We start from the raw sequence: 144,179 nt of genomic DNA, 5'->3' as shown, positions 1-144,179 counted from the left end.
ATGAAACCTAATCTGTCGAACGTCGTGATCTTTATCTTGATAGAATAAAATGGATCATACGTAATTCGATAAAATAATATAAAACGAAAAATGTTGTGCATCCATTATTTCCTTATAAAACGAAAGAAATTTTTAAGATCGTTTAAGGTCTAAACACTCGCTAAGCACAGTAGTAAGTCGATTACATTATAAATTATAACTATCTGTGCACATACTTACAATTAGATAGTGAGATAGTAGTGGATTTTAAAGGTCTCAAAGATGTTTCATTTCGTAGTAATATATTGTAGAAATCGTTCAAGCAGAAATGAGTATTAGCAGCGAAATAAATAGGATGATTTGTGTAACCATTTGTTTGTACATGTGTATGGTTGAAATTCTTCAAACGATTAAACGAACTAGTATATTTTTGTCAAGTTAATTTCTACATAAGCATTAAGTTTATGGCATAAAGCTTAATTTATGACGACAAAATGTTCACTACACACTGATATTTGCAAACTAGTGTTGTTACAATCTGACGCATACGCCTGTTGTTAATACATAATACGATATTCTTCCATGTATTCGTAATGTTCGACGTTTCAGATTCACAGTGGTTTTTCACAGTAGGTATTACGTTCAGGTATATATTATATTCTGCACCAAAGTTGAAGAGAGAAACATACAATTCAATGACTACACATTATGCACTTTTACAACTTGAAGGATAGATAAACATACATAGGTAAGGAATACGTATAATGTATAACGTTCATTGAGCGATAAAAGTAGAGCAGTAGGGTAGACTAGAATAGATAGGGTAGAATAAAGTAGTAGAATATCCTAACGATAAATACAATTGTTCTTTGCAATAACTATATATACGATCTTTGATATGGTCGTATTTATTTGATAATACAAAAGAAAACACGGTAAACATTTGAAAGAAGAGAGCCACATCCGATTTCGATAATTTTTTAATATGTTCTCAAGTTGCAGTATTGGAAATTAAAAATTTATTATAAAAAATAGTTTACACAGAGATACATAATTTGTTGGACACCATTTGTATCTAATAGAGCGTAAAAGTAGTAAATCGAATGCTCGTGTTTACTTCTCTTATTACGAGCTATATCGATGGTATTTCTAATGGCTTCGACAGAAATAAATAAAACACTGCAGTGTTTTGTAAAATTATTATTTTATCTAAGCCAATCTAAATCTAATTTTAATTTAAATAGAAATGAGTTTGACTAAAGTTAGATTTTTCACCAAGCGGGAGTGTAGGAAAAGGTAGAACAGAGCCCCTCTCCCATCCATGCGTTTGATTTACCCCCATTATATTAAAGACCTTCGCAACACGATTCAGGTGGTGATTTTAACAACATATTAAAAAATTATCAAAATCGGAGGTGGCTTCTCTTTTGTAAATATTTAATATTAGTTGACTAACACGCAGCAAATACTTCATATCATTTTATATCGTATACGAAGATCACAGAAAAAAGAAATAATGCACTATTTGGTATACGTAGAGCTACAAAGATTCGCTTAATACATATGGATTTGTTATAGGTGCATATACCTACGTAAGTATGTATATATGTGGAGATTAATCAAACGATAAGTAAATATACCTATCGAAAGCAATGTACGCAATAGATATATCGCTACATTTCCATCAAATATACCATATATCTTTCGCAACTACAAAAGATAGAAAACAAAAAAGTAGATCAAAGAGAAAATAATAAATGCACGAGTTTTGATAATTTCTCTCCAATCTCTCTTCTATTTCCGTAGTTTCTTTCACCAACATAATACAACAAAGCACATAAATATTGCATAACGAGTATACGTATTACTGTGCTGTTCGTTTATACATTTCGTCAAAAACGACGTTATAATTTGCCAAATAAGGAAAACGTTGGGACGATTCGATATTTTATATCGCGTATTGCATTTGCCTAACGAATGATCGTTGAAGAAAAATAATTAATAAAATCTAGCTATAATTAAATTGATATAAAAACATTTTGCTGGTATTTGGATCATTAAAATAGCGAGAATATAAAAAGAGGAGTCAGGGTAAGAGAGTGAAAGAGAGGGAGAGAGGGAGGGACAGAGAGAGAGAGAGAGAGAGAAAGAGCGTCGTCCAGAAAGAAAGACTCGGCGGACAATCACAGAGAAAATCAGATGGAAAGGGAAAAAGAGAAATACAGCGTAGCGAACAGAAAGGCTCCGTACAGGAGGCGAGCATAGAACGCCAACGAGAGAAAAAGCGAGAGCAAGAGAGAACTGTACTCAGTGCATGCAATCTTTTTAATTATGAAAACACGGCTTTGTGTTTCATTTTGTTTTGTCGTCAGGGGCGCTATTCTATTCGGGCCCTTCTCCTTCCTCATCCGGCTGGTTCTTCCTTTTTTTTATATTATAACGCGCGCGCACCGCTGAAGTCAGGAGAGGGTGTGCAGGGCTGGATAGGGTTCAGGAGAGGGGCAGAGATAGGGCAGGGTGAGATTGCTTTAGTAATGAATTACATGGCTTCGGGGTATGTGCCTGTCTGATGCGCTATGCTATACGAATACCGAGCATCACTTTCTGGATTTCGCTACGGCTCCTATCACTAAACTCGCGCACCTTCTTCCTCTACCTCTTCTTCTGCTTACGCTTCTTCTTCTCTTTTTTCTCTTCCTCCCCTTGCAGCTCCATCTTTTTCGCGGTCTTCTTCTCTTTCTCCCACTTTTGGTCGGTCACTTTTTACTTCTTTATTTCCATTTGGTTTTCCCTATTTCCCTAATTCTTATATCTTTTCGTCTCGTTTTATCTTAAATTAGTATATATATACTTTGAAATTATACAATTGTACAGGTATATTCAGTTTGATATCTCGAAGAAATAAAATACAAATGAGGGAAAATTGAAGTTAGCTGGAACACATTTTTCTTGAGACGAAGCAGGTATAATATTCTCGTTGTCGGTATTTCCGTGTAATAAACGCTCGATCAAGTTGGCATAAGTACCTAAAAGAAGAAAATTTCTACGCGTCACAATGTTAGATTGCATATAGTTAGCGACTAAATATAATACTATTCAAAACAAAATTCGATTACAATTGTGCTTAACCTTTAGTTAATTTATAACGTGTAGATACTAACGATGAATTCTGAATACTTTGCCGTATTTTAGAAATTACAAACTTCACCCCAACACCATCTAATAAGCGTGGCCATTAAATTATAGACGTACCATTAAATTATTCGCATAAAAACGGTATCTACGTAGGTATAGGTACTCGTAGTTTTTACTTATAACGATTAAAAATATAACTCGTTACCCGCTGATTATACTCCATTAGAAACGTAATTTATTAAAGCCGTTAATCCATTCGCATTCGTAATAATAAATATGTAATCCAAACTACTGAAATCGCTCAAGTACGTATTTCGAATACAACTTCTAAATAAAAGTTTATTTGGGCAAAGAAATTTTCTGTTAAACGTTTCAGTCCGTCGTTTTGTTTTCATCCATCTATTTCCGTTTTCATTGCAGCAACAGCATAACGTTCTCGTTCCGTATAGCGACGGTATAATTTCTAGTTATAAGTTATAACCTCGATTCAAAATGAAAGGTGAAAAAATCGGAGCTTAACCAAACGTTAAAATGAATATCAAATAGGTGATGTGACTATTACGAGAAAAATTGCTAACGGGACAAGAAAATTACCTAATGAACAAAGTGGAATAACAAACTACATGAACGAAGGAGAGTTTCGAGAATGCAAATTGTAAAAAGCGAGAGAAAATCTTGAAAAATCAAAATTCAGGTATCAACGTTCTTTGGAGAAAAAATTCTGCGCGGTACGATTTAGTGAATTTTCCACAAGAGGGGTGTGTACTTATCTCCATGGAAGTGGTACCGCCCCTAGAACGGGTGGACCAATCCCGTGATATAAACCAACCCCCGTTCTGCACGTAACTCGGAGCTTGATCGAGGGTGAACTCTCGAAAGGAGACTTCAGTTTTCTCGGTGTCGTCTATCGAGAACGATAAAGCGACTCTCTCGCAGTGAGATTCCAGGGTAAAAAGAACGCAAAGCTATACCTTTGTTAGTTTTGCCAAACAACCGACAACTTACAAAAGGATGGCAGGCCCGTATTTATCACCCTTAGGCCCTCAGGCTGACTTGCTCACCGAATATATGTTTGGAAGACGTCGTCAGGTCAGTGTACGTTTCTTTTTTGCTACTGTTTAGCCCCCCCCTTTTTTTATATATTTTCACATATTCGTGCTTGTATCATTAAAAGCAGCCAACTCCTGTTCGATAAGTATCCGTCGAATCTCCTTCTTCTCCCTTCTCCCTCGCAATTTGCTTTTGCTGTGTTCCTTCTTTCGTACACAATCTTCGCTGATGCATATTTTGTATAATTCTATCTTTTATTATTACCTAACGATACAATGCTTTATTCCTATAAAAACAATGTGTGATAGGAACATCGGCAAAAGTGCCGTTTAGCTCGTTTTAATTAGGTATCGCTTAATCGTTATGAAGCAGGTTTTCTTCATTTATTGGAAACCAGTGACTGAAAAATATTGTACACATATGTAGGTACAAGACAAAAATTTTGTCGTCAGATTCATATCCATATGTAAACAAATTCTGTCGTTATAAAAGAACCGTTTAATTCTTTTGCGTATTACTCGAGTAAGTAAAATATCGATTGATTGCGATTATGTTCCATTATGTTCTGCTTTACCATATAAATGAATCATCGATTTATTTCTTTACAAGATTATACCAACTTGGTACATTTGTTTTGGTAGTAATCTAATTGTAAGTTTTTACGCTCAAATATGTAAGATGAACTTTGTACTTAACTGAATGTTGTAAGATGTTTTTCCCATCGTTACGAACGATTTATTATCGCTGAAGAGAATTCCAGCGCTAACTAAAAGCAGGTGCATAATTGACAACTGACTAAAATCAAACTGCGCTGTATTTCGCTGCGATAGCTATCGGCTATTAACTATTCCTACATATATGTATATATATATATATATATAACCAAAAAAGTAGAGATAAACATACGTTCATTTATTTGTAACAGATGAGTATCTATGCATGAACCATTGTTATACCTAAAATCGTAGTTAAACAATGCGTAAAATTTATATAAAATTCTCTACTAACGCACTAATCTGCAAGCACAAGGGATGTAAAAATGAACCGAAAAAAACACGAAGGAACTACTCCTCTTCTGATTAATTCATATACCTATAGCTTTGTCAAACGTTACAAGTTACGTAAAAACGTAATAATATACTTCCCAAAATACATGTAATTTCTTCCATAAAAGATTCTCATTAAATATGAAAAATACTCTAAATGCCAAAAGCTTAACCATTATGCGATTACGTAACAACGATCAACCTCAAATTTATATACCTATATGTAATAAATTCTATAATATAAACAGTTATAAAAAAAGACTGAAAATTTTAAAAAGGTAATGAAAATATATATATTCGTCATTCATGTATGTATATACCTATCCTAGTACGCTAATGCTTGTAATCTGTATTTCTGAAATAAAAGAATTAATTGATTATTTTTATTCTTTTATCATTTATTATTTTTATTTTCCTGTCGATTAATTTTATGCTACAGTTCAAAATATTGTTTTGTTCTATAGCCTTCATGTATATTTTATTTATTTAAAAAACCTGTTGTTATCTCATCTTTTAATTGATTAGTTATGTGTGTGTGTGTGTGTGTGTGTATGTATAATATAGGTATAGATAGTATATACCTATATATAATATATGAACGCATGTATTAATCCATAGTAGATAAACAAAGAAATTAGTTGCAACAATGTGTAAACATATTACATGAATCAAAAAATCTACTAATATTTATCCAGTTTGAAACTTTGTATATTAAAAGTATGTATGCATATCATGAAGGTTTATTGGAATTTCATGATGTCGTACATTATTTGAATAACATATCGTTAGGTTTTAGATGACAGATTTTCGGAGGTACAGCCAACGTACCTACTGATATTTATACATATAGAAATCTAAAAGCACAGAAAAACGAGTGAAACTAAAAAAAAACAGTTGCTTGAAACGTAACAATATGAACAATCGGAACAAAGAAAATAATTCGATTGATTCTAAGGATATATGTACCTACTTACGATAGGTATATACTTAATATCAAACATTGAAATTTTCCTATATTTACATAAAGTATGTATTTTTCTGAATAGTAAAATGAAATAATTTGATGTAAAGAAATAAGAAAGTGAAATGAAATAAAACTCAACATAATTTAGTATAATCATGGTCCCGCTGTAATTAATCTCTCTAAATTAATTTTTAATATTTTTAGTATTTCCCATTCTTCATTTTTGTTTATTTTTTGTTTCATTTGACAGAAAAATCAATAGAAATAATTTTTATTATTTTCCAACGCCACTCATGTAGGTGTACTATGACAATGAGATCAACTATGTGACATAAGTTTAGGGACATAAAACGTAGTAGTAAATATTTTTATACGATCATTAATTATTGTTAATCATGTCTGAATAGAGACGCAATCGGACGACTTTCACTCCGCAACAGCTTCAAGAATTGGAGTCGCTGTTCCAGAAAACGCACTATCCTGACGTTTTCCTAAGAGAAGAAGTCGCTCTTAGGATTTCACTTTCAGAGGCTCGTGTTCAGGTTAATAAACATAAATACTTTTCCCTGTTAACCCATAAATAGGTATTCTTCTTTGTTTTCTTTTCTTAGTATCAAATTAACAGGAAAGTACTTTACTTTTAGAAAAATCGCCTTTTAGATGTTGCTTTATGCATAAATCCTTCTTTATACGAAACCGAATTACAATTTATTTAGACACCATGTAAATGTATGTAAGAGATTTTTATTTCTCTCTCCAATCGTTTCTAAATCTGGGATTGACATCGCCTAAAATTTTTTACTAGAATTATCCGAATAATGGAAAAAACGTTTAAAAAATAATTCGAAAACTATAGAGCTACTTGAATATTGATGTAACGTGTCTTCAAGTCTATTTGTAAAATATAATTTCCCACAGTTTGATTCTACCCATATTTAGCTCAAATTCTGTGTCAAAATTTTCTATTCACCCAACTACTATAATTTCTTTCGAATTTGTTGATGGATACAGAACCTTTGAAAAACCTCGTTTGCTACGGCCATTTTATTCTTCGCTATTTGACGGACTCAAGCTGCACTACGCGTTTAGAGCTTCAAAGAGGTAATATAATAAAACAGAATACTTTATACAGTTGAAAAAATCATCATTTTTGCGGGGGATATTTACAAGTACATGATTTTAGAATGTTTTATAATTAAATTATATTATTGTAACTAAATAACAAAAGTGCTTAGTTTTATACAAATTACAGAAGTAACGCTAATATTTCGTTACAATTTATAGCGAATATCGATCTACATTTTGTGGAGAATAATTTTTTGTAACCATCGATCTACACTCGAATAATTTGCTCCGTAAGGAGCATTAATGTTAATTTCCATGTGGGAAACATTTAAGCAAATAGTTAATAAGGAAATATTTGATTAGCGATAGAAAAATTGGTAATAGACTAAAATGATAGGCATTAAAATTTGTATTTATAATATGACAAGAAAACGTTGAAAAACCTATCTCTATAATCGATACGCGTGATTAGTAAAATAAAATCTGCAATATTATTTTACACGTCCATCTAAACACAGCTAAAATATCATAAAAAATTAAATACTGCTAAATTATTTAACTAATCTATTTGCCGCCTGTTTTTTTTACTATAAACCATAAAGTCTGTAGTATCTACATTTTACAAAAATAAATTCCTATCGGTACTTCATAATGCGTATGTAGCTACTTTTCAGCTGAAAATACTTATTTTATCTATGAAATAATAACGTGAATTATTTGCTATTTTAGGTTTGGTTTCAGAATCGGCGAGCAAAGTGGCGGAAACAAGCCCGATTGCAATTGTTGCAAGATGCATGGAGAATGCGATGTTTGGGATTAGGAAGTGCAGCACCCCTTCTTTTAAGGCCGCCACCTACAGCATCTTTGGAACGACCTGATGCTGCGACGCCACCACCCCCGCCTCCCCCACCTCCTCCGCCTCCGCCGCCTTCAGCCTCTGCTTCTACCAACGGACCACCTATAACTATAACGGCGAGCAACGCCGACAAAATACCTGACGCTTCGACTTTATCCGTTTGCAGAGATTACAGGATTCTTCCACCTCCTCACGGGTAATAAAATTACTTTCCTTAATCGCATTCTGTTTTTACTAATTCAAACGTGCAAATAGTAGAACAAGAATTTACGCAAAACGATATAACGCAGTCGTAAAATCAATGGACAGTGTTGAAATGTTGAGTATCGAAACGTATTATTTATTACATGGCGTAAACCCAAACTCTCTCTCTCCTAGCTGTTCTTCCCTACCTTTCGGAAGTAGCTATACGTTCTAATCCTAATACCTCACATATCTCTAGATTTAATGAAAGATCATAACTCACATCAGAATATTAATTTACATATAACTTTTGCAGCCCAAAATTTAAATGTTTCTAAGAAATGGATGTACTACTGAATGCGGTTACATCAATGGATAGCCTTCTTAAAACTTTAATTTACAACTGCGCTATGCCATTTTTAACTAGTATCTAAGTATACATTAGTAGATACTTAATATCTAAGTATACATAGGCGTGTTTTAAATTAGACTTTTGATTGATTAACTTCTACATTTAATTTTCCTGATATTCGACAGAGTATGTGAATATGCCGTATCCTCGCGTATTTTTGACATTTATGTTTCGATTCAAATGAAAAAATTCGCACACATACGCGTCTGTCGTAGCAAAACCATCGATCTTATATAATATAAAGAAATAGTACTATTCGAAATTCGAAGTTAATAAAGGATTAAGAGGAAAGTTCTTAATTCATTAATTGTACGTTATTTCAGCTTTTGAATTATTTAAACTTTTCTAACAATAGCTACTTTATGTAAAGGATATAGTAATTAATAATGTTACATAAAAGTATTTCATGTTACTACATACTGAAAAAGTTACAAAAAAGATCGGTCATCTTGTACTGAGTTTTTTAAAATAATCTTTAGAATGCAAACATAAAATTTCGATTAATCAAGCTTCCAGTTTAACACGCGATATAAATTTTTATCTTAGATATTTAAAAATTCATCGATACGAGGAAGTTGACGCTTCTTTCTAATAATCAAATCTATTGTAATATAATGTAATCTAATTAAATTTGTAAAGTTGAAACAAATAAGAAACAAACGATATTTATTGACGCGTAATTTTTTAATTATATACTTAGTGTTTCTATGACATATGATAAATTGGAGAAAAATTTTCATTAACTTCGATGAAACGGATATTTTGTTCCATAAGAAAATGAAACATTTCATTTATTGAAATTACGTAAAAATATGTACAAGATAAAGAAGAATACAAGAAAATAAGAATAAGGGATATTCTTCTAAATACTATATACATACATAAGTACATAGTAGCAATTAACGCTAGTAGATATGAAGTGTGTACTTAGTATCTACAATATAAAAAATATGCATAAGTATAAAAATTCCTAGTAGGTACACATAATTTACGAGATTAGATGTATCTATGTCCATACATTCAGATATTGAATTGATTGAATTATTGAGTTCATTATAACTGTAACATATCTATGCAATATACCTGTTTATGTAAATGCGGAAAGACACTTTATTTTTATAACCAGGTGCACTAGCTTACGACTTTTTACATATTAATATTATTTATATATGTGTGATAATATGTATTTTGCACTTTTATCCCTAAAATTTCGTTCTCATGGAAAGGACAACTATTACATTTCAGATATTCTCTGACCTGTGAAAAGTCTCCAGAAAGAATGAAATGTGGTTGTGGTTCTCCACCAAGAATATGCGGCAGTCCAGTAGAAAGAGACATCAATTTAACCGCTAGAGATAGGCCTCAAGAGGCTGAGATGGATCTCACCGTGAAGGGTCCACCCAGGCACACACCAACCGCTACTTTATTCCATCAGCTACCCCAACAAGAACTCAGTCCATCGCAAAATGTCGATGAACCTTTGGACGTTACGCTTAATGCTAACAAAAACAATTAATTGTTTCTTGTTACGTTAGCTTTATATAATTCAGTTTCTCACTCGCGACTTACTTATTATTTCTTCACTTTTTCACTCGAAAGAATCAAATATCTACAATGGACAAATCAGCTGTTGAAAAATCTTTGTTCTAAAGGTACGTCGTTAAAATTTCAAATAAAAATGCTACTTACAATTATATTAAAGTACTCGAGTAGTTAGTTTAAAATTGAATATTTCTCCATAAATAACTTTCACTTTATATTTGTAACATTATTATTTTTCGATCTTGACAATGTTACAAGTGCTTCGTTAGACACAGTATTTTAGGTAATCTCACTAAAAATCCTTATATATTCTACATTCTCTTCTTGCTCAATATTTTACAAAATTACGAAATATCTCAATCATTATTTATTGTATGTTGCATAATTTTTATTATCTCATATGTTTTTATTGAGATAAGAAAATATAATTTATTTTCTTTTCTATATAACTAGAGATGTACATATAATATGTGTATGTATTCTTCATTGTCGTTACCAAATTATATTCATTGATATAATGTATTATTAAGAATGATAATTGATTATATAAAACTATTTATTTATTTTACTATTTATTTTATTGTTATAGTCAAAACGTTTCTTTCTTTTTAAAAAATACGTGAGAAGTAATGGATTTTGTAAAAGTTATGTGGTTTTAGAAGCACATGGTAATGAACAAACCTTTTTCTATAAAACAAGCATTCTAAAAATACATTAACCATTTAAGCGATTATGTCGCATGCGTTAAAACTGAACTCAATTCGCATTCATAAAAAGAATGACGAACATAACCGGTTTATAAAAATTTATGTGGAGTACGTTGTGCTATGAGATCGTTCTGCGTTGGTACCTTCCAATGTCTTATCACACTAATTGTCTTCTTTAAACTTATTTTTTCCTGTTCAATAGTAAATTCAGCCCTCAAGATACTGTATTGATTATAATGGACATACATACGTATACGCTAGTGGAAGAAAATTCGTGCCACTGTGAAGTACATTCTACACTTTCAGCGATGAACCACACTATAACGTTCGCGGGGTTAACGTCAGTTTTATTTTTTACAATTACATATGTAGTTATTACCACCTAGTCATAATTTTATTTTGTTATTAATAAAAATTACCTACTAAAATAAATTCTATGTTTATTTACATTTTACTGTTAATGATGTAATGTTCTTAATACATTTTAAATCGTATGACAAATACGACCTGAAATTACAGGCATACACAGGAAACACTTTTTTAAAATTCTAAAAATAAAATAGTGACCTTGTAAGGGTTACATATATTTACAATATTATTACTATATTTACATTACATATATGTTACATATATTATTTCATGCAAACATTAAATGATTTTTACGTTCGTATGATATATATAATATATTACATTTTTTAATTGTTACCGTCTATTAATTCGACTGTTAATAAAAGACTAATGTAATAATAATTATAAAACGATAATTATACTTTTACGTCAATTCAGTTTTATCCATATTGTAGATATTATGAAGTTGAAAGTGCTGCTCAAGTATAATAATAAATGTAGCATGAAATAATTGACTGTCGTTTTATCAGTATCTCACTTTTCGCTGTGAATGCATACTATGGATACGTGATGAATGGAATGATGATTTTCAAACCGCTTCAATCATCCTGTGCTCGTGTGAATGTTGGATATGAATTCTATTTCTTCATGTAATTGTGCCTGCTTTGTTCCGAAGCACTAGATTAATCACAGAACCGTTCCCTAATCATTTCTTGCTCCGAAAACCATTAACGTACAAACGATTGTCTCATTATTTATTCTGTGTTCTACTGACCTTTCTACCTTGTTATATAACATGTATTATATTGTCTCAATCGTATTTTGTTAGTAAATTATTTGAGCTTATTTTTATTATCTCACCGCTTTCGTTCCGCTTTCATATTACTCCTTGAAAAACTCTATTATTTCTGATGACGTAGGATAGCTTTCGTCAGACCGATTCTTCAATTATCATGATGCACTTTAAGTATCATTTTGAACTTATAAAATAGATCAAAGTGTTTTTTAGTAATTTTAATAAAGAATTAAATAAATCAAAATGTTTCTCCTTATTATATATTATGTAATTAAATTTCAACATTCTGAAATTCTTCTCATACTTGTTTAATTTTATGGATTATAGTTTATATACTTTTTATGCAGTAATAAGTCTCAAAGCACTATTCTCTAATGGTCTAACGATATCCACATGTTATTAGAGAGAGCAATGTCTACATTCTGATATGTTTGTCTTCTATATATGATTTTTCATTGACTAAAGCTGTAAAATATTTGCCTTTTTTACAAAACCTCTATATTTTCCTTAGCTAAATGGTAATTTTTTATTTGTTAAAATTTTTTGCCACTGATGAGAGCATAAGTGTATATTGCTTTTTTATAAGAAATTATTGATTTATTACTTGTAAACATCAATCACACAAAAGACTTAAGAAAAGTAAATACGTAAAATGGTGAGAACAAAAAAGTGTAAAATTAATACTAATATTGGTACTTATGCATATGTATGAATACCTTTCACCTTTTACTATGTTAGTAACAATCATCAATTCTGAGATAATATACACTATATTTATTCGTTGCATGTGTTAATTATTCTTCACTTATTTTTCATTCATTTTTCATTATATTTTATGGTGTTTCTTTTGCTTTAACTTTCAAATTTTCTTCCATTTCCCATTGTTTGTCTTACACATTGGATATTTTAACAGTGTATATAGCAGGATATATAGAGAAAGAAAGCAAAAAATTTAAAGGATAGATTTGTTTCTATGGATATCCTTGATCTTTATTAAATTCTATCCTTATTTTAAAGTAACCTCTCAGGAATCATTTAGTTGTAAATTAGTTTATAGTTAATCGATTAAGCCTTTAATATCTGCTTAATTTCTTCCGCGTTCTTCTTATTTTCAACCTTTTTGTTTCATACAAGTGCGAAGTTAGATGAATATTATATTGTATTATGTAACTACCATTTCTCATAATTTGTGTATTTTCTATGATTCTTCTTACAAAATGCAGCAATATTTATTGTTTAATCTTATTGAACATTTATTCTTCTCTATGACTTGTACGAGGTAAGCTGCTGGTATGTATCATCGTTTGAGAATCTTACATCACATACAGTACTCTTCGTTATATTTTCTCCTTGTGATTATATTAAACTATTGTTATACAGAAACTTTTGAGACATTTTAGAGACATTTCATGATAAACATTTTTTTATGAGTCAGAAGTGCCTGTAAGGTTTGAAGGTAAAACTATTTCTTTTTTGTTTTCCTTTAGGTATATTTTTTTAGACAGATGTATAGTCAACTCCAAGACGGATACATAAACTTATAGTATTTAGTATCCCAAGGTTATTCAAGCTCGTTGTTACATAAATTCAAAAAAATAACATTAAGTACAATCGCTGTGTACAAGTATTGGGTCGCCCAGAAAGTTCGTTCCGATTTACATTTCAATTCGATATACATTTATTGAATTATATAGGTGTCATTTTGTTCCACCACCTTTCCCCATCTTTCACGCAACTTGAATATTCCATCCTTCCAGAATCTCTTAGGTTTTTCGGCGAAAAACTTTTCAATATGATCTTTCATGTCGACCAAATTCCTCAAAGATCGGAACGAACTTTCCTGGTGATCCAATACAAATATTTTCCTGATCTTCCTGATCTTTCCCTACATAAGACAATATCTAAAAAATAAAACAATTAAATATTATAATAACTTATTTTATTCACACATAGTTTTTAAACCCACTTTTAATATTTTCAATACAAAAAGATATAAATATGAACAAGTAGTATTAAAAACTAATGATAGTATATTGAAACAGGTAATAATGAGTTGATAATAACTCATATGATATACATACAGAAACATTTCTTTATTATATATCTCATAATATAGAAGGAAATTTAATTCTAGTATCTTTATATAAAATTAATAAAGCAAACAAAACAAATGATACATTTAAGGCAGTGAATTTAATATTAATGAATAAATATTAATCTTTGTTTTAGTATGAAATTATTATATATTAATATTTCTTTAAAATTAGTAATAAAAATATTAATTAAATAACATGTACCATTAATTTATGATAGTAAAATATTATATAACGTAATGTTGGAAGAAGGAAGCTAATTTTAGCATGTAGTAGGCCTTCAGGAAACATTAACACACTTTTTAAATTCTCAGAATTACTTTTTTTATGGTAAAAATTATTAGGCCTATTGACTATATTGAAGTGTCTCGATATTAATATAATATTCAGTCTTATGTTGCCTTTCTACTATTTTTCTCATCAATATTTTATTTCTCATAAACGTATGCAAAAGCTTCTGAAAGTAATGAATATGTTAAAATAAATTTAATGTCAGTATCATAACAAAATAAAAATGACAATAAAATTTATATGTCTTACTTTGAAAAATCGCTACTTTTTTCTATAATATGTTCAAATTCAGCAAAGCTAAGTGCACCATCATCATCCAAATCTGCTTCATCAAGTATATATTGGAGAACCTGTTGCATATCTGTCTCGTTTAATCTTTGTGGAGCAGTAAGTCTATCTACAACTTGTCTTAAATCTCCAATACCAAGCATATCATCTCCATCAAAATCTGTATACAATATAATTCAATCAATAGATTAAATTTATAAAGAAACTGACAAATAAGATTTAAATATTACCAAATATTCTGAAAGCATGTTCTGCTTTTACAGCTTTTGGAGCTGCGTCACTAAAAACAGACATCATGTCTAAAAAATCTTCAAACGTACAATCTCCATCTTGACTAGAACTAAAAACTTTACAAATCCGGTCTCCGAAAGGATTTGCTCTTAATTCAGGATATTGTAAGATTTTAGACATTGGAAGTTTTGCATTTCTATTATGACCAACCTTCTCTGGAGCAAGTGCTTTAAACTTTTGATGTGCACTGTCATACAAAATCAAAATTTCACACATGAATTAGTGACTTTCAATATATAGACTGTTAGTTTAAATACAGAAATATGAAAAGTTGCTAATAATACATAATAATACATAAGAGTATAAGAACTGTTCTTAATTCTATGATCATAATAACTATATAGGAATAACCACAATCATAAAATTATTGATATTTTATTGCATGTTCTGTATGTACGTGTCTATGATACAATTAATAAAATATTGAACATTAATGGTTCTTAGATATAATAAATACAAATGTTGTATGCCTGAGGGTAAAATATTTTTACAAAATAATCAGAATAACAAAAAATATTTGTATTTGAAATACATATAAAATACCACATTAAAAGAGATCTATTCTTCATTTTGAAACATATATGTAAAATACAAAAGTAAATCTGTTTTCCATTTTTCATAAATACATTCAAATACGTTACATCGAAAGATTAAAAATCTAAAGTAATATCTATATTATTATTGTAAAAAACAGAATATAAATAGCTATGCATCTTCCTTTTTCTCATATTAAATAAACCAATGTGTTAGAATAATCATTGTATATTCCTAACTATTACAAGAAGCTATTAAATAGATATTATTTAAATTATTTAAGTATACTTACTGCAGAACTTCTTTTTTCGTAAAATATGTCAAATCCTATAATATAAGATAAGATTAAATAATTAAACAAAATTTATGGATATTGAATTATTAAGAAGAACCAAATACCTGGTAATCTTGTAACTCTTCTTCAGAAAATTGACTTTTACCTACTCCCATCTTTCATGGAACTCAACAAATTAATTTACTATCCTCTACACAATTACTAATCAATAATATTTATTTTTTCAAAGCATTAGATTTATGATTTCCTATATTAATGTTATGCTTGTCTTTAGCGCCTCAAACGATCGATAAATTTCTTTTATCTAAAGAGAATACTATTCATCTGCAGATAATACAAGATGATATCCACAATGAATAAATATACTGTTTTTTAAATAAATATCGATTAATATCGTATAACAGGAATCTGAACATATCAATTTCGTTACTACAAATTGGTTTATGTGAAAGATATGAAAATTATTATTTAAATTTAAGATAGTTCATGTATATTCATTTACATATACACACTGATATTTTAGATATAAGTCAATACATCTTAAGATTGTATTCAAATCATATTGAAATTTCTATACATTGTTATGTATAATATAGTATCTATAATTACGTAAAAATAGTTTACTTATTCAATTGTAACAAATATATACATTTTTTAATACAGTTACAATTAATATGAGAGCCTTATTTGAAAGATTTTTACATTGAACAATTCAAATTATTCGAATATTTAAAATTTGTCTGTTTTAATCGTCCTTTGCTTATTTCGGTCTGATTGGTTCCAATATAGGGACCTGTGTCATACTTGTGTGTTGGTTTGTAGTTACGTTGGAATAGTTACAGTTGGTTATACACAATGGCAAGTTGGATTTGCGCCATTTGTCAAAGTTCATTATAATTTCTGTGCAATTTGTGTTTTTTTTTGTTTCTATTTTCTGTATTATATGATGTAAACACTAATCGTCAAATCTTTCCTTATAACTTGTACAACTTAAAATACTTCGTGCCAAAGTTATTTCTAAATTATATAAAGTGCAGTGACATAAATATTGAATAAAATAAAAGAAGGTTAAGAATCGGTTTATTGTAACATTGTAACCTATATAATTTGCTTTTTCTTCGGTTAGTTATTAGTGGACCTAATTTGTTCTATTTAATTACACTAAGTTCAATTATTATAGTTCTATTCATTTCTATTTGTATTGCAGTCTGAATTAACAGCCAGTTTGTAAGAAGACATTGTGACATGGTTCAACAATATCAATCACCTGTTCGGGTGTATAAGCATCCTTTTCCGCTCGTAATGATGGTGCGTTTGTTGTATATTTTTTTATTTCATTATCATTATTTATAGCAACCTATATTACTTTTTAACTTACTGAATTACATTTAGTTCACGCTATATCATGTATATGATGTGTATATTATGTACATATTAGGTGTAGTAAGGATTATATTACGTGTGTACATATGCAAATTAATAAAATGAACTATACATAATTTCAAAATTTGGAATTAGAAAACATGAATGCGTTATGTCGTATGAAGTTTGTTAATAATTTATAGTTTGTGTGGATTAAAATGTTATATTACCGCTGTATATAGTTACTTACAAAACTGAACATATACACAATATAGAAATCTGTATGGTTTAAATAACATGACAAATAAAGAGATCTTTTTGTAAATAAAATTGGTTGTAGGCATATGTTAGTAATTAATCATTCAATAAAAGCATAAGAATTATATTAATATAATTTTATTCACTGAAATAATCAAGATATAAAAATAGTATTTGCTACTACATAGCCTCATAATGCTATAAAATTCTTTGTGCGTATGATTGTGAGACCTGTATAAATAGACCTTTTTTAAATAATTATTTGATCTTGTGTAAATTGAATATATTAATTTTAACATTATTGAGAAATATTACATTATTCTATAAATTTTGGTTACAAATCTTTTTGCAATTCCCAACAGTTTGTTCTATTTGTTATAGAAATGTATGGTTCCTTTTATGCTGTCCTATTACTATAAGCGTCATTTTGTAGTATCTAAAACAGTTTCCATTGAAATAATTTCCTTACTTTTCAATAGCATATCAATTGTTAATGTTTTTCATTTTAGAAGTAATTTTAATTTACCTGATTATATATTCTCCATTCGTTTTAGTTATAACATTTTTCTTTCCTTGTTGAGTCTTATTGTACAATGTCTAATTGTATCTATAAATATAATATATGTATTTCTTATCTTTCGTATAGTAGTGTAAGCTCTATTTATTATGTCTTACAGATTTGCGCTGAAAGTATAATTTTATCATTAATTTTCATGTTGAAATGTTAGTCTCTGGTTTGTTTAAAGCCATAATGCAAACTTTTATTAATACGTAAACAAACAGAAATGATTATTGAACATAACATAGCGTAAGTTAAATATATATTTTGGTGCTTTAGAAAATGCAGTTTTTAAGTAACTCTATCTATATAACAATCAATTCAATTTTTGGCAATAAAATGTACATATCATTTTATTTTAATGAATAAGATCATATTAATATAGCTGTATATAGTATTAGGTTATCCCAAAAACTCAAGGTTGTCCCAATAGAACAAACTGGTTCATACCTAATTCAGTAAAATAATATAAACAAAAAATGTTGTGCTTCTATTATTTCCTTGTATTTTCTTGTAAAACAAAAGAAACTTTTGGGACTACCTAATAATTAATACCTTGAAGATATTAAAGATGTAGTTGATTCATTCATGCTATATAGTATTTCTATTATAAATTATTTACTATTTACATTATGCTAAAAATGCATGTTAAAATACAACTTATTTTGAAATAATTACATTGTTTTAATAAAAAAGAATTTCAGACGAGCATGAACAAAATAATTGATTTTATTTCATTTATATATGTTTAATAGTGTTGATATAAAGATCTTTATAAATGCCTATTAACTAGTAAATTAAATTTATTTTGAAGAATAGGTAATTCTATTTTAATGTAATTTTTAAATTACAAATATTTTGTAATGCACATTTATAAAAATGTTACAAATAATTAAATTAAAATAATTTGTAATGCACATTTATAATACATTGCATTTAATAGCATACACACATATGTAGTATATAGTGCTCTATATTCATCATCATCCTAGGTTAAAACCGAACTTATATTTTTAATTTTATAGTATATTAGGCTGCATGGAAGAATTTATGTGCATCTACTATAATGCCTTTCATTATAGAAACGATGTATATTCTATTCAAATTATTTATTTATTTATAGCACGGTTTACACATGTGATAACATTATTATTAATGTCGTTATAACATAAATGTATTTTATATATTTTTCACACATTTTAGTTTGCCTTTATTGTCTGTTTTGTGATATAAATAATATTTTCCCTTCTTTCTAACTGCTGAAACATCTAATTCTTATATTGATACAATATATTATTATATTATATATTATAGTTATCTGGTACAGTAACCTCTATATATTTAAATATACATACTATGGATATATTTCAATATTGTATTATATTATTATATTATAGTTATATTGATACAATAACCTTTATCAATAGTGCATATATTTAAATATACATATCATGGATGTATTCCAATATAATTGAATGTATTTAGCTACATTATAGATATTATTTTCCTAATAAGAATATGTAACCTTCAGTTTTGATATATCCAAAATGTTTGTGATAATTTATAATTAGTATTATATATATCGTTGTGCAATTCAACACCATCTTGTCAAATATTATAACAGGTTTAGTATATCATATTTGAGAATTGTTGGTTAGTAAATATATTTGACTATTAGTTGCCATCATGGAATATAATAATTGAATAGTAGTATTACCAACAGAGGTGTGCAAGAACCCGAAAATATCGGGTCGGATCAGGTCGAGAAATTTTTTCGGGATTGGATCCGGCCCCGAAAGTATCGTGAGACTCGAGACAGTCTCGAGAACCCGGACGATATTTCTAACGACTAGCTATATAGTGCTTGCCCATTCTATAATAAAGCTAGTTGCAAAACATTGTTTGAAAACGTTGTTTTCGAAATTGTCGGGAATTCCAATATTTTCGAGTCTCGAAATACTTTCGGGAACCGACCCGATCTCTGCTCGACCTGTTTCGAACATCGGGTACCCGCACATCTTTACTTAATGAGTGCTGGACGTAGAATTTTCAATTTTTCGTGCATTTCTTCGATATACTGGTAGTATATTTCAGCTGTGATAGTCTCTTTTAAAATGAGTCGTGAAGTACTCCAGTTATATTCCACTAATTGTTAACAATATCTTCCGAGGATAAAGTGACAAGGTTTCGAAGCATGAACAGTCAACTGATCTTTATCGAATCACTGCGAAGATCTCTTTCGATTATCGTAAAGAACTTACTTTTCAATGTTGATAGTAATGCGATTAAAAAATGGCTCTCAATTACATGTGATTAATAACGACGAGTACACATTCAATCACTGCAGCCCATATCTTGACATTTTTTCACATGACGCGACACGGCGTCTCGTTGGTACGAGACACGAACGGCTCGCAGTGTATCGGACATAATTTTTCGACATCTACTTTAAACGGATTCATTGAAAGTAAGTTATTCTTCACAAATTTTCGTTTCGTTCTGAGGTTCAAGGTCAACTGAAGGTCACCTTATTGTAGGTAGTTGAATACGTCCTCTTAGCGGCTGCAACGAAATGTAAAAAATATATAAGATAACTGTTAAAAAACTCAAGATCAGCTTGATTTCTTAGATACTATAAGGCATCAACAAAACACAATGTATTCATCTGATCAAAATTCTTAAATACAATAAATTTCACTTCAAACATTTTTTGATAAAATCAGTAGATAACACAAGTTATTTCGAACGATAGTTTTTACTGACCCTGTGTACATATATACTATATATGTTTATATTATAAATATGTACATGACATTACTAAGTAATAGAATGTGATATAGAAATAAAATGATCTTGTAAATCTTAAGGACGTGAGATATTGAATGCGAAACAGTTGAGTAATAAGTAATAAGTTTAAACTTCTTAAAATATCTATAAATATTACAAAATTAAATATCTCAAATACATATAAGTACTATCGACTTGTATTTGGTGTTTATGAAAATTTTTTCCTTTTATATTTTTAAGCGAATTCTATTAATCTATTATATTATTTCTATCAACAGTTTAAAATTTTTTATTTAATTCTGAAAATCGAATCGATACAGTGCATTAATATCATATTGGCGAGACATTTTATATGTGTAACTCGTAATTAACCAAAATTCGAATATTAAAAATTCGTCGAAAAAAGAGAAATGTCATTTACATATCTTGCATATTTTAGAATTTCTTCAGTTTAAATATTCACATTTATATATGCACATGCATTCTTGTATTTACTTCATTTTCAGTTTAATTTTTAAACGAATGCTATAGAGTGCATCTGTTATTTTCAAGAATAATACGTTTACGGGTACACATCATAAAAAAAGTAAGGATATTTCTAATAATTTTGCAATATTCCTTGTTTTGGTACGTCACACATACAGTTTCAGGTGTTTAATTTAGAGCTAATTAATCCTTCAAAGACAGTAACAAAAAGTAGAATACCATTTAAATTGCATTTCACTATATCTCATTTACTCTCATTGATTCTCACTCTCATCATCAATTCAGATCCAAGAAAGCAAGCGGCAAGTAAGAGCAGACAATTCCTGACGTACCTGATACCTCCCTCGTTAACTGTCGTGGTGCGAGCTTGCAAGCTCCTGAGGCTGCGACAGCTATGTTAGGCATCAACGAACAGTGGACATATCTCAGTAAGCAAATCAGAATATGAAACTGTCACAAACAATGCATGAAAAATTTGAAAATTGTTATACAATTACCTTCGTAAATGAGCTTCTGGTGAACGGTATTTTGTACTTCAAATTATTGACATTGATAATAGTGTTATATCAAACTTATAATTATCATATTCTCTCATATGCTGTGTGCAAAGATACAGGATGGAATGTCTATATAAAGAGAGATTACGGACATAAAAGATAAATATTGAAACTGAAGTATTTTTATGTACTAAGATGTCAAAAAAATAGTTAAAATTTTTAAAAATCCAATTTGGAAATTTTGTAAACATAAACGAAGATTATTTTTAAAAAATGTAAAACAGTGAGGATAAACATATTTATTGTTCGTTTCTAAAGCGATACATAATCTTGAATTTAGAAATGAAATTTTGCCTTGTAAGAATAGTGGTGTGAAATACTTTCTGCATTCACAAGTTAATTAGGTAATTATTTAAAAAAATGGAGCCCCAATTCTAGTTTTATTGGATTTCGGATATGTTACAGAGGGGAGGACCCTGAGTCCTGAGTAACACGTACTTCGTCCGAGGCGTGGGATCATCGTAATTCAAAAGTTAGATTAGGTTAGATTTTTTGGAGAATCTGGACGCTCGGCCCCCATATATAACAACCTAAACTAATCATACCGCTATTAGGATAGCAATTCTATTGAGGTAAATGTAATGTAAAAAGTACCATTTTCTTTTTGTCACAACTTTTGAACCACGAACGTCCCATGCCTTGGACAAAGTGTATGTTATTCAGGACTCAGAATCCTCTCCTTTACAACATATCCGAGATTCAACAAAATCGGAATTGAAGCTCCCTTTCTATATAATTACCGTTAATTATTCTGTTATGACTCGTTAAACTCATAACCAGTACTGTTTGGAACCAGCCTTGATCAATTTTAAATTAGAGAAGGAGTGACATAGTAATATTAGAAATACAGTAATACCTCGATACTTGCCGGACACGATGTTCCTTCTAATTTCAACGTCTTCATCCCCAATATTGCGGGGAGTTCCGCTCAAGGAGTCTTGGTGTTCCCTTTGACATATTACAAAGCTCAACGGCTAAGTAGTATAATTTGATCCGAATTCAAATGTTAATGAGACGATACTAATTCAATAATGAAAATTTTTTATCTTTGACTTTTTTTAAATTAAACTTTTCCTAGTGTATTTGTGATACTTTTCTAATTATAGTGAGATGAAATACGATACATCTTAAATCACATTTACATACATACTTAACAAGCAAAAAAAAAGTTAATTTTATTAAATAAGCAATAAATAAATATATCGTTATTTTAATCAGAAAAACTTTAGAATTACACCGATGAAAGTTCTATTCAACAAAAATAAAAAATCAACATTTCATTGTTGCATTAACATTGTTTAACTAACCGATACGTTTCTTTTTGTCAATCTCTTTCTTTTTCACTCGCGCTGTTCTTCACTACGTTTGGCAAAACAACGGGTCGTACCAGTATTTATTGTTAAAATCAAAATAATTGGCGATCGTGTGTCTCGGCTTTCCGGCAATTATCAAGACATTTATTGTATTATTTACTAAAATTTACCTTAAACTGTACGGTTATCTATTCCACTTCATAATTAACTTTATGGCCCAATTTCTTTTTTTAGTAGTTTGTGCTAATCATATGCCTAGGAAAAAAATCAGAAAGTGTATAAAAACTGAAGTTGACCAGTTTGAGTTCTAAGAGATTTAACTATCATATGAAAATATTGTAGCAATGAAGTGCATTGCTATTTACTTGGAGAAAGAACGAATTAGATAGTGTTTAGGATTATTTGCTATTTTTACCAAACACTTGATCAATTTACTAATATGTGCCCCTGTTTTACTATTTAATTTTGTGTTTTATATTTTACGGATTTTGCATGAACTATTAATGTCAACGTATAACTGTTATATAAGTTCTCACAAATGTTAATTTTGTTTGTAGGCATATGAACGCAGATTTCCTACTTGTCCAAAAATTCCTGTTTTTGTCGGTTGCGAGATAGTTTCAGATGAAGAAAGTAAAAATGGCTCAATTAGAATAACAGAACGACGCTGTAAATTAAATGTTGAAGCACCATATATTTTAAAAAAGGTATGTATGTAAATATTTGTATATGTTTAATATAGCATGTAGTTGTTTTTCTGTAGTTTTTCTATATCGGATGATATAGGCTGGCTGGGTCAAGTAATTTTTCTATTCTTCTCATAGATGGAATGGATGATATGGAGCGTTCTTGTTTTTTTATGGATTGTTTCGGTGTCTTTTTCCTCTTTCTTATTGATTCTGAAAGTTTAAAGATTAAGTCGCTTAATTGTATCCACCGGAAGTGAGAATCTTCTCACGATATCAATAGCGGTCTTTTAATCCCGATTTTATTTATACTTGGTTTTTCTGTTTTGTCGGTTTGATGTCTTTTAATGTTCTAGGAAATTTGGAGGAGATTTGGACTTGTGGTAGTCTGAAAACTATCTAGAGCTACTATTCTCGTTTGTGTTGTTGTTATTTTGGGCATCGTTTAGCAATGTATCTCTTCTGTTTGAAACCGTTCTGCTACCCTGAAAATTTTGTTTTCAGTGAACGACCTTCGTATGATTTTAGCATCCTCTGGGTATACATAAACTTGTCTCAAGCTAAGTATATGTGAAAATTCGGGATCAGAGATTCCTACTTTTAAATATGTTGTTTTCAACCAAAGTTTTATGTTGTGTTTTTTAAATATCCTGGATTGTACAGTTGGAGATTATTGATGCAATGTTCAAAAGTATGATCCGATGTGGGACCAATGTCTATGTTCTTATTATTCGTTGTTATAGACCTATACAGGGTGGTTGGTAACTGGTGGTACAAGCGGAAAGGGGGTGATTCTACGCGAAAAAACAAGCCGAAAATATAGAATAGAAATTTTTCGTTTGAGGCTTTGTTTTCGAGAAAATCGACTTTGAATTTTCGCTCGGTACGCGTGCGGTACGTTGTAACGGATCTCACTGTAGATCGTTGTCTCGATAGAAAAATTAAAAAAAAAAAATTTTTATTCTATATTTTCGACTCCTTTTTTCGCGTAGAATCACCCCCTTTCCGTTTGTACCTCCAGTTACCAACCACCCTGTATTTCGATGTTTGGTTTATAAGGGTCAATTTTTTGTACAAGTACATGCAAACTCTTTTGTTCGAAATTCAATAAATATTTTATTGATTTAGGTCCTATTATATTTCCGATGGCTCAAGCATATTCTTTGATTATGGCTTGATTCTTAGTTGGTGCGTATTCATATTTTATGACATTCACGTAGGAGGTTTTCGGTTCAGTTTCTGAGGTTTCGGTTTCGGAGGTTTGGGTTCTTTGCTCAGTGATCGACTAGGTGAGATTCCTGTACTCATAGATATCACGTATGTATTGGTTCTCTGTTTCTAGCATGATAATATGTATGGTATACATATATAGGAGCCAAGAGTCAGTTGGTGTAGTGGTATTGATATTACTACCACTATCCTAGTATCACTAATATTAGCACCATTTCTTTCGCTGCCACTATCACTTGCTTCCGGATGGCACATACTGGAGATACGTGATATTGTCAAATATGTCCTATCGCGATGGAAGCCAAGGCAAGATTGTTAAGGATGTTATTTGCGTAGTTTATAGGTTAAACTTAAAAAAAATATTTAGTATATGCGCATACATAGATTATCTAAATAATTTGTTAATTTATATGAATAAAAATGTGCTTTAGAAAAATGTTATTTGATCGCAGAAAAGATATCTGATCATTTTATAGTTGGGTCACCTCCTTAATCGCAATGAGATGTTTCAAGAAATGTAAAATAATCTAAAATATAACAGTAGTACTATTTCGTCGAGCAATCTACATAACAATTGATTATCACTTCAAATATGTAAAACTTATATGCTTTTTATTCATAAGAGTAAGAGAAAGATACATTTTTTAATAATGTACATATAAAACACCAAACATTACATTTATAAGAAATTTAACCGATATGTTTTCGTTCTTCCCTAGAAATTTTTACTCTTGTCATTTGTTTCAGATCATTGGAGTAGATTTTGTATACTTTATTCAAAGGAATGTTTTAAATAGACGAAATAGCGTTCTAGAAATAGAAGCGTATAATGAAAGTTTTTCATCTAGAGTATCGGTTATCGAAAAGTGCAGATATTTTGTAAGTATTTAGCATAATTTAATCATTATTTGACATTTTTATTGCTATTTCTAACATATTTTGTTTCTGTATATAATATGTCGTATTTATAATTTATGAAAAAATGATATATGATGTAATTAAAGAACTTAATTTGGTTAAACAGAGTAAGTTCTACAACAAACATTTCATAAATAAATGATTTGTATAAAAGTTACAAAAAGAATTTCTTCAATAATTTATCTTTAACAACAGTTCCATATATGTAGCTAGGAACATATTTAGTGAATTGCTTGTGTTTTGGTTTAAAATAGAAAATCTGTAAAATTTAAGAACAATTTTCTATTTAATAATCCACAAAATACCTAATCCTAATTATTATATTAACGGTACTGCTTTGCCGTACCGGTATATTTAGCACGCGTATTTAATTATGTATCTATCAAAGAAGAGAATTATTATGAAATTAGTGAAATAGTAACAGAATAGATAAATGTTTAACTTTAACTAAACTTCTTTCCATTTCCCTTTCAAATTTATTTAATTAAAAACTAATTGGTTAAACTTTTATTAAACTAATTAAAATATTCTGTTTGAAAATAAACTTCCTTCCAACGATTTAGATTTTAAATGAGTCGAGTATTACGATTTTAGTGTATATTTTACTATTAAGTGTATTATTTATGAATGTGATTATATTTTTTCTGCCTAAAGCGATCATTTGCTATTCATGGTTGCTTCGAGACTTTTATTCCTGGCGATGAATAGAATACGTTGCAATAACAAATTTTTAACCTTGAAATTGATGCTCAAGGACAATTTTTAACGAACCATTTTTACAAATCTCCACTGTCCCAGAGGTGTAGAATCACGCTATGGTGTTTTTTTTATACTTACTTTTTATAAACCCTTTTGTACACCAGCGTTATAATACTATATGTGTCATTATGATATTTCGACCTTATTCTACTTTATTGTTAACCTTCTGTAAACCTTTGATTTTTGGAAAAATAATTTTTAAATTTTTTAAAAATTATTTCAGAGTGATATTTCAATAAAAAGGTTTCTTGTCTTCATATTACTTGTTATGTAATATGAATCATTAAAACGAGTCATGTTATTTAAATAAAAAAAAATATTACTCCTTCTGTTCTACCGTATACTATGGATGAATAAAAATCAACTCGAAATCTATATACTGAATTGAGAGTGGAATCGATTAAGAAATACTTTACTGTTGTATGATGGGAGCCTTTAATAGTCGCACTAAACCTGACATTTTTAAATCAGTTCCATTTATGACAAGACACGTCTATGTGTTTACCTTCGTTCATACATTAGTATAATGTTGTAGTATCGTGGACGAGGGGCCTGGGGCGGGGGGTTGTCGTGCGAATTATAAACAAGCTGTTGTTGAGCATGTTCATAATGGGGCTTAAACAAAAGATATGAGGCTAAGACAAAAGACAAAAGGTTGCTAAGGGACATAAACGAATTAACAGCAGTATGAGTTGAGAAGCCAGAGAGTGCGAATTGTGTTGTCGAGATAGTGTTGTTAGCGTTGTTGAGAGAGAGTTGAATCTGTGTTGACAAGAGTTGTTAATTAATTATAATACGTTGTTACGATTAGTTCATGTTAAACAACCATTGTTTTCTGTTTAATCCATTTATTATTAATAAATTAATTATTATATTTACGATACTACAATATTAAGACATTTACAGAAAATAAGGTAAATGTAAAAACTTAGTGGGGATGTATTAGAGCATTTAGAATTATTATTTCATTTAGACTCTTGGAATAAAAAGAATCTGTATATTGTATGTTATAATGTAAAAATCTAATCAATTGTATATAATATCTTCTCTCTATGACCGATGAAAGTTGGCATTTGTATTATTACACTTCCCATTGTATTTATTATTCTTTGATTTCATGAATTTCATAAATGAAGTCACGAATCAGATTCAGAGTTTTAGTAAATATCGAACCAAATATTGTAACTAGTCTTCGCAATTTTAAACGCGTACCGATAAGCCCTGGGATCTGTCACTCTCTCGAATTTTGTAAGTGCCAACGGCTATGGTTACATATTTATTAACATTCGGACGTCCAAGATGTACGTTCGCTCTGGCGACATCCGCTTGAATGAAATCCGAATGAAAGCATTCATCGCTTGCGATAAATTCGAATTGCGTATTTGCCTACGTCCTCGCTCTTATAAGTCGTGAACCCATTGTGCTATTTGTTTCACTATAAAATTTGAAAACCTTGTTTGTGCTAATGGTCATTGCAATAAAACGAAGCCGCCTGGCGGATTAGAAGAAGAAGAAGATCTACGCCTCGTTGACTTCCACACACATCCCGCCATTCTCGTTCCTAACTTACATTCTCAGCGTCAAAACTATTATCGCGCTATCGAACATTTTGGAGTCCTTCGAGCTGGATCGGCAAGAGCGACGAAGAATCAGACATCATGGACAAGCTCATCCAAAAGATTTGGCTTATGGCTCGTAAGATGCTGTGTCTTGTAGAGAATTGCAAGAAAGTGAGCTAGCCTAACCTCGCTTGGGCAAGGCTCGGCTGGAGAGCCTGAGAAAATCTTGGGAGTGAAATTACCTCTATTCCGCTAAGGAGGAGTTTCTGTCGATCGAGGACACGTATTGGGCAACACAAGATTACCTCAGTGGCATGATTACATCTACTAAGACGCCTCCAACGCAGGACACGGGTGACCGGGACCAGTTGTCGCACATCGCCGTTCCACCCTTCTTAGGAAAGTACGCCGATTGGCCCGGTTTTGGTGATGTTTTTCAGACCCTTATGAGAGGAAACGAGTAGGTTAATTTCAAAATGGGGGAACGTTGTAAAAACATTATGATACAAGCATGTTATCGTGCAGAAGCTCTTGTCTGATTTCATGACGTTACCCCCCCACCCTGTCGAAGAGCTAACTGGTGAACTCTCTCGACTTCGTGATATAATAAACCGTTTTATTGCGATGCTTGCGAATCAGGGCTCACAGACCAAATAATGAAAGAATCTTCTTATCTTCGTCATCACGCAGAGATTGGACAAGAAGATTCTCAAGGAGTAGAAATTCTTCTTAGACCTCCCACCTGCTCCGAACTCGAAGCGTCCCTCGAGGCCCGCATTCGATTTTTGGAAGCCGTTTACACCATAACTAACGTGACCTATCACACCCAATTTCGAACCCAGGCCTTGTACGTCATACACGCGCGCCTGCTTCGGTGGGCCAAGCCGAGCGATGCCCGATGTACGGAGCTCAGCACGCGCTATATCGTTGCTCTGCATTTAACACGTTGCATGTGACACAACATCGCAGCATCGTAGAACGCATCATTCGTGATTGCGGGAGAAGGGCCCAAGCGTTCACTAACGTCGACCCGGTGACGACACACAACTGCCTCGCGCGTTCAGCACAGAGTGCGTCGCTGGCGGTACTAGACACTGACAACAACACTTACGGCCATCGTCACGGTTCAGTTCAGGCGATTCTGCATGCGCTCATGCGCTCCCTGACCAAGGATCCGAAGTATTGTTCGTTTTCGAAGCCTCGTGTAGACTCTGTGTGTTCTGAAACATGTGTTTACCGCTGTTAATGGCCTCGATTCGGCACCCCGGTTCGGCAGTCCGGTCGGTGATTAGAGAGTCGGATATCCGTTGACGATCCTATTATTTTACACCCTTTGATTATTGGACATATTGCTGGAAACGGCATATAATAAGAAGATTCTATCTGTATGTTATCAGTTTGCCACATCAAAACTAATGAACATGGTATATTTACAGGTTCATCCTGAAAATCCAGAATGGACGTGTTTTGAACAAACTGCAAGTTTAGATATTAAAAACTTCTTTGGTTTTGAAAACTCAATGGAAAAATTAGCGATGAAACAATATGCTCAAAATATTGCAAAGGTAATACTCTTTTCACTAAATCCTTTTTCGGTAACTTTTATTATTTAAATGAAAGGTTACTAATAAAAATCATTACAGGGCAAGGAGATAATTGAATACTTCATAAATCAATTAAAAGAAGAGGGTATCGTATATGTACCTCCATGGGAGGATCCAAATGATATATCTGAGAAAAATGAAGGGTAAGTTTGAATAAGTGTGTTTTCAGATTGATATAAATTATTAAATCGTTCAAAAAGAAGAAAACACACAGTAATGATAATTTTATAAACTTTATTATATAAATAGATAGGAATGTTTTTAATGAATTGAATAACAAAAATAATTTTGGTTAACTAAGTTACACACATCCTATAATGTTGCTTAGTTAGTTATTTAGGTTGCCTTATATTCGCTTTGTGTAATGACTACCAGAGGTCAGAGATATTTTGGTTGACTTTTAAATATCAATAACTACTAAACACAATCTCAAATGTAACTTTTTTATTCTCTAGTTCTGTGCTACTTTAGCTTGTAAGAAACTCTTTCAATTTTACGTCATCTTTTATAAAATAACCTGCATAATTGGAAGATCAAACGAATTTACCTGTAAGTGAAGTACGATCGCAATTATATGAAGAACCTCGATCGAAGAAATTACTAATACAGTCACGAGGCTCTTCATATAATTTCGATTGAACTTTATTCAAAGCAAGTCTGTGTGATCGCCCAATTAGATTTCATTCGCCTTGTTTTCGAGATTACCTATGTAGTTATTCAGAGAAAAAGTACAATTTTAAATGCAAGAATTTTATTATTATAGTACCGCTTTTTTATAATCTTTGATACAATCTTTTATCTTAAAATACTCTTAACCTCCTTATAACCATTGTTTAATTATAAACGACTATATCACTCTTGTAACAAACTCGTAATTATCTGACAATGTAGGCCTATTATAGAATCTGGCGAACGTCTGAAAGCTTACCGATTTTCCTGCAGTTCGCCTAATCATGTTAAGACCCAGTCTGTTCGACCATTCTTGGAGAGATGCGTTCGCCGTAGATCGCGTCAACGAGAGTCGTAAATTCTCGTTACAATTCGACAATCGACGCCACGAATTGGTCGATTTCCTATTTCGATTAGGATATTAGAGATGGTTGACAGATCATAACACTGAAGTAACAGGTTATAATATATACTTTATTCCAAAAATAGAAGTGAGGACAAGGAGATCATTAGGATCCGTGGAGATCGGCGTTAATGGTCGGGAATTAGGAATTGCTTCGATCTCAACGATAAGGGTATTAAAATCTTCTCTTCCACCATGACCAACTAACGCCTGTACAGGATCTACACTCCGCAGGGAGGATTCGCTTTTGCGAGTCTATGGGGGCTGGCAAACCCACGTTCCCGCAGCCAGGGAGGACCGTCGGGACAAGCGTCCCGCTTACGTGAGTCCTCTATGTACACCGCAAGGAAGGTTGCTGTGGTGTAAGACTAAGTCTTCCCCACGGAGCCTTGGGTAGTAGCGCACCCACGATCCTGAAGCCAAGGGTGAGACCGTCGGGAGAGCCGCCGAGGTACATTTCCTCAACTCCCGCTTACGTGAGTTTCATCTGGGTCTGACTGCACGGCGAGCAGGTAAGCCGTGCAGCAGAGACGTGGCGGTACATCCACAGGCGCGGTCCCACCGTTGACAATGAACGGTACCACGGGCGGTCGAGTGTTAGCCCAGAGGGCGTAGCGAACCCTCGGCTCGGCCAATTATGGGTATGGACTCGTGGTGGCAGTGGTTGTGGCCAAATGCTGGCAAGAGGGCCGATTTAAGGGGGACATGGTTCCTCCGAATGGCCTTCGGCGGGTGAGCAGCGTCCCACCTGCTCCGGATACCGTCCCGAGAAGACGGAAGGGCTTGGAAAGCGCCCCGTTCGACCTGAGACGAGTGAGCCTCCTGCGGGCGATTATTTGAGGTAACCCGGTACTCGGTACCGTGTGCGCTGGTTGGGCGTATCTCAACTCCGATGGCTTCTAGGGTTGCCCGGGTGCTGTATAGATTCTATATCTGAGGAAAGCATCCGACACCAGAAACCACACTACATGTACAGGATCTACATTATCTCCAGGAATCCGTAACTGGTAAAGCAGCGAAATGTGCTCGATCATTAAACACCGCTGAAGCTAGTTATACAGACGTTATCGCCGCCCTCAAGGATAGATTCGATTATCCACGACAAACTTGTCTACGTCACTTGTTTGCGATGCTATCCTAAATTGATCAAAAAGATACCGGAAACCTTAGCAAATTTAATCGACACTATCAAACATCATCTCAGCGCACTGAAAAACTTAGGTGACCCTGTCACGTCAAACACCATTATCATAGGACTCTTCCTTTCCAAATTAAACCAAGACTCCGTTTAACAACGGGAACTCACCATACCCAACAAAGAAATGCTTCCGTACACTCATTTATTAGACTTCCTGGGAATAAAGTACTGTACCTGTACCATAACAACATCCATGGCAACTCCGACAAGACGAGCGCCAGAACCACATTATCCTTTACGACAAGGCGATCCATGGGGGCACGCATTCACCGCTGCACACTCTCCGTCGACATGTCCACTCTGCCAGGGATCACACGGAATGTGAGCCTGCGACACCTTCAGACAAAATCAGTCAACGAAAGTCAAAGTCGTCAAGAAAGCATCCTTGTGCATCAATTGCCTAGGGAAATGGCACTTGGTTTTTCATCACCCTGCTGGATTCTGTCGCTTGTGCGGAAATCGTCATCACGCGCTTTTGCATCGGGACGAAGCTCACGTCAAGAATCGGCCGATCACAATCTGCCGAACATTCAATCGATCATCTACACCTTTTTCAACACCTTCTTCAACACCTTCTTCAACACATGCTTCGACACCTCCTCCGACATCGCCATCTTTCGACACCGCCACGTGTTCGGAAAATCCTAAGACCCTTATCCAGTCTGCAACGACGAAGAAGACAATGACTGCGAAAATCGACGACTGCTAGAAGAACCGAATCACCAACAACCTTCGCATCAGAATCACTATATAACGGCCTATTAGTCACGGCCCAAATCAATATATTAAATGACAAAACACAATCAGTCCGCTGTAGAGCACTGCTCGACGCTGGTTCTAGCATGAATTTCGTGACCGAAAAGCTGGCAAACTCACTTGAGCTCACGCAAAGGAAATGTTCGGTTCCCATTGGAGTCCTCGACACCTTATCAACGACTGCTAGACGTTACACAACGGTCACAATCAACTCCACGGACGGCACATACCCACGCACACTGACGTTCCTGATTATCCCAACCATATCGACATTGATCCTAGATAAACCTATAGATCGATCGACAATCCAAATACCTAGGAATCTCCAATGAGCCGATCCAAGATTCCATATACCAGCCCTGATCGATGTCGTATTGAGCGCGGGATCCACACTCGCGTCGCTGTGTGCCGGTCAAATAAAATTTAATTATTCTAAAAACCCCGATCTGCGTCTGCAGAAAACGTGTTTCGAATGGGTCATCAGGGGAGCCCAGTCTTCCATTCAACGGTAAATATCTTTCACGCGTCCACGACGGATCTATAGATGGACCTCACACGCTTCTGGGAAATTGACGAAGAACCACCAACGAAACATCTGTCAGCAACTTCAGTCTCACAACAACACAAATGCCACCTTCGGGAAGCTTCCTCGCGAAGCACATGCACACAGGCCTTCAGTTGCCGACGAGGCTGCATGAGTCTTATTGAATGAGTCAAGGAAATTGACGTATCAACCACGCCCTTTATCAATACCGACTTAATTCATCTGCTAACTGTCTGAGCCTCAATCAGCGCCACAAATAAGCTATTCTCACATGACCTCTTACAGATTTAGCGATATGTATATATTTTACTAACACCGAAGCCACACATAAATAGGATCTTAGAGTAGAATAGGACTTAGGAAGGACTTTAAAAGTTGCTTCAGAAATTTTGATTTCTAACCTTTTTCTCTAGGCGTCGCATAAATATTGGATAGCTTTATACTCCTCGCCCATTTTGTCTGATTTTGATTTAACGTGAGACATGTGAAACAATTTTCTATTGAGGTGTAGAATGTGAAAGGTACCAAATGAATACTTGACGTATTAATGTATCAATGGCGTTTATTAAAGTTACGAGGGGGGCTTGTTACTGGCGCGTGTTACCTGGACTGGACTCGGATTGTTGCCTGGTACTCACCGTCGACTCGACTTGACTGCTCACTTGCGACTTTCTGTGTGTCGAGCTTTCCTCGTTTCCCTCTTTTATATGTGTTATGTTCTATTTAGTCGCCGACGAGAAGGTATTAACCACTAGATTCACAATTTAAATTAATTTTTGCTTTCATTTCTCAAAAATACTTGTTATTACTGAAAATTCTCAACGCGAGAATTGATTGTAATTTTAATAAATAAATAAAAAAAAAAAAATACTTGTTCAATTTATGGATACTGAAACGCTTTAACTTATTAACTAAAGTTTACTGTTTGATTTGTGGACAGTGCAATGCTCCAATGCTCTTCTTTTTTAATTCTGAACGTTGTGATCTCTAGCAGACAGGATGGGGGATTGCATGAGTAATCTTGAGAACGAGATAGATAAAATATCTTTATATTTTAAATATATTTTTTTTATATTTTATATTTTAAAACGTATTATCTAATAATAGATGACGATTATGTGTACAATAAAACCTCGAACAGTTGTTTGACTATTCATATTTAATTTGAATTAGCAAGATATATGTATTTAAGTTAAGGGGGTATTCTGGTCTAGAGGCATGAATTTCGGGCGAGTTTTGAAGCTCTGTACAAGCGAAACAAAAAATGTTTTTGCTATCCTTCTTTTTAGCATTTGTTTATTGATATTTCGAGATTACGTAATATTATTAGGCTGTGAACATAGAACCACCAGAGGACAGTAAGCGGTAAGCGGCAAAATTAACATTTGGAGCATTGGCATTGGTTGTACCATCGTTTATTTTTTCGCTTACTGCTCGATATGTTCGCGGTTTTATGCATTTATTATTTTTTATGTTTAGAGATATTGCAAAAAGTCAAGAATCTCTTGTTCCAGAAGAAACTTATTCTTGTGCGGACAACAAATTACAAAATAGAGGTATGTTATATTTTTCTCTGTTATTATATGTAATATTTATAAATTTAGCTAATGGCTTTGAAAAACAAAATGTTAGAAAGAATGTAGATCTTAATACAATTAAAATTTGATAAGAAATAACTGTAAACAAAAAATGTATGGTCGTAAAAACTTTGTAAATTTAATTTTATTAATTATTTTACTTAAATGAGATTATTCACGCATGAGACAAAATCAATACAATTTGGAAGAAGATACATAAAAATTGCGACAAGTAGTGATCCTTTTGAATAAATGGAGAGTTTTCTATAAGCCATTAAACGTAAAATTATGGTAAATTTACCATTGTAACAAATGAAAATAATTTCCTTACAAGTGAAGATGGTAATAGTACATTATATTCCAAAAAACTTTCTTTATATTTGAATAGTCTTGGAACTACGGAAATCATTGTTTTTAATTTTGTTCCCTTAGAGTTTACAAGAACTTCCGTTTCTATATACAACTTAAACTAACGTATTTATATCTAACTTAAGACTAGACTCCATTATTCGCATTTACGCAATATTTATGATTTGTACAACTATTACATTACTATTGTGTTCGCAATGTTTATAACTTTATCGCTTTTATCACCACTCGCTTCGCCATCAGTTTCTTCTACCTTCTTCCCTTCCCCGCTTCATTTTCTTCTATCTTATTCTATTTTTTATTTATCGCGATTCTACCTTACTTCCATCTACTACTTATTTTTGCTCTTTTTCTAACTTCTGCCTCCTATTTACTTTTCTCTTTCAATACCTATTTTTTTTTTTTTGTCTCTTTACCTTCTTATTCTTACCTTATCATCCAAATCTATTATTTGAATATAATACCCAAGCTTGTTTGAAATTATATTTCTCCCAATAGATTCTGGAGTGCAGTATTCCTGTTTTATTTTTCATTTGTTGTGAGATTGTGTCAGGAGAGAAAGGTTTTTAGAAGGGTTGGTTTAGGTAAGCTATGTGGGGAGTTGGTCTTTTTACATTTCATGGCATGTTAGGAGATTTATATTGTTTAGTTTCATTTTTGCTACAACATCTTCTTGTTTAAGGGAAGCATTTCAGAACTACCAATGTTCCTCCTCTATTCACTATCAATCATTTTATTCCTTTATCTATCACATATCCTGTAGTTACTGTATATATTATTCTACATTCACCTACAGAGAACTAATAACATCAAGTGTACCTCTTTTGTTTCTTTTTGTGTCCGTATTGATTAATATTTAATTTGTTTGTTTAAAATCTTATAGAAGTTTTTTGAGCTTCTTTTGAATGCTTTAGGAGATTAAGAGATGGTATATTAATATATTAAAACAAAGCCATTTGCTGAATTAGTTATTCATGATATAAATATTTAAATATATTAATTTAAGTTATTAAAACTTGCTACATATACTTTGTATTTTAGAAATGCAGTTATCTTCAGATTACATAGAAAGGTACTTAGGAAAGCTTGACATGATGCAAGAAAGCAAACTTATTCAGTTGAGACAAAGCATAAAGGAGTTAAGGGGAAGTTCAATACCTGGAGATGCGACTCTTCTAAGATTTTTAAGGGCTACTGAATTTTCAGTTGAGAAAGCAAAGGAAATGCTAACACAGACATTACATTGGAGGAAGAAACATCAAATTGATAAGCTACTTGAAGAATATGACATACCACAAGTAGTGAAAGATTATTTTCCTGGTGGTTGGCATCATTTTGATAAAGGTATCGTTTTTTTTAATTAATGTTTATAATGATAAAAATTTTTTATTATCTTCAAAATAATTAGATATTTTATAATTAATTATAGTATGAAGTAGATACCAAAAATCAATAATAAATGGTAATAATATTACCCTAGATATTTCATATATTTTTTAATAGCACATACTTTGTTACATTTGTCTATTACTTTTTTTATTGTATTATATATCTTAAAGACACACAAAGATATAAAATGATATTAATCAATAAGATAAACATTTTTTCGTAAAATATTATATATAGGATAAACTGAGATCGAAAGTAATAATTTTATTTTGAAATACGATTTTATAAAAGCTGTTAGGGTTAAAATTGTCAGTAAAGAATAGACGCGAGAAAAAATATCACAATTCCCTTTTAGTCTGAATTTTAATACTATATGAGGTCGATAATAATGCAATTGTAATTTTAAAAGATTTCAAACTATCCAATTAATCCTCAAACAGCGGGGGATATTAATTCTAATATATGGAAATACTACATGTTTATTACTTTCTAAGATATATTATTATATATTATGTATTTTTCTTCTTTTTTTTATTATTATTATTATTATGTTACGTCGGGCGACACTCTACCTAGACCAGGCCACACACCGCGGGCAAGATGGCAACCAGATGTCTTCGGGTCCTTACAGCGTACCCTCAATATTCTTAAGGACCCGTCATAAATCCCAGTAATTCGCTAGCTAAGGTCCTTCAGACCCAACAAACGTCTGTTTTCCGAATCATTTCTGAAGACTATTATCTACTACGGCTTGACAAGGGAAAGTTTTTTTTTTTTTTTTATTTATTTGTTGAAATTACAATCAATTCTCACGTTGGGAATTTTCAGTAATTTTTCTGGCGTGGCGCAGTGACATGGCTGTTTATTTACAATAAGTTAATACTTATTATAGATAGGTATAATTTATAAGTATTATAAATAAGTGCATATACTTAATTTGGATAATTAAATGAATCTAACGTTTAAGTGTAGCGGGTAGTGCCTCTTCAGCCTGCGAATCTGGTCCGTCGTATCGAGTAGTCCAGTGATTAGGGGGTTTCGGTGTTTGTTGACTCTTTTGCTATATCTGTCGCTATATTTTGCTATTTCCTCTTTGACTGTAGGTATCTTGAGGTCGCGATGGATGGTTTCGTTGGTAACATACCAAGGTGCGTCTATTAAGGCTCTTAGCGTTTTCGATTGGAATCGTTGTAGTATTTCGATGTTGGAGTTACTTGCTGTTCCCCATAGTTGGATTCCGTTGATCCAGACAGGTTTTATTACGGTCTTGTAGAGGGTAATTTTATTCTGTATGTTTAGTTTGGAGCGTCGGCCCGTGAGCCAATAGAGTTTTTTTAGTTTGTCCTTTAGTTGCTTCGTTTTATCTGAGATGTGTGTCTTCCACGTTAGTCTCCTGTCCAGGGTCATGCCCAGGTATCGGACTGTGTCCCTACTAGGAACTGTTGCATTGTTGATGGTGACCTGGGGGCAGGTTTGTTTTCGGAGCGTGAAGGTTACATGTGAGGATTTCTTTTCGTTGACTTTGAAGCCCCATTTGTGAAACCACTTTTCCATGGAGTCGAGACTTCGCTGGAGAGTGGATGAGGCTATTACCGGGTCTGCGTGGGTAGCTAATAGCGCTGTGTCGTCTGCAAATGTCGCTATTGTTATATCGTTTGATATGGGTAGGTCGGCAGTGTAGATGGAGTACAGTAGGGGTCCGAGGACACTACCTTGGGGTATGCCGGCTTCTATTGGGAATGTTGCGGAAGTGGCGTCTAGGCATTTGACCATGAATTGTCTATTGGTTAGGTAAGATTTTAGGATGGAGTAGTAGGGGTGAGGTAGGATCTTTTTAATCTTGTATAGTAGCCCTTCATGCCATACTTTGTCGAATGCCTGTTGGATGTCGAGGAAAACCGCTGAGCAATATTTTTTCTTTTCGAGTGTTTGGCTGATCGTATGAGTTAAGCGGTGGATTTGCTCTACTGTAGAATGATGTTTTCGGAAGCCGAATTGGTGATCTGGGAATGTTTTCAAGTTCTCTAGGATTGGAAGGAGTCGGTTCGTGAGCATCTTCTCGAATAGTTTGGACAGGGTAGGTAAAAGACTGATTGGGCGATAGGAGCAGGTTTCGTATATCGGTTTACCGGGTTTAGGGATGAGGGTAATTAATGAGATTTTCCAGGCCTTAGGATAGTGTTCCAGGCAAAGGATAGCATTAAAAATCGATGTGATGAGTGCTATCCCTTTTGTGGGAAGTTCCTTGATTGCTTTATTGCCTATTAGGTCGTGTCCTGCTGCTTTCTTGGGGTTTAGGCGACTGATTGTTTCTATAGTTTCTGCAGAGGAGAAGGGTTCGATAGGAGGGGACATTTGGAAGGGGGTGTGCAGGTATTCAGTAACGTCCGCGGCGGCTTTGGGGGAATGAGGTTTGAATACTTTTGACAAGTGTTTAGCGAACAGGTCGGCTTTTTCTGTAGGGCTTCGCGCCCATCCACCTTGCGGACGGCGGATAGGTGGGATTATTTGTGGGGGGCGTGTGAGTTTCCTGGAGGCCTTCCATAGTGAGTAGTTGGCGTCGGCTGTGGGGGATAAGCTGGCGAGGTATTTATGGAAACAGTCGTTTTTATAGTTTTTTAAGGTTCTGGATAGCTTTCTAGTTGCGTTGTTAAGTTTGCATTTGTCATCCGGTGTTCTATGGGTCTGCCATACTCTTCTTAGTCTACGTTTTTCTGCTATTTTTTTTAATATGTATTGGGGATATTCTTGTTTGCTGTTAGATGGCTTTGTCGGTGTGGAGAGGCGGATTGCGTTTATTATGCTCGTGTTTAAGTATTCCGAGGCTGCTTCGATTTCTTCCTTTGTTTTTAGTGGAGTGAAGGCTGAGGTTGAGTGTGTAAAGACTTCTCTGAAGAGCTGGCAGTTGGTGTGTTGATTGTGAATGGAGCCATTAGGTGTATTCTCGATGATTGTTGAACTGACTGTTGCTATCACGGGAGAATGATCAGAGGAGAGATCAGCCGAGGAGTTGATCTGGACGTGTCTTGATGAGATATTTTTAGTTACGAAGAAGTCGAGAAGGTCGGGTATTTTGTTGGTGTCAGTGGGCCAGTATGTGGATTCGTATGTGGTGAGGTAGTTGAGGTTGTTGTTTATTATGCTGTTTAAGAGGTTTTTGCCTCTTGCTGTAACCAGTCTGCTGCCCCATTGGATGTGCTTGGCGTTATAGTCTCCTCCAACTATGAATCTATTGCCCAGGGTGTCCAGGAAGTTATCAAAGTCTTCTTTGGCGATGGAGTGTCTGGGAGGGCAGTATACTGCTGAGGTGGTGATTGTGCCATGACAGTCTTCTATTGCTACGTTTGTTGCTTGGAGGTAGTCTTTCTGGAATGATAGAAGTTCGTAGTGCTTAATACTTGCTTTGATTATTATTCCGGTGCCACGGTGGGCCTTTCCGCTGGGGTGTTGGGTATGGTAGAATTTGTAACCATTTATTTTCAGGTAGTTCTTGTCGGTGAAGTGGGTTTCCGATACGAACATTACGTCGATTTGCTGGTGTTTTAAGAAGAGTTCTAGTTCAAGTTTGTGTTGCGCTAGACCGTTGGCGTTCCAGAGTGCTATGCGCCTTGGTTTTATTTTGAGTCGGGGCGTGCTAATTTTTCCACGATGAGTGTTAGTAGCGATAGCAAGTGATTTATTTGCTCTGATTGTTTCTCTATTAGCTTTTCAAGCCTTGAGGAGTTGTCTGTGTTAGGTGGGTTGGGGACACTGTTTTGGGGAAGATTCCTTTGGCTGCTCGGGTTATTTTGGATGCCTTGTACTGCTTGGGCATAGGAGGTTGAGGTGGAGATGAATTTGGTAGGACTGGGTGTTTGGTTGGTTGAGGGGGTTGGGGTAGTCGTGAATTTCGGCGGGCTGGGTGTTTGGTTGGATACCTCTTTTGCTCTAAGCTTAGGGTACCTGTTCGTGTATAGTGTTTTATATGCTGAGCAGCCTTTGTAGTTGGCAGGATGGTCCCCTTGACAGTGGATGCATTTCGCTGGGGTTTCCGGTGATTTGGCGCACTGGTCAGTGGAGTGAGTGCCTGTGCATTTAACGCAGCGGAAAGTATGGTTGCAGTATTTCTGCGTATGACCGTACCTTTGGTAACTTTTGCATTGCACTATTTCTCTTTTCACAAGCGGTGGTTCGATCTTTACTATCGCGTTCATTAGGCGACTGATGTTGTAGATTTCTTTATTGTTCGGCTTTTGTTTAATGTCTAGGAAGAAGAAGCTTCCTGTTTGAGTTGGTAGGTGTGGAAGTTGGCGTTCAGGGTCCTAAGTATCTTGGTGAGTTTTCTGTAAGCTTCTGGGTTCCTCGGCAGTATTTTTACTTTATTGTTACTTATCTTAAGGTTATATTTCTCCTTGCAGATATCTCTCTCTAGGGACTTGATCATTGTCTGTATGTCGATGACGTCGTCCACCAATATTGGTGGGGGAGGGGGGATTCTCTGTGAGTGTTGGTTTGGTGGCGGTTCTACGATTTCCATGGCGTCGTTTGAGGATTCCAATACGGCGAACCTGTTGTGAGTGTTTATTTGCGTTGTTGTTTCTATTTTCCTTTTCTTTGTAGTATTAGCGTCGTTGGTGCGGAGAGTTCTGCTACACTTCTGCCACGGGGGAGGTAGCGCGGGGTAGCTGCGAGTCTGCTCGGAGAGCCTGGTCGCGATTGCTGGGCCATCATCGAGCTAGTTAATTCGGAATGAATAACTAGTCGTGAGGCTATGAGGCTAGTATTCGGGTTGGGGTTAGGTGCCTAGGATTTTCTTCTCCCTAAAGGATAAGGGACACTTGGCTGTGTTCTCTTTCGACGGTTGGGCGACACGTGTTGTTTTCGGACTACGCTGGGCACTAGAGACACGTCTGCACGCTTCGGCACTCCACAGCGAACTGACAAGGGAAAGTTAGTTTTTCTCACGTACGATGCAATTTTCCTTCTACTAACCACTTTCTATCGAGGGCGGCTAAGACTCTTCCTAGTCCATCAACCTTCGTTTAACCAATTAACAACGAAGCCTATTTTCTTCACTCTCTTAGCCAAAATCGTCACCGACAAATCCGATGGTCCCATGTGCTAGACACACCCATCCTTAGCTTTCCTCCGCCACAGCATCGTCTCCGAACACCACTGATTTTCCATCCTTCGTACAGTCAACATCCTTTGACCGGAAATACACCCGTAGATCAGTCACTCACTCATCTTATGCATACGTACCAGCATAACTGTCTTCTTTACAAGTTGTTAGAATAAACGGTGATATATAACTTACTATACAGTGTTACATTCATTGAACTACCTCTGTTATCTTGACCGAAACAGGGGAACGACTATTTCGCGGCGTCGATTAACCGAATCGTAGCGAGAATTTACGCCTCTCGCTGACGCGTTTTCCTAGCGACCGCGTCTCTCCGCGAACGGTCGTAACAATTATTATCATTATTATCATTATGCAATAATATTAGAAACTATAACAATTTTATTTTTTTAGTGAATTGTAAATATTATCATATAAGTGTAAAAGGTTCACGCTGGATCTAGGATAACAGTGCGGGAAAAATATGCTCGTCGAAGTTCTTCACTTACAAATTTAATCTTTCTTTTCGTTCTTTGCTTTTTAATCTTTGTTTCTATATTTACTTTTGTTATTATATCCCTTGTGATTATACATTTGATAAAGTTTGATCTTACATTTCACTATCTACCTCGGTAATATCACAATACTCTGAAAAGGATTATTATCATTAATTTAACCACGAAGCATAAAGTTAAGCGTTCTTCATTGTTTTTCGTAATTTATGTTTGCTTATTAAATTTTGCACTTCGTATAAATCTCATCTCAAATCTGTTACCACCATAAAGTGGAGCTCTTAAATGTCTAATTTTGTTATGTATCTATCTTTAATTTTTACGAGACATAGACCATTAATAGCATAAAATTTCATATTATACAATTTACTTTCGTTCATCAAACATATTTCGTCCATAATTTGCATTGTTTTTAATATTACCATTAGTCTTGTCACGTATAATATTTATATCTAACTGTTCAAAATCAGTTGCAGACATTTCTTTTATTAAAGGTAAATTTATTTTTCGCCCAATTAGTAATTCAGCAGGAGCATATGTATTGGGTACTTCTATACCACGAACAATTTATTGTCAATTGAATATCAGCCAATCTATATTGCCAACCTTTACTATAGCCACTTTCAGTTACCGATAATTGGTTCTTTAAGAAACTTATTACCTTTTCAATTCGATAATTTGGCTTACGGTGATTATAAAATGTAATTCAATATGGTTTTCTTCACAGAGTCATTTAATATTCTGCCACAGAAAAAAAAAGACCTTGATACGATTGATGATGCGATTGGACGTTTTAAACATATGTTGGAATTCAGGTAGGGAATAACTCGTAATTACAGAATGACGGTATTTATTCTGTAACACAGGTACACAATATGTATTGTAACACTGAACTTGTAATGGCAAGTAATAAGTTCGAATCTCACTTGGTGACATTCGGATAGAATCTGACGTGCAGGAAAGATGTTGGCGAAAGGGCGGATTCTTATCGGTGGGATATTTTCCATAGTAGGTTTGCTAGTCTTCTTGATATAGGACACGGGTTTCCACCGTTTGGCTATAGGCGTAACCGTTCGTAGTTTTCTCTTCTCCAGTTGCCGCACTTTCTCCGGAGCACTGTTTCACACGCCCGTTTAGCTCGGCTGCTCGGGCAGAACTGCTACAGAGTTTAACAAAGAATTTTCATGCTATTGACCATTCATTTGCGTACACGTTCGAACGTCCCTTGTGATAGGCTCTTCTTATTATTTTATTTACATCATTCTTAACAATATGAGTAAAACTAACGTAGAAAAAATTAGTTATTGGTATACTACTTGTAGCAGACTGCAGAACTAAAAAGATGGCAGGAAATAGTGTGAAATTAAAAATTTTGGCGGGTTTAAAAAAATGTGTTTTTTAAAAAGAAAGAATATACTTTAAGGTGCTATAACAATTATTTAAATAAACTTTTTGACGAACCTTTAGGGCACTCAGGATCCTCTCCTTGCCTCTCAACACTACTCTTACTACAAGAAATGTAATAGCAGCAAAAATATATTAAGAGCTTTATAATAGATTTAATAATAATAGTTTTAGCTAAGGGAATTATTTACCTTTGCCCCTTGTATTTTGAGCTATGAAAAAAGTACATCTGCTTCAAGAGGCTAATTAGAATACTTCCTATGATATACATTGCCACATTAAGAATCAAATACTTTCCAATCAGCTAGAACCTCGGCGAGGCAGCCAGCTACTCTCGTTAAAGAACTGAAAACGATGCGTCGCGAGTTCGAACCCTCGGCAGCGAACCTTCCCAAAAAAGAACGGAAAAACCAAATTTTCTCTTACAACATTACAAACAGGCAAGCGGCCATGCCCCTCTCTTGCTTGTGCTGTGAATGTACTTTCTGGGAGTAACTTGGTTTAATTAAACGTGCTTGGTGTTTAAGCACACAGGGGCCCGACGATCAACTCGCACACACTGGCCTACTGTCGGCCCGCCCGTGGAGGTTTTAGCCGGTAAGAATCCGGCACTACCTTCTGCCCACCTGCGTAGGATGGTAAGGTGTCTATGAAGATTTCCTCCACGTAAAAAAAAAAGAAACTTTTTTTGTAGTATGAAAGGAGAGACGTTTAACACTCCCGTAAATAAGGGTGGTACACATATATAAATGGTAAGGCACTGTCGCCTTTCGGCGGCACTTAGCAAATCTTTTTGGAAGGACCGCGGAGGGCTTCCGCTATTCTTCCGGAAAACGCAGGTGCTAATAATTTTTCCTTTTGAGCATTGGATTTCGAACAATATATTAGATGCGAATCTAGATGTTTGATTCATTGACATCATGTAATCAAAAACGAAATAGATAAAAAAATTTGATATACAACAGAATTACTGAGTAAACTTACACTATTAATTACCAAATTCCAGACTTGAACAACATAATCATAGGTAAAACTTGGATACATACTGGTAGTTAGAAAGTGGCGCCTAGCGACATTCTGCATCAACTTCAGTAAACATATTTCTTTGAATGATGAAATTAAAAATGTTATACGAGTAGCGATAATACCGTAAACAGTTTAAAATGTAATTAGACATTATGTTACCTATAAGCTTGTAAAAACTTTCTATTTGTAAATTGATTGATCAACCTGATTTTCGTATGCTCTAAGAAAGCATAAAATAGTCAATGCTGTTATTGTCATTAAATATAAGAAACTATAATCTGTGAGTACACTAATTTTAAAGATTGGATTCGTTATTTACTTTAAAAACAATTTTTTTGTATTCGTTAAATATATATAAAAGCATGCTTCAAAATTCAATAACTTTATTTCTTTCTTTGCATTGTAAAAAAAATCACAAAAAGACGCTGTTTTAGAACGTTGTAATTCAGGACACCCCCTTAAGGTCCAAGGGCTGTCTTCGACGAAGTACCCTAATACCAATGTGACCTAGTCGCATTCTCGGGGAGACGATGTATCGTTCGATTACCTTGAAATCAGTTGTTTGAAGTTCAATAGTATGGGAACTGTTTGCATCTTGTTCAGTGCGGTATTTGTATCAATCGCTCGTATATTCGACCGCTAGCGAGTTAGACAGACTCGTTGTCGTCGTAGCCCTCTAGTGTTGGCAGTTGGTACCAGCGGATCGCCCGGGAGGTGTTGCGCCGCGTTGATGCCTCGACCTGTCGGCATCCTATTGATACCGATCCGCCACAATAATAATCGAGATAATTGAACTCATCTAGATTTTTGTTTGCGTATTTAAGTCGGTTAGATCTATGTTTCATAATTTTATTGGCTGTAGGAATTTCGGATCCAACCGATGCACGTGAGGCGAAGCGATGCAACAATCACTGTCCGTAATATTAATTGTAGAGATATAGTACGTCATGTCTTTATCTGTCATACCTTTTTGGTTCTACTGTATGGAAATTAATGTAACTTTTATATAGTCCTTGTAGATATAGTATTCCGGTTTGTTGTAAGATTATATCCTTCGTGTTCTTCGTCTCCCCCGCAAAGAATGGTAAGAGTTGTTGGTTGTGTGTTACGTAGATCGAATGATTGTGTGACCGGGAGGGCTGTACACCGCGGGGTCCCGCAGGGTTCGGTGTTGGGTCCGTTGCTATGGAACATCGCGTACGACGCAGTGCTTCGGACGCCGATGCCTTCGAAATCGGCACTGGCGTGCTACGCCGACGACACGTTGGTGCTGGTCTGGGGCACGGTATGGGGTAGAACCGTCCGCCTGGCGGAGCTGGCGGTGGCCTGCGTGGTCACCGAGATCAAGGGATTGGGACTGAGGGTGTCCCTTGAGAAGTCCGAGGCAATGTGGTTTTGCCGCAAGGCCGATCACGGGACGCCTCCAGCGGGTTATTAATTAAAAGATTTTAGTTAATCTTAATTAAAAAGATTTTAATTAATCTTAATTAAAAAAACAAAAAAGAAAAAAAAGAATATACTGCGATCGCTGTTCTGATTAAACGTTCGAACGTCGGAACTCACTGTGTAGCTTTTATCTCTGTTCTGGGCTGATAACTGCTGCTGGATCTATGTGCGGGTTTCAAAAGTTGTAGAATGTGAATCTTGCCTCCGTTTGTAATTTTATCTTCGGTTCGATGTCACAATTTAAATTGTAAACCACGAATAGCGCGATATTATTCATTTCAGAGTTCCAACAAATTTCGCAGAATGTCGAATCCAATGTTTATTCTAGTATACGATATTTATTCTATCACCGAACTTGTAACGACAGGGAGTGAGTTCAAATTTCGTTCGGTAACGTTCGGATAAAATCTGATACGAAACGATGTTGGTAAGAGCACTGATTTTAGAAATGAGACTATTGGTTCGTGAAATTTATTGGATAATTTATCATTTATTTCCAAGTTGTTCTACTCTTGTTCTACGTCGTTCCAAGGAAATGATTTATCTCAAAAGGTGATAACCCCAAAAAAGTGAATTTTTGATCAGTCCCCTTTTTTTGAAAATCGAACATGTAATAATTTAGGAAATAATTTGGGAAAGCTGTACCCATAAAACAATGGACATTTCTCTTCATTTTAACAGTAATTTTATACAGTAAAGGATCCTTCTTTGGAACACGTATTTACACCTCTAGAACTAACCAGAATACAAATTTGGAAACCGAAACATAAATATAAAGGATAACTTTATTATCGACGCCATTCGTTGACGATATTTGTCAATTTTTTCAGGAACGGAAATTGTTCCAGGCTTGCCTGTTTTGAACAATTACCTACGCCACTAGAACAACTATATTATATTTTTTTTTTTTTTTTTTAGACCTTGTTTACGTGGAAGCCGTCTGTTGGAACTTTTTAGGCTATCTTGGATATAATAGTCCGATAAGGCCTCCGCCATGGGTCCCCATCCAACGTGACGCAAAATTCCTCCCATCCTTTTTTTTTTATTTTCGCGAATCTTCTTACTAAGCTCTTTTCTTTAAATTCTAAATTCCTCAATCAATTCTTATTTTCAGCTCTCTGAACTTTAAAGTTTAAACACCTCCCGCCTAAGTATCTTTGGGTCTTCACACCACCAATAGTTTCTACATTTTTTCTTATAGGAGGATAAACTTTTTTTAACTCGGAGGCACATGTCGTTTCTACAGTAAGGAAACATTCTGCATGTGCCTCTTTGTCGTTTGAATTATGAATAAATAAGTTCTGATAATTGAAGTCAAATTTTAAAATAAATTTATCTGTATCCATTTCCTTCGTTGAGTATTTAAAATTATCGACATTACGTCTCGTCTTAATAGTTTCAAGATCATGTAAAGCATAAGTATAGTCCGAGTTGACAACGTGTTAAGTATTTTATTTCCCTTGTGTTTCTTTGCCAGTCCTTCATTGGTACTGATTATATCCAGAGAGCTAGTTCTTTCATTCTTGTAAAATGTGTACCTTTTATTTATTCCAATGGGTACAATCCCGTTTTTATTTAGCATATCCAATGATATGTTCTCCTACGATCCGTTTTAATGCTACCCCATGCGGTAGACTTGGCATTAAAGTCCCCTGCGATCATCATCGTACGATGGCTTCTCTTAGATGTTTTAATCGTGGAGTTCAGTTCATTAAGGTAAACATTGAACTGCTAATCCCCACTCTAATTCCCACGAGTCCCTTTTTTATATCCAGGGTGCTATCATCCGGATATTTTCCTTCGAATAATGTGATCTATAGGGAAGCATCCCCTTTGTCATCGTTGTATCAGTATGCCTCTTGTTGGTATGATTCCGAGATGAACACCACATCCACTTTAGGCATACTGGTACATCAAATCTTGTGCCAGTTGGCAGCGATTTAGGTTTATTTGGAAGATTTTAGTCTTGACCCGCTAATGAACCCGTAACGTAATTTTGATTTTGCCTTATATCACTAACCTGTTTGATCGTATGTCTGTATGTAGGAAATGCCAGTGAACCTGTCACGTGTTTTATATTGACTATCCCTGTCTCATTGCACATAGCACAACCTGGTTCATTTTTGCAATTCGAAATATTATGGTCACTGCTACCACATTCCCTGACTTACAGCCCTACATTGGTTAGTCGTATGTCCAATCATATGATATCTGTAACATTTTTTAATTTTGGGTATTATCCTTGTTGTAGCGATTGTTAATCCTGTTCTAATTTTTATTGTTTTATCGTCATCCAGCGTACATGAGGATGGTATTACTGCAATCGCTTGCTACGTCCCCCATTGCGTTGTTCTGATCATTTTTATATCGACCCAGCTTTCTTCCTTAATTTTCGTAATTAAACTTATTACTGAGTTCCTTTATTAATTCCTCCTTGGTTAACAGCGGATCTATATTTTTCATCTCTAAGGATTCTGTCCTGTAGTAGTATCAGCTGAAGTCTTTCTTCAGTCATCCTTCCTTTATCACCTTTGCCGCTGATATTCTGTATTTTAATTCAGTTAAAATATCCCCCGCTTGGCTTTTTTAAGTACACTTAGACTCCCTCGGTGCCTCCCTGCCTGTCATTAAAATTTTGTATGTTTCGATTCACTGAACAGTTTCCTCTACTTTTACAACAATTGCTTTCGGTCTATTTCTTCTGCTAGTTATCTCTCCTTCTATTCTCTCTTTTACCTTTCTAATACTATTTACCATCTTCGAAGTTTCATCTGTATAGCGTGACGATGTCTGTCATTGTAGTTCTGCTTTCGGAGATTACTCTCTTGTCCGTCCTACGACTCGTTGTCTTTCTTCTCCTTGGCTTGTTTGTCCATTCAATCAGTGATGTAGCATACCCGTCTATCGTCCTTTCAATTTTACCTATCTCCGAGTCCTTTTTTTACATCAGATGTATTCGTTTTTTTCTTTTTTTTTAGGCTACCAATACTTTCCACTGCATCCATCAGTATCTGGGTTAGACGTCTCAGCTCACCTACTTTTATAATTATTGACTCCTCGTCATCTACTAGTGTGGTTTTATCATCCTTTCCACTATCTAGTACATCTTTACCGCTCGTTGATTGTTTGACTCTTGCGTTATTTATATTATTTATATTTATTTATATTATGCATCATGGCCGTCCTGTTCAAGTCAGACTTTTCTTTCATTCGTTTCGATGAATCAGTGTGCTATAGTTACGCCACTAGAACAACCTGGATTCGTGTAACAAAAGAAGAAACCTTTACTTCATAATATTGCTATTAAAATGAAGAAAAATGTCCATTGTTTTATAGATACAGATTTTTCAAGTTATTTCCTAAACTAAATATAATATTGAAATATTACTTTGAAACGATGTTTGGAACAATTAGGACAATCCAGAATAATTTTTACGACGTTTAAAAAGGGACAAAAATTAATTTTTTGGGGGGCTTATTTCTAGAACCTTTCGAGATAAATAATTATTTCTTTGGAACGATGTAGGACAAACGTAGAATAACTAGTATCAACAACAAAAAGTTCGAGATTTAAAAAATGGGAGTTAACCTCATATATTATAGATTAAGCCAGCCAGGAAACAATACTGACGTGTACGCTACCACAGATGCACAATTAAATTTAGACAGAATTCATTGTAGTGATATCGACATTTTTTTGCGAGTATTCGTTTAGTTACTTAAAAATTTGATTTCTGTAACATATTTGAAAACCGGATATGAGGTAGTTTTTCCGAATAGTTTTACCGAAAACAACTTATTTGAAATTGAAGATTTTGCATTTGACAATTATTACAAATGTAAGGGAAAAGTTCCAAGAACGATATTTTGTACAATGAGAATATGAAAATGATACATAAGAATGCGAAATGAGAATATAGTGATGGTAGCGATGATAGTGAACTATACGTATAACGACAAGAAAATGCGTGTGTAACAGAAATGCCATATCTATAATAATTATTTCTAATCTTTAAGAACAGTACGTTTTGAATTTCATAACACAAGGTTTTGAAGAATTTTCAGTCAAACATTTTTTCATTTTCTTTACTTTTTTCTCGAAACTATCTTTTGCATATTCATAAGCATGTTCAATAAAAATAGAAGAAATGAAGTACATATACTATGGTCTTAATTATTTTATAATAGATTAATATTGTAAATAGACGAATTCTTTCTGTCTTCATTAGTGTTTATAAAGTTAATTTTCAATTCAATATATATTTCTTCATATGCATTTTACAAGAAAGGTCTTATAAGTGTAAATTTAAATAACGATATCTTTATTAATTTGTAGATGGTCAACCTTTATATATTTTAAGAATGGGACAAATGGATGTAAAGGGATTATTGAAATCTATCGGGGAAGATGACTTGCTGTTGCTGGTAAGTTTCATTTGTATAATAACATTATACGCAGCATTATACAGTACACATCATGTAAAAATAACAGTTTATATTATTTATATATTTTATAGGTTTCCACAATATTCATAATTAATATTGCCATTGTAGGTACTACATATTTGCGAAGAAGGACTGGTTCTTATGGAAGAAGCAACTGCTGTTTCTGGCCATCCAGTTTCGCAGTGGTGTTTATTAATAGATCTTGAAGGTCTAAATATGCGTCACTTATGGAGACCTGGTATAAAGGTATAAAATCTATTTAATATACTTTAATATTTTTTCAAACAACAGTTTAATAAGTACATGTATGCTACTCATACACATACATATACATATATCTTATTTGAATACATACAAAATCAATAAATGTGTTTCTTATATTAATCATCCCATAAATAATATTAAAATTACACCATATATAACTTAAGTGCAAAATATTAGTACTTATATTTATTTTTAATGATCATCAATGTATTGTTTCTTATAATATTTATTTATTTCTTATGTAATTTTTTAATTCATAAGCCAACATTTTCTAGTACTTTAAATATAAGAAAAAATCATTTAATACTGATTCTAAGGACCACTAGTAATATAATTAATATACTATACTATAGTAGTAAGTATAATTTACATGGATTATAAATCGTGGAATTCCCAGAACACAATTAACATTATCATAGTGGAATGTAATTTTTTGCTACTTATATCTGTATATCTACGAAGCTGTATTAAAGTAAAGTACATATACTTCTAATACACTTTTGGATAAAAAGATAGCTCATGGCATAAATTAGGAAAACTTTATTGAATAACAAAGATACAAAAGTATATTTCATTAACTTAAGAACTAGTTTTTAATGTACCACTATATAGTTCTGAAGAGAAAATAAATATCTTTTCTTGCAAAATTAGAAATATTGCAAGAATTTTTTCGGACAATATGATAGCCCACGCTGCAGAAAAATAAATATTTACTCACATTTATTAAAGAAAATGTTATGTTAATATTTCGTATTCCTTTATTTTTTACAACTGCTGTCGTTTTTTTTTATTGCGATTTAAATAGAGTTTTCTTTCTCTTTTGTCTTATTTTTCTTTTTTCATAAACTATTTTTGCAGGGAGCTCACCCCAACAATTCTTTATTATATTTAGATCACGTGATCTTGCTGGCCATCATAAAATTTCGATTTTTTTCTCAAAAAAAATACTTTTTCACCGACTGCGTAGTGTGACCATTATCTTATTGGAATTTGAAATTTTGTTAGTTGATCAAGTCAATATCCTTTATACTATTTATTTCTTCAATTAATAAATGTCCATAGGAAACAGAGGTTAGAATTTGCCAAAAAGCATTTAAAATGGTTTAAAAGGTGGAGGAATGTTATTTTTCTCAATGAAAAAATGGTTAATTTAAAAAAAGTGGAAGTATTATTATCATTATTTACGGACGATAGAAAAATTTCTAAGACGCCGACAAATAGGTGGTGGAAGTACAATCATAGTAGTATCATAAAAAGACGGAAATTGTATTTATTGCAGCAATTCTATTATATATACCTCATCACATGCATCATGAAATGTTTGGACAGTGAAGTTCTGATCTTAGACACAGTACAGACTTTCAATATAATAATCATCATAGTTTACACTTTCTATATACAATCTATTTTTCGTCACTAATAATATGCAATTTAATCAATTATAATACTTTATATGTAGATCACGTAATGTTTAGTATAAATGTATACTCGTCGGATATAAATCGTCGTTGATAGATGCACATCTTTTAAATTTCAATTTAAGCTTCCGATTTGCTTTAAATATTAACATATAGTGCTACTATAATAATTACTATATTGGTTATCTATTTTGGTATTTTTTCATAAGTGGATGAGGTTCTATTTAGATCAGATGTTCTTGCTTCGTTATTGTGTGTATTTTTGTTAAAATTTAGTGTTCAATCTTCTTTTAACACGTTCGTCGCCACGTCACCCATATCTATGTGACGGGTATACTTCCGTGGGGGCCCCGTCACCAAAGTATGGGTGACACTCTTCTTGTTCGAGTTAATTAAATATAGAATATTATATATAGAATATACAACATAAAAATATTAAAAACACATTATACTATACTTTGTATTTATTTATATTCTGGATAAAATATTGCATTATACTATATCGCATGGTATTTGTTAAAACATTTCAAACATATTTGGGGTGATTTTGGGCACTTCGAACAATAGTTGTAGACTTCGTCATCACTACTCTCCTCAATTTCAAATATATTTTCACGCTGTTTACTGAATATTTTGAGGATGAAAAAATCACTGATGTATGTCTCATAAGTATGCTTCTCACTAAATGAAAGATCTGAGATGTCTGCCATGAGATCCCTCGGAATACTCGAGCTGGAAAGCTTATCGCTTTCTCCATTTCACAACTAAGTAATCTTTTCTTTACAATGAATCGAACGCGATAAACAATGAATTCCCGATTGTCGCTCTATTTACGTTCTGCGTACCGGCGGACGGATTTGGGCCCCGCAGGAAACTTAGCCGAATCACGTTGGGTGACGAACGTGTTAACCTGTTAACTGCGAGATTTATACGGTGTATACACGTCAAACGCAGGGCAAATGCACTTATTATAAATTTTACGAAAGAAGTAAAGCAAAACGAACAAGGATTACATTTTTATTCGATAAAAAATTTACAATTCATTGTTTAAAAAGATATTATTATTAAAATCTTCAAAATTGATAGAAAGTAATACAATTCATAAATAAGAAAATTTTTAAAAATTTAGTTGATTTCAGTGTGGTATTTTTTAAATAAACATTGCAAGGTACCACACAAAGTGGCACTTTAAAGTAAAGTCGAACACCAGTAATGTAATTCCTTATGGATTCCATTTTTTGAGCAGACGGCATATCTTCGTAGTGGATTTACTTTTGATGGTGTTATAAACTATATAAGCTGGTATAAGTTATATAAGTTGGTATAAAACGCAGAACAATTTATCAATATACGCGCCAAAGAGAATAATCAAATAATCTAACTTTTTTTTATAAAATACATAATAGCTTTTCCGAAAGTATAAAGGAAACATACCACTAAACGTCATTTACATTACTTTTTACTAACATTTTGAGTCTCTATAGTAAATGGTAACTTCTTATTTCATATGGCGAGTATCGTCAACCGCACCGAAATAAAGTTTTGGATTGACGTATACACACGTCAAACGCAGTTAACTGGATAAGTAAAAGGTACTAATTTGAATATTTCAAACTCTACATTCAACAATGCAGAATTTTTCAAAGATATAAAGGAAATTATATAAACACATCATTTAATCATATGAATGCTTATTTAAAGATAAGAAACAACATTACTTATGGAATGGCGTTGTAGAAAGCGTATATACGAATTTAATATATGTACATTTAATCTTTACGTTCGGTCGTAGTTGTGTATTTTCTGTCGCTTAAGCATTTATTCATGTAGACAAATTTGTCGAACTTCGTTGATATTTTCGATAATTAATAAATAGAGTCCCAAACATAACTTATTTTCAGTTTCGTCTCATTTTAGCTTGCAAAAACACGTCTTAAATTTTTTATGATATGTGGCATGAAATCTGCCAGAAGACTCTGTCAGAAGAAAAATGTTTTAATATATAAATCATAATGTCACACACATATTGTAATTTCAGTTAAATAAACATTTCCTTATTGAATATTATTTTAGTATTACTTACTACAAGGGTAAACTATTTACAATACATTTTTGTTACAGGCTCTATTACGTATTATTGAAATCGTTGAAATAAATTACCCAGAAACTATGGGGAGAGTTTTAATTATGCGAGCGCCTAGATGCTTCCCTATTTTATGGACATTGATAAGTACATTTATAAGTAAGTATTTCTTAATTGTTTCTTAAGATCATTTATTATGATCGACAGTACTGTTATATATTGCCCGGAAACATCACTAATTCTAAAACACTTCATACCACAATATCAGCATTTGCATTTCTAATCTCGTATCAAATCGCTGCGTTAACGTTATGTAGAACATTCCACAAAGTTATCGTTAGCAAAATCCCATCTCTCTCCATCACTATTGTTGAAAATATATGTCGGAGATGAAAGAACACCGGAGCCTCCCCTTTGGAACTTCAGAATAATCCCCTAACATTGTAATCTAGAGTCTACTATAGCTGTAATTAAACAATCGTAGTTATTCAATCCGATTGTAATTGTTCGAGATTAGTGACAGTGAGCTTTGGCTCGAGGCGACAGTCTGTCGCCCAACGTAGCCGCGGTCAACGGGACGGGCGTTTCGTCTAACAAAGGTGTAGGTGGAGTGATATTATGACCCTCATTAAAGGAAATACCCATAGAGATACCTGACAGTAAAACATTCCAACGGTTCCTTCGGACAATGAATACCAGATGTTGAGACACTTACACAACACAAGTTCAGTTAGCCCGAGGACCCGCTATGAAACCTGGGTTTTTTTTGGTAATTAAGATTTTTCAAACGGACAGGCAGTCTTTGTCCCAAATTGACCACTTGACAGCGACGTCAATTTCCCTTACTTTCGGAACGAGGGTTATACCCGACGAATTCGATGATTTCGTGTCCTTAGATACACCCCATCATAGTTTTCCTCGGTGACATCATTGGGACGAAAATTCATTCTTTCTTGTGATCTCATCGACGAAGAGGGTAGCGCCTTACGACCTGTGAGTATTACACGTTTGAGTCAGCTTGTGTGAGCAAGTATATCTATCATCCCGTTGACCGTGGATTAGTTATCGAACCTGAGACCATTGTCACTAGTGTCGCGAGTGTGTGACCACCGTGGGTTTGCGTCAACTTTGTAACCTCTTTATTTGTGTCAATAAAAGTCACTTCCGTGCTGTATGAAGATGGATAGCTTCAGTGAAGAATCATTACCTATCCCAAGCCCTCACCGTGATAGCGACTCGAGCACGGACTCGGATCGTGACTCGACATATATGAATATTTATTTTCACATAAAAATGTATTAATTTGTTTAAATCTTTTGCGCAGATGAAAATACAAGAAAAAAATTCATATTTTACTGTGGCACCAATTATCAAGAACAAGGTCCTGGTAGCCTAAGTGACTATATCGATCCTGAATTTATCCCAGATTTCCTCGGAGGATCATCTGAGGTAAGAATAATTATATATAATTTATTAATGTTTAATTTACTATCTTATATTTATGTAAAATGTATTTTTACCGCGAATAAAAAATATCTTCTTTGTAACCGACAATTAACACCATAAAATATTGCATATACCACGTAAATATATGTTTTTATATAATATTATCTTCGTGTTTTCATTATGTAAGATATATGAAAACACATGCAAGAAGTAATACTTCCAACGTCTTTAATACTTCTTAGTTTCAAGTTACTTAGCAATAATATATTTTAACTACTAGGACAATGTATGCGAGGTTTATGGTATGGTACCTCGAAGATTTTATATTTTCGACGCAACTGCTAATAACGTAAGGATTTTTATATCTTTGTCTTATTTGTTAAAAATCGTAGTGATATTTGGTGCTTTTATGTTTTATTATTGTTTTGTACTTATATGTAGCACCTTCTAATAGTTATTAGTCTAGTGTTATGAGAGATCAAAGATATAAGAAATAGAAGAGCCAAATTTTATTAGACTATAACAGCAATTAATCAAAATATATATGTGTGTTCTTATAATCGGGGCTTGCTTAGGGGCTGTTCGTGAAGTTACATAAAACATCTAGGTATTTAATTATCAAATAGTTATTGTCCAATTGTTCGAGACTAGAAAATTGTTCGTGACTGCAGTCGCGTTACGCACATCTTTTTATGAAATACAGTGTATGTATAATATATACATATGCAAGATGAGATTTTGAAGGAGATACCTGAGAAATACTGACCTCATTTTGTATCGAAATAAAGTTTAATAAAATAAAAAAGGATAAAAAAATATACAGAATATGATACATGTTATCGATTTCGATGGCCTTGCAATGTTATCAAGGTCAACATTCTAAATAATTTCTTCCTATATGTATATACAACCGCCACTCGAGTTTCGAAAATCTACACTTAAATTTAGGTTAGGAATCTAAACCCACGATTACACTCGGTTAGAAAAATTTACCAAATGTCCAGCTGGACAAATTGTAAGGTACAAATTAAATAAAAAAAAAAACGGTTACACATTCTGACGTAGACAGCCGTCTTCTTCTTTTTAACAAGAAAGAAACGAAGATATGAAGTATATAGTGATGGATCTGAAGTATCTATGCGTGACAACGGATGCTATTTTTTCTGTATGACTGGAAGATGTAAGCACATTACAAAATAAGTGAGTTCCGAAACTAATGGAGCTTTACTGGGCATTTCTTTCCAAAAGAACGATTGAGTTGCGACCCATGATTCCTTTGAGACTTTTCATCTTCATGACGAATAGAATACGATGCAATAAAAAAAGGTCTGACCTTGAATTTCAAGGTGAAGGTCAATTTTGCGGCTACTTTTTATAGATCTTCGCCGATTCAGATGTGTAGAATAACGCTATAATGTTCATAAAAAATCATTTTCGAATATTCTATACATATATTTCTTTTAGTTTCAAATTGATTTAGTTACTGATAGAACATTCTTTTCATATGATTACTTATTCTTTTGAAGCATTTTAACAAGTACATATACTTATATATATATATACTTACGTATAGCTAACATTATGTTACATTATATCCATCTCCATCAATTTTTTAACTGCCTCATAAGCTTATAATGAATGTCTGTTAGTAGTTATTCAGTCATGATTTTACTTGGGGTAACTGATAAGGGATGACTTGTTATCTTGACTGGTAAACTGATAATTATACTGATAAAATCTGTTAGAGGAGCGCGTGGATGAATGTGTAACAGAAATATATTTCGGTATAAGTGTAAGTACAAATATAAAAATATAAGTACAGTGTAAGACAATCCAGATTCGCACGCTGGCAGCATTGCATTACAACACGGCCCCGTGGGCCTATGGGTATTTGTATAATTCCGAAACTGACCTGTCTATACCTCGCTGCACCATCTGTACAAGGCATATTCCAAAAAAGGGCTATAAGTCTGAGACCCTTCAAATTGATTTAGTACTAAACAACTCTTAACACTTTGACTGCCACGTTGATCATATATTACCGGCCACGGTCTCTCCTGTGACGCCACGGTGGTCATTGGTGACCGGAGCACTTGAACTTCTTACGATTGTAAAAATTGAATGAAAATTGACAGTTAGGGTATTTTGAATATAACCGATAAATAGAAGATACTTTGAAATAAAAAGTGCCCCATTGAACGATTAAACATTTTTATTAGAATATTAATAAAAAAAAAAGAAAATGAAAACAAATCTTGCATCTAACAGTGCACTGTATTTGCATCCATATTTTTGAGGGGTAATCTACGAATATTATTATAAACACACCTTAGAAAATAATCGTAAATGCTGCTTTATAATCATATAATTGAAGTTAGAAGTGTGAATATACTTTACTATTATATATAGAACGAGCAAATACCGTTTATTAATATCTTCTACACGTTTCAACAATATACTCTGGACGTTTTGCTTACGACGAAATAACGAATGCGACTGGTTTGTTGAAATAAACGAAGCCTTGTTATAATATGTCGCTATCAACTGTTACCAAGACGTCACGGTGGTCACCGTGACCACCAATAAGATAAACGGTCCATTGGGGAAGAATGTTGTCTTACATCATCAATTTATTATTATTTTGCCATTATATGCTTTGAATAATAAAAATACTCCCGTGGCGTCTTGAGCGAAACATGTGATTTCGGCGTGGCAGTTAGTGTTAACGGCTTCGAAAACCAGGAAAACTAAACAATTTTTACTTCAACAAAATAAATAAATAAATACACCCGTTTTAATTTATAATCATAGCTTTGTTTATAAATAAATGTAGGAGTGAACTATTTAAAAATGAAATTGAATCTCGCCTGCTGAATGTTTGAATTAGTTTCATCGAATCTGATCGTATGAATTCGAAATATCCCAGGTTATTATGGTTTTTCGAGAATGCACGTTGATTAATTCCTATCGAAAAATGTTAATTTGCTGATCAATGGCATCTTTAATGTCCTAAGCATCCCTACATGAACTTCTGATACGCCTTTTTTAGATGGAATGAGAGCTGTACCTGAATAAACGCGAGGTGTCTAAAATTTCTCGATAACGTCGCGTAATTTCTTCCAAGATCGAAACCTTGGCTATAAGTTCTATTGCGTCATTTTTAATTTACGTTTCGGATGATAGGTTTTCAATTTACATCTGACTATTAGGTATAAAAAGAATTGAAAATACTAAAGATAATGTTAGAAAACAAACCATTATTGCAATTAATATTTTAATATTTTCTTTCAAAAATAGCCATTCTTTATGGTCGTATTATAAAGCTTGTTGATGAACATCTCGAGCGTTATTTTATATTTTCCTGGAAGACACGTACCAGCTATTCCAATTGTCAGGTTCGCTATGAAAAAAAATAATGCTGTACATTTTAATGATATTTAATTTTAGTAATACATTATCTATTATGTTATTGTGTATGGATGAAATTGAGATTTCGTGACTCATCACTTATAAGATTTAATTATGCTGTTAACTTTCTAGTTCTTTTCGAATAATACTTTCACTACGTAAATTCTTTTTGGACAGTGACTTCATCACTTTTTAATATTTTATCACGCGCATCTTAATATTTCATAGTAAATATACTGTTTAAAAGTTTTGATACCTACATTATCATTGTGCATACTGCATACATTTCAAGCAATACTGTTTTAAAACTTTTACATTTAAAACATTTTTCTAAATCCAGTAATTTATTGTTTACATATACTTTTTCACTATAAGTTAAAAATTTAATTTTCACTCCTTTTATATATGTCGGAGATAAGAGGACACCGGTGCCTTCCCTCTGAAACCTCGGGAAAATCCATAAAAACGTTGTAATTAAAATCTACAGTTGTAACTAAACGATTTGCCGTCATTCTAACCAATTGTATTTGTTTGAGACTTGTGACAATGAGCTTGGGCTCAAGGCGACAATTAGTCGCCGAACGTAGCCGCGGTCAACGGGACGAACTCTCCATCTAACAAAGGCATTGAGTAATCCTATAGCTCTCCTTAAAAGAAAGATTTGTAGCGGCACATGGCAGTAAACATTCCAACGGTTTCTGTCCCGTAGCTCGCCACAAGCAGATCCTATTCTCCGGGCAGGATGTTTGCCAGATGTCGACGCGTCTCCACAGTACGTGATCGGCTAGCCCGAGGACCGTCACAAACACTAATATCTAGTTACCTAAAATCCCTCAACAGATACACAGTCTTTGTCCCAGTTACAGGAAACAGGAGAGACCTATTTTCCACGAACGACGTCTCCCACTAGCAACCCTCCCTCAAGGGCAGCTAGCATCCTTTTCTAACTACCGATATGGAGATTGGCCAATTAGCAGCAACGTCAATTTCCCTTACTTTCCGAACGTAGGATGTCCCCGACGAATCCGATGATCTCGTGTCCTTAGACACACCCCGTCATAGTTTTCCTCTGGGGTATCACCGGGACGGAAAGTCACTCTCTCTCTTGCGGTCTCATCGACAAAAAAGGATTAACTCCTTACGGTCAGCGAATATTAACACAGAATCCGACTTAGATTTTTTGCGAGTGCGTATGACTACCGTCCCGTTGTCCGCGGATTCGTTATTGAACCTAGGATCATTGTCATTAGTCTCTCGAGTATCTAATAACCACGGTTACTTGTCCGGTTCTATGGTAATCGTATTTGCACTAGCCAATGTCTTCTCTATTGCATAACGACGACGTGTAATCCAAACGAAGATTCGCTTTACGCCCCTAACCCTAATTCTAATATAAACCCGACATATATATGTATAGATATTGATACATTATATGCTGGTCCCGCTATATGGTGTGATTTTATCATCACTATATTTATCTTACATATGTATAGAATCATTATCAGAATTATTAGAAATTAGGATTTCCAGATTTCTATTCTATATAATAAATTTATTGATAAATGGATTTATTTGCAGTGAGTTAAACTTAATACAGTAATGTGATATAGCTATGACAACTAAATTGATAATTCACAACTCACAACTAACAATTAACAACCCATAACAACTCGCAACTCTCTCAACTCAACTCACGACTCGCAACTAACTCCTCGCAACTAGACTCTCAATTAACAACTGACGGTTAATCGTCTTTCTCCCTCAAACATCCCTTTGTTGTCTTTTCATAACCCCCACCACGTACGTGTTCGATAAGCGTCCGCGCTCATGGTCGTACGCCTTCTTTCGAGTAACTATTTGCCTGAAGGAACGAGGATACATTGATGGGCCACTTGGCCCAGTTGAAGTTTCCTGACTTTTTCGACCTGTCGGCACTTAGGCTTTTTCGCAACGTTGTACATATTTCGTCGGGCCTTTCTTAGACAATCTCTCCACGATACTACATATGTTTGCAGGAACAATATTTACAGGAACTTCTTTTCGCTCTCCTTTTGTTTGATATTTTCCTTTATAGCAATGAAACGCACATCGATGTATGTATAGAAACAAGGTCTATGAGAAATCGTCTAAACTTTAAACATATGTATTATGTTTAATAGATCACAAAATAGAAATCTGAACGTTTGATCTTCTCTTATTGAATTTTGGATTATTTTAATTTTAGTAGCAGAGTTTTTATTCAAAATGCAATAAGAAGGTAGGAAACAATCGTATAACTTTTAAGGGATCATTTTACAAAGAACGCTCCTACCTTCAAATTTATTATAAAACGAATCGCAAAACGGGTTTATTAAATTCTGTAGAGTTATTTGAATGCATACAATTTTCGGGAAAAAATGATCTCCGCTTTACCGTCCTACTTTCGAGTATAAGAACGTCTTCAAATTGAATTTAAAGGTGAGAAAGTAGAGATCTCACCTGAAGAAAATGATCCACACAAACTGCGGTACAACTTTTTCGCGCAAGGTTCGGTAGTTCCAAGATCCATCATTTCTTAGCCAAAAATGAATGAGATCCTTTGATTTTGTTGTAAAACATTTTATTGTTTTATTAAATATATGCAAATTTAATTTTCCTAAGTTAATTTGAGTGCAATTAAATCGACATACAAAATGTTAAATATCTTTTTTACTATTTTCATATCTTTTTTTTTTATTATTCTAGACTATTATACATCTCTAATCATTAATTACGTATACTATCTGTTAAAACCATATATTTAATAATATTCGACACACACGCACAAATGCGCCCACATACATGTGCATTATTGCAAATCTGAAAATTTAACGTACACATTTTTGTGCCGCATTAGCTGTGATTCAGTCCTGTTAATATGCATTATTCACTTTATTATGCTGTTCTTAAGATGTACATTTAACATATATCTTTTTATTAATGTTAGGCCTACATTACTGAAGGAGGAATTGTACCGAAACATCTATATAAAATGGAATTGGAACCTACATCGTCTCAAGAAGAGCATAATCTATATCATTGCATTAGTTTAAGCCGTGGACAAATTCATCGTGTAATAATCCGTTCTAATGATCCAGGAGCAGTTTTAACATGGGATTTTGATGTGATGCGTCATAATATAATATTCACCGTACTTTACCAAGCTTATAACGATGACAAAGATCTTTCATTGGGTATGTATACGTATATGTATATGAATAAAATTACAGATTAATTACAAATTAGAAAGATTTGATTTTGACCCTTTACAGCAACTGCTTCTCAAGCTATTATTAAAGTACTTATTGTATAATGTATTAGCATCTAAATACTTTCAAACAGTGGTCTAACCGATATTTCTATTGCACAACATCTACTCTTTTCTATTATATTAGTTTAGGTAATATGTAATCCATTATCCAAATTATAACAAAAGAGCGCAACTTTGTATTTTATAAAATTATAATTATTTAATTAATGAAGAGAAATCTCTTTCCTGTAACAAACATTGCACATAAACATACGTTGCAGTTATTTATATTTTCAATGACCTCAAAGTTATAAACACTATTGATGTTATGCAATATGAGATAGAAAAATGTAAAATAGATAGAAATATAACACCTTTTGGTTATCCTTCAAAGAAAATTTCACATTTTCAAATACATGAAGTACTCATATCATAATTCAGTTACTATTACTATAACTGTACTATTGCTGCATGATACTGAACTTTATTGAATGATGCAATACATAAAGCACATATGAATTATTATTAGATAAAAGCTAAATTTGTATCCTTTTTATTATATCTATACATATACATAGTTGTTATGTCAACATCACAAAATCAGACGGAAAGGCAAAAGGGAAGAGAGAGAGAGTGTTATTAGAACACATCAGACCCTTTAAATTAGAGTACGAAAAAGAACTTAATCTTAACATTGACGTTAACCTGTCGATTAGCCACGGAGTAACCAGAACATTAAGATATTAATCAAAAATGAATAAAAATTGATAGATGTTCAAAATTGTTTTTTGTGTATTGCATTGGGGATGATTCTAATTTTGAGTTTAAAAAATTGTCATTGTGACGTATAAATAATCGAAAAATAATAAGAAGGGGCAATTGTATCCTTGACATCGAAAAAAGGTGAAAAACATCTTAAAATGTAGAACGAAAGAAGAAAATTAAGAAAAGTTAATAGTAACTTTAATGAAAATTGTTTATTAGGTATGTGTAACAATTGAAATGTTGATTTTAAAAAGGAAAATATACATAGATATACAGAGTGGTTGGTAACTGGTGGTACAAGCAGAAAGGGGGTGATTCTACGCGAAAAAAGAAGTCGAAAATATAGAATAAACATTTTTCGTTTGAGGTTTTGTTTTCGAGAAAATCGACTTTGAATTTTCGCTCGGTACGCGTGCACTTTATCACGTCTCGTTATAACGGATCTCACTGTAGATCGCTGTCTCGATGGAAAAATTAAAAAAAAAAAATTAAAAAAAAATTTTTATTCTATATCTTCGACTTTTTTCGCGTAGAATCACCCCCTTTCCGCTTGTACCACCATTAACCAACCACCCTATATATAATTCGAACCAAATAAATTCTCGGTTGGCAACATTATGGTATAATGTAGAATTGTATATACCAAGAAATGCACGAAAAGAAACAAATTTTTCTTATAATATTTTGCCGTTATTCATACTTCACAATAATGTGATCAAAAATATTCCAAAAATTGAGGTGGGGTGCAGGCTTTTCACAGTTCAACAAAAAATATATGATTTTGATACAATTCAGGGACAAAAATAATTTCACATTCTATTGCGAAAGTATTAAGAAATACGTATTTCATAAATATATTGTATTCGGAATAATTGTATAAATAATCGATGTAAATTTTTCAGAATCTGTTACAGCTGAAGATGCAGAATTATTAGAGATGAAAGAAATCAAAGGACATTTCATTAAGGTCGAACCGAGCATTGTTTGTCATGATGGTGAAAGCATTCAAGTAAGTAAACAAAGAGTATATTGATGTTTTTAAGAATATAATGTATAGAGTACGTTTACAAATATATTCACACATATATTCTATATTTTCTGATTTGATGGAATCAAGTTGATTGACCTTAAATGACTATAGTCATTAAATTATCTTAATGCGGGCTATACTTACGTGTGTTAAAAAATATATATTAACAAAAAAAGAAAAGGACTATGACACCTAGAATACTTCAGATTCTCTTAACAACATTTTTTTGTGTCATCAATATGTTCCACAATATTCCGCTGCCACACTTTACGTGTCTCACCCTGTATATTTCTCGAGCTTTCATGATACTTGGAGCTTTTTAATATTATTATTAAATACGTATATACACTATTTAATATAAATAAAAAGATTTATTTCCACCTTAGTTTACTTTAATCTCTTATATTAGGAGTAAAATTTCCAATGTATATATCACTCTTTAAATACTTCTGCATTCATTTTCTCATTGTTTTATGATTTTTAAAATAAAGGAAAATTAGAGACACGTTTAAATGATCTCAATTGTCGCAATTTTCCCGTCATGTAGTAGTACATTCTTGTGATCCGCTAATATTCAAACAAAACATTACCAACATTCTGTTCTTTGAGAATTTGCATGAGTGAGCAACAATTTCTATATAGAAACAAATAACTTTCATAGATCTTTAGAACAATACAAATTACTTCGCATTATACATACAGTCGATCATAAAAAGATTCGGATATTGTACAATTTTAAATTATAAGCTCTATATTATTATATTTTCAGTAAATGTACAAGAACCAACAAAAGTGTATTTCATTATGTTACACTACACTATATATGGTAGCATAACAGTAGAAAAAAGCTTTTGAGTTATTATTTATTGTTATCTAAATACTAAAAGAAACACTGAAAAAGAGTGATATTTTATATCACAAAAAGTTTCGGATTCTAATACATATGAATCTAAATAATAGAATTATACACATAGAACTAAAACTAATAATGATTATTCGCGAAAGTTAATATTTAGTTGATGACATGGTGTACATTTTTTGGCACAGGGGAAATAATTTTTTTTTAAATAGTTACCACTATTTTGTTTAAACTTATTAATTGTCGTATTTTAAAATTTGTATATCGGCTTTTGCGATTCACTCTAAAGAAGTTAGTTACAAAACTAATACATATTCGCAATCCAAAGTGCTCGGACTTGAACGAAGCATTGTTTACAAACATTGTATATACAGATACTGGTAACATTTAATGAAGAATTAAACTACAAAATTCCTCAATGTATACTTTTCGTCCGAAACTTTTTGCGGCACAAATTTCGCTCTTCTTTAGTATTACTTTTAATATTTAGACAACAATAAATAATAACTCAAAAGTTTTTTTCTACTGTTGTCTATAACAGTATAGCGTAACATAATGTATTACATTTTGTTGATCTTTATACGTTTAGTATAAATATACAAATTAGAAATTAAAATTGTGCAGTGTCCGAATCTTTCCGTGGCCTATATATGCGATCATCTGTATAATTCTCCGCAAATATACAATTTATACACAGGGTTTTCAGAGAAAGATGGTTTTTTCACAAGCCAAACTAAAATGAAAATAAAGTATAAAAAAATTCCATTTGATCTTTAACTTTAAATCATTGGATTTAACCACATAATTAAAGAAGATGAAGGCAACAAACACAACATACATTATGCACATAATAACGTACACTTCACACACAACATTTATAATACTTATAAATCAAGAATTTTATACCATCTGTTACCGAGCAGCTTTTACATACACGATGAAATGTGCTCTATTTTACTTGTATGTAATTATGATAGGAAAAAAATAAAAACCGTGGAAGATGCGGATAAGATTGTGGCAGATGCCTAATGATGGCTCATAAAATCACGTAGCTATCGGGTACTGAAGGTTTAATTGTTGGGCGTGAGAGAGTTTAGGAATATAGCAAGACGTTATGTTGCTTTAACCCGTGAAGTAACCAGCAAAATTAAGAAAAGTGATAAAAAAAATTGTATATCTTTTTTCTGTTAATCGTAGTAAGAGGTGATATTAACATAACGACAATTATAATACAATTAAATATGTAATTCATTTTCCATTATCATGCTTTTTGGAATCGTATACAACGCTCTGCTAGTTTCGTTTCTTTTTAATTGGAAAGAATTTCTCCTATGAGATATCCTACTTCTTTCCATTATCTTTTAAGATTACGTAAGAAATATGTACTTTCATGATATTATAAAATATTATATGTCATATAAATATGAGAAAAAGCAGTCAAATTACCAAATTATATCCATACGCGAGCGAGACTCAGCAGCACGAAATAGTCGCGAGCTTATCGCTTATTGTTAAACTTAGGATGTTAAAGGACAGAAATATTGTCTCTAGAAGAGAGAGCCGCGAGGTAGAGAAAGCGTGGATACCTTTTGGCAAGAAGACTGTAAAAGAATAGCACAACTCTTATTTCAATGTATCGAGATTAAGGAAATATCTGCTAAGTAATTCATTTATGTGGGGTCATTTGTTTATCATACAATGATTACATGTTTTAACATATTTTAGTAATTATTTTTTTATTTTTTATGCTTATAATAATTATTTATTTGAATATAGGGTTCTCATATAATGCAAAATGCTGGTGTGTATATATTGCAATGGCATAATCAAGATGATCCAGGAGAGTTTCTTCCATCTATTAGTGGTCATAAGGCCCAGCTTATGTATTTTTATGAAACATTATCTTCGGTTCATTACAGGTATTTCTTTTTACAAATTAATTTTCATATAATCTGTGTTACACATAAATATACTTGTATAATTTAATTTTTAGAGGATCTATGATGAGCTTGCAATCTGCTATAAGTACAAAATCAGAAGCAACTTCATTTTTGTCTAGATGACGTGTAAACAATACGTCATAGAGTATTTACCAAGGATTAGGATTATGAAACATTGAAAATAGTGGCTTTATTTGAATAAGTTTATTAATTTACAATATATTACAATATGATATTACAATAACATTATAATATTTAAATTTTTGAATCTTAGTTTATAACAGCACTGTTATCATGTTTTAAATAAGTATATAACTATCTATATTGTAATCGCTTGGTAGAGTGCACGAAATTTTAATTCATAAAATATGTAAAACAATTTAAAGTATAATTAAAAGTTTAAATTCGAAATTAACATAATGGAAATTTATATTCCCTCGTGTTTATTTTACTCCTTTAATTCCCGCTAAACAACGAAACTTATTTATATGTATATGTATCTATTAATTTTCCTATCGTTTTCTTCTCACTCAACTTTCATGCAATATCTAAACTATTTTCCCTGAATGAAAATCCTACGTCAAAACTGATTTAACATTATTGATAGGAAATTGTTAATTATAAGTTCAATGTTTTAAAATCAATATTCTGTTTTCTATGTTCACGTATATTGTTTCCTTATTGTCTTCTTTGCATGTTTTTTTCGTATTTCTGTTGCAATCTTGCATACGTGCATCTTTTGAAACTGTATCCTTGCTACTAAATTTTTAACTTTTGTAGAGTATAAATGAATATTTTTCTATTAAAAACATTATTAATATTAAAACGTAGAACATTAAAATAAAACATTCAATATTAGAAGGGGTACAAAGTAGAAAGCATGCGTAGAAATAACATCACTTTTATGGTCAATTAAAATGGAGTCCCAAATAGATTAAACAAAAAGAGACTTCCTATTAGCGTCAGATTAAAGATCACCTAAAAGAACATACATAGCCAGCAATAGTCTATACAAGAAACATTTAATATTCCCAAAAATATGAGATTAGGAGAACACCAAAAAATGAGCAGCATCGATAACCCACAAGAAAAAGTAATGGGAGGTAGACCCTCGAAAGCAAAATAATTGTAACAGTATATTTCTTAGAACTGTTAAATTTGCTTTTTTATGCTCCACAAGAATAAAATTTTTGTTAAAAGTGTGATGACCTGCAAATCTCTTAAAAAAATAACTTAAAATAAGATTTTTATACGCTTATGTTTGCTCTTTTACATAGTGCAACTTTGTCATGACAAGTTCTACCATATAACGATAAATACATAAGGTACATCTCGTTTAAATCATTCATCCTATATATGCTGGTACCCTGCTGGGGGTAGCCACCCACATGTTATATTATTATACCACTAAGCTATAATATTTTACCAAATGTCCTACTAGACAAATTGTAAAATTTAAATAAATAAATAAAAAAAAATCCTATATATGCAATAATCTACTGTTGGAAATTAAAACACAAATTGAGTGGTATATTGTAAATAAAAGCATATGTTAAAGCTTTCTGTTTAATTATATTTATATCTTACACTTAATGTTTTAAATACAAAATGATTAATATTACTTTTCATGTGTAATAAAATTATAAGAAAGTAAGGTATACTTATCGCATGAAATAATTGAAAATGAATGTTGTTATTGAAATAAACAAATTTAATTTACTTTGTTCCTTTCTGAATATTTTTAAAACATCTGTATAAGGTATGAGTTATAAAATGCAATAATTACATACATGCATATATGTATGTCGGAGATGAAAGAACACCGGAGCCTCTGGAATTTAGGATAATCCCGTAACATTGTAATCTAGAGTCTACGATAGCTGTAATTAAACAATCGTAGTTATTCAATCCGATTGTAAATGTTCGAGATTAGTGATGGTGAGCTTTGGCTCGAGGCGACAGTCTGTCGCCTAACGTAGCCGCGGTCAAGGGATGAACGCTTTGTCTAACAAAGGTATGGAGTAATTCTATAGCTCTCCTTAAAAGAAATATTTGTGGCGGCACGCGACAGTAAACATTCCAACGGTCTCTGTCCCGTAGCTCGCCACACGCAGACCCTATTCTTCGAGGAAGATGATTGCCAGATGTCGATGCGTCTCCGCAGTACATGTTCAGCTGGCCTGAAGGCCCGTTATAAATCTTAAGTCCTTTATACAAACAGTCTTTGTCCCAACTACGAGAAGATAGAGGAGACCTATTTTCCAACGAACAACGTCTCCCACTAGCAACTTTCCCTCGAGGGCGACTAGCATCTTTTTCTAACCATCGATGTGGAGATTGACCAATTAGCGGCAACGCCAATTTCCCTTACTTCCTGAACGAAGGCTATCCTCGACGAATCCGATGATCTCGTGTCCTTAGACACACCCCATTATAGTTTTCCTCCGTGGCATCATCGGGACGGAAATTCATTCTCTCTCGCGATCTCATCGACTAAAGAGTAACGTCTTTACGATCAGTAATTATTCAGACATAGATTTCGTGAGAACGTTCATCTATCATCCCGTTGACCGCGGATTCGTTATCGAACCTGAGACCATCGTCACTAGTGTCGCGAGCGCTTAATCGCCGTGTTTGATTGTCAAATCTGTGTTATCCATACTTGTGTCAATAAACCGTACCTTTGTTATACCGCAACGATGGCTAATTTCAATGAAGATTCATCAAACACCAACAACCCTATCCTCAACGTCACCCCGACATCAGAAGTGGGATCAGACCCACGTATAACCATGGAACAGCTCTTGAAAATCGTGGACCGGTTGACTCAGCAGAAGGAGCAAAGACCAAGTGTGGAACCTGTACATCTAGTGCTACCACGTATTAACCCCGAAACCGCGGGCGCCGACCCAGCTGTGTGGTGCGCGACTGTTAGTGCAATTATGGACAAAATACCTCTACAAGACTACGAGTTATACCTTGTTATAAGTCGTGCCCTAGAGGGTACCGCGGCACAGTGGCTTACGCAAGTTCCCGTCAACGGTCTTACTTGGACAAAATTTAAGGAACTTTTTCTTACTCGTTATGGTGGCACGGAAACGGCAACCTCGGCGCTAATTAGGATGCTCAACGAATCACCACTGGAGGGCGAAACCACGGGGGCTTTTGGAAATCGTCTCCACTCCCTTCTGTCGGCGAAATGGGGAAATCTAACCAACGCCGAACTAATCAACGCCGTCGTCTTTCTGCGACTGATCTGGCATGACCAGCGTTTCGAAAGAATAGCACTCACGAAGGATATTCGGACCCGAGATCAATTCCATAAGGAAATGCGAGTTTTCTCCCACGTGAGGAGTACCTTCACGTCGAATAGTTCATCGACGGAACCTAAAGCCAAACGACACAAGCCATTGGCCCACCACGCGAGGTGCCTTTACTGTGGTAACCGCGGACACAAAATAGGGAAGTGCCGCAGTAGAATGCGTAGAGAACAGCAATAAAAATACACAACGCCCGGAAGGAAGACGATCAGCCGCATCGTCACAGGTGGTTTGCTTCAGGTGTCAGACGGAGAGCCATATCGCACCTGACTGCCCGCTACAACAAGACAGAAAAACCGGCCCCAAGAACAAACTTCGAGTCGACTCCTGCGTGGTGAAGCCGCCAGCTGGTAGTTTAAGTCATCAGAATGAGTCGTTCCTGTTTTACTTCGATTCCGGAGCTGAGTGCTCATTAATCAAAGAATCCGTAGCCCCGAAATTTTCCGGTAAAAGAACGATCGATATAGTAGTAATGCAAGGAATCGGGAATACTTGCGTCAAAAGTACGTCTCAGATTTTGTCCGTCGTACATGTCACGTAAACTTAAGGGTTGGTTGATGAAATAAAATAGCTGAGTCGTAACACAACTATTAAATTTGTTTTAATTGAACTTTATTATGAATTCAGCAATCATAATGTAACATACACTGAATTAAGGGGGGGGGGGGGGGTAAGGTTTTAAAACTTTTTTGTATTCTTTTTTTTATTTTTTTAATTGAATGCATAACATCTTAAGAATATTATGTCAAAATTTCAAGTCGATTGGAACAAAATTGACGAAGTTACGAGTATTTTTATACATGTCGGATGATATTACCTACTCGACCCGAGCGTGCTATTGTTACTTCACAGACATTTTTTATTTATAGTACTTAACGACTTAAGTACAAACCTCCTTATACCTGTACTGTATATTTTGTCAGTGTAGAGTAAAAAATTTAGTGTAGGAGTAAATATTCCATTTTCATTAAGTTTTGTGTTAAATCTTTACTAAAATGCCTAAAAAAGTTACTAGATCTGATAGACAATCAACTGGTTCGAGATTATATCAACCTAGAAAAATTGTACCTCCGCATAAACGTAAATACGAAGGCACTTCAACAAATAGCGCGTCAGCTAAAAAAATAAAAGTGACTGTTGAAGATCAAATTACGAAGGATCGTGAAAAATATTATAGGATAATTGATTTTTTATTAGTCTTTTCAACAATTGCTACGCTAGTGAAGAGGTAAACCGATAAAATTCGCTTATGAACGTTTTATACCAGATTTTTTAGTGTTCAAAACTTTAAAGCGTTTTCCCCACAACTCACGTTTTCAAAGTCGGTTCCCCCAATTACCTCAAAACTACTGCGCCGATCCTTTTGAAATTTTGAAAACTACTTCTGTACATAATTTGTGAGGTAACGCTGTAGAGTTTTTTCAAATTTGTTAATTATTTTTATTTTAAAATAACAAATTAGCCGAAAATTTTCGCACAAAATCGCGTTTTTCCCTTCAAAGTGTTCCAAAAAAGTAAAAAATTGAAATTTCGAAAAAATCTTCGCAGCGTTACCTGGGGAAAACTGTTACCTAACGAATGAACTTTAACTTTTTGATTTCTGATGATCCAGCACCAAGTTCTGAGGGGCACCGCAATTATACTTTTATCCGAGACACGTCTGAATAATTGCTGCCATTGCCGTATTTTTTAATATTGTCATACTTTAAGAAAAGAAAATAAAGAAATTTTAACTGATCGTCACAAAAACATGCCTTTTTTGTACTAATTAACCTCTCCCCCCCCCCCTTAACATAAATCACAATTCACTCCAACCACGTTATCTAAGACTTAGTTATAACGATATGTTAAGTACGTGACTGTTATAAGGGTAGAGACCGGTAAAGATATTTTGACTATTCTAAGGATACAGAATAAGTGAGTTTTACTGACGATACTGTGTCTGAGGAAAGCTAAGGGTGGGTGTGTCTAAGGACACGGGACTATCGGATTTGTTGATGACAATTTTGGTTAAGGAAGCGACGGCAGTAGACACCGTCTCCGATTGAATAATAAAAGTTGCTAACGGAACATACCAGATGTGAAGAAAACCAACCAATGGCGCTTAATCGCCGTGTTTGATTGTCAAATCTGTTATCCATACTTGTGTTAATAAACCGTTCCTTTGTTATACCACAACGATGGCTAATTTCAATGAAGATTCATCAAACGCTCCCAACCCCATCCTCAACGCTACTCCGACATATATATATGTAACATATATGTTAATTCTGCTTCAAATTCTTTTGGAATATAAATAATATTAATAACACTGATATACATCAATATTGTTCTGTGAAAAGAAAAAGATATATATACATATGTACTTCATAGATTCTGAGTCTTGGGCCCAGTCTATATATGTGGATTATTGATATTATTATCGATATTATTATACAGTTATAATGGATGCGTGTTCTTATAAACTGTCATTCTCACAAATATATCAATCAAATTATGTATATAATTTTTAATTAGCATTGAAGTTTCCTATGAAATTGTAAATAATGTATAAAATAGGATAATCTATATCATAAATGAAGTATAGAATTTTATATAACATATTTCTTCAATACAACTTAAAGAACACATTCTGTTTATTCCACATTTTTCGCAAATAATTTATTGTAATCTTCCATTAATTTAACACCGTTCTCTGCTGGTATCATTGACAACTTATAGTTTATTTTCTAGTTTCAGCTCATTAATAAAACTTCTATTTTCGGATCAAGTATACATCTCGTGTTTCAAAATGAACTGCGGAATGTTAGCATATGATTCACACACTATCTAGACGAATCTCAAATGACACGATTTTGAGAGTTCTTCTTAAATGAACATACAACTTGACAGTACTCTTGCGAGAAACTATCAGAAGGAATTCTCAAATGGATACTTACAATTCACATATATTTGTTCTAATACTGCTTCGTGCCATGTGCACATTTCTTCTTTACAGTATTTACCGATACAATGCAGTGAAGCAGGGTCGCACGATTACACATTTCCTTTTTCGCTGTGCATTCTCATATTTCTCCCAGTAAAAACATTGGAGACGAAACGTACGACTAGTTCAGTCATTGACCACGAGAGGCTCTTACTTTTACAACTAGTACCCAGACTTTAGTTGAATTTTACTACATACGTATCGTCCATAAGTATTGACGATCTCCCTTCCTATTCATTTCTGAAATAACCTTACTACGTAATGCTAGTCGTGTATGTTTTTGTTTATATTTATAATAGGTATTATTGTATTAATAGTAACAGTGGACGAGTTTTTCAGCAGTTTATGTAGCAAAATATTGTATTTATTTTGAAAGAGTCCAAAATGTATGATCGATATTCTCTTTTGATTAACATATATTTAAATACATTTTATATTTTAATTTCTTAATAATTCAGAAGAAAAATATTACCAGATAATCAATTATGAAAAGTGATTATAATTTCAAAATTGGTTAAATTATATATGTATAGTATGGATAAATCTCAGATCAATAAAAACGATTTTTTCCCTCAAGTTCAGTATGCATTTCCTATTTTATATGAAAAGGTTTGTTTATATTTGGTAAATATCTAGATTTGCTTGTCTTGAAAATATACTTAGTAGTAACGAATACTTTATCGAGTGCTTATAATTTAATACATAATCAAATTCATATAATATTCTTGAAATATGTGTTTAAAATAATAACTTAATATTTGTAAAGTAAGTAACTTAATATTTGTTTTAGATTCAAAATGAATGTACAGATGAAGAATTTGCAGATGTGATTAAAGAAATAAAGAGGTTGAATTTGACACAATTTGTTGAAGATATAGTTATTTATCATATAGAGTTATATATTCGGCAAAATGTAGCACCCACATTTTGGAAACAATTCACAAATAATGTGACTGGACAACAAGGTTTCGAACATTTTAAAAATGCAGTAGATGGATTATATATAAGTTTAACAGAATTTTTGCCATTATTAAAAAAGTTAGAATACTTAACACAAAATGAAACAGCTCAATCTACAACAAATGGGAACAACGTACTAGGTCAATTTAAATTAATTGTACGATCTACGCTATTAAGTCAGTTACCACTTCACTACGAACACATAGTTGAGCAATTTTATAAAATCGCGTTTAATGTATTTTGTAGTGCAGATAGTTCTACGCAAGGTACTTAGTTTTCTGTTACAATTTAATTATAAGAAAGTAAATAACAAAATTTTAATATTTATATATTCTACTTACTGTACTACTGAGTGTTTACTTTGCAGTAACTACTGGAAGTGATACTGCTCAATGTATGGGTTGTTATCAGGAAGTAGATAAATGTCAGTGTCAAATGATTGTATTTATGTTCCACGAAACAAATAGAAAATTAATTGAATTAGAACTATTAGAGAGATTAGTTGGTAATGTTCTTACATCACTGATACATATACGTATTAAAAATCATGTCAGTCAATCATGTGATAAAACATTCGATGTGTCACAATTAAAATCATTAGAAAATGTAAGATTTTGTTATACATACTCCACTTACATAATATAAACTGTACTTGCCTGACTTCTTGAATGCAATGAATAATATAATCAATGTCATGTTTTATATTTTATTTCACAGTGGCTTGAAACGGTTGTTATGAGTTGGTTAATAAGAATATATTCTGGTGGTTTTTCAAAGGTTGTATCTTTGACGAATCAAACTCGTAGTGCTATAGACAAATTTAAACAGAAACTTTCTCATTTTTTATATGAAACATATACAAGATTTAGAATTGAACAACTCTTTGACATCATAATAGGTTATTAAAATATAATTCACACATATATCTTCTTATACTTGCTACATTCATATTTATGTTACTTATACTGTTTTTTATGTTTAGAGTATCCTGATTCTCAACCTGCAATAGATGATTTACGTATTTGTCTAGAACGAACTGATTTACGTAAAGTCCTAATAGAAAGTCTACAAGAAGCATTAAAAACGAGATTATTACATCCAGGCGTAAATACACCAGATATAATAACAGCTTATATTGCAGCTATAAGAGCATTGAGACAATTGGATCCTACAGGTGTCCTCCTTGAAACAATAACAGAACCTATTAAGTAACTATTATATTAAAATCATATCTTATTAACAATTATTAAAGTGTACTAATTATAATCTGTTAAATCACCAATGAACTTTTTCACAAAATATTTAAACGCTTTTACATATTATTTAGAATTTATTTAAGAACCAGAGAGGATACTGTACGTTGCGTAGTGAGTGATTTGCTTGATGATTCACCAAGTGATCTAGCTGATGAACTAGTCAAGGGCGAATCTTTACAATTAGATGATGGTTCTGGCGATGAAGAAAATGAAGATTGGGACAAATGGATGCCAGATCCTGTTGATGCTGATCCTGGTATGTTTATAACATCTAAGGTGTTTTAAGATGATTAGTCAAAACACTGAATATGAATTTTATGTTTTATACTAAAATAATAGAAATATGTCTCCTCCAAGGAATGTTGTATTGGTTATGTTTCCATTTAAGATACATTTGTTTCTATTTACATATCTGATTACGTAATACTTAGATAACAATTCAAAATCTATATATATATATATAAGTCTGTTATATATCTATTATAAGTAGATTTTAGAATTATTTAGAATTAGAAGTATTTAGGATTATTATTGATATGCAGATTGTGATAAAAAGAACCTTCTTTATGACCACTAAAATTTACCTAATTTGAATATTTCCATTCTGTATTTATTAAAACAATTAAAAGATCTTGTGTATGCAACTATTGCATAAACTAAGAAAATGTTTTACTGCAATATTGTAGTATGTAGTATGTAGTATGTAGTATTTTCAATATATTTAAACTTGCAAATTTATTTTATAAATACCTGGCTGCACAACCTCTTTTTAATTTTAATAGAATTTTCTTTACAACATTCCTATTTAAATTTTAACTAATTTTTTTATACATTATTATGTAATAAATCTTACAAAGTGCACATTTGGGCTTACTAAAATAGATTTAAATCTCTTTTTTATAGCAAAATCAGCACAACGCAGAATGTCAGATATAATATCGATGTTAGTAAATGTATATGGTAGTCAAGATCTATTTGTAAATGAATATCGTACATTATTAGCAGACAGACTACTGTCTCAATTAAATTATCATACTGAACGAGAAATCCGTCATTTAGAATTATTGAAAAGGCGTTTTGGAGAAAATCAACTTCATTACTGTGAAGTTATGTTAAAAGATGTATATGATTCTAAAAGAATAGATGGACATATACAATCTGATGCTAGTTACACTTTAGAAAAAGAGCACTTCCCTACATCTGCATTGATATTATCAGCACAGTTTTGGCCACCATTTAAAGAAAACTGGAAATTAGAGTTACCTAAAATTGTACAAGACCAATTAAACAAATATGTAAAAGCATTTGAAACTCTAAAAGGAAATAGAACACTTTGTTGGAAACCTCATCTTGGAAATGTTAATTTAGAAATTGAATTAAAAGATAGAAAATTAGATATAAATGTAACACCCATACATGCTACAATAATCTTACATTTTCAAGATAAGAGTAAGAAATATTTATGCACATGTTATTATTAACATCCTTAAATTTGTTTAATATTAATATATTTATTGTATTTTTCAACTTGCAGAAGAATGGGCTCTAGAAGAACTTGCAGAAATAATGCATGCCCCTGCAACTGTGTTAAGAAGAAAAATAACTTTTTGGGTTTCACAGGGTCTTTTGAAAGAAATTTCTAATGATGTCTTCATATTACAAGAAGAAAGTTCGACAAAAACCAGATCTTTATCAGACATCGTTCTGGAAGAAGAAGTAGAAAGTGCAATGGCATCTGCAAGTGATCAGAGGGAGGAAGAACTTCAAGTGTTTTGGTCTTATATTGTTGGCATGCTAACAAATTTAGATTCTATGCCTTTAGAAAGAATTCATCAAATGTTAAAAATGTTCGCGTCTCAAGGTCCAGGAGCAATGGAATGTGGCTTACCTGAATTGAGACAATTTCTTGATAGAAAAGTGAGAGAACATCAACTATTATTTTCAGGTGGCTTATATCGTTTACCAAAATCATAATTATTATTTAATTCTTTGTATTATATGATGTATAATATGCGATAAACTCATCAATGTTTAAAAGCTGATTTCATACAATAAGATTAATAATAAAAATTAATCTGTATAATACTGTTTAAACCCATAGTTTAATATACTGAGCAACAATGAAATTTTATGTACTGTATAATAAAGATGAAAGTGAGAATTACTTTTTTTCTAACGCGTAAATTACTAATCAGATAATTTACTAATCAGTAACTAATCAGATAATTTAATCGTTACTAATCAGATAATAGATACAGTTATAACAAAATATTTCTGTAATGCATTTATAAAAAAAATGTATAATATAATAAATTCAATATATTAATGTAGTTGCCTGCATAGTTAAGTATTATATATACATGCACATTATAGTTTAATTATATATTATATTTTAGTTTCTCGAAGAAATTAATATCATCTTTGCATACCATTCACATCATTTGCAGCACAATTTTTTATAAAGTATACTCCTCTATACTTAAAAATATCAAAATGTTATTATTATATTTATACAGCAATCTTTCTTACCCTTCTCTGATATGTATGGAAAAATTGCAATGAACAATGGAAAACCTTAATTACACATTTAATAAATAAATCTTTTAGATAATTTGAAAATAAAATTATTTTATATTTTGACCTATACTTGCTACATATCTTGCATTGTTGACAGAAATATCAACAATAAAATAAAATATAAAACAAATCATTTTATAAATTTTGACAAGAATTAAGCAACTATTGTAATAAACGTAAATAGTAAATACAAATATTCTTAATAACAAAACTGTATACATACATACATATATAAATCTATGTATGTATACATATATGCATATAAAGGTACATATACATGTTATTTGAATAAGTATTGTGAATATAAATGATATTTACTCCTTGATCTCAATGTCAAATATTTTTAAATAATCTAATCCAATTAAAATAATTTTGATGAAAGTATCTCTAATGTTTTGTGACATATATACATATATGTTACATACTGTTACCAAATTTAAAACACCATAGGATTAAACAAATATTAACTAGTTTTTGCCATGACTGATTATTAATAGTAAATAGATTATTAATGTTAATATTATTAACATTTCAAAGTTACAGTTTTCCAAATATAATAAAAAAATACAATGTTAATTCTCTGACTGTGATTAAATATTAATGATTATATATCATACATTCATTTCAAAAACAATGTCTCGTATATGAGAACAATATATCATAGTGATAATATGATATATCATATTGTTATTTCTAAATTGTTTTTTATGTTTTTAAAAATTTGTATGCGTATTTTGTAACATGTGTATGTACCTGTAACTGTATAAGACTTAAAAAATATATAAGTTCATCTACATATAAACAGTCAATGAATACATATAATAATTTGTTTAATATTAAAAGGGAAAGTTAAAAAATAGAGACAATTTTGCCGAATTTGAGATACATATCAAACGTCTTGAATCTAGTAATGATACATATGAATGTAAGTATTTCATAATCTGTATATGATATATTTATATATACGTAAGATTAAAAATTTTTTGTTTCTAAGAAAATAGAAGAAAAAGTATCAATAGAAGAAAAAATAGAAGAAAGAACTTTTGTTTGAGATTGCTAGAAGTTGTCGAATATTATATATTGATTATTGTAAACAAATCTTTTTAATTTTTGAAATTTATAACACTTTTACTCCCTATGATGCAGTTATAAAACCTTTATTATTAAGGGAAAGTATGATAAAAATTTGATTATATAATTATCATTCCAATCAAATAATATATAGATTTTTAATACATAATCAGTAATTAATATCATTCACTAAAAATAATCTGTATTATTTTTTATTTAAAAAGGGTAATTAATATTTAATGCTCTATTATATTTTACTTAGTATTAAAGTCCAACAATCAAATTCAATCCAATCGGTCCAAATATCAAAGAATATATTTTAGTGATTTTCAAAACCAGGACAATTATATAAGACCAAATAAGAAGTAAAATATGTATATATTCCTATGTTATTATTTTATGTGTGACTCAAAGATAGATACATATATACATGTGTGTGTATATATATATATGTATATATGTATATATTAATGATATCATCATTGCACTAAATACACGGCAAAAGTTTCATCAATTTTCAACTTCCCCCGCTCCTACATATGTATGTACTTTTGTAAAATATCTGTGTTTTTTTTGCATCATTATTTTGAATTACATATTGTATTAAAATATAGTGGATATACTACTTTAAGCTATAAACTTAAGTAGAATTCAGATCACTCTTAGTACGATTAGATCATGAATTATAATCTATTTACACAAAGTAATAGTTGTTTGTCCTTATATAGTTGAAAATGTTCAAAATGCTTGTTTAAAGTACAAGCATGTTACACAGATCATCAAATATACACAAATGAACATGATAGAAAGTTCTTATTACATGTACATATGGCAAATCTAAATGATTAACAGAATATTATTTGTATATCTAAATGATATTATTGACTGGTAAATAAATCAATCTCACATATAAACACTCTCTTCTATTATATATAGATAACTTCATTATATAACATTATAAATGTAGATATATTCCAAATAACGATGAAGGTAGTAAACAACTTCCATATGCTGTTCTTTGTCTTAATTAAATTGCTCACCATTTGTAGAAATATCGTTTTTATAAACAACCCTTCCTAATCTACATTTATAAAAAGGAAAGAAAAATAAATGGTTTCTTTGTGAATTTATCTAGATAAGTAAAATTGAAAATATTCAATAAATGATCAAAGTCTATTATTTTACAAATAAATTGCACCGTAATATTACATAACAGAATTTTCAAATTATAAAATAATAAAATATTACATATGTATCTCTTTGTTAAAAAATGGAGATTCTTCCTAGCCACACAACAAACTAATATACGTATTTAAAGAGACATTTTATATTCTTAATAATTAATTAATATCTTCAAATATATTTTGATTTTTTTAGCTTTTCTTGATCAAATTAATGAGTTGTAAATTCAGAAAGTTAGATACAAAGTATCTAGTAAATAATAATTATAATTAAATTGACACGTAAAATTGTATATTTTTGTGTTATGTTATAATTCATCGTCTATTAATATAACAATTATTTAACATGCTATTACTGGTGTAAAACTTTATCTCTGTAAATAGTTCTCACTTAACATTAAAACAAAAATATTCTTAAATTTTTATTTAGAGATTTGTTCTTTTCGCGGGTTAAACTATTCAATTTCAATTAAAAAGTATCAAAATGAAAACAAATTTTGATTTTATATTGCACCTATTACATGTGGATATATTATTTTCTAAGTTATATAAAATACATAATGTTATTTAAATTTTTAGCCCCTTTTCTCTCCCTATTCATTTTATTGCTCTAATAAGGACGTAAGTACTAAAAAAATTGATATAGCTATTATGCAGAAAATTTCATTTTATAATCTGTGATAAACTGTACTAAATAGAAACATGTATATTGTTTAAAATGAATTTTTAGTATATATGTCATCTAAGAGGTGTGATATAACAGAAAAATGAGATTCTTATATTACTGATAAATTAAATTGAAAAATAATTTGTAAGAATTTTGAATATTTCCTACTTATTCATTATACAAATGAACATATATATAGCATATGTACATATATGTATTATTGAAATTTTAATTTTTCGTACATATCAATTAAATTAAAGTAATATCGAGTCAATCGCCTTTGAGAACATTATTCAGCTAGAAGTGCTATACATATAATGGAATCAGAAGTTACAAGGTATTAAAAATTCGTAGAACAAACGTTTATGATTCTGTTTGTTGTATGAATAGTGTTTTTATGTATGTTTCATTGTGCATATTATTAGAAACTCAACTTTCATTAATCACACGTACATATGCATATTTAGCAAAAATACGTTCAAGCATCGACGTTACTAAATATAGTAAGGTTTACAAATATTCAATTTAAATTGTAGGTAATATGAAGAAGAAATAATAACAGTAAGAAGATAAACGGAACGATGCTTAAAAGATAGGTACTATTGTTCCACATTACGACATGTCACAAATTTAGCGAATATAATTCATAATGATATATGCTATGGAGAATTTCTATAGATGTACGCACTATTTACATGTATTATACATGTTGCAAATTATGCATATATATGCGATTTTTTGTAGATTATTCAATGAACAATAATTGTGAATTTAGTAATGTTGAAAATCTATTATTTTCTAGTTATATCACGCCTTGAAACATTTTATACGAAAAAATTTGAAATTTAGTATTTTAATAATAAATAAGTTAGTATTTTAACGTGAAAAATGATGATGGTACATACGTAAAGATAATAATTGAATAACTATGTACTTCGCAAAATAGTTATGTTTAAGAAGCAAAAGAATTGATAATAAATAATGTTGGTATTGCATTAATTTTATAGTGGTGATTCATTGAAATTCAGACAAATTTCTCAAATTTATGCAGTAGAACCGAAGTGATTGTAATTTTGCTTCGAGATAAAAAAATGTTGCAAAATTATCGCTTTGTTTGCGTTAAAAATAAAGATGCATTTAATTATGAACCTGATTGATTTTTGTTGAAAATTGATCCTTTTTTGTCGGTAAGTAACTCACAATCAGAGACTTAATTACCTGTCTGACGTTGGAAACGCCAGCACAAACGAACGCTAGCGGAACGAGCAAAGCAATTTAAACAAGGCTGTACAATTTTAAAGACACGAAGAGGGTACAGGATGGATAAACTTGACGAACAACAGGGCTGGTGATGCGAACGGCGAAGGTGGTCATCTGGTTGGTGAACCGATCGAACGCGGATGTTGTTCCAGAGTCCAGGTGTTAGCACGGGGCGAGTGGATTCCATTGTTAGCACTCCAAGCCTATAGGCCATGGGCAACCAAGGTTAAAAAGAAAGAAAAGAAAAACAGATTGTTAGTAATTTAATTATGATCGATTCATGTTAACATTAAGTTTTTGAACAGTTCGATAGTTGAAAGAAATGTAGTTAGTGGGAAGCATTGCCTTTCCTTAGATATCTTTGCATTTTAAGTTACCTAAATTATTAAACGATTAAAAGGAATTCATTTGCCCGATCGCCTAATAAGAGATTCGTTTTATTAATTTAAGGTACGTATTCACGTATAAAAAGTAAAAGTTAACGTCTAACGAAACGAGTATAATCAAAGAAATAACGATTAACAAGCAACTGCTTCGCACTCCCTTTTGGTCAATATTAGTGTATAAGCATTTATTTCATATAAAACATGATACACGTGATAGAAACATTGTCAGAATATTATATATCGATGAAATGAAGCTCATACTTCGTTACTTGTCATTCATCGTTTACAATTAACAGCCCTCTAATTACCGAAAGTTCGTAAACTTGACATATATGTATGCAGCTATACATATAATTTAGAGGATTTCATCATTTTTCCAAGCTTCGTTATTATTGTTACAATGCGCATGATCTGACATGATGATTGCTTTTTTCTGTCTTTCTCTTATAAAAGAAATTCGATCGATCATTAGAGGGTTAAACTATGTATTTTGGTTATAAGTTTCACATAATCATGTGCCCTCCCCGCGCTTAGGATAGTCGAGAAGATAAATATATAAAACTGTGTACAAGATTCTAAAACGGAACGATTTAAAGACATAAACAAGTGTAAAAAAGCAGACTTAGAATAGTAGGTGGTAAGATGATTTTTAGTTATTTAAAATGCGAGGAATTCGTTATTTCCCAAAAAATTATATCATTTTGTAGGCAGCTTGGGTGTGCACCTGCCACCATATAGTAGCGTTAAATGACACTGTACGTACGTATGATATTAAATCCATAGTTACAGCAATATTATTACTGTGAATCGTATTAACTATAACGATTAATATCCTATCATCAAGCAGGTGTCAAAAGGCCAATGAATTACACGCGTGCCGTACAATAAAATAGGTCTATTTTACAATCTCTGAAAAAAGCATACCTTTGCATATGGTGTTAAGATCTGTTTACATTATATAAATACGTAGCGTTAATTGTCCAGCAAAACATGTACAAAGGAAAACCTGTCAGGTAGATTCAATATCTCAAAATTTCTGCTCACAATTGATTATTTTGTAATTACGTTGTTGTTGAATATTTTCAATGCTTGTTTCCCCTAAGAATCATCTGGATAAATTTTGTCCTCACTTTTTCCCATCTTCCCTTCTTTTTCAATATATTCTCCATTATTCTACAATTAACACTTACAGTGAACACAGGATGAACGTGTTGCATTATTATTTAAGCATAAAATAACAAAGAAAATTCAACACACTACATTTTCGTTAAGTTTATCAAAATAATGAATATTCTTTAGATTTTTTCATCCAGATTATTACTTTTGTTGGTGTGCCTGTTATTCTGATAAAAATATTATATAGGCTACATGAAGATATATATATATATATGTATATATATGTATATATGTGAATAGAAACATCAAGTTAGTGTCAACTTGGCCATGTGGAGCATTTCTGGTTAGTTTTATAAAGACAATGCATAGTTATACGTTTTGTGTAAAAAATGAAATCGCTTCTATAATAAAGGTGCCATTGTAAATTATGCGTGGTATTGTTAGTGATGATACATAAAAAAGGATATAGGATGCATTTTTAGGATTAAAATATAAAATATTTTATTTCTAGATAATAAAGTTTGGCAAAAATTGTTAAAAAAGATTGTTTACAACGCGTCGAAAAAATTTGTAACTTTTGGTAAAATTAGTCGAGTAAGTTTCCCGAGACGTTAAAGAGAATAATGATTAAATTAATACGATATATACAGGCAAATTTTTAGGTACATGTACTTCTAAATTCGCATATCTTCGTGCGATATAAGTGATGTCCTGGATTCAAGTGGAACGAAAACATCCGAAGTTGAAAAATAATACGATAAAGTACTATACTTCTTCGTAGCTTAAGCCTTCGCATCGTATCGTAGTACCACCCCTGTCATTTTTCTTCATTCGAAATAAAAAGAAACTACTCTTCTTGTACTTTGTATAAATATTTATTTGAAATACACGTACGACACGCACGTGTACACACGTATGTATATCGTATAAATGTACACGCACAAAAAGGCAGACGTAAATGGAATGAATAAGTGTTCCACAGGCACAAGTTGCCAAAAAATTTATCGATTTTGATGCATGGTCACATACGTGATCTTTGAATAAAGATTACATATTATGTCGTAGGTAAATATTAAATCAGTCGTAGTACGCAATATTATTTTCAGAGCTGTATTTTATATTTATATTTGCTCTTCTTCGAACGTATTTTTTATTTTCTTTTTTCGTTTTTACTTTTAAAGTATTGTTTTTATTCATGTACATCCTATATCAATTATCCTTCGACAATGATAACGGTACTCTCATTGATTATCAATAGCTATAATATGAAGATTTCAGATTAGCACTAATATAAAAATGCGGACAAATCGTGTAGAAGTAAAAAAGATTTAGAAAAAGAATGGGTAGGTGCGCACCCATACCATACCGCAGTCTCTCCATCATTTATCTTCTTGTTTCATGATGCAAAGAAGACAGAAGGAGTAATATATATTTTTTAAAGATATTTAGTCTTTATACCTAATTGCGGGGAGTCAACATTACCTTGAAACTTTAACTTTTATTTCAATTGTGCATGTGAAGGGTATAAAAGGTAATATGTATCGGATCCTTTAATGTTGTACAAAATCACTAACCATACCCACTTCTACAATACTGAATAACGTTATTACTTATTCAAACCGTTGAAAGAGAAATTCTAAATAAACCTAATTTGCAAAGTAAAAATTCCTTTCAACATGTAATATGTTAAAAATTATTTAATATGAAATATAGTATGATTTGAGTCTTTCATAAAATATTTTTAACTAAATTTCATATTTATTATAAATTTTATATTATAATTCAACAATAGTATCGACTAGAATTTTGATAAAACTCTTTCTTAATAATAAAGGATCGAATCTATTTCCAAGATTATTTTACGCGTATAAACGAATCTTCAATGTGAGGTTCCATCTTACGCTTAATTAAAAAATTTAAAGTTTTACAAACAAAAAATTTCGAAATTTTCTTTGATATAGATATTTTTCAGTTTAAAAACATTTCAAATTTACAAATTACAATAATCGAAACATTACGTGAAATTCGCGTTTTACCAATATGCAATTATATTTGAAAATAATTACGTATTCGTTTGATTTTTGTTTTATGTAAATGATGAATTTTACAAGAAAGATTATTGTAGAACACTGAAAATATTACTACATTAACGTCAGTATTGGATTACATATTAATAAACATCGGAGGAAATAACATATGATAAATTAACTTACAAATAAAAAAGAAGATCAAAGTATTCTTCAAAGATATTCTTTATATAACATGTTAAACATATTAAAAGATCATTGTTTAAAAAGTTGTATAGTAAATAAAAAGGAATAAAAAATTGCAATGTTTTATACGAAAATAAAATTATTGGTACATTTTTTTTTTTTTTTTTAATTTAGATGTAAATTTGAATTAAAAGTGTTTTTAACATACATAAAACAGATGTATATTACATCATACAAAAAAATTTCTGTCTCTACTTTCAGTCTAGAACTGTACGATTTATTCGCAAATTTTTTTATATGGTTAATGGTACGATACATCATTCGCACTTTATGCAAGACTCAAACATATTTATTCGAATACTACGCGTTTTAATCAATTCCCACATATAAAATATTCAATAAACGCAACACATTTGTATCTCTACATATCACAATAAAATTTGTAAATAATTTCATTGTTGTCATATACATTTTTTGAAAAGGCACCATAATTCTGCTATTACCTTCTTATATGTTACATTATGCTTATACGTATAATAAAAAAATTAAAACTCACCGATATCTCCATTACGATTTATTAATTGTAATTCATTACCTATTTATAAAGAGCAAAATGCTAAAAAAAAAGTGAAAAATACTTCTACTATAATACTTTGGATAAATACCCGTTACTATCAATTATTTTGAATTTAAACTGACATTATTTCATGGCTAAAATAATAATAATAGCAAGTCGTTGATTACTCGGTTTGTAATATAAATATGTAAAAGAATAAATTTTTGGCTTAGAAGTACAGAAAAAAGATGTTGTAGAACAAGAACGAAAAGGGAAGGATCTTTTCTAATGAATGTAAATGATTTTTCTCGAACCTTGAAGCTTTCTCATATGACCATAAACAATTTAAATTTGACTTTCATATTCATGTCTATGGAATGCATGCAATTTTTTGACATTTACACAGTTATTATTATGATGTAAGATATTATGACTGACTAGTAAATAGGTAATTGTTAGCTGCGATAAACTTATAAGAAGATGAAATTAAACGTATAAGAGGAAGAAATGTATAAAATCTCAAACATTATACATCTACGATATAATCGTTTACCTTTTTCAACTTCAAGTGAATGTACACCCAATTCTGCCTTTACACGGATCTCTGACAATGACTTTAATTTGACATTGGAATAGAAAAAAAATTTAATTCTCTTTTCATACGATTGGCACAAACAGTGCCATTCGAATATGGCAAAAATGTTCATTCGTTTTCAATCCTCTTTGCTAAAAGTTTCTTTTTGGTACTTTTTCTTAGGTTTGTAGTCTAATTCTGTTTCATATTTCCTCGATTTTAATTAAGTTCAATTATATCGACAGTCGACTCTATACTATTTTCTATTTTATAGCAATATTGTGCGGATCCTGTTTCATTCGAATTAAAATGGCAACAATAAGTCCTGACAGTTCTCTTCTCAGAAAAGTTAGACTTGACCTGTCGTTTCCCGTTTGCTCTTTTCTGTTCTTACATACTCTATATATATATGTGTATGCATGCACATATAATATTTACAACATAAAGATGCATTATATTTTGTCACATAATTTCTGGAAGGACCTATCAACCGTATAAAAACATAAGTAGGTGTATAAGTTTCGCATAACGAGTTATTAGTTTCATTCTAACATCATAATAGTTGAAAGTAACAAAGTTTAAGAAAAATCAATCAATTCTATAAAAAGAAGACATTTCCTGCATGTAGTGTGCACTATATGAAAAAGAAAGACATTATACACATAATATATATAATATCTATATATCTATATCTCTTTATGAGTATATATAATATATATACAGGAATATAATACAAAATAAAATAGAATATAATATAAAAGAAGATAGATGATAAATATCTTTGTCTACGCACACGTATAGACTGTAGATACGGATATATAGATATTACGAAAATAATAATTGTGGGAATAGTATACAAAAAATGGAACGTTTCTAAGAAACTAACCTTTTCACGGAGGCGCGTACAGTATTGTGATTGCGCTCTCCGGATTCACGACAAAGCACCAGCCCTTTGATAAGGGTGCTCGCGAATCTGACCCAAGTGTCTACGTTGCTTTGCAGCGGCTGCTGCACCTGTCCCCAACATACAAATGTGTTTAATTCATCTGTTTCCACATGTATTTATTATTATCCAGTCCTCGGCAGGTCACATAACTGCCGCTATAAACAATAATAGCAAATTAAAGTTATCTACAAGTTTACGATTAAAACGCAAACTAATAGCCAATGCTTCTATCTTGCATACTTTTCTTCTCGCTTTTAGTTTCCGCAATGCTCTCACTTACATCTTATACATATATTTTATATTTAAACGTGTATAAGCACAATTCGAGCACAATTTCACAAATCACTTTTCCTATGCTCTTTATTAGTTTGCGTTCAATCTTCAAATTTGAAACAGAAAAGTTATTATCGTATAGGTATTATCCTATCCCCTGAAATGAAATAGCATAAAAGCGTTATATATATGTACATATATGTATGTGTACGTGTATTATTAATTATTTCAAATTTTTACTATATCTTACTATATCTATGTATATATTCATAGTGTATAATAATTTTATGGATCTAAAACTCCAATTTTTTTTACAAGATTTTGAGCAACGAATATTTGCGTTCGTAAAAATAAAGATTAACTAGAGAAGATATACGTTCGTTCTTTTAAACCGTCTTCTTCCTTCATCCATTACTTTTTAATATTAATTAAGCTATTAGCAAATATACACGGGCGCGTACATATATGTATTTCTATTTAAGAATTATGCAGATTGTATTTATTAAATAAAACTTATTTCTTAAGTAAGAAATGAAATAATTCTTAGTAATTATACGTCATCCGATCATCGATTTCTTCTATATATGTAACATTTTTTTGCAGTTTATTGCAATTTGTGTATCCATACGGCAAATCTTAACGTAGAGTGAATCGAATATTTTCATCTTATACCTTGCTATTAAAAAAATAGCATCGTAAATTTCGTTAACACGTTAAAGATATTTGAAATATATTTGCTTTACGTATGTCTAGTACTAATCGTCGATGATACTAATTATTGAAGTATTAGACATGCGCATTACAAATTATCTTTCTTTACAATTTTTTTTTCTTATTATCTATCGAAAATACGATATATATATATATATTAACACCTAACATAAATATATATATATATATATTAAATACAATAAACAGATATATTTATATGGTTTTTAAGAAATTACACTATCACGTTTAGCAAATTTTAGCTATATGTATATTAAAATTCTTCACGTTTCATGGCTATAGAGAAGTCAACAAACAGTGGACAATTATTGCTTATTTGTTCGTTAATAATAGGTATTCGTAACTAATTATTTTATTTATTTGTAATGAATCGTAATAATTAAACTGTTATAAAACTATTATTCAAATCACGTTGCTACAATACACAGTAATTTACATAAATGTCATCATTGCACATAAGATTATTGAGTACTTTTTACTAAAAAGCTTAATTAAACATATCCTCTGAATTCTCTAATATGGTGTTATTTTGCACAAATAGTTTTACTAGTCAGGCTATACCGTTTGTTAATAATTTCCATAAATAATATTTATAATATAAAAGATTTTATAATTCTTAAAATTTTTTTTTACGAAATAGGCCAATACAATCTTTCACAGCTATTTTCAGATTTCATTCGGAAAAAAAACACTTATTAAATACTGCTTACATTGTCGAACATATAGAACTAGACAGATCAATAAATATTTACATGCGTACAGATAGTTGCACCAGTGTATTTGGTCCCTAATATATTATTTTTATTGTTGCTTCTTAATTTATTTCTTTATGTCGAGTAAAAGTTCCTTAGCACAAGGAAATTCATGAAAGAATAAATTTCTATACATTTTATTTATAAACTAATACTCAATTGTTTTTCAAAGAGGTAAGGAATTAGTTAGTAAAAGAACAATTTCCAATTGAATATCACTTGACTCTAAAACGATATAAAATTTAAATATTTTGTGTTCCTTTTCTTCTAAGATTTTTCCTAAGATTATGCCATTTCTAACAAAATACTACTATAATACTATCTTGATCAAACTACTACTACTAAATCTTATAAGCTAAAAACATCTTATATCTCACACTCTGTTAAAATTAACCTAAAATTAACATTAATTATGTATTAGATAGTATTTAATACCTTGACATGTGTTGAAAACGTGTATAGGAATTTACAGAAAGACAATTTTTCAATTACGGAGCGTTACTTGACAGCAGAGCAAGATTCAGTTTATATTTTGAAAGGATGTTTAGCAGTCACAATAGTAAAACAATTTAAACGAAGGAATTGCAACGATGGAAATATTGTAAAACTAACTTATCGAAATATTTATAAAAGATTAATTTTTATATTTATAAAATACTATCTAATATTTAATATTCAATATGTTGACAACTATTTGAATAGCAATAGTGTTTTCAATTAATTCCATTTTATTTAAAGTGTTGTGTTCCAATTTCTCACGGTCACAATATTTATTCTCAATATTGAAACGTAAAATATTTAAACATAAGTACCATGACAATAACATAAAAATGGATTTAGGAAAATAGCAAAATCAATATTAATACGTAAACGATTATCACTTTTCACAATTGTTTCCTATAACCAGATCCATCGAACTGTTTTAAAATAAATCTAAGGTAATCTAGTCTTTTTAAATAATATGAATCCGAAACTATAAAAAATAATTTAAGACATTTATTAAGCAATTTGATATTCATTATATTTAAGAAATGATTATATTACTGAAAAAAAGAAAATGTAGGTATGCGATATTGAGGTATCGTAATACGAGTACAATCCGCCAATGATATTGTCAATAATGGAATTAATAAAATCACAGCCACATAAAATAGCAAATTGGAGAAGTATTTAATTTGTCAGAAACTATAAAAAAAATTAGTGAAATTATTTAAACGAATTTTTACAATAATCCACGTTTTGAGACGCCATTAAACATTGATATAAAAGATTTTAGAAATGTCTAATGATTTCCCTGAGAATCTAGTATAATTTTATCACTAATAAAATATTGAAAATGTGAGAATTATTCTTTTTGGATTAATGGATTCCAAAACAAATAATCGTTAATAATTAATATTGAGTACCATTAAAAAAGGATTTTTGTCAAAATATAAACCAGAGTAACTTATATTTTACATGGTAATACAATAATTTATCTTACAATAAATTGAATGTTGTCTAACGAAAGAAGTATTAAACATAAAATATCTACTGACGTGTACATAAAAAAGACCAATTTGCTTTTAGAGGTGTATAATATGTACTTGATATAATTATTTTCAAAGCATTAGCGATCATTGTTTGTAACGATCCTTGACCCTATTGTATATGAAAAACTAGTACCTAGTGATGTAAATTGTAAATCACATTAGGTAAAACATTTTTAGAAAGTAGAAATGGATATAATAAAAATATATAAAAAATATCTATCTTTAATTTCTAAGTAATAACTATTATTTATGCATAAAATACAATTTCTAAGTTTAAACGTGTCTATAATACGTCACTTTCCATTTGAGGAAGGTATTTACAAGATATTTTTGTACGATATTCTATATTTAACATATGACAAGAATTGAGCGCCATTTTTTTTATCTCGCGATATTTAATTTCTTTTTATATTTCTTAAATAATTTACTTCTCATTTCTGCACACATGTTTTCCAGTCCTAATATATATAAATATCAAATTTTTCGGACATATAACTGTATATATTTCAAAAATATCTATTTATTACGATTTGAGACTGCAGTACAGTTTTTAATGTGATTTGAAAACTAAGTTTATACTTGCGGAAATTAATCAAAAGTAATTGTAGACTACAAAAGGAACCCGAAAATATCTCGGTATATTATAAATACATTATTTATATGTATATACAATTAGATATTTAATACGTATATCTAATCATATAACTTTATTATGTGCAAACAATTCCTAACATGGAATAATAGAACTAGAAATACAGATGTGCATTAATAAGTTATGCCAAACTTCTGTACACTAAATTTCACATAAATTTAATAAGCGTACATTTAATGTTTATTTATCTGTCATATAAAAATTGAATAAATAATAATATCATATATATAAGATATTGGCTTTAGTTTTGACTTAAAATATTTTCACTTTTCAATTGCGATGCAACTTTCAAAATCATTTTTACCTTGTCAAAGGTCATAAAATATTACATACATACATGGCTGAAAATAAACAAATTTCTCGTGCAATAATAAACTGAATACTATAATACTAGAATAATCTATTCGATTGTACTTACTACGAAAATCGTGTTACCGTAACTCTGAAAATATGTAGAATGTTTAATAAATATTTCAAATAAAAGTAAAATATCTTTTGCTACACTGGATAAGTCATATTAATTACTCATACGAATAAAATAATACGAGTAAAGTTGCAATCTGAAAATAATATTATGTAAAAAAACAAAAAGGTAAAGATGTACATAGGTAGCTGATGTTTTTTTGACGAGAAATTCGCTTATTTCTTTTCTTAATTCTTATTGTATAAATTACGTTAATGTTGATATTTAGCTATATCGATGTTAGAGTTATAGCAATAAATAATATTTGATTATTTCATTAAATATATAATCAATATGGCAATGCACCACAGAATCGATCATGCAGACGTATTAACGCGTGCAGACATTCTATTCTTCAAATCCCTTTAAATAATACAAATAGAATACGTAGTATGTCATAAGACGTGATATGTTTGAAAAATGAAAGTTCCTTTTAATAATTTAAAATAAAGAAAAAGAATGATAAACGCATTTGGTTTCAAGTTACAAAATTAAGCTTGAAATAATTTTCATAGCAATTTCACATAGGTGAATTGTTTTAACAGATTATGTTCTAACAAATACTTTTTTATAATATTTAATTTCTTAAACTGAAATAGATTTCACCTAACACTGTTCTATACAACACTATGCAAGGCTTACTCGGATAGAAGCTACGTCCAAATGGAATTTCTTCCTGATGTTTCGCCAGCATTGCAGCTAACTTCTTCAGGATCTGAGAACGTACTGCACGAAAATGACATTGTACAACAGTGTTTAGTGTGATAATCCGTTCCATGGAAGCCCCAAATCTCTGAATTCTGTTTCTTATCAATTATTTACATATTTTTTCATTCCACAACATTCATCTTTACGAAAAAGTTATTACGATACTTTTCATTTCTTATTATGTTGCTAATTAATATTCTAAATAAAAAACAATAATAGATGTATATGTATGATATACGCATACATACATATATGTATAATACATAGTAATACTTCGTATTAAGAGAGTATTCTAGTTTAGGCATTTTAAAAACCCAATCCAAAATCAATGTATAAATTTTCCGTATTATGTTTGCGGTAAGATTGTGTTGAATTTATAAAATTAATAAAAGTTTTAAAAATGGCATGCAGCTAGCAACGTGTGACGTACGATAACGTAAAGAGAAAATTAATGATAAGCTCAAGTTTAAGCATGGCACTTTAATAACTTTAATAATTTTGGATGAGAAAAAAGACGTATTTCTTCGCTTCAAAACATATAAATACATTCAGAAGTAGTAACTGTGAATTTAATGTATATTTAATGAATGATTCTTAGCAGTTCTGCATGTTTATCTGTGTGATGAGACTAACTACTGATCAGTAAGCAAAAGTATACGTAAATTTCTGCGATAAGAAGAAAGAGTCCATCGTTCAGAATGTCGGTAGAAGCTACTAAGAAGACTAAGACTAAAACTGTTCACAGAAAAAATAAATCGGTTGAGCAGGACTTTCCTGAACAAGAGTTCTGAACAGTCCTCGCTTAACAGATTATTCGTAATTATAATCAATTTCGGTTAACTGATATGGTATGGGAAACTTTAAATACGTTTTTCTCGAAACCGGGTTTTTTAATATAAGCTTCGATCAATTGATCTCAAATTTTTGCTATAACTTCGGTATATTAAAAGTTCAACCTGTCATCCAATAGGACACATTTTTTAAGAATCGCGCTAAATAGCATATGATTCACTCAATCTATTAATAGCGGTGAATATTCATAAGAAATAAATTACGCGTGTAAAGCGCCGATATCAAAAAGTTTAATGATATCTCTGTAAAAAATTCGTAAAAGGCCTAAAATGTGACACTCTAGACTAGAATAGCCTCTTAATGTTTCATGCCTCGACAAATGATCAAATTTTTAAAGTAAAATGTAAGTATAAAATTTTATTGCACTTGCATCGCTAATAATTCCATGTTATAAATATTTATCTGTAATAAATGCAATAGCACCACTATAATGATTATAATATATACAAATTATAAAGAAACAGATAATAAGTAGCAATTATTACATAATAGAAAAGTATACGAAAAATATTCTTCAAAATATGTAATACTAAGATAATAGCGTATCAAATACGATATTATACGAAAGACGAAGTAACAATTTCATACCTAACATAATCATTTATTCGTGTGCGTAAATTCCACGGACGAAATTATTATTAGTTTCTACTAAAATAAGTTTCTACTAATAATTCGTTTTAAGTCGGGACTACTTCATTTTTCAAACATATCATACCTACTGAACACATTGATCTATATATATCTACTATAATGTGTAATAAATGGTAACGAATGTATGAGTGTATAACTGGACATACGATAATCGAGTATTTCATTCACAAAGAGAAGTCGTCTTAATTTTTAGTCTATACGATTATGTGTATATTTATATATATATACAAATATACGAATTGATTTCTTATACTTATCGCGTACGAGCTTGAATACTGCATGTATTGAAATCTTGTTTGTTCTAAACCAACTTATGAAATTCGAGTATACAAATCGAAGCTTATTATTACATTACTAAAAAAGATTGAGAGAATATGATCAAACAACATTTTAAATATTATGATAAACTTTGAACAAAAACACGATTAATTATATTCTTTTTCAATTATAATATACTTCGATAAATTTGTATATAATTATACGAATACTTTTTATAATTCTATCCAACAATATAGAAAATTTAACAGTAAAAATTTAACAATACATAACATGCTCTTCTTTAAAAATAGTTCTTTTACCGTTGCAATAAAAAAGAAAACAGCCATAAATCGCGTATAGAATAAATAAGAAACATTGTTACTTGAAATATACATACAAATACGTTATTTGAATCGAATACTTAAGAGAAGTACGTTAAAAATCAAATAAGAAAATATTTTTTATGAGATTCAAAGTTTGTCTTACTCCGATAGATCCGCAATTCGATACAAGATTGTCAAATATTATACATGTAGTATTTACCACATACTAATTCTCTTTATACGGAATTCAAAGATTTGTCTCTTCATGATACACATATTTTAATGTCAAATATTTCTATTACTTGCTACTATCTGTTTTAAAAATGCAAGTTATAATATCATTGGACATAATCAGTATTAAATAACTATCAAAACTGATACGACTAGCAAATGACTGATGTGACTCTCTTAATATGTATGTATAAACATTCAATATTATAATAAAAATAATATCATCTAATTCTATTACGAGAAATGTTATCAAATTTCTTATTTTCTTTAATACCTGTCGTATTTTGACATTAAGATCATTACGACTTCTATACCAATCTGCTCATTATGTTTCTATTGCAGCTAATGATAATTATGAATGATGAAAATAATAATGATGACAATCAGGATGATGTTGAAAAATGGTACATCAACAGTAATAAAACTAAATGAGAATAATAATGGTGATTTGTGGATGATGTGCAATATAATAGTGAAAACAGTAACATAATATCAATAATACCTATTACTGATAAAAAACAATAATAAGCATAATAATAATTAAAAGCATAATAATATATGACGATATTGATATAGTAATGGTAGTAATATCAATGGTAATAATAAAAATAAAGACAATAATAATAATCGCTTTCAGATGCGACAAAATATTTGACGACATTAACTGCTCTTACCATACAAATAAAAACAAAAAGATACATATATACATATTTGTAAATATGTATTTTTCTGCTTAATAGTGGAGAACATTCCTTTTATATTTCTATTTTTAAAGCAAAGCTTTTTTTAAGCAGAGAGATGTATATATACTATGTAAATATATATATAAAATGACGTTGTCAGCATATGCGTTAATATCATTATACAAAGTAACTACCGTAGTTACATTTTTCGATCCAAGAATTTTGTAAAAATATTTGTATAAAAACTTTGTACGTGTTATTTTATACATCTTAGCGATTGAATGTTTAACACTGAATAAAAACGTGTTATTCCCGTAAAATTCCGTATTCAGTGGAATATTGTTTTGATTTTATTACTATTTTTTCTAATTGGTTACTATTGTGCAACATCAAATGTTAAACAATAAAATTAGCCAGGATGTTTTATGTAGAATTATGCCATTAATCTCTCATGTATTCGTTCATGAATATATAAAATAAAATAAAATAAGATAAAATAAAATTAAATAAAATTAAATTAAATAAAATGAAATAAAACAAAATAAAATAAAATAAAATAGAATAAAATAGAATAAAATAAATCTTTAGCAACAATTTCCTTGTTTTTGTAAATAAATATATGGAATATACAGCATGCTATTTAAGTATTTTTTATCGCTAAAGAAAATTCTCCACGAAGAAACACAAACTTAAAAATTGATAAAAAATACAAATATATTAACTGTTTTTCATTTGTCTCTATTATTTCTTTTTATCTCGTTCTCTTTCTTTTTCTCGCACATTCTACTTCACTTAATCTGTGCTGGAAGGTCGAGAAGAGATCAAACAGGACAAATAGCAGTAATCATAATAATGATAGTAAAAGGAAATATTCATAAAAAACGTTGTTGCAACTAATATCAGCGTGCAAACAACCCACCAGAATTATCAGCAGTAGTGTAATCCGCGAGGAGAGGCGAGGCTGCTAAGGCTGCGTAGTTGGCATAATCGGCATATGGCGTGTAAATTAAACCATGGGGATCACCGGCAGAAAGAAGAGATCCTGGTGGACCCGAACCGTTTAGAAGAGATGCCGCGGTGGTTGGGACAGATATCCGTGGCGAGAGTATTAATGGAGCTCCCAACGGAGCACTAGGTGTCCTCATAGGTGTGGCCAAGCCTGGAAGAAGCCGTTGTGTTTCCGCCGCTGCTGCTGCAACACGTCTCCACTCTTCGTCGCAAGCTGAAACATTCATTATCATTATTTCAAGTTACGAAGGAAACTGATTTTATATTTATTTATATTTATCGTTACAACCATAGCAAACAATTTTTTACATTTCCTCTCCCCCTTTCAGTACCTTTACCTTCTTTCATTAATTTTCTAACTATTCCATCGTGTTATAGAGATTCATTTATCTATATACATAATTTATAAACGTATAATAACATATAACATGAAAAATATTTTGAACGATTTAAATACGTATGGTAGTGTCAGAAAAGTGTGAATCGAACAACAATAAACTGAATATGTATATCTATTCCTTGTATAATATTTTTTAAATTTTGTTCTGTACAGAATTAGGTAATAAATTTATATTATTATGGTATTATAAATTTTTAATAAAGTTATACTTGAAAATGCTAAATCACGTTTAAGAAGCTGTAGTTTAGCAGATTATTTAGAAGGGCAGAGATTCTTGAGATATATACAGAAGAGAAATTAATACGTAAAATTGATAGCTGTTAAAATGTTGTGAACGAATTACACGCTTCTCGTTGAGAGTTAGAAACATTCGTACCTATTTACTTTATACTAATGTGTCTATATTACTTTATATTATCACTTTACTGCAAATTATTTGTATTCAATAATATAATCGATTCCTCAATCAAATCTTATATATTTTTGAATAATTTTAATTTTGAATTCTATAAATGTTATTATCAAAAAGATATTAAAAATAATTTAAATTAATATACGTCTCTCAAAATATTTATTACCATCACTCATGAAGTATATATAATACTTAGATATACATATACAGAGTGTTCAATCTTCATGAATTTTTAATAAAAAATGCGAATGACATTCCCTATAAAATAATCTACCCTGTGAATAAACAAATTTTCAGATAGGAATTTAATGATTTCGAGGAGAATATAATCTGCTGCAACTATAGTATATTATAGTATAAATGAATGAATTGAAGTCACATGAAGGTAACATACTTAATTTTTCTTAAATGGGATCTTATAACTTTAAGTGAACTAATAAATCCATCTTGATATTCTCTATACAATGTTATTAACCCATTTAATTATAATACACTTATACATATAACATACTCACATATGCTTACCATGCCTATCGTATGAAAGACGCTTACCTTAACTACTTTTGTACTGGTTTTTCTTGTCTTTCACACAAATTAAAATGAAAGTTTCTCAACATAGATAGATGGGTACCTACCTTTTTATAGGGAATGCCGAGATAGATCGATTAATGCATTAAAAATTACATGGTAACATTTTAAAAAGTAATAACAGTCATGATAATATATCCTTCATGCGTCCACCTACAAATAAACTAATTACATTAAATTACTTCTCCCTCGAAGTATCGTCCGAAATATCTTTTGAATAATGAACAATTCGAACAATGATTGCATAGATAGCATGTACGTATGTATATATATAGCTATAAAAAAAGTGTCTAATATTAAATAGTATTAATGAAATTTTATTTTGAAATAAAAGTAAATAAATATTTGAATCTATACCTGTAGCTGCAGCAACTTTCGTGTTAGAATCCCGATAGGTTCCATTGATAATAGCAAGTTCCATTAACTGCCGCTTCTTTAACTCGTCCTCTCCATCAGCCTGCTAACAGTCAACATAATTAATAAGAAATATATTAATATTTTTGAAATTAATTATAGTAATCTAAGAAATACGTTACTCATTTTTTTCAAATATTTACAATTTTACTTTAATATAATTTCAAACTTTTTATTTCTTCGCATGGCATATAACATTTGTAAGAGATTGAAGAAAGAGAAGCTACGTTTGTGTGTTATCAATCATGCCATTATACAATTAAATATTTTCTATGAATATCGCTTTATAGCTTAAAAATTAAGCTTCCATCAAATTAAATCACGTGAATACTTATTCTTTTAGTTTGCACGAACAAATAATATTTATTTATACATGCAGAAACTTTAGTGCAGTAATGTAAAGGTGCAGCTGATAGGAAGTAATTAATATTATGGGGAAACTAATTCAATAAAATTAGAAGTTATAGTTAATAATAGGAACTTTCTCACCACGGGAACAAGAAGTTTCTTCACTTCTTCTACAGCTCTGGCAAGTTTCAAAGTTGCACGATTTTCAGTATCCTCAACTGTCAATAAAACATGCAGTTCATCTGTCAGATGTTCCCAGTTTGGTTTACCTCGGTTTAACTCTTCCTGTTAAAGGGATTAATATCATATATAGTACAATTACACAATTTAAATAAACAAATGTAAAAGACTTTATCCATAATCATTATTATGGTAAGAATCATTGATAGTATAATATTACAAAGTACATATGTATGCCATTTATTCTAAAAATATATCACAAATATTAAGTGCGTGTAATAACAAATATCTAATTGTAGGAAACTAGTTCCTGAATTAATATCATATGTCTATATATCCATGATATTACTTTATATTGTATATTAATATTTCCATATAATCAATTTAAAATAAAAAATCAATATTCACATGTATTTGTTTCAACAAAAATCATAAAGCTACAATTTCTTAAATAAATTCTTGCGACAAGTCTAAACTAATGTTGAACACGAGAATTTAGAAATAAATTTTGTATATCCATATTATTATTTGATGCATATACTTACGATAAAATGTTTTCTCAGTGATCATACGCAGCTTGGAAACAAATATTTAACTTCAAATTTGAATAATAATCGTGTACTTTTGACATATTGCTTATGTGTATATTATAAAGAAGTTATAAATATATATGTATAAACTAACAAGGCAAAAACTTTTTCATTATCATTTTTTTATCAGTACAAAATATTCAATCACAAAAATTGAGTACTTAATCACGCACACAATTATGGTTATTACCTATATTATAATATAATAAATATGATAATGTAAATTGTAATTACAAATCTAGTTACAATTGGGAGAAATTTGAAATCTTACATATGCAACAAGGAAAAATTGTACACGTTACTCGAAAATTTATACGCAAAAATATATTATATCTATGTATATAAAACATCTGTGTAAAAACAATAAATTTACCTTCTTCTTATCCCTCATAGAACCTTTTCCCCTAACCATAATTTTACATCCTGTTTCTTGCTCTAACTGTTTAGCTGTCATACCACGTGGTCCAAGAATTCTTCCAACAAAATTAAACTGTAACAAATCAAATTTTGAGACAATTTTTAAAGAAAAACATCACATCTACATATTAAGTTTGCAAGTATATGATATAAAAAATTGTGTTTTATTTCTAATGGCAATTCTTACACATGTACATGAATAATTTTTTGAAAAAACGTAGAAAAACAGTAGAGTTGCCATAAAGTACTTTACTGCGCTTACATTTTAACATTCACCTGATATAAAACTTGCACAAATTATTTTTCTAAGTAGACTTATATGTAATATGCGTTTATATTATATATATAAAGGATAAGCGTAGGATACTATGCAAAATATATAAATATATAAATAAATATAAAAAATGTTATTATACATCTTCTTCTTATTCTTTCATTTGAAAAAAATGATTACCTCATGCACGTTTGTACGTTCGATCGGAACCTGTATAATTATATTTGGAAGTAAAATAAGAATTTTATCATATTGCAATATCGAACTTTATGAGTCTTATTTTAAACGAATTCCCTTTGATTAATAAAACATAGATACAAAACTAATTACTTAGGAAACTAACAAATTTACGTCAAAATTGTCTTTATATAAAGTAGATCAAAACATAAACTTCATTCAATTAATTTTTTGCGAAAAATAATTTTTTCGTGATATTTCTAAGAAAATTTCATTGTTTATATTTCAAAAGCATAATTTCCTTCCTATTTTATTCTTTTTTCCACTACCTACACTTAAAGTTTCTCCTAACTAAACGATAAAACGTTATCGTCGTTATGCATTTATTAATTTAATAATAATTGTACTCTCTTGATTCAATGTTGACATGTAAAATCTCTTCTGTAAGTGAATAAATTCTATTTGTAATTTATTTATTTGTTCTACATTTAAGTAATATCCTTTGGACTGTGTGATCTATAAACTATGTCCCCTGATACAATATCAAATTAAATGTTCCGTGATTAAACAATGATATTGTCAAGTGGATTGTAATAGATGAATAATTGCTTTATACACATGTATAATTCTTATTAAGAAACATTCATATATATCTTATTATTAGCTCAATTTCCTCTCATAAGGGAAATTTATTTCAGAAAGTTACAGCATAGCTTAAGAATTATTTAAAATTGATCCGTTACACATTGAAAATTAAATATATTTTATATATTTTTGCAAACTTCTATTAAAAAGAAAAAGAATAAAAAATACTAATGTTAAAGGAAGCAAATGCGAGGGAAAAATGACAAAATTATTAAAAAATCAAGAATGTATAATAAATAAATTAATCAACAGTATCGAACGTATAGCATACGTGTGATACAACACACCTTCATATTTAATAACAATAACCATTCTATTTAGCCAAAATTTATACTAAATTTATATCAAAAAGTTATTTTTAATAATATTCTGTCTTATTTATTTTCATTCGCATCGAATGAATATCATGTTATTTTATTAAAATTTTCTGGCTACATACATGTTTGTCGTTTTGGTACCCTATTTTGACAAGATTTCTCCAATATTATATAATATTGACAAATTTCTATAATATTAAACCGATTTAAAACTCGAATCTCTTCGTGTCGTGGGAAAATATTTTCTTACCGTTATAATACATATGCAGCATTATGTATCTTCAAAGATACAATATAATATAATTTGGTAAAATTATTTAGGGCAACTTTTGTGACACGTATTTATTTTTCCATCAATAATTTCAAAATACTTCTCGTTATTGATTCAGCTTGTAATAAATTTTCTCTCTATCTTATCACGGTATCCAATACCAATAGCAGTTCAGCAAATTGAAAATAATATAATTGAGATAATCAGATCCATTCCTCTTAAATCTCTCTTAAACCGTAAATATAACCTCTTCTGTTTGTTTTAATGTTGCTTCAACATCGAAGGTCATTAGCAACACTGTTCAAATTTAAAATCTTTGGTGCAGATTTGTTCAGATAGAAATTGGCTGAGTTTTATTAAATTCTCATACTGTTTTTCGGGTGAACTATTCTTCCTGCAGCGTCATATCGTTATATAGTTTTTTTCTTCATGTGTACATATTTTTTGCAAATAGTAAACATATAGTAGAGGAAATTAATCTTCTAGGCAAGATTTCCTTTATATTATATATGCGTATGTATATTTACATTTCTGTAAAATGTGTCGTTCGTTTTTTTAACGTTAGTATCGTTACGTTATAGGAATACTTATGTTTTTAAAATTCCTTCAGAGGCACTCAGCAAACAAAAATACTTTTTATTCTAAACATCTCTTGCATACGCAATGCGGGAGGCTTCGATTAGGCTGGATAACATTGAGACCAGACATGGGAACCGTTACAGATACGGCTTCACGAAAACCTCAAAGCACAATCTCACCCGTAGGATTAGTTTATCCATATGCGAGCACATATGTTTGATAATGTTTCAGATGATAAACTCATGGCCTATTCCACCACATAAAATTATCACAGTATTTAAGAAAACGGATACTTATGCTTCTTAGACAGATCATTACGAAAAGTCACGGTGATGCTTCGCGTTATTTGCTTCGTCAAATGACAGGCGTTACGGGCCATGACGGACACGGACGTTACAACGTCCGTCTCGCAGTGTTCTATCTCGTTTTGCATAGGATCAGGTCAGTCACACGAACTACGCCTACTTACGTCCGTCAAACTATACAACGTTATGACGGACGTTGTAACGTTCGCCATTCCAACACTCGTGTGACCCCAGCCTAAGGTTCAAGCTTGTATCATGTGAGATGGGGCTGAAATTCCGTACCGAAGCAATCGCCTTAAAAATCTGCGAATCGAGATAAATTCTATTTGGCGTTATTTTCGGGCTAGTTCTAGCAGTACTCCGTCAAAACCAAAATATTCGTAGTATATATTAGTCATAGTATATCATAGTATATAATATAATAATCTAATATTTGCAATCATAGTTGAACGTTCCCGACATTACCGCTTTAATCGTATCTTCGTTTATTAGTTAGAGTTTTTCTTTTTTATTAATATCATCCGCGATTCCTCAATTTCTATCATCAACTTCGTCCGTATAAAACCCTTCTTGCGGCTCTTTGATCTCGCGTCAGATTTAGCTGAATTTTTCTAATTTCTCAACAGCTTCTCAATTTAACGTCGAATTCATCTGTACTATTCTACAAGTTCTTCTATATTGTCTTTCGCGATGAATCCATGATGTCGTATCAGTTCATTTGCACATCTTTGAATATCCGTGCTGGCGCAGTTCAAGCACGTCACAATGTTTACTTTAGTATTTTCCATAATTTGACTCAACCATTTGTTAATTTGATACCTCTCTTACTATCTTATATTTATCCTGAGTACATAAACTTTGTATTTTCTTAATAAATCACACCAACGATTGTTAATGCATTCTATTAATTTCATGTCACAATGAATGTTAGAAATTTCATAAAGAATGCAAATTTATGTTTAATTTATATTATTATGGAGACTAATTTCAGAATAATTGCTGAACTGAATAGGCAAATTAATAATCGTTGTTTAACCCTAAGGCAACTATTAGGAAATGTAAAAACCTGTGTGTCGGTTCAGTCTAGAAAACAAAGAGAGACCACCTTGTTTTCTCTCTAGTGTTCGTTATATGTAAAAATTTTTATTACAAACACTGGCTAGATAAAATGTTTGAATACATTCTCATTTTTTATAATAAAGCGTATCCTTATCAAGTTCCACGTTTCATTTTCATGGTATTTATTTACACTACTGAATGATATTAAAATTTAATATGTGTAAGAACTGATTGAAATGATTAATTAATACGTAGATACTATGATAAATAAAGATGAAAAAAGATGATAAAGACTACATTTTGTAGCCACTGCATTTCTAAATTCATATGTTCACTGCTTAGGGTAAATGCGTTTGGAACATTTGTGAGCTTCCTGTGTGGTAAGTCGGAATGCATTGCGCATACGAACAACAATGCACTGGACGAATTTCTTGTCAGGTACTGATACTGCTCAAAACACACAGAAACGCGCTTAGACGATTGACGAATATATGGAATATTAGAAATTAGCTTGTAATATCGCAAATATACAGAGCTTGATATATCGATAAGAACACTAGAAATAACTGCTTGAACAATACAACTAAATGTGTTGTTTTGTAAGATTTTATATACCTAATGCGCAATATTGCTTAAAAAACATAACAATAAAAGAATGTAAGAATGAAATTACATTTTAAACGAATTTTATGTACAAATATAAATGCATAAATAATAATCATAATTTCCCATGTTTCACATTTTTTTCCTTAACAAGTTATTTAAAGTCTTGGAATATTAGAATATAAACTTTTATTAATTCATCCCTTTGTTCCCTGAGTTGATATTGAGTTAAAGTTAAAAGTAAAATTGATCTTATATCGTTAATAAAAATACAGTACCGAGATCAATGAATGATTTTTATCATTGTTGCCCCTAAATAGGAAACAATTTTAATTTTTTTAAATATGAAAAGAAAATTTCGGAAACAAAATAAACTTTCTAATCAAATTTCCACATTTCTAGATATTTACTACACAATTAACACATAAATTAAATTTAAAAATATGATGAATTTAGAAACAAGTTTGACATACAATAATTTGAAAATATGTATAAAACTTTTAATTGTTCAAAAGTGCAAAAGTTATAAAAGATACTTTTGGGAATAAAATATTTATCTCAACGGAATAACATAACTTTTACATAACATTTACTTACATTCCACATTTAGAAAAGCGCATAAACACTGTATCTACGTTATTAACTTTTTCTAATATACAACAAATTCCTATCTGAATAAAGTATTCCCACAACGTATATTATAATGTACTACGTTTATTATTTTCTATATATTTTATACTGATAAGAGAATAAGAGTACAGATTATTGGAAAAAGATAAATACGTATAAATGTGCACGTTTCTCCAGATTTACCATTCTTATAGAAAAGAAAATAGTAACTATTATTTCCAAGCATGTATTAAAGATGATGTCAGTTACCAACACCTTATTTAAGTACCTAATAATCATATTAATGTTTATAGACACTAATACGGATTAATATTAATACGCATATATATCTTTAGTATTTTAAAATTCTATAATCAGTCAAAAAGAAGATAAAAAGTACCATGGACTTTTTAAAGATTTTCTATAGAGATAAAGTAAAATATGACTCATATAAAGTTGCGTAAGCAATGTCGCCAAAAAGAAATCATTTTTAGAATTTTATTTAATACCTGTCTAAAAAAAAGATGTTGAAAGCGAGTATGTTTTAAAAGAAAAAATTTACACAAACTTTCTTCATCTCTACGAAACATATTAAAGTTGTTTCTTAAGTAGATATGTATATTGCTGCTAATATTCCAAATAAGATTGGAATTACTGAAGGACCTTTACTGAAGGAAGTACAACTTTCAATTTTTGTAGTAATTTGTTACATTCCTATACACTATATTACAATGGAATGATCTTTTACGTTTAAATTATTTATTATTCATTATATATAAAACATAGGCTTCTATTATAAAATGATATTAGAAATTAAAATTCTTAAAATAGACATGTTAATAATGGTGATGCATGTGAATAAATATTTAGTTGAATATGTAATGTTATTAAAACTTTTCATTGGTAAATTCTAAGCTATCTAGTTAGATGTTACAATGTCACAACTCTAATAATAGTACATACTTCAATAAAAACTCATACGCTAATTATAAGACAATAAATTGTTATCTAAGATAATATAGCGATATAAATAAGAAATACTTACATCTGGATGTTCTTTAACAGGTACATAAACTTTTTCCGTAAGTGTTGTGATATCGCCCTCTGGTTCCGGTAGAACTAGTGGCTCCTTTTTGACGCCACTAATCTGGAAAAGACTTGCCCGCACTTTTGCGATTTCTGCAACAAAGATAGAGATGCATGTACATATTTTTAGTTCCAATTTTAATTAAAATATTTCGTCGACTACAGTCTACTATTAACCTGCAAAAAAAAAGAACCGAAATGCAGAACCATAAATAAAATCAGTCAGTTTGTAATTATACATATCATCTCTAATGAACATTCGTAACAGATGAACATCATATCTACAACTCTTTCATCACGTAAATTGACATTAGTTTTATGATGAAGAGTAGATGTGATATGAAAAGACGAATAAAATTAGACAATTATAAAATCATTTAGTCGTATGTATGTAGACATGTGGATTGCGTAATTATAAAAGATCTATTCATTTCTAAGAACGTAAGTTTTTAAAACGATTAAATTTCAATTTCCTGAACTATCTTACTAAGATAAATGCGATACACATAGGAGAATTTTATAGTGAATAAAATAATGGATGTACTTATGTATTTATATATATAGTGGCGGAGAAAAAAAATTTTTGAGTTGGCATTTGTATATGTGTATGAACATTAATAACTTTTATATTAAACATTTTTTACCGCATGCCTAACAATCATCTATCCTATAAGATGTATTACATCCTATCTTTATTTTTAATCAGTGCCCTCGTCAATCATAATTCCACTTTGTAAAATTATGATGTTTTTACCTGCTGATTACTTTTTAAACCCTTTTTTATCCACCTGCGCATTTCGATATTCAATAATTTTTGATTATAGAAACAATATCGTTGAACAAAAATATTTGGTATATCACTTTATATATAATATCAATTTATTTTTATAACAATATGCACATATATATGTACATGCACATAATATGTATATATTTTTAGTATTTTTTCACGAAATATTTAGACCCTTGCTTGTATTATATTAGATGATTTATCTGTTCGAAACCTTAAAAATATTATCGCAATGAAAATAATAGAATAGCATTTCCTTACAATTCAAGGGTTTGCAAATATGGAACTAATTAATAACAAAGTTAAAAGCATTTCTCATATTAAAATACTAAATTGAATAATAGGTTCGTTCGTCACAACCGCGTACATATTTCGAGAAGTGTCATATCAAACTACTGCTTATACATTATACGCATACTTACTAGCTACATGCTAGTAATAGATGCTTACTATTGCTTATCCATTATACGTGCATACTTACTAGCTGGATAAATGTTAAACATGTATAGATATCAAAACAAGTTAAAGGCGGTCTAAAGTGTAGAGGTTGGTTCAGATATGGTCAGTTTCGTTAAGTAGCAAGTGAAACGGAATTTATATTCTTTCACTCTGGGTGATCAATATCAAAGCAAATGATCTATCGAAACAGTTTTATCGAAACAGCTTTAGTTTTATTCTTGTTTCATCCGCCATGATCCTCCAATTCAACATGATTCGGCTTTACTTACTATTTTACTAGATTAAATTACTGGCCGTGCCTGATCCAGCCTTAAGAGTATTTCATCTACTTATACAGCGTTAGACAGTTCTCCTTCAGTTTTGTATAAAGTAAAAATCTTCTTGAACATGAACCAATGCAATATCCATTTCCGGAATTAAATGCGAAAATGATTACAATGGATGCAAAAATGAATTAATGCGACGAATTAATGTAGAAAAAATAAAAAGAAAATATATGATATGTACGCTGATGATAATATCGATAAGCATACCACTCAAAAATGGATTAAAAGATTTAATAGTGGAGATTTTGATCTGGAAGATAAGGAAGAAGTGGCAGCTCAATGAAGATTAATATTGGTAAATAACCATATTAAGTGAATGAAACCTAAGATACTCAACTAGATACTTAAATATTTTAAAGAAATCAATTTTATAACATTTAAATAAACTTGGAATGACAATTAAGTAATGATATCTGGGTTCTGCATGTGATAATCAAAAGGAATTTGCTAGACAGCATTTGAATATGCGATTCAATATGCAATCGTTTGTTAAAAATACATAAAAGTGGTGGGTGTTACCCCACTTACCATATTTACCTAACCTTAATTTTGCACATTGGAAAATTTCCATAATTGAAAATTTTTCAAAAACATAAAATGTCGAAGGATGCGCGTGTCTGAATTTTCGAATGAGAAGGACGAAAAGTTTTACAATAAAAGAATAAATAAATTACGAAAAATGGCAAGAGATCGTAGAATAAAATGGTGCATAGATATATCATTATTTATAGGTGTGTATTATGTAAAAATATTAATGCCTACTTATAATTGTATTATAGTCGTAGCTTTATCAAGTTAACAAATTTTGCCTATTTATAAATAATACACGATTTTAAGGACAACTGAAGAAAAAGTGAATTAAGTGGAAATGCAAAATGTAGAAAGCGGTATGTTCCACCTCTTTTTTACTATAAGCAATATTTTTAAACTTGTTTCCAGTTCTACCTACTTTTAAGTATCACTGACTACACAGTTATGAGTATAGATATACATATGCATGCATGTATGTATATGTTACCACAGTACGTATTACGCATGCGTGCGCAGATATAAGAGTGTAAATGAAAAGAGAGGATAGAACACACGAGCGAAAGAACGCAGCATCATATCCACTTTTAGCAACATTGCTCATTACAGCTGACATCAGCTGTATTGTATTCTCGTAGCTTTCTTACCTTCCTGTTTTCCATTACATTTGTTTTGTTTTGCTTTCAGTAATTATTCAGAAACGAAATTTTCAATTAAACAAGAAACGAGTACTATATGTTAATTTAAACTTTCACATGCTACGATATTGCACCTCTTTCCTTATCTAAAATCAGAAGAAATCTAGAACAAACTTTATCTGACGTAAACAATATTTTTGGTTTGAATAATAACTTTAAACACATATATATTTGACTCATATCGCGAGTCAATTAGTTAATTTCATTCGTAGAAACATCTTGTGACTCACAGAAATGCGTATTGATATACATACATACGTATACATACATATGTATGTACATTGAGATTGTTATAAAACAAGAATATTCTACAAAGCTAAATCGGAAATACGTTGAATGTTAATTAAAAGAAATATTTTTTTATAAAATTTTATTCACTGTCTGTCATATTGCTGAACACTGTAGTCATATTTTGCAAATACAAATCACAATTATTTTCAAACGATGAATCATTGTTTTTGGAATCAAACTCCAAACGAGGGAAAAGGCTAAAGTAAAATTCCAAGACGATATAGACCTGGGAAGTATAAATGCTCATTACCTGTGAGAATAAAAATCTATCTAAGTGTAGCGTAGGTGGTGATGTTGAATCGATGTTGGTATTGGTTAGGTGCAGCGTCTATGACATCATCGATGGCGTAATCATCAAGACTACGATCCATGACACAGATCAACCGGTTGAAAAAGACAATGGCGTTTTGAGGAGACAAACCTTCTCGTTAATTTACAATAAGAAAAATAATTTAATTCGTTACAATGGTACTTGTAATTACAATGACACAACTTCCAAACATTTCAATAAACTTCGGCAATCGTCTCGAAATTTAATAACAATAATAAAATATTTTATTACGCTTCGTGTCCTATAATATACGTATTGTACTCATGTATATAATATGTATTTTATGTGCTATGAAAGCTACTATTACTCTTGACAGAAACTGTACACCTAAAATTTCATCGAATTTCAATTTTCATAGTTCAATAAAATCATTTAGTTTCGTAACCTTGCTTTTCATCCAATAGATACACTAACACTTACTAGTGGTAATAATTATTTAATAGTATTTCAAACTATACAGTTAATCTAAGGGTAATTATAATCTCATTGAAAGAATAAAAAGGCGATTATATATCATTTTATATAGCGCCGCAAATCAAATCAATAATTAAGCTTTTAGATTCCATTTGCATATCGACATAATATAGATACAAGTAATTTTACATGACCTTTCAACATTTTACAAAGAGTATAATTCGAGTGTGTGTTCCGAGAGTTTAGAAATTTATTATATAGCAGACCCTCTCTCTAGATTCGTTTTTCATTAAATAAACATAGTGGTGCAATCTATAAAATAGGATCGCTTGAAAACTGAATATTTCAAAAATATGCATGTACGTACATGTTCAACAATATTAATTTTTGATAAATCACTGGTCATTAGTATTAACTTAAAAAAAACAATACTGAAGAGAGTGCAAAGAATGCTTCCTTTATTTATATTACGTAATTAATAAAATATTATTAACAAAATATTGTATAATTATCAATTGCGTAGTATAAAATTTGTGATAATATTTATGATATTTAAGTTATGATTTAAGTTAAGCTCAAATAAAAGATAAAAACTTGATCTGAAAAAAATAAAAAGAAATATCACAAAGTATAAAAAAAGTTAATTCACAAACACACAAAATGAGCATAAATAAATAAATGACAAAAAAGGAATACCTATCTTGTTGACAACTGAAACACAGAATTGTGTTTATTAAATATTTGTATTATTGTTCGGGTAATTAAGAGCAAACATTATGTAACTAATCATAAGAGATCAATATAACCCAATCGTATTGTTAATTAAAGAACAACAAATTGAAAACGATTGATAAATATTGTATAGATGTTATATTAATTTTGTATTATCACTATGTTGTTCATCGATTTCAACAAATTAATTCTGGAATTAACACAATAGTGCGTTATAAATACAGATTTTAAATCAATGTCACATGTATTGAAGTTATATCTTAGTAGCCAAGTTTCTTAAGCAATTCACAACTTATTTTCACATAGTGAGTCACAAGGATATATTTATAAGTCACTGTCCAAGAAATTTTATACCAACACTAAACTATGATTTCTAACACAAGCCTTACAAACATACAAGTATAACGCTAAAAATAATGTAGAAAAATACATTTCGCGTACTATTTACATTATCTACACACTTAGCTGGAATATAAGAATAACAATATTATTAACCCTTCCCCATAAAATGATGTCACAACATGTTTAAAATATACGATAGTTAAATTCTATTATTGAAAATTGTAACATGGAACACGGGTAAATTTAATTTATAAACTTATTTAACAAATAGCACGCAATTCATGCTCACTAGAAAATCATTCAATATTTTTTATCAATAATTGACGATATTATTATTTATCATTTATCAATAATTGATAATTAATCAATAGAATAGAACCTTTGTTACATATATTTTTAACCTTTCAACCTTTTACTTTTCCAGAATATAATATTTCAAGTACATCAGAGATCATAGTACGCAAATATCATTAACCTTAATAAAATTGTAGCCAATGTATACGTATATTATTCTGCTACAGATAGAGTTTTTAAAGAAATATTTGAGACGTTATTTTTATTTTTTATTTTTTATAAAATGGAAATTAAATCAGAATTTTCATTCTCTGCATTATATTTTATTATTATATTGTACATGTAACAAGTATGTGTAGCATACTTTGAAGCATGAAAAGCAAGGAAATAATTAAACTTCGAAAAAAATTTCATTAGGAGAAATTAAATAGTTTCGACTTTCAAGTGATGCATCAGATGGTACATATGTCTTCTCTGAAAGCGGAGACGTTTCAAACATTTGGAGGTCACCCCTATCTTTTTTTAAGCGGAACTGTAAATCTTTTTATGCACCATTCGATGCATTTTTTTAATTCTCTACAAAAAATTTCAAAGTATTTGGATCGAAGAAAGATTAATTTAAAAGATATCTTAACTTTAATATTCCAAAATTTATCGTATGGAAGATAAGGAAACACAACGCAGTACTTTCTCGTTTATGTTTTTCTTACGTGCATGCGTATAAATGAAAACAAATGAAATTATTTCATGAAAGGTTAAAGTTACATACATATTTTCTGTCATTTTCTGTCAACTATTAAATTTAATATTATTATTTCATATGTTTAAATGATGAATCCGAAATTAAATCATTTTTATTATGATACGTAAAAAATATAACTTTAATAACGAAAAAGAAAATAGAAAAAAAATTCTTACCTAGCAAGATTCAAACCGGAATCCTAAATACTATTGTACACACTACTTATCTATTTATCGCGATAACAATTAAAGAACTATGTTAGTTTAACTCAATAAAGGATACACATCACAATTTTTAAACGGGTATCCATTAGCGTGTAATATTTTAGCATTTGATTACATTAATGATCCACTCCATCTACTCTAAATTTTCTTTTGTCCAAAAAGTTCATTCAAGATGTAATCTCCTTGTGTGAAAACTATTTGAGATTTTTTAAGGGTTAAGTATAGAAATTTTGTTTATTTCACTAGCTACAAAAAGGTAATCTATTAATATTTCAGACACGTTTTGCTTCAAGATTTCGTAATTAATAAATCGAAAATATAAAATAAAATCTATTTTATTAAACTTCTTTCGTTTATATGAAAGAGCTTTTTCTTGAAAATGTACATATTTTATTACACAAGTTTCACACGAAACATTTCATAAAATTCTTCATACCATAAAGTATATTGTATTTCCCTCAATATGTACTTCTTTACATTAAATGTCTTAATAATGACAAAGTATTTCACATTTCGATTTCAGATATCTTATCTCATACGGTTAACATCTTTCAGGGCAAGAATGTTACAACTATTATATAATTTGAAGGCAGTTTATCTATTAATAACCGTATTAACAAATGCTACTGCATTGATTTACGTCAATTTGGAAGAAGTCAAGTTTTCTAGCTCTTTTATTCACACTGTTTTTGTACAAACGTTACACTAATAACACAATTGAGTTTCTTACTATTCATAGAAGTTAAAATAGATACATAGATATAAATTTTGCAACAAATATACATAATAATATACACAATAATAATATAGATATCTTTATTAATAAAGATATGAGAAAAGCACGCACTTTCTATAATTAAAAACATACTAACGATACAATATTGTTAATAATTTATAGAATATAAACCAGCAAGAAGAAATGTATTTTCAAAAATATTTTACTGATTATTATCACATTTCAGTATTGAAACATGCTAAAAGCATCTGGATATTACATTATCTTTTACATGATTAAATTAAACATACATATACATAAATATTTCTTTTACGTCTATATAAAAAACTATATTAATTTATGTTGTATAAAAATAATAGTAATATAAATTAATCTTAAATGCAAATTGAATGAACTGGCACAAATATATATTTTCACCACGAAAAGTCGAAAATTTGATTACTATGATTACCGACTACCACTTTATTCTCTTACTTTCATTTTCCAGATTTTCGAATATTTAACTTGTATTTATCGTTAGTATTTATTGCTTTTCATTTAATTTTTAAGAATTTCTAATAACCTCTAATCATTTCTATTTAATATTTTCATAGTATAGAATTAATAAAATTTTATATTTCATGTTAGTCTACTTCTAAAAGGAATACATTTTATATATGAATAAAATATAGAGAAAAATAGAGAAAACAATTTCTTCACACTATATACAATATGAATTTTGCACAAGTTAATCTAGAAATCATAGTACAGATTACAAATGGAATCAGGGTGATTCTATGACACAAAATAAGACGGAATTTAAGAAGGATGAAACTGTGCTATGGGTTTCATTTTTAAGAAAATTAAATTTGGAAATTTGTCAAATATTATTTGACTAATTCCCAACAGAAGTGGGTTACTGACTACAGGCTATCTTATATACGAAAATAAATTGCTGGACAATGCAGATTTTTTGCTTATAGCCTTTCTTTTTTTTCAGAAATTAAAAGCCTTTCTTTTTTTTCAGAAATTAATTTTTTCAGAATTAGTTTACTAGATGACATAAAAAAAATTGTCGAAAAAATTGCAATTGGCCGAAATCGCGAAGAAACACGTAAAAATCATTGTTTTCAAGATTTTTATCTGGGTTTGTAATAAAAATTTAAACAATACATTTTAAATGCATATATATATAAGATATGAGAATCACACTGACGTCTCGAAGTTTCAACAACTATAGATGTTGAACCTGCTTTGCTTTAACTCGAGGCGAAGATGACCGACTAAGACTGAGTACAGTACGGGAATATACGGTTTGGTATAATGACCCAAGTAAACGTGTGTGAGTGCACGCCCAACTCAAGGCAAGCAGAAAGATTGACGAAGAGAAGAGCGAAGAGTGCCGCTTGGAAACGGAGACGGTAGAGAATTCCTTTCACCCTACCTACTTTTCGAAGCTTAAAGTAAGAGACTCGAATCGAATGGAGGGGGGCGGATGGTGGATACCAACGAGGATATGCGCAAGAAGGGTGGAGAGTGAGTAAAACGGAGGGAAGGAGAGTAAAAAATACTCAAGAATGATAAAGAACGAAAATTGTGGGAGTGAAAAAAGAAGGTTAAAGGGAACGGGGGACATAATTGAGCGAATTGATATTCGAACGAAACAGAAAAATTAAGAGATGACAACTGCACCGCTTGAAAAATACGAGATTTTTCCTTTTTGAAATAAAAATATAACAAAAATCAACCCAAAGAATGGAAGAAAGCAGGAGGAAAAAGAAATAGAAGAAGAAGCAGGAGAAGAGAAAAAATAAGAAGAAGGTTAAAGACTAAATTCACACGAGTGAGCAAACGAACAAGTGAAGGAACGAGGGAGCAAAATAACAGAAGAGAGACGGAGAATGACGAGAATGGAACGAAGACGAAGTGGCACGAGCCCGTTGGTGGATGCCATGCGGCATGAAGCGAACTGCAGGTCAATCCGGTCATCGGCCCCTATGTGTTCCCAAGGGCCACTGTTAAGGGTTTCATGATATTTCTCTTTTGTCTAAATCTCCGTCCCATCATTCTATTCATTATTTCTTTGCACGTACGTACTAACGCATTTTAAAATAACGCTAACCTATATCGATATACCGTATCAACCTATAAATCGTATATCACAAACTAAATTTATTCAGCATAGTTTATTCTATTGATCGATTAATCGCAGGTGCATCAATTAATTACAGTCGGCGTTTATTTATTTATTATATGTAGTTAAAAAGATTTGTATAATTAACGAAATCTAATGAACGAAAAGTTATGTAATGTAAAACAGATACATAGGAACAAAAATAAATTTAATCAATTTGATAAGTTTCATTAATGCTCTTATCAATAAAGATTGTATTAACAAATTTCATTGAATCATTACCATATATTATTATCAATACTGAATCAGTCAACATTGAATCACTATTATGTATTATCAATATTAAATTAATCAATCAATATACTAAATCACTATCAAACATTCACTTATCAAAAATTCACAAAATATTATACCATTTGTTATATTATATTATTAATTGGTATGTTCTGTATCTAGACATATTCTATAGGTATCGTTTGTTAATTTTAAAAACAAACAGCAAGTTTTTCATTATAATTTTTAAAAGCGTTTATATAATATAAACGCACTCATATAAACGCTACTGACAATGAATTCAAATGCATAATAGCCAGGAAAATATCAAAATTTTATTGTACGTATATTACTTTCATTAAAAAATTATCACATTTTTATATGTTACCTAACAATTATTATATGCATAGTATACATGTATATAACTGAATATTCTTGCAACCAAAGATTTCATTTTTAATGAATATTTATTAACATGAATAGAAAAATTAACCAGGTTTATATTTCTAGTATTTAATATGAGTTTATTATATTCTAGAAATTTAATATATTAATTAATAGTAATAACAAATGAAGATCACTAAATAGAAACGCATAAATATGCATTCAATATGGATAATTGTTGATTAAAAAAGCTGATAGACCGATAGCTATGTGCATGATAAACGTATCACCGTATGTGTACAATGTACGCTACATTCACAGATACTTGAGGAATCTATATATGGCAAGCTTACGGAACAGCCTATATATTATATATACGTGCGTAAGAACGTATACGGTGGTCTGGTCTCCACGACATAGGCATAGACATAGACGAAATGACGACATGACAGGTCGACCACGGTGAGGACTGCAAAAGTGGGGGCGCGTAGACATTTCCTTATTTAGAAACGGAGAAACGTCTTTGCTTAGTGGAACAGCTACTGCGAGGGATTTAATAAAATTTAAAAAGGTAACCTTCTCTTATATGTGTAAGAATGTAGAAACAGATTATTTAAAAGCAACTACAAAGAAAGGAAACAAAAGACGAAGTGCAAACAATACTTTGAAGAAATGTTGATTATTATTATCGACGATGCAACAATAAATAGCTAAATAAATAAATATAACAATAATAATGAAATAAAACATAATTAATGGTCATAATTAATATTAGAATAATAATAATTCCATTACAATAAAAGAAGTAAACAAGTTACTAAATTACGACAGGTATGCTGGTACGGTCATGAATAATATTTGAATAAAATACATATTATCTGTAATAGATTAAATTGTTTTAAAAGTTTATGAAAAATATAGTTATCTATATATTATTCCTTTCTTATCGTCAATATCTCAACTTGTTTCTTAAATGAACTAATATACGAAACTTTGAACATAATAACTATTTATTCATACAATACGACATTTTTTTTTAATTTTGAACATTCAAATCTATTAATTTCTGCATACGAAATACGCATGTAATTCTCGATATGCATCTATAAATATGTATATAGACATAGAATGTCAGATATATGTACTTTCAATTTTCACTGCACTACTCAATCCACTACATTTTAATCGTAATTTCATTCACAATACAATACACTCTTATAGATAGAATTGCATTAATGTTTTCAGATATTATGCTCATTTATAATGACTTTCTAAATGAATGAACCTGAAAAAAAATATTTGTAATGTTTAATGAAATAACTATTATCCGCATTCGTACATTCAGATAAGGAGTATAGATATACTTAATGATTAAATTTAAAATATGTACTTATGTATTAAATTTTAATATTATAAAAAATTCTTATGTTTAACATATCTTAAATCTCGTTCGTGGTTTCAAGTAATTTGGAAGAATTTAATGTTCACGTTAAGCAAACAATTTTCATCCTATATTTACGTAAAATAAATATGTTTCTCGAAAAATTAAAAAATCAGAAAATTGTTTATCTTATTTATAATAACAATGAGATAACATTAAAAAGAGAAATTAATTAAGTCGAATAAGTATAATGACGTTTAGAAGGGAATATTATAGAAAGATCATGATATAATGATATAGCTATTTGGAAAAGATATTGTACTTATATACCTATGTATATGAAAGAAAAAATAAAAATTCTACTTTTATTTTGGGTGCAGTCTAAGTTCAACTCTCATATTACATATCATTTAATTGTTAATATTCAAATTAATTGTAGGAATTTTCTGATTATCTGATTATAATTTTACATTCATATTCTTACGTTTAAAATAATATTCGACGTTCGCTGAAGGATTTTTGTATAAAATTTTCTAATTACGTACAACATATTACGAATAAAATTTCACTCATCTAAGGCGTATTTTAAAAAGTAAATGTCGATCATAAAGAAATAGTACCTTTCTAAATATTACAAAATATTAAACTTAGCTATATTCATTTATAAAAAAAGTATTATGATTCTATATTGATTTAAGCTTTTGTTCTGTATCGATAATATTAAAACCGATCATGACTTGTTAGAATGATCTAAAACGCATTAGTGTAGTACAACGTACATATCTATATGTAAACTATATAAGTTTGCTAATCGTCATTTAATATATTATATAGATCCACCACTTGTAATTTAATGCTTCACTAACAGTTATCGAAGATTTATCACAACAACTTGTTATCAAATGATTACGATCTTATGTACTGTTGACATTAAGCGCGTGGTACACTTGAAATCTCCACATTATAAAGTGGTTATCGTATCAGATAAAATTTATTTAAATGTAAATCGCTATTACGGTCGAAAACCTTAAGTATTTTGGTAATCCAACGACATTAGAAGAAATTAAGAATGAACGGGATTAAATATATCAGTGGAAAAAATAATAATATCTTTCCGTTTCGGTAAGTATTTATGTAAACTGTGCCTACGTACGATATCGACCGCGATCGCTAACGGGTATATGTAACCTCTTCGCTGAAGTAAAAGGAAGAGAAGTAAAGAGGAACAAAGAAGAAAGAAGGAATGCGGCCGCTACCGCCTTTGCAACCACTGCTGTCGCTATTGCTGCTGTCGCCTTGCTACTTATCATTACGACATACTAAAGAAAACAATCAGAAGAGAAAAGAAGAGTAGAGCCTTTGCAATTGTCTTCTGATACTCTAGTGATAGCTGCGAGTACGAACATTTGCCATTCAACATGCTAAGATTATCAAAGGGAAACGAAGAAAGTATAAACACGTGGTTCTCTGCTTTCGAGGAAATCGTTTCTTCTTTACCCACCTTACTTCCCTTTTGTCGACTAATAACACACACACACATATACACTCTTTCTCTCCATCTTTCTCATTGGATGTGTTTACGAGAAATTGTACTTGCTCATGTATGTATTTTTATTTTTACGTACAGACCATCGTTTCAGCGTCTTTTTCATTAAAAGCTAATTAATAACTTGTCACATACTGCAAATTCACTATACGCACAAAATTAAGTATATGTATATACATACTTATATATTTGTTCGTTCGGTTAAAGTTAGGAGAAATAATTTAGATATTTTTGAATAAAAATAGTAACACATAAATATCAATTCTAGTTACTGATTTCACCAGCTGTATTTTTATAGCGAAAAGAATATAATTTTTGTGAATATATGGAAACAATTTCTAAAGTTTATTTAATCGAATAAGTATAAATGTCGTATATCAATCTTGGAAACATTACACATATACCTATTTATTTAGATTATACCAAAAATCTATGCATATTGGAAATCAAATCAACCGGATATTACAGTGTTATTCGTTAAACTTTATGTCAATTTCATTAATAGTAATGAGCGCAAATATAGGTACTATGCAAACCGCAAACAAAAAAAAATTTGATCAAATATAAGGGCAATTTCATAAAATTTCATTACACAAAAAGTTAAACATAAATTAGGATGTAATAAATTCTTTAATACATTTATTGAAAACATTGGAAGTTCTTCACTACTACATTTAGTAATTGTTAGTAGTAGCAGTCCTTAGAAATACATATAAGTAGACTATTTACATTTGTAACATATTCTGGCAGATTATGGTCGTGTTTTAATGTTTTGAATACTTGTAAACAGATCAGGTCAAGTGCAAGCAAGAAATTGAATAACAGGGAAACAGTTACCGGAGAGAACGAATAGTGAAAATGAGAATGTGAAATACGTAAGTTTACTGGAAGCTTACTTATCGACAAGCTTAAACGGAACAAAAGTTCCAAAAATATGAAAATATTATTGGTATAATCGACCTCAATATATGTAAGTACACACCATTGTTAATCTCTAAAACTATCGCTTCTCACTTGCTTGAAAAGTTTTATGTGATTTTACGCGAAAAGATATTGATCGAAGATGCAATAGCAAAATATAGCAGTGCCCTTTATAATCATTACTGAAATTAAATCGTTACTTAAAAATGAACAAAAAGCAAATGAAGATTAAAGAAATTATTCTTAATGCATTGTTTTAATGTTTATATCTGGCTTACATACTTCATTAAAATCTAGATAGATATGTTTGATCTAAATGAGATTATCAGTATACATATAGATAGGAAAAGCTCGATTTCCTTGAAGTATGTATGAATTGTTCCGTGAGATGTGATACGGCACTAATCAATCTATTATATTTGAGACCGTGTATGATTTCATACGTTTCCATTTGAAATGATTAAGCACAACGACCTAGTAGCAGAAGAAAACTAGACCTCGTGTCTGTCCAAGTTTTCGCTAGACAGTTTCGAAAGGACGCGCTTGACAACGAGTTCTATTCACGCCACTAGGTCACCGAGAAAACTTGCTACGTCGTGTTCGAAATAGATCTTTCGAACACGATTGCAATACGGTTGAGCCATCATGAACTATGCATTACGATGAACAACATTGTGCAGAGACTCCAGGTCTACATCATAACGTGTTATGACATGTTTGTTCTCTTCAATTTTTCGCTAATTTTCTTTCACTACGTTTAATACTACATGTCCGTCCTCAATTGTAAGCTAGTTCAACTTTTAGCAGGCAAGAGAAGTTTAGGTCGGAGAGAAGCTCCGTATACGTTAAAATCCTTGTCGAAAAGATCGTTTAGAATGTAACAGAAGACTAACTGCGTGCAATGCAAACCGTACTTTCGTCTGAAGGCGTCGTACACCAGAGCACAGACAGATGCGTCAAAATCATGTACGTATTACCAGATTTTCTAATCCTGTTAATTGGAGTTGATGTTGTATTACTTAAAGTCGCACCAACTGTCAAAGATATTAGCGATAACTTCTTGTGTTAAAACAAGACAATATATAATAATATAAGGATATATAATATCCTAATTTTTGCTAAAAGCTCTAATATTCTGAGGCTGTTAGCAAGGCGTTGTTTGTCGATTTTTTTTTAATAATATAATTTAGTTAACATAACGAGTATACTTATATAACAAGCACAATATCTGAACAAAATTATCGACGAAAGGTTTCTCGTTTATGAATTGATATACTCGTATAATACTTAAGATATGTATGAAGTATGAATCAATATAAGGAATAAGAAATGCATAAAACTGAATTTTGAACATTAATCAATGAAATATCATACTAAATTTAATCGAAGAAGAGAAGAATAAAATGAATTTCTTTGCATCAACAGGACTATATCCTTGTAGGAATGCGCGAGATCAGAGAGCTTTCGCAAAACCGGTTCTTGTCGTAAACGTCATTTGACACATTTCCTGTGAAACAGTATAGACGACTAAAATGCACATACGCTTTAAATAATGTTATTTTCAAGCAAATCAAAAATAACAGAGAAGCTTTCACCTGATTTTCCAAATATTGAGTAAAAAAATCTATGCATACATTTATTTGTTATAGTTACTAAAATAATAGTTACTATAATAATTATAGTTATTAAAATAACACGTATTTAGTTGCAAAAATGACAAAAATTACTTTTAAATTTATTATTTTTCTATATGTAAATCACATACTACGAAGTAACTATGTATCTGTTATTTACAAACGCAAATACAAGTTACAATCACAAATAATAGGAATCTATGATTGTAGACACTACCAGAACTATTATTTACAAAGTTACTTTTAAACACTAATCATTATGAGTTGTGTTAAATAAATACGAATATTACCAATTACATAATTATTATATAATTATAGTATAAAAATAAATATATATACCCTTTAACCATAAATACATATATAGTACGTGATTGTTTCGATGCAGTAATAATATGCTCTTTAGATATAGGTTATGTATTTCCCTTCCGAGAATTAAATGCTCGTATTAAGTATAATTTTACTACTGACAATAAGTCACGATAGAAAAATCATTTTATGACTTCTTGTGTATTAAATTATTCAATTAGATTCACTGCGAATATGTTTGTGTATACATAGCAAAATGACACATATAGTAAAAATGCTAAAAACATGAAATAAATATTGACAAACATATTTCGAAAGATATTAAAGTATTTTAGAAAATATATAAATAGTAGCTCTTTCATAAAATGATATTTCATAATTAGAAGGTATTATTTCCAAAGTATGGTTTTTGTTCAAGTTTTAGGTACTTAAAATAAATTAATTCGTAAAGAAACCAAATAATAATTTAACCAGATATACAAAAAATATATATTTTACTTTATAATTCGTGTTTTATTGTAATAACAGTGCTATTAAATTATATGTATTTCCACGTGACTCATGCTTCAGTAATTTAAAGAGAAGTCAAAAATACAATATGCCAAGTTTTCAACACAAACCCTATATATGATATATATATTCTGAAATTACATTGTACGAAAGAACAAAAAATACATATATGAATATGAATGGTCTTGAAGCCACATTGTTTAACTATGAAAGTTGACAATTAGAATTATGAACGTAATTTTTAAAAATTTGCCTTAGAGCGTAGATAATATTATTTACGCCATGCCCATGAGCAAAATGAGCTTATGAAATTAAGTCATTTACTACTTGAGAATTGAACGTAAATCGTGTATCCGGATAATGAAAATTGACATTTGCAAAAAACCAAATTGATCAGTTTCCCTTTTAAGTGGTTCGTATATTGGAACAAGTATATATCACAAAATCGCGCATATAAAGTGATAATAGAATTTAGAGACACAATTTACAAACAAAAAATAGGAAATAATTCATGTGTAGACTGGATGCTTAAAACTTTCTGCATTCAGGATATTACATATATCTCTTTCTTCATCTTCTGAATTACTAACTTTAATTTGCGAACTTTTCTTGTTTCCCAATGACATATAATAATACTCAAATGTACAATGCACAAGATAAATTTAATATATCGTCGCCCTGGTTCGTAATTAGTCCTAACTCCATTTTTCAAGAAAACAAGGAATTGATTAATTCATATAAGTACGTATGTCTCATTATTATAAAGAATACAATTTGGTGATAATACAATAAAAATTCCAGTTAGAAAGCAATAAATATTCAGTTCTGTTAAGCCCTAACACCGCAAAATAATATAAACATCATAAACTTTAGACTGAGTTTTCTCAGTTTACAAAGTAGTGGAGACAGAATAGTTGAGAACTACATAGAGCGGCGATATATTAAACATTTTACTAGATTTTATATGAAAATTTACGAAATAGGTTTCTTGTCTAGAAAAAAACTGAAAGCACCGTAAACGTGTCGTAAAGTCTGTATGTGTACAGTGCATACACGTACGTGACGCACGCACAAGACTGTCTAAAAATAGAGAGTGAAAAACTATTCTCCAGAATGGTTGATACGAGTGAAGCAGATTATAGAGAAAACACATATTAACGAGCAAGAGAAACGCAAACATAAAATACGGGCGTGAGCAAACTGTGTACTACGAATTTTCCATAATCCATGACATTAGTAGATTTGTATAGTTGATTTTCAGAATGACAGTTTCCCCGCCCGTTATTTCATATCTTGTTTCCTCAGCCGTATGCAATAATTCTGAGCCAGGCTGGCGGAATGCCGAATAGACTAAATCGAATTATGTCAAGATTAGTAGAATCGATCAGTTATGTATATGGATCGTAAGTCACATGAAATTGTAAGTTACTTTGATCAACTTACATTGTATAAGTTAATTTCCTGTCCTTCTCGCTCCGACGTAGAAAATTGGAAAAATAAAGTGAACGGCAGGCTCGAAGACACGAAGAGCAGACCGGGACGCGTAACACGTGACACATGATCGAGATACGATGTTTGCGAGCAGTTCGTTGCCGATTATGGGAAACTACGAGGTAACAAGAACCGGTATCTCAGGCATGAACAGCGTTCCTCGACACGACGCGAAGCGACGTTGCGTATTTTTTTCGCGTGCGCGAATGCCGTAGCGAAATCCGTAAGATCTCAGAAACTATGGCGAAAGTTTCACAGGCATGTAGAACATGCTTGGACCGAACTCCAAGTATGAATCGCTGTGGGCGTTAATCATGCAACCAAAGTAAGGCGTGTCGCGAGTGAAATGATGCATTACCGAAGGTACAGAAGATATTAGTGGATTAATGGTTGCTTACCTTCGTCTAGTAGGCGCTCTACATGTATGAAGACATTAGGGAAAGCAGCTAACTGCTTTCGATCTTTTAGTAACTGTGACAGGTAGTCCGCTATACTCTGCGTCGTCGTGTTAGTATTATCACACATCGCAATTACTTGATTACTCCTATGGCGGTCACGCGAAAATAGAAAAAGATACAAAAACAAAAAAGGTATTGCAAAGAGAGGGAAACGGAAAGAAAAAGTGATCGTTAAACGTAAACGAGCAAGAGACAGACGACGTTGCAATTAAGATTCAAAACAACAGTAGTCCTTTCACGTTTTGGTTTTGCACAACGTTAACGCTGATTTTTCAATTATTCACTATTATATCACTTTGCCTTTTTATTTTTCGCACAATTATCTCGTAATTAATACAACTCGCTGTTCGTGCGTCGCGCCTTCTCACTCGTGGTTTCTCTGGCGCGCTCCTCGCATACGTCGCCACGATTGCGTTACGTTTTTAGAAATAGCGGAGTCAGTATACTATGTATAAGAAGGAGAAGGAGGAGGTAAAGGAGGAGGAGGAGGAGGAGGAGGAGGAGGAGGAGGAGGTGGAGGAGGAGGAGAGGGAGAGAAGTATGTAAGAGCGACAGAAACAGGGAGGATAGAAGGTGGGACAGGGAAAGAAGTAGCACGCGCGAGAAAGAGAGAGAGCGAAATTACGAACAAGGGAGAAGAAGCGGAGGAGAAAGGAAAGACGAGGAGGGTTGAGAAGGAAGAGGAGGAGAAGGAAAGGAGAGGAAGAGAGAAGGGGGAAGAAAAAGAAAGAAGGAGGGAAGGAGAAAAAGGAGAGAGAGATAGAGGAAGGGAAAGGCAGGAAAATTAGACACTGAGAGGAAGAGAGAAAGGAGAAAGAAAGAGAGAGGGGGAGAAAGAGAGAGAGAAGAAGAATACAGCCTCTCTCACGAGTTGGATTCTGTTAAGGTTAAAAAGTTAGATCGTAGATCGCGAAATTAAAAACAAACACACGCTACGGAACTCTCGGCTCTACTGCACTATCCGTGCATGTGCCGCGGTGAGCTACCCGTAGATTCCTGAGTTTGAACGCATGCGCAGCACTTGTTTTGCGCATGCGTCGTCCGTGTATTGGTCTTGCGTACCTCTATCGGCGCGCTTCTACCGCCCACTACCATATACGGCCTCTGCGTACGCGCGAGTACTGATCGTGATCGTGAGGTACGCGCCATACCATCACCGCATACAAGTTGGATAATTCAGGGACGTAGATATCTACTAGTATACCCTGCCTCTTGCGATCTTTGTGATTCATGAGTCGGACGCTACTCCGTTTCATGAAATTCTTTTTGTTAACGGAACATCACGAAACACGTTTATTCGTATATCCTGCCGTTGTGTGAGGGACTACCAAAATCAAGGACGTTGATCTATATGTGACCGATCTATTGAATAGGCTTTATTCGCTTAATTACGTGCTCATTACTGAAAGAGAAATGAGAAACTCATTCTCTTCGTATCAAACATTTGTATTTACTAACTTTATATACCTTCTTTGGTACTCTAACTTATTTCTGGCCTGCCATTTACGACAAATTTTTCTAAATTCAATAAAATTAGCTGATCATCTAACGAAACACACGTAATGCTTTAAATAAACCACAAGCTAAATATAGATTTCGACTTTAACTCGATATTTTAGAGTCAGCTGAAAATTATTTTGTACGTAAATTTTCGAGACGATAAACTGCATCAAATAGTTTCTTTAATCGTTTAATTAGTGACATTTAGAACAAGTATATTTGAGCGTAGTATTAAGTGTTGGTATGTGTTTAATAATGTTCATTTACAAACCAAATAACAAGAAATTGATTATGTAACATATTATTATATATTAATGTATTTTAATTTGGATACTTAACTTATTGAAAATGTTCTTTCATGAATTCTATAAATTTGTATGAACTATCAATAAAGCTATTACAGAAAAGATACATATTCGTTTCGATATAATTCATGCAACGTTATTTATGCATTTTAAATATAAACCAATTACTTCTAAAAGAACTTCCGTGTTTATTACTAAAACGGCCAAACAACAAAATAAAAACTTGTTTATTATAATCAAGTAGAAATATGTATTTAAGAATTTTATTGTATTTTATTGTAAGTAACAAAGAGTTATCGTTGATTGTATAAGATACACATATATTAAGTTTTAAAAGAATTAAAATATTCTCTTCCTATATTAATGTAATTTAGGAAAAAAGAGAGCGTAAAAATTGGTTGAATTCTCAAAAAATGTTTTAACGCTATACGTTAATGGATATACATATAGCACGAATATATGACTTATTTTACCATATGCAAAACTCTTCCGATTATAATAATACAAAGTATCAACGCGCTCAACTAGATACGTTATAATATCGAAGCAGTATACTTTAGAATGTATAATTAATGCTTCTACCTACTTTCAATTTGCAGCCACGCAATGTATCGTATCATGGATTCGAACTACGCATTGATTGATGTATCGCATAGGAGATAATAATGTAATACCGATTAACAAATAACTACATTTCCTGAACAGGTTTATTAAATTTTTCATATATAGACATTATTTTAAAAATGATAATTTTAGATAATAAAGGAAACGTGATTTTAAATTTATTAATCTTAACATATAAATTTCTTTAATTAACAATCGTAATATAAATATAAATAACAACTACCTTACCGTTATTTTTATTATATGATAATCTACTCTCGCAAACATATCTTTATTAGTTGCTTCATGTGTATATAATAATTCAAAACAATGAATTATAAAAGTAATTATTTAAATATAAATATTTATTAATTTCTTCGCTTTTTGACACTAGTTTTACCAAAAGAGACGTATTCCTTTAATTTTAACAAGTTTTCGAAATCAAATATTCAATATAATTACGCATCGTATTAACATTGCACTGTATGAAGTCATTGCAGAAAGGGTACTGCCAATTGATCGAATTACCAATGTGATTTTATCTTGCCGTAAGAAATTTTAAAAATATATATATATTTTCTTTTCCAGTAAGACTCCCACTAAAATATACACCATAACAACCCTGTTAGTTGCTACCGATTTTTCTATAAATAGTAGATTTGCGAGGAAAAATACAAAAGAACAAGGTTTTACTATTTTTAATATTGCACAATGATTTTTCACGTAAAGACGATACACCAGAAATATTATTAAATCGATAGTTAGCTATAATCTTTTTTACATTATAGGGAAGTACATTACGTTTATTTTTCGATATGTCAATGAAACAGGTTGAACAACTTATGATTCAATAATATTCTATATTTTATTGAAATATAAACATGAAGGAATTTAATGTCTCTCTTCACTGGATTTGGTATCCAAAAAGAATTGATACCGCTGCAGTTATTGAGAATTTCGTAACCATATTTAGATACTTTATTAGTAAAATAAATACAGTGATACAAAATCTCTAAAATATTCTCCTAACTTTCATAGCTTTCATTTTTTATATATTTATAATATAAAAACAACTACAACTATCCATTTGAAAATAGTTATAGCTATGTCGTTACGTGTAAACCATGGCAAATATAAAAGATAGGTAACTTTATCTTTTTCTACCGTAAATTTATCAATTGCGTGAAAAAAAGTTCAGAATTAATACCCTGTATGCTATAATTAAAAATATTGCTTGATTGCTTGATACTATTCTCATCTATGTTTATTCTTGATGTTTGTTTATATTATGTTTCTTTAATATAATTATAGTTCTCTTAACAAAATTTTGTATTAAAATTTTGTATTAAGGAAATTTTAGATATGAAGAAAGTCAACATTGAAAATGTAATAAAAGTGAAAAAGTAAAAATCCGTGAATGAATGAATTAAACAAAATTTTATATTATGATTAAAGTTCTTTATGATCGTGCAATGTTTTTTTGCATTATCGTTACACAGGGTTGTTTTAAATTCGTAAAGGTAATATTTTCGATATTGTATATAATTGCATTTGTTTTAAGTTTTAATCTACTATTAAATGACACAATGCAATAACCAATAGTTACATATACAAAAGTTCTCAAAATAAGTTTGATTGAAAACGGAACTTCGTATACTGAAAATTTCATTTCACTCATAAATACAATGAATAATGGATAAATTTTATTGTATTTTTTATATAATTCTTTTTATTCTATAATTCTCTCGATTTTCAAACGATGTGTTCACATTACTTCAATGTTTAAATCTACGTGATAAATACACAAAATATACTTAACATTAACATAAGTTACACTTTTGTACACATTCATATCGCAAGTTTACACGGAAATAAATGTATGATTCATATATTTGTTCAAACTTGGCATTACGTATCAGTATTTAAATTCTGTTGATATTTTATTATTGTCTAATTATTACTATTAGTATATATAGAATTTAATGTAACTAAAAATACAGCCACATGGAGGATGGAGTTATTTGAACTTGCAAGATTAAATTATTTGAAATAGTTTTGTTGTTCAAAATATTCCCTTGCTTTTGAAGTAATCAAACGATAATGAAAAAACGTTTTATTTAGAAAATAATTTTCACAAACAATAATTTCTTTCAATTTTTATTATAGTCCTTGGACAAGAACAGAAAGATGTATAATATATCAGTTAAATATTGGGAAATTTTAACATTGTCCTTGATTAGTTTGTACAAAAATGCTCATTCAAATTATTTATAAAAAATGTGCCCATTTTTAAATAAGAAAAATATGAAAGGTTCATTTTTGTAAATCTATGTCCAATTCTATACATTATTACATAATGTTACATGTGGAAAATTTGAGTATTGAAACCTTTTTTGTAGCTTTTTTAAATGTTTGAAATTTATTTTAAGTTTTAGTACGTTAAGTTAAGAATAAAAACATAGATATCTATTAAATGGAGGAAATATATATTATTTGATGTTATTGACAATAAATTCTTCTTTACAATTGTTTAAAGGATCATAGGCGATAACAATAAAAGTTAAAAGTAAAAACGTATACACCTTATTGAAAAAGTAAAATATATATCGTAATTTTATTTCTAGAAAAGAGAGAAGAGGAATTTTACAAATAGTAATCTATAAAGACGTGACTCAAAAACAGCGATCGATTATAAATTCTGTCGCCTTAGTGTTATCCCACGAGCGTTACCTTTTGTGCCATATCCAACACGCCTACACATATGTATTGGTTAGTATAAAGTAGCGTTGACGTCATACACCATGTGCCATACATGGTACTACTGAGAAATAGCGTGGGTGTCACATATAAAGTATTCCTCTTGTCATTTTTCACCCATCAATAGTTTCTTTTTAGTTGTTTATTTTATAAGAAATGACAGGTAATATAAATAATTAAAAGAATATATTGGTTATTTTATAAGACTTAAGCAGCACCGTCTATATATAATAACATAATATATAATTTATTGCCACCATATTTTAGTGACGCTGAGTACTTTACAATATATTTATGTGAGATACTTTACATCTGTTTACAGTCTTTCATTACTTTTATATCAATAAGCTATAGTGCCACAAGACAAGTTTTACCACTTTTTTTTGAGAATATATTCTGTGTAATTACTTTAAAAACTGTTTCATGGATCATAGTATAATTAACTAGTATGCTATTTATCTTTTAGTCACAAAAAATAAAAAAATAAAATGAAATATTAATATAGCATAATTAAATATTTGCTAGTGTAGCATGAAATAAGATCTTTACGGATGAATCAAATTTTTCCTTGAAAAAGTTAACTTTATTTAAATCTAACCTAATTTAATACAGCTGTAAAAAATATTATAATATATCTAGATGGATTCTATATCTCTATATTATACTTCATACTAATAATAATAAAATAATTACATACAGCAATAGTTGTTATATAGTTTTACAAATTGCAGTATACATAAATAATTCATTAGTTACCATTTAAAATACTCTTACAAACAATACAGCTATTCCAGGAAATAAATATCCACACATGTCTTATTTATAAATTTTGTAATATTTTATACAAATCTTGCATATTGTACAATACCTTAAAAAGGTAAATAAAGAATTATGTTTTATGAAATATATCTTATTTCTTCATAAAATTAGGTAAATTGTATTTTGCATTTTATATAAGATAATCAATTTAAAAGTTAGACCGTGATTTAAATTTAGAGTATCCATAACCTCCACCTAATTTTTTTCGTGGTCGGGAATTTTTACTTATTCCCACTTCTATAATGAAATAATGTTAAGGAAGCAATTTTTCTACAATATTTGTATATATAAATGCAGCTAGCGGGTACATATATGTAATCCGTACAAAAATATACAGGATGGTTGGTAACTGGTGGTACAAGCGGAAAGGGGGTGATTCTACGCGAAAAAAGAAGTCGAAAATATAGAATAAAAAAAATTTTTTTTTAATTTTTCCATCGAGACAACGATCTACAGTGAGATCCGTTATAACGTACCACACGCGTACCGAGCGAAAATTCAAAGTTGATTTTCTCAAAAACAAAGCCTCAAACGAAAAATGTTTATTCTATATTTTCGACTTCCTTTTTCGCGTAGAATCACCCCCTTTCCGCTTGTATCACCAGTTACCAACCACCCTGTATAAAGAATGAAAAATTTTCTGCACGTTATAAAAATATAGCAAATAAAGGAAGAACATTTTTAACATTTTATATAATCGAAATCTAGTTTTCTGTGCATCGTACGCATATACATATAGTAAATGAATATAGTAAATACGCAAATGAAGTATTAAAATACCAAATATTATTGAAATCTCAATAAAAGATTATGTTTTAAAGGATACTCAAATCCACAGCTGGTGGAACCACGAACCCAAAAGATTTTGCGACCTTCGATAAGTCCAGGGTCTCAATGTCAAAAATTTGTTTCAAATGATGAGAATCATATGCCCTCACATATGCTTTGAAGGCTTCTTTTGCTGACATATTTAAAAAATAATTCTTCGAAACCAATTTTTCAAGCTAAAACAGATGAAGAAACACAATTTAATTATTTTAATGTAGAGCACTGTAGATAGTCATAACTATATTGAAATAATTATTAGAATTACTTTAAAATAACAGAAATTAATAATAAGAAGTATTAAATTTAATAGCATCATACATTATTAGATATCTAAATTTTTACAATTTTTATTATGGAAAGTTACGGTTTAATGTAAAACAAATATAGAAGGAACTCATTTTTTCGTTATACACATTCTGTTTTTTCTGTGCATTCAAAATGTTAGAGTAAAAATGATTTATATTTGTAGATGGAAATAACAGAAAAATTCAATTTATTTTAATGTGAAATATTGTAACTGATACTTAAGGTATCCAATTCGTGTAGTTAATTTACATTTTTGGTCGCCTTTGCATTTTATAGTTTCCAGAAAATGTTTGCACACACAATTATTACATATCCTTTACCCATGACTTTTAAAAAAAGAAAACTCAAAAAAACTTAGAGTAATACAGATATATATATAATTATATTATTTTTTATTTTATTATATTATTCAAATATGTATCACATCTAATTATATTATTCTAATTACCTATATATATATATAGATGTATTAGAAGAACTTGCAATACATTAATTTAATTAATAATATATATTATATAATATATGTATATTGTATATATATTAGTCTACCATAAAAATAAGGCCAAAATTGGAAAAGAAAGAATATTTTTTATATTTGGTCTATAGACACCATATATTAGTAATAACCATGATACAAATGTTGTGTATTTTAAAATATAAGGCATGATTCATTAATTATGAATATATCAAAAACTATTAACTTCCTACATATACCTAAAATGGAACATAATCATTCTTGTTTTGACAAATTCTACAAATTAACTTTGTTACAAAATTGAATAGAATTTAGAGATTATATTTCGCTATCTTCATTTTGTGAAGTTTTAATATGGATTTACGCACTACATAAAATATTTCCAATTTTATAAATTTTTAGTTAAAAATTAAAAATTAAAATATGTATATTTACCTGTAATTGTATATCAGCAATTTTATTCCATGAAAAATCAAATTCGTTTACAGGTACTCTAGCCTGTTTAAGATAACGGAGGAAACCAAGTTCCTCTGGCCTTAAAATTAGTAACGCATGACCGCTACTACCTTCTCCTCGAGCTGTTCTACCAACACGATGAATATATTCCTGCAACAGCACTTAGCTATTATATTCATTACCAATTTAATAATGTTTGCATTATGTTACATTTAATTTAATTTGCCTTAGGATCATCTGGAGGATCATATTGTACAATCCAATCAACAGCTGGTATATCAAGACCACGAGCAGCCACATCAGTACAAAGGAGTATACCAGAAGACGCGTTACAGAATTGGAAAAATGTTGTTGTTCTCTTCGTTTGTTTCTGTTTCCCCTATTAAATAATTGAAATATGTAATATAAAACTGTTAGGTGTCAAATAATTGAAAGTATTCCACACTGTACCGTACATGTATGCTTAATACTGGCAAATCAATGTAATTTAGTAGTTCATGGTGATATTTGACTGACATGCATGAACTGAAGAAAACCATAACCTTTTTCTTCCTGTTCTTTTTTAAAAAAGTAAATAAAAGTAAAAATCTCTTTTCACTGGGGCACACAACATAACCCTGTTCTAAACCTTCTACTGTTGCCTTTTCCTTATCATCATCAACACCAACATAAACTGGTTCTTTTTTTAAAGCTAAAGTCGTTAACATTTCCGTTCGCTTGGTTTGTGTTGCACTGAACAACATTGTTAGTCTCTTTTCTATAATAAAATATGTATATATTCTTTATCATTATCATTATTTCTGCTACAAAAATATGAAAGATTGAACTAACTTGGTAAAATGTTAATAATTTGTTTCAGTTCTTCTTCAAAACCAATATCTAAGATACGATCAGCTTCATCAATAACCAGACATTGAAGATTTTTATACAAAAAGTCTGCTGTATTTTGTAGATGATCCAATAATCTACCAGGGGTAGCTACGATAATATTAATTCCTTTTGCAAGTTTTTGAGCTTCAGTCTGTCTATTAGCACCCCCCATTAGTAAACCATATGTATGGTAATGATATTTCATTAGTTCTTTTAAAACTCCAAATGTTTGCATAGACAACTCTCGTGTTGGAGATATAATAATACAACCTGTGCCTAAAAATAGTAATATAATGAAATATTTACAACCCAAATATTTTATTTATATTATTAACATACCATTGCGAGGCATAAATTTCAATTTATAAATTAATTCAACAGCAGGTATTAAAAATGCTAAAGTTTTCCCAGATCCTGTTTTTGCAGAACCCACTAGATCTCTTCCTTCTAGTAAAGGAGGAATAGCTTTTGCTTGTATTTCTGTCATGTTTGTAAAACCCATGTCTTCTATTGCTTTTAAAGTATTTTCACAAACAGATTCTGCTAATACCTTAAAATTTGTATCATTTGCTATCGTTAGACCCATTGCAGATCCAGGTACTGCAAGAATGAAAGATAAATCAAGTTAATATTCATATATATATAATACACAGCATGTATCATGTAATAATGTTCACAATTTCTAAACTTCGCCAATTGTCTTTTTGGAAAGAACTGACATATAGAATTATCTATCTGTTAATTAATAATAAATTGCAATAATTATGATTTTTTAAATATATATATTTTTCTGTATTAAAAAAGAATTGATCTTAATTCTCTTAAATGAATTCATATACTTTAAATATGATATTCTCCATAAAAAAGTTCCTTCCTAGATTCTAAAAGAATATTAAACATATTTAATAATAATCATTTTTTTCATTGTATTGACATTTTTAATTGACATATCCAGTTCTTTAGTCATTTGTCAAATAAATGAATACGATTAACGTGAAAGTGATTTAATATTTAGATAATATCATAATATCATTTGTAATAAGTCTTTTGAAGGAAATTTATTACACATAACCAAAAATTGTTCGAAACTAAAAAAAGATCTTATATAGGGATAAAGTCTATTTGAGTATTGTTGTCTATGGAAATTTACTGAAATTTTTTTGCATTCACTAAACTCTAATAGCATGTTATGAAAACTCTCTATTGAAAAACACATTTATTGTGATACAATAGTTATAAATTAATGTTGTATATATGAAACTAAATTATTAATACAGAGTAGAGGTATGAATGCATGAACTGTTCTATATTTTCGATTAATTTTTGCATAAGGAATCCAACCATGTCGAGTTGTATTACCTGCAATGAAATTCTCTATATATCAAGCTTTTTCAAAAAATTATTTGATGCGGTTCAAAAATTGTAAATACCATTGAACTATACAGCTTAAATATAATTTAATACTGATTATTTAAGGGGATAAACCATAAAATTGTATGAAAAAAAACTTTTTAAATAAAAATATTTTTAATGCACTTTAATGGTTAACTTCCGAATAATATGTCACTTATAGCAAATGTTTTTGTTTTGAAATTTACAGTAATTAAAAGATTAGTGAAATTTTCTTAAAATACTTACAATTTTCATCTATACTATTAGTATTGTTTTCTTGTGATATTTGATCATCTTCGTTTTTTTTTCGTTTCTCTGTAACATATAATAATTACATGTTATACAATAAACACATTCTATGAAGGGAAACGCCTGAGTTGATGAAACAAGATTTAGATTTGAAATTTTTTAATATCACATACAAATAGTTGTTTTATACTATATAAACAGATCACTCAAGTTTATGCAGATGAAAAATATATAAAGTAAAAGTCACATACTCTCGAATAAACAAATAGCACATATGGCTATGTTTAATTTCTCATGTTTCAGTCGCTTTGCAGTCTTATGTTAATAAACATCTACATTATATAATACCAACGATAGCCATACTACTAATGTATGAACTATAGAAAATTTCAGCAGATTAGAGAAATTAATTGAAACACAGACAGGACATATAAACAATTTATTATCTCTGTTAGCACTGGTAATAAATAAAATAATGCTCAGTACAAAATAATGAAGCTGATATGTATTACTACAGGGAATGCTATTGCATTTGTTCAACATAAAAACAAACTGGAAATCATCCTAGGCTGCCACAAAATAGATATAATGCTCATTTCTGCAACTCATTTCACAGACAAAAATCACTTCAATATCAATGTCTATAATACATCACATTCAACATCCCAGTGGTCAGGTAAATCAGATATTAATATAAAATCAAATATAAAACATTATAAGCTCCATTAGAAGCATGATATAAAAAGAATTATCTCCAGGCATCTAATGTTATGATTCAAGACTGGTATAGTCTGCAATATCTATTATTTACTGCCCTCCTAGGCACGATCTTTTGAAGAAAGATTTTGATTATTTTATTTGGAGGTTTTATTTTTAATTCAACATAAATCCAAAGAAAGCTCCAGGACACAACATGATCAATGATAAAATGATCAAATTTGTGATCATAGAAACTTTATGCCATCTCTGCGTCCATTTATGCCAGAATGAAGTATGGTTGTACTGTAAATTTGAGGTTTCTTGCGAATATCTAGGAAACTAAAGCCAAGCGATGATAACATGCATAGAGAAAAATTGTTCATGATGTTGATTTGGACAACACACTTGAAGGTCATTGGAATCAATGGGATTGTCTAATATTAAATAATTACTATTATTTCTCAACTTACTTTTATACTATTTAAATAATTAATCATAATTTAAATAATTTAAATAATGATTGTGCATATCACATACCATGTCAAAGCATGTGATGAAATGAATGACCATCATGTTAAATATATGTTGTAGATTAATGTAAACCGAGATAAATAATGGAAACATTCCATAAGTTGAAAACTAATGATATTTGGATTCATGTTCATTAAAACTCTTTTGTCTGTGTTAGTAAATACTACATGCTGTTAAGGTTTACCATTAACTCCTTGACATATCTTGTATATTATATATATTTTTCATTATATGGATATTAGTATGTAAACAATACAAATTTTAGAGATATCCAATTTATTATTTTCGTTCATCCAATAAGATAAAACATTAAACTTTGAACATTTTTACGCTGATTGTAAATGATATATTTCACATTTATAGAAAGAATTACTTTCTTTTACTATTTACATTACACTTTCTATTCTATTATGTTATTACTTTTTTATGGTTAGATGGTAAAGAATATGAACATTAAAAGGTTACTTAAATATCAAAGAATTTTTTTCAGACATGGTTTAAATTAAAATTAGGAAATTATAAAAAGCAATTACTTTGAGTAAATCTGTTTTGATTCTAACAGATGTTAATATATTAATTTCAGTTAACAAATTAAATTCTACATAGCAATGCATTCACTATTGTATATACTTTATATGTACCTTAGAAATATAACAAACATAAACAGTCTATTTTCAGTTTTGAGGAAAATTAAAATATTAATAAATATAATCTAAATTGTAGAAATTAAATAAATAATTATTTTAACTTACTTTTTACTGGCACACTTTCTTGTGAGTGACGTCGTTTTGATTCATTTATAACATCTATCTCATTTTCTTGAATATCATCTTCCAAATTTTCAATTGGGGTTTCACCTGCCATTAATATAAAATAGATTATCAGTAAGAGCTAATAATTTTATGTAAAGATAGGTTATAATATAACAATAATAAATTATATTTTATGACTACATTTATAACCTTGTACTTGCTTCTCCCGTTCTTTCAATACTTCAAGTTTCTTCCTTTCTTTTTTCTTAATTTTTCGCATTAAAACTTTATTAGGTACTGACATATTTGTTTAACAAATCAAATGCTTATTTTAGTGTAATAAAATATCTCAACACGTTTTAACCATGTGCTAAATTGAAAATTGATGTCTTCTCTAAAACTAGTTTGCAATAACTGACAGTGGGCGTTACGGTCGCCCAATCAGAGCGTTTCTTTCACTGATATATCAATGGCTTCTCCCTGCTTCAAGTCGTTGCTAAGAACACATGTGAGAATGGACATTCTTAATCCAATGTTAGAAATATCAGCCAAAAGATGGAGGTGGGAATTCTATCCGCATTAATCTTTCCCTATTACTTTTTTTTAATTTATATGAAGAAACAATAGCTTAAAACTTCAACACTATAAGAACCAAAACAGAGCTTTTATTAGAAAATGAATTAAACAAACTTAGAAATCACAGATTAAAAAATACAAATATTATGAAATTAAGTTAAACGCTAAACTGAATTTTATTATTTGAAGGACCGCGCTCTTCTGTCCGTTTTTATAGGTTTGTTTATGGAACTTCTTATAGTAAGAGGTAACTTAAAAAAATTAATGTCTAAACTATTTTACAATGTACCATCAGAGAGGAAATGAGTTCTAATTGTTCTCGAGCTAATATTGTTCCCAGCAACCAAGTACTGATGGTATTCTACGCTAAAATATATGAAAACTTATAAAGTTAGGAATCTGTTCTATTTAGTTTCACGCTGGCATATACAAACACCTATTTAGTTCCACCAAAAACGTGGTATGCTGTGGCGCTGTGGTTCACGTCATCAGAGCCTGTTTCATTGTATGGTTCTATGGAAATCTTTTCCATTCGATATAAACAAATATGAGAATAATAAAATCGCGCAATAATTGAACTAAGTTGCCTCTTAAAGAGAAATTAATTATTTATTATATCTTTTTAACGAAGAAAGGAAAATCTTTCCTTTCAAACGATAATGGATCAGTAAAATGATGCAATAATTTTAATATATTCTCCATATACAATAGCTTTTTAGATATAACATTAAATTTACTTTTCTCGCAATAATGTTTTTGTTATAATAAAACTTAAATTTCATTTTGATAGTAATTTCAATAGTTGGTAGGCTGCGAATAATATTTCTGACGATAATGTATCTGTTTTGCATGCGTATTCATTTACAGAAACGACAAAAACAGAAGAACAAATTAAATGCAAACGAAATTTGACGTTGTGATTAATTTTACGATTTTCATCCATCTTACTTCCATTACTGAGTAAAATTTATGGTAATTATTTAGAAGTTCGCCCATATCACCGATTTTGATGTTTTTTGTATATGCTATTGGGACTACAATTCTAAACATATTTTTATCACATTTCAGAATCGCTATATACAGGTAATGTAGAAGGTATATATTATGTAGTAGTTAATTCTATATGGCATATATTTCATTTTATTCTCTTGCCTTTTTGTTTAACTCTTAATCGTAATTATTATAGTTCTAATCATAAGCAATTAGTTTTCATTTTCAGGACAATAAAAGTCGAAAATTTTGATGTACACATATATATGTATATGTATATGTCGGAGATGAAAGGACATCGAAGCCTTTCTTTTGGAATGTTTGGGAAGGTCCCCAATACTTTAATCCAGACTTTTATTATAGCTGCACTTAAATAATAAAACTGAAAAAAATAGTTGTTTATGTTTTAATCCGAGTATGGGTGCCCGAGATTTATGACATAACGGGTCGCTGAACGCAGCCACGGTCACGGGAGGGATGTGTATCTAACAGAGATATGGAGTAATTATATAACTCTCCTTAAAAACAAAGATTGACCCAAAGGGTACAGAGAGGTACGGAGAGGAGTATATAAGGGCAGTTCCACTTGGGCTGAGATTCTGTTCAGTCAGATAAGTTCTACTTGTACTGAGGACAAGTACGTTGAGTCACACCAGAATCGTGGATCAAATCGCATTCGTCATCCCGTTGACCGTGGATTCGTTATTGAACCTAAGATCATTGTCATTAGCATCTCGAGTATCTAATTACCACGGTTACTTGTCAAATTCTGTAATAATCGTATTTGCGCTGGTAAATATCTTCTCTATTGCATAATAACAATGTCCAATCCAAATGAAGATTCGCTTCACGCCCCTAACCTTAATCATAATGTGAACCCGACATATATATATATATTGTGTGTGTGTTTGCGTGCATATATATTGTGTTGCGTGTATATATATTGTGTGTGTTGCGTGTGTATATATATATAAGGCAGTGCCCCATATAGAATTATTATTAGACTAAGATTTATTTTAATTTTTAAATTTCAGGTTTTTATGGATCCTAGTCCGGTTTCTAGTTTTCGCGTTGGTTTTCTTCTTAAAGCTCCTTTGTTGTTTGTTTTGAACATTGTGCAAACGCACACCAGAAGGAATATTTATTTGATGATGAATAAATTAAAAATTTTTTGGGATCTCCCCATAACTCGCTCGCAGAAGAGGCGGACAGCCTCGAGTTCCTGTGGCCCGCTCAACATCGCTTCTACGATCGCCGAGGGGGTCAATCTTTCGCCTATGACGTGCCGCAGGGTGTAGCGGGACAGTTCCCACGCCGGACAAAGCTCCAGCGTGTGCTGCACCGTGTCCCTGCCCTCCCCGCAGTGGTGACAGATGTTCGTCGTCTCCTGTCCGATTTTCCTCAGGTACTCGCCGAACACGCCGTGTCCCGTGAGCACCTGGGTCATCCTGTAGGTGAGTGGGAAGCCGCGGCGTCTCCCCGTTCGGGAGGACCGCCTCCGCGCCTCGATGTTCGCCTCCCTCGTTGATCAGCTGGGATTGCCACTGGTCCCACGCGTCCTCCTCGACGGTTCCTAGGTCGTTTGGGGCCGCCTGCTTGGTCGAGTCCTCTCCCGGGTCCCATACTCTCATGTGGGTGTATCTTCTCTTGAGCGCCAGTGCCCGAAGCTCCCACGGGGGGGACGCGACCAGAACGGTCGCCGACGCGTGAGACACCGTTCGGTATCCCCTGACGATTCTCCTGAGGAGCAGTATGCTGCGACGACTCGCCATCAGATCGTCCGCCCATACCGGGGCCCCGTACATCACTCGGGACCGAACGACGCCCTCGTATAGTCGGCGCACCGCGACTCTCGCACCGCCGATGTTCGGCAGCAGGCCGCACAAGGCATTGGCAGCCGCCGATACCTTCGGAATCGGGGAGTCGAAGTGCGGCTCGAGCGTCCACTGACTTCTGAAGTGTTCTGGGGAACTTTTAAGAACGATTCTAATGACCAGACTCAGGTGTTCATTACAAGAGAACGAATGTGCGAAATTGCGAACCCGTAGGACACTCGAAATTAGCAAGGAGGATCATCAGAAGATAAGACACGGCCCTGTGCCTTTACTGAAATTACGCGATGAAGTTCGGTCAGGGAGGAAATGAGAGTGCTCACGCTTATGGACCTGATTGTTTTCGGACTAGTGCTGCACCATGCGGCCAATTGATGAGTTTAATTAAGATTAGAATATATAAAAACCTATAAAATTGGGGATCTGCTTTGCTTGATCGTAATTTAGTATATAAATTAGAATCTATGTAGTAACTGGTGGATTCTTAGAGTAAGTGATAAGTGATGATGGTAGAGTTTAAAGTTTAAGGTATTTTAATGAGTGATATTCGATAACAAAAGGACAGACTACGATATCGTTGCACGCCGACTCACACTCCGTGTCCGCTCAACTCGCACTCTGTTTCTCGACTGACTCTCTGCCCGTTTTAGCACTCTATTGTCTTTTCCTGGGCCCACCGCACACGTGTTCTACAGACGCTCGTAGCCAGGGTCACGTAGGTCTTTTCGGTAAAGCTATTTACCTGAAGGACCCGGTAATGCATTGATAGAGCCGACAGCGCCTCGGCTCTCGCGACATTGTCTGTAGTTAGCTCGACGTTTCTTGGGCCCTTCTTCCCGATACTACATCTATGTATTTAAATTTAAAGCTAGGGATCTGCCCTGTTTAGTTGCACACTAGCATAGACAAGAACCGATTGAGTTACATGTTCGAATGAATCGATTTAATTGTACGGTTCTACTAAAAATTTCATATCTACTTTTCTATCCGAGATAGACAAATATGAGAATGACAAAGTCAAGCAATAATGAAACTAATTGTAAGTTGTCTAAGAAAAAGAAATTGATTGTTTACTATATTTTTTTTTAGAGAAGAAAAGAGAATATTTCCTTTCAAACAATTATGGATTAATGCAATAATTTATTTTTCCACACATCATTTAGATTTAACATTAATCCTTGGCATTTGACATGTCAATTGTACTGGCAGGAATATTTTTTCATCGTCGCATGGAATCAAATATTCCTTTTTATTAGTACGATGATGCTTGTTGAAACGAATTAAACGAAAATAGGGACGACATATTTCTATATCTTTCTAATATAGGAATCCATTGGTTCAAAATCTTTGGGTTTTTACAATTTGGTACTTCTAACCTACTGTATAGCTTACTTTAACGTGATAGCCATTTAAACGATAAATTTGATCATTTACTTAAACACATATTGTGTTCAGAATAACGAAACATCGCCTCACTATCAATATATAAATCGACTTGTCACATAACATTTCGAATAAAGGTTGTATACGTGGCCCAATCAATATTACTTGTACTTTTCTATTTCCATAAGACTACTGGATACAATCAAGTTACGCTCATAGTATCAACAAAGACGAGCAACGTATAAAAGAAAAAAAGTCATGCGGAGTAAGCTGAATAATCTAATAAAAAATACCAAACTTTAACAATGTACAATTTTTGAACAAGTGAAACGGATTCTGGAGCTTCAAATTTCTAGATTCAAAATCGTTATATCGTGTTTCCATTTATCGAATTCAAGAAACATTCGATAATTGTAAAAAAGACCCTTTACATAATTGCATACTCGTCGTGTACTCGTCACCATTACGAAGAGGAGTGCTATTCCTCTGACACATTGAGAAGCTCGACGGTGTCACGAGGGAGACACAAGAAATCACGAAATTAACAGATCACCGGTGATCTCCTCGCGTTGTAGTTCGAACGTTTCACAAGTAAGGTAAAAAATTTGGACTTTAGATATGATAGTAAAATTTATTGTACGAATCCAGCAGAATGACGGTTCAGAGTGTTATAATAAAAAGGTGTTGACTGCTGATTTGGGAGGGTTCTTATACTAAGGTTTGGTTTCTCTGGAAGGGTTATCGTCGCGGCTATTCTGTTACTATCTGGTTATTGTTTCGATGGTTGTGGTATGCAGGATGTTTCGTCTACCCTATTACCGTTTCTGAGCGTGTGGCATTCCCCCTTCTTAGCTTCGCTTTACCTCGATGAAGCATATGGCTCTGGTGGGTCGTCTAACTTGAATGATCCCTTCACAGAATTATCAATGTTATGGTCTTCTTCCTGAGAAGTAAGGTTTTAGTCTGTTGCCGTGGATTCTTTGAGTTTGACCGTTGGAATATAAGATAGAATATAAGATAGAATATATCTAAGATAGATGATTGGATGAAAGGATTTCTGCTGGTCCTAGCCATTCGTGGTATAGTTTGTTGGTTTTGTGATCGTTATGTACCCATACTTTATCTTTTACTTGGAATATCGTTTGTGTTTTAATAACTTTTTGTATCTGATCTCTCTGATATCGCTTTTTGTTTGATTCGGTGATTTGCTTTGGTTATGGTTTGGTTATGTCGATTTTTCCAGAGGTTAAATAATTGTTCTTTAGTTAGGCTGGGGTTGGGTGATATCAAGGATGGCATGTTAGCTTGTCGTCCAAATGTTAGTTCAAATGGGTTTTGTCCGGTCGTTTCGTGTACTGAAATATTATATCACATACATATTAGTTTTAAATTTTCGTCGTAATCGTTTTGTCGGTCGGTCGTACAAGTTCGAATAAGATCATTTACTACAGCATGTGTTCGTTCAAGGGATCCGTTAGATTGCGGGTGGAAGGAGGTAGTTTTTATGTGTTAGATCTTGAAAGCCTTTTCAAATGTATCCATCAGTGTATATATAGAGAATATAGAGAAAAATCGAATCTGTGTGAATCGATTAATTATCAACCCCAAACCTACATCAATTAACAGTTTCCTCTTGATGCGTTGAATGGATCCTGGCAGGGGTCGCCAATTTTGTCACGTAGGAGACACAAGAAATCACGAAATTGACAGATCACCGGTGATCTCCTCGCGTCGTAGTTCGAACGTTTCACAAGTAAGGTAAAAATTCGAACTTCAGATATGATAGTAAAATTTATTGTACGAATCCAACAGAGTAACGGTTCAGATAGTTATAACAAAATAGGTATTGAGTGCTAATTTGGGAGCGTTCTTATACTAAGGTTTAGTCTCTCTGGAGGGGTTAGGTTGTCGCCGGGTGTTTATCAGACACGGCTATTCTGTTATTATCTGGTTATTGTTTCGATGGCTGTGGCATGTAGAATGTTTTGTCTACTTATGTTTTTTTTTTAATGCTTTTGAACGTGTGACAACGGTTCGTCAGGATCAAGTGGTGTAACATGATCCAATGTCAGATATCGCCGAGACAAGGTATCTAGGTACTAATATTGTTGAAGTAATTACTTCAAGAAAAACTCTACATCTTTACTTTTGTATATCTGTGACCTGGAGACCGCTGTTGCGAAGAAAATAGAATTTAGTG

General features: G+C 31.1%; 6 protein-coding genes, 1 long non-coding RNA gene and 1 other non-coding gene across 16 annotated transcripts; 4 read left to right on the top strand and 4 right to left on the bottom strand.

Annotated features, from left to right (window-relative positions):
• Positions 1 to 4,034: 4,034 nt before the first annotated feature.
• Positions 4,035 to 11,371, top strand: LOC117161397 (uncharacterized). Its single transcript, XM_033342885.2, has 4 exons — positions 4,035 to 4,203; positions 6,582 to 6,716; positions 7,969 to 8,291; positions 9,936 to 11,371. Exons 1-4 carry the CDS (start codon positions 4,126 to 4,128, stop codon positions 10,204 to 10,206), a joined length of 807 nt encoding a protein of 268 aa, XP_033198776.1. The 5' UTR covers positions 4,035 to 4,125; the 3' UTR covers positions 10,207 to 11,371.
• Positions 11,372 to 14,005: 2,634 nt separating this feature from the next.
• LOC117161411 (calcium and integrin-binding protein 1) lies at positions 14,006 to 16,617 on the bottom strand. Of its 2 annotated transcripts, none has more exons than XM_076617977.1 (5): positions 15,980 to 16,617; positions 15,873 to 15,907; positions 14,986 to 15,233; positions 14,717 to 14,915; positions 14,006 to 14,630 (listed from the first exon to the last, which is right to left on the bottom strand). In XM_076617977.1, exons 1-5 carry the CDS (start codon positions 16,028 to 16,030, stop codon positions 14,612 to 14,614), a joined length of 552 nt encoding a protein of 183 aa, XP_076474092.1. In that variant the 5' UTR covers positions 16,031 to 16,617; the 3' UTR covers positions 14,006 to 14,611. The 2 variants fall into 2 exon arrangements, with proteins under 2 accessions (XP_076474092.1, XP_033198819.1); XM_033342928.2 differs by having other exon boundaries at positions 14,006 to 14,633; positions 15,980 to 16,394.
• A 196-nt stretch (positions 16,618 to 16,813) lies between these two features.
• On the top strand, positions 16,814 to 67,694 carry retm (real-time). Its single transcript, XM_033342922.2, has 16 exons — positions 16,814 to 16,996; positions 17,083 to 17,183; positions 23,755 to 23,904; positions 25,861 to 25,992; positions 29,786 to 29,914; positions 29,993 to 30,096; positions 35,003 to 35,079; positions 36,511 to 36,813; positions 50,684 to 50,772; positions 50,902 to 51,039; positions 54,597 to 54,717; positions 55,883 to 56,007; positions 62,378 to 62,624; positions 64,348 to 64,454; positions 67,111 to 67,253; positions 67,328 to 67,694. Exons 2-16 carry the CDS (start codon positions 17,121 to 17,123, stop codon positions 67,395 to 67,397), a joined length of 1,998 nt encoding a protein of 665 aa, XP_033198813.1. The 5' UTR covers positions 16,814 to 16,996; positions 17,083 to 17,120; the 3' UTR covers positions 67,398 to 67,694.
• Positions 17,580 to 20,604, bottom strand: LOC143302593 (uncharacterized). The gene is made up of 3 exons (XR_013058214.1): positions 19,772 to 20,604; positions 18,022 to 18,179; positions 17,580 to 17,931 (listed from the first exon to the last, which is right to left on the bottom strand). It is a non-coding gene; the product is annotated as an uncharacterized LOC143302593 (long non-coding RNA).
• LOC117161445 (U6atac minor spliceosomal RNA) lies at positions 44,564 to 44,671 on the top strand. Its single transcript, XR_004465022.1, has one exon. It is a non-coding gene; the product is annotated as a U6atac minor spliceosomal RNA (small nuclear RNA).
• Positions 67,695 to 73,752: 6,058 nt separating the features above from the next.
• Positions 73,753 to 77,960, top strand: morula (anaphase promoting complex subunit morula). 2 transcript variants are annotated; one of them, XM_033342918.2, is made up of 8 exons: positions 73,753 to 74,204; positions 74,371 to 74,806; positions 74,908 to 75,146; positions 75,258 to 75,438; positions 75,523 to 75,748; positions 75,868 to 76,052; positions 76,700 to 77,245; positions 77,331 to 77,960. In XM_033342918.2, the coding sequence occupies exons 1-8, from the start codon at positions 74,106 to 74,108 to the stop codon at positions 77,768 to 77,770; spliced, it is 2,352 nt and encodes a 783-aa protein (XP_033198809.1). In that variant the 5' UTR covers positions 73,753 to 74,105; the 3' UTR covers positions 77,771 to 77,960. The 2 variants fall into 2 exon arrangements, with proteins under 2 accessions (XP_033198809.1, XP_033198810.1); XM_033342919.2 differs by having other exon boundaries at positions 73,755 to 74,189.
• A 1,781-nt stretch (positions 77,961 to 79,741) lies between these two features.
• Positions 79,742 to 125,725, bottom strand: how (protein held out wings). Of its 6 annotated transcripts, XR_013058213.1 has the most exons (9): positions 124,597 to 125,725; positions 106,692 to 106,825; positions 100,764 to 100,880; positions 99,762 to 99,905; positions 99,216 to 99,318; positions 97,370 to 97,672; positions 88,284 to 88,411; positions 83,983 to 84,111; positions 79,742 to 82,755 (listed from the first exon to the last, which is right to left on the bottom strand). XR_013058213.1 is itself a non-coding variant. In XM_033342924.2 (8 exons), the coding sequence occupies exons 1-7, from the start codon at positions 124,721 to 124,723 to the stop codon at positions 88,329 to 88,331; spliced, it is 1,011 nt and encodes a 336-aa protein (XP_033198815.1). In that variant the 5' UTR covers positions 124,724 to 125,724; the 3' UTR covers positions 79,742 to 82,755; positions 88,284 to 88,328. The 6 variants fall into 6 exon arrangements, 5 of the variants coding, with proteins under 5 accessions (XP_033198815.1, XP_033198817.1, XP_033198816.1 ...); XM_033342924.2 differs by lacking the exon at positions 83,983 to 84,111 and having other exon boundaries at positions 124,597 to 125,724; XM_033342926.2 differs by lacking the exon at positions 83,983 to 84,111 and having other exon boundaries at positions 99,216 to 99,315; positions 124,597 to 125,724.
• A 4,322-nt stretch (positions 125,726 to 130,047) lies between these two features.
• pit (probable ATP-dependent RNA helicase pitchoune) lies at positions 130,048 to 137,621 on the bottom strand. 2 transcript variants are annotated; one of them, XM_033342866.2, is made up of 10 exons: positions 137,400 to 137,621; positions 137,199 to 137,303; positions 135,214 to 135,282; positions 133,915 to 134,175; positions 133,537 to 133,851; positions 133,161 to 133,462; positions 132,932 to 133,084; positions 132,685 to 132,855; positions 131,467 to 131,644; positions 130,048 to 130,877 (listed from the first exon to the last, which is right to left on the bottom strand). In XM_033342866.2, exons 1-10 carry the CDS (start codon positions 137,500 to 137,502, stop codon positions 130,789 to 130,791), a joined length of 1,746 nt encoding a protein of 581 aa, XP_033198757.2. In that variant the 5' UTR covers positions 137,503 to 137,621; the 3' UTR covers positions 130,048 to 130,788. The 2 variants fall into 2 exon arrangements, with proteins under 2 accessions (XP_033198757.2, XP_033198758.2); XM_033342867.2 differs by having other exon boundaries at positions 137,409 to 137,619.
• Positions 137,622 to 144,179: the final 6,558 nt, after the last annotated feature.

Source organism: Bombus vancouverensis, chromosome 4 (genome assembly GCF_051014615.1).
Source record: "Bombus vancouverensis nearcticus chromosome 4, iyBomVanc1_principal, whole genome shotgun sequence".
NCBI lineage: Eukaryota > Metazoa > Arthropoda > Insecta > Hymenoptera > Apidae > Bombus > Bombus vancouverensis.
The sequence above is the reverse complement of the archived record's forward strand: the minus strand, read 5'-3'. Positions and strand labels throughout refer to the sequence as shown.

Coding starts and splice junctions, on each gene's coding strand:
- morula (XM_033342918.2), top strand. CDS start 74,106: ATGTATAGTATGGATAAATCTCAGATCAATAAAAACGATTTTTTCCCT. Junction 75,439..75,522: donor ACTCTTTGACATCATAATAG/GTTATTAAAATA, acceptor TTTTATGTTTAG/AGTATCCTGATTCTCAACCT. Junction 77,246..77,330: donor CTTACATTTTCAAGATAAGA/GTAAGAAATATT, acceptor TTCAACTTGCAG/AAGAATGGGCTCTAGAAGAA.
- LOC117161411 (XM_033342928.2), bottom strand. CDS start 16,030: ATGGGAGTAGGTAAAAGTCAATTTTCTGAAGAAGAGTTACAAGATTAC. Junction 15,908..15,979: donor AAGAGTTACAAGATTACCAG/GTATTTGGTTCT, acceptor CTTATATTATAG/GATTTGACATATTTTACGAA. Junction 15,234..15,872: donor ACGAAAAAAGAAGTTCTGCA/GTAAGTATACTT, acceptor TTTGTATGACAG/TGCACATCAAAAGTTTAAAG.
- how (XM_033342924.2), bottom strand. CDS start 124,723: ATGTGTGATAATACTAACACGACGACGCAGAGTATAGCGGACTACCTG. Junction 99,906..100,763: donor CTATGAGGGATAAGAAGAAG/GTAAATTTATTG, acceptor TCCCTTTAACAG/GAAGAGTTAAACCGAGGTAA. Junction 97,673..99,215: donor GAAAGTTGCTGCAGCTACAG/GTATAGATTCAA, acceptor TGAATGTTTCAG/CTTGCGACGAAGAGTGGAGA.
- LOC117161397 (XM_033342885.2), top strand. CDS start 4,126: ATGGCAGGCCCGTATTTATCACCCTTAGGCCCTCAGGCTGACTTGCTC. Junction 4,204..6,581: donor TGTTTGGAAGACGTCGTCAG/GTCAGTGTACGT, acceptor ATGTCTGAATAG/AGACGCAATCGGACGACTTT. Junction 8,292..9,935: donor ATTCTTCCACCTCCTCACGG/GTAATAAAATTA, acceptor ATTACATTTCAG/ATATTCTCTGACCTGTGAAA.
- retm (XM_033342922.2), top strand. CDS start 17,121: ATGGTTCAACAATATCAATCACCTGTTCGGGTGTATAAGCATCCTTTT. Junction 29,915..29,992: donor ATGCTCAAAATATTGCAAAG/GTAATACTCTTT, acceptor AAATCATTACAG/GGCAAGGAGATAATTGAATA. Junction 35,080..36,510: donor CAACAAATTACAAAATAGAG/GTATGTTATATT, acceptor TTTGTATTTTAG/AAATGCAGTTATCTTCAGAT.
- pit (XM_033342866.2), bottom strand. CDS start 137,502: ATGTCAGTACCTAATAAAGTTTTAATGCGAAAAATTAAGAAAAAAGAA. Junction 133,463..133,536: donor AATTATTAACATTTTACCAA/GTTAGTTCAATC, acceptor ATTTTATTATAG/AAAAGAGACTAACAATGTTG. Junction 132,856..132,931: donor ATCCTCCAGATGATCCTAAG/GCAAATTAAATT, acceptor GTGCTGTTGCAG/GAATATATTCATCGTGTTGG.